Genomic DNA, 139,812 nt, shown 5'->3' with positions numbered 1-139,812 from the left:
CGTAGGGTGACGTAAGTGTGTTGCGGGGACGTGAATGTGTGAGCGTGCAGCCCGGTGAAGCTTTTTGGGACAGTCGCTGCTGTTGGACAAAATGTTACAATATGTGATTTTCAGTTTGGCTAGTCAGTGTATTTTAATGAGGCAAAATGCTAATTTTGCCCTGCAAACTGCGATTCTAAATCACTTGGTCCCAGCCCTATTATCTCTCTTGCTCTCTCTCTCTCTCTCTCTCTCTGTCTCTCTCGCTCGCTCTCATACACACACACGCGCGCGCATATTACACATGATTGATAACAGCTTCATTGCTTTTCATATCTGATGTGCCTTTGAACAGAAACTTCACGGTGTCATCCAGGGGCCTCTCAATCTCCAGATAATTTCATTTGTTTGTTTTCTCCGAAGATACTTTCATTGTCTTGATAAAATGTGATTTCACAGATTGAAATCTGATTGAATAAAGTTTGATTTCATGTTGTGTCACTCTTTTTTTGCGGGGGTGGGTGAAGACTTTGCACATGTCCGCATTTTGCCCTTTTTGAGAAGGTTCTCTTTTGCCTGCGCACACTTGTGACACCATTAGAGCGCATATATTAGCTGGGCACATTTTGAGAATCACTTTACTAGCACCGACAAATATTTGTGGATTTTTTTTCGAGGAACCCATCCAATTTTTTTTGCAACCCGGATGGAAAATTCTTTCCAATCTACTCCCGTGGCTGATCGACTTCAAGGTCATCACTTCAATCACAGCGTCAACAGCGTGCATCTTTTATCACTGTTGGTTATTAGATCATATGATAACGGCTTTGGGCACACCCGCACAAAGCAGTGAGATGATATCACTGGTTGGAAGAGTGCCACGTTGTTGCATAGGACTGAAAAGCAATTCGAACCTGAAATAAAAAGGACCCTCCTTGTGCAAAGATATAACGTCTCAACTATATGAATTACATTCGGATTTAGAATGTAATTTTGTGTGCGTCTGCATGAATGAAAGCAATATAATGAAATAAAGTGCTTATAACTTTAAGATATTTTTTTAAGTCATATGAAAAAAATGAAGGGCTCTGTGTTGCAATTGAACACCATTTTTGGCGGTGAAAGGTTTTGATCATTTTTGTGTTGAAGCAGTTTGTCATCGTCGGAACGTTTGGTAACTAAAAAAAAATAATAATAAGTCGACTTCTTTCTCATTCTGTCTTGGGAATGCGACGTTTTGGTGTCTTTTCCAAGTACCACTTTTCTAAAATGTGAAACATTGAGTGATTTTTTTGTGAAATTATTTATTTATTCATTTATTTTAATTAATTTTGAACCGGAGAATTATTTTGCCAATTTTGTCGAATCAATCCATCAGCTTCTCATCGAGAACATTTATTTGTTTGAAAAGAAAAAAAGAAGAATGTCAGTTTCTGACCGAATTCCAAGCGTTGTGTGTGTGTGTACGCTCATCAAATCTTCGCCGGCGCTGGTATGCATTTTCTCCTGCACAATGTGAAAGTGAGATAAGAAGATAAAGACTTGGTTTTAAAAGCACATGAAAAATGCTCAAGTCCAGAGCGTTTCCACACAGTCACGGTGAAGATTTACAGGCTGCCCCGTGGCATTTAAATTTGAACGTGAAATGAAGCAATTCTCTCATCAAGTCTCATCAAATCATAAAGTGTAATCTGCTATCATGTTCACGTGGCCGCGATGCTCTGCAAACAATAAAACGCCGAGAACACCCCCTTTTGGATGCCTCCTGGATCTTATGTAAGATGTTTTGACTGGTGTCTTATTGCCCATAAAAGTCATATTTGATTTCCATGGCTTTTAACGGTAAACACATGACGAGACGTTGATATCACCATTTAACCGTATCGGTATCAGTTAACTGTGGTGTGTACATCCCTCGAGAAGTGTCAGAAATTTCTGCTTTTCACAGGAATTGGAAAGAAAAGTGACATGAGAAATGAATTTTCACACACCTGCCTCTGACACAAATGCCAGAGTTAAAAAAAAAAAAAACCTTCTTTCTGTCAAGAAGGGTAAGGAATAGTTAGCCTAAACGGCCCACAGAATGAGCCCTGCGGAACGCCGTACTCTTTAAATTCATTTGGAGCTTACAACTGGCAAAAGGGGGGGGGGGGGTAAACATTTGGATGGTTGCTATGACACCTGCTCAGCACAGATGTCACACACCTCAAGGAGTGTTTGAGGAACCTTTAGCATCACTTGCGGATGGGCTGCAGGTACGACACGGCAGAGGCAAGCAAAAGGATAGATGAACTTTTTGAATTGAAAATTTGAAATGGCGATCTGCGAGGGAAAGTGGACTCATTTGAAACACTTCTGTCCTTTAACTTGTTTGAAAGGAAACCCTTTTTTTCCCCATCTGTGCTTGATGCAATGATATTTCTTTTTTTTCCAGAAAGGTTTGCGCGGGTTCCCACCGAAAGACGCACCTGTCGGCCATTTGTCAAAATAGGCTCGTTACTTTTTTTTTCAACATCAGCCAATGAAAGCGCAACATAAAAAAAGAGAAACTCGAGGCAGGCCAAGTCTTTGCCTGAGCATGCGGAAAAAAACCCAAACAAAAAAAAACATACAGCGACAGCAGTGACAGGGACGAGTGTTAACCAGGAAGCTTTGACCACAAAGACACTCCAAATTATCCTTTGGACTTGTTTCGGTATTTTACGGTTGTTCGCTCCAAGAATGGCGTGTGGTGAAGGCATTGCCTTATTTTTCTCATTCTCACTATGAGAACTAATTAATAAACTAGTTCACGTGGGGAAAGTTTTGTGTTGTGGTGCAACAAGAACAAATGGGAATTGTACATGACCGTAGACGTTCATTTTATTTTAGAACTTAAGTACGTTTCAGAGTGCACTTTGTTACTTTTACATAAGCAGGGCAGTTGAAACCGTGCAATTCTGCTGAAGTACAGAGTGTGTGTACGTCTGAAGACGTCCTCATCGCGCAATGCGTGGAACTCTTTATCTGGGTACAACGTTCGCTTTTTCAAAGACAAGACAGCGATGCGTTCAAGTTGCATCTTAACCCTTGCGTACAATCTGTGCCATTTTGACATGTCACAGCAGTCGAAACACCCTGTCGTTCTTTCACCCTGAAACGTGGAAAGGTTGGAAATGTCAACAAAATGGTGCTCATCTGAAAACGGTCAAAACCCAAGTGGCAAAAGCGAGTTTGCAAAAAAAAAAATAAAAAATGTTGGAAATAATTTCTAACGTCCAAAATGAAAAGGCGGAGGCTTTTCATCTCCTTTGGACACAGGCAGCATTTTGTTTGGATTCACTGATCCGATTTAGCGGATTCACCGGAACCACCACGGATAGTTTGCTTGAATAGGATAACTGAATTGAGTTCAGTGTCACGCCGGCTACTCAGATGATTTGGTTGCACTGCTTTGAGATATCACAGGAAACACCATCCAGGCGGACGAGTCGCTCCCAGGGGTTCAATAATTCAAGTTTGTGGAATCACCAGAAAGTCCGACTCAAGTGAGTCACTGTATCGACTCAATGACTCCAATCAAGAAATCACTGCTTACAAATAGTGTCGGAAAAAAATGACTCCGCATCGTATTCGACATTTTGCCCTGTTGTGTGGTGTTGATTTCATTTTTTTGTTTCAGTTCTTAGTCGAGGCCGACGCTGACTCGAACGACTCACAAGTGTACGGAGCTTGTCGGCGTTCATGTCAACAGCGCCCGCCGACATCGGCATCGAGGTCGTGTCCAGTTCAGCGGTTCCATTCCACAAAAGTCCAAATATGTGAGTAAATGTCTGGTGAGAGAATGAACAATAGCACAATGTGTGCGGCCGCCCAGGAATCTTATCGACTTCGCTTGTTTTGTGTAGCGTCAAAAAAAAAAAAAAAGTGTGTGACTGGGTCAAGGTCAGCAAAACCAAAAGTAACATGGTGGGAAAAAAAATGTCTTGGTCGTGATACAGAACGTTCTTGGCACGACGCTGAATTTTTGCTTGTGGAAATTCCGACGGGGAAGAAGAGGAGGAGGATTCACTCAATCGCTTTCCTGTCAGCAACGCACAACTCCACAGAGTCGCAACTCACCTTTGTCATGACAAGCCATCGTTCACATGTCTTTGAATTTCACGCAGTTGTCGGCATGTGATTTATTTATTTTTTTTGTCTTCAGAGGTACAAAGTATTACAGTGCCTGTAAAAGCCGGGGTGTTCTTTCTTTGGTATTTTCCTAGACCCATGCAAGAGGAAGGGGCGTTTGCACCGTTGTGGGAGAGAACGCAGCCGACTTCTCTGCTATCCAAATGAAGCAGTCATTTGGATAGCAAATGACTCATTCCCGTCAAATTTAGCGCAGAGAGAGTTGCACGACATGACATGCAGATGCAAGTGATCGACGTGCTTAAAATACACTTCAAAGATACTGCGAGAAAATACCCACTTGCCGATGAGCGAATTGATTTCTGCACTGATTCAGGGGGGAGTGCTGTCATATTTCTGAACCACAAGTCCGTCCGGGGAGCTCAGAATCTGCCTGCCTTCACCTCACTCAAATCCACTGAAATTGCGCCACAATTTAGACCTGTGATGAGCTGTTCTCAGATTGAGTCTACATTCTGGCAAGAAGTTTTTAGGTCCGCCGGGCGCATGTAAAATGCTCTCGATCTGCCGGAATGCCCAGTTGAAGTGCAACATTGTCTTTCAAATTCCCAAACATGGTGAAGTAGACGTGCCCTGAATAGAAGGCCAAGTTAACCTGACAATGTTCCGCCTTTGGTGGTAGTATCAGAATCCCTATTTTCCACTTCCTGTCCAGCCAGCATTTTCCGGTGTCACTTTTCTGTATGATGGCACCAACACGCAACGTGGGACGGAGCAGACCTGACACAATTTCCTGCTTTCTGAGGCAGCATGAGATGCCGCTTTTACGCGGTCATGCCACTTTACACATCGGTAACTGCTCCTTATGCTCACAATTTTTCTTCTTTTATGACTTGAGTGGGGGCTATCGCACGCTTAATAAGGGTCATTTGACACACTGACACTGCCAAAGTCCAGCAGAATTGCTTTGCCATTATGTGTTATTTTTAAGACACTAGTGCAATTGACTATACTGTATAAAGATATATATATATGTATATATGTTTGTATGTATATATATATATATATGTGTGTGTGTGTGTGTGTGTGTGTGTGCACCAATCATTAATTTTCTCATGCAACTTTAAAAATGAATTCACGTTGATACAAAAGCGACAGATTGAAAATTGGCCAGATTGAAATCCAAATTGAAAAGAGCAAGGGCACAGATTCCCATGCAAATATGAGGAAACAGCGTCATCTAGAGGCACGTGAGGCAACAGCAAGTCTCTGCGATGACAAAACACAGCAGCAGTCCGCCTGCGAAACCGAAGAGAGAGTCTCGATTGCGTTGGAAGCGTGTGACATTCTGGAAAGAGCGAAGCGCCTTCTTTTATGTCTTATTCATGGCCCACGAGCGATATGCATTGGCACATATTTCAATTATTAAAAGTAGACATACGCCGCAATTATCAAAGGAAGATTGTCAATAAAACCGAACTAACTGCCACAAATGCCCACCGGGCCCCGACGCAACCATCACCAGGCTTCATTGATAAAGTGGTACTGCATAATATGCCACACGATACTCGGAAATGCAACGCTATGCGACACGATGGTATCCTCTTCTCCCTGCTGGGTTACAGCAATGTGGGCCAAACTCTGATAGTCGGTAAAAATAAAAAAATTTGTCCTTGGCTCGTTTAACAGTGGAGCTGATGATGAGCAGCAGAACGAATAATATTAATGATAACAACAATCATAATAAACAGCAGGGCACAATGCACCGGTCTGTTTTTATAGCAGCGGCGGCTAAGTTTAATTAAGTTTATCGCCATGCGATGAGATTACGGCCGAGTAAATCTGTCGCCCAAAAGCCCCCCCGCCCCCCACTTCCCGAGAGTTCGGATACGCTCTGACCGGCGCCACCGCGATAATGAGGAGTTAGGCGATGGACGCTTCGAGCCCGCGCAGATAAACGCCACACGTGCGCAGAGGCCGAGGGCCAAATGAAAATAGGGGAGCACGCTTTCAGATTTTCATATCTGCTCACGATCAGGAAGGAGGAAGAAATAGGAAGTGATGACCGCGTGGTCGTAACTCTTTTGCTAATTTGCCTGCAGATTGCTTTCAGTGTGGGGATAGCATAGCGATAGCATAGCGATAGCATAGCGATAGCATAGCGATAGCGTAGCGCGACGTGGAAGTTGAAATTCAACGTCACTCTAGCTGGCACTGGGAGAGAGCCTCGTTACATTCGACGAGGGATCTGCGATGTGACGTGTTTGTCTTGACTGTTCCGTGTTTCATTGAGCCACCAATAGCGTCATTGGGCTCTGTCAACAAAGTACTTGCTGTTCATGAGATAACTGCATTTATCTCTTCAGTGCCTTGACTGTTATGGATTAAAAAAAAAAAATTTAAATCATCAACTTTTTGAAAAAAGTACCTAAAGCACGGCTGTTTTCAGCAAGGGCGACCTTGATGCATATTAAAAAACATAGGCACAATTCTTTTAAAAAAACTGCTACATGAGATGTTTTTTTTTTTTTTATAAGTGTCTTTAGCGTTAGCAAAAGCACGCTTAAGAAAACACATCATCGCGTGAGTGGAAAAGTGTGTTGCGGTCACAAACATGTTCCGTTCTTATGGGGAAATGAATGAAAAGTACAAGCCAGGGCGCCAAGGTGACCGCACGTCTTCATGAATATTTCAACACCATTCAGTAAACAGCAGCGCACGGGCACACACGATATGAAAACCCGTTGGCCGCGCAATCCTTTCAAACCGTGAACATGGTTGTACATTTAAATGTCTTTCGGTTAGAGATACTCAGCAGATAGATTTTGGAAGTACACTCGTTCTTTTCTTGAATTGACAAACCAATTTAGGAGTGACAGCGCCATCTTTTGATATGGAGGCCATTTATGGATCATTCCCCAGCAAAAAAAAAAAAACAAAAAAAAGTTATCAATCTGAAACATAATAATAGGGACAAATCGGCTTATTCTTATTTTTCCTGCCATTCATTTTACAGAATAATTTTTAATTGACATTTTTTAATAGTGCAAATATAATCTGTTGATTAATTTGTAGGGAAAAATATGGAAAGGTAGGTATGAGATTTTCAAAACATTTTTTTTTAAATCCATGCTAATTGTAAATCTAACTTCCTTTGCAGGTAATATCACAAACGTTTAGGAATGCTCTGAATGATCTTAAATGGTTCCAGGAAGTGAAAAACAAGGAACAGGAAGTGGGGAAGACATCAAAGGGCGGTAGACAGGTGAGAAAAGGAAGAGGAAGTGAACTTCCCAAGCAATCCATGTGACATCTTTGAAATATGTCGTATGAAAATGGAATACTGACGCATTGTGTAAATCGTGGCTGGATGACATTTGGAGCCTCTTGGATTCTTTTTTTTTTTTTTTCCTGCCTGGAGATGATTAACAACAAAAGCTAAGTACTCCCTTCGACAATATTGACTGACACTGTTCTCTTGTCGCGCGCACACACACTTGTACCAAATGACTTTCCGTTAACTGCCCGGCAACAAGTGACCACAAATTGTGAATGAGCGTAGCCGACTGAAAAGAGGCAACATGTCATTGTTCATTTGGCATCTTTGTAAGTTGAGCTACACAAATGAGATTCTGTTTTCTGACTGTCCAATGAGTGAGTCCAGTGGGCGACCTCCGTTTTTGTCATTTTCAAAGTGTTACGGCTTAGTTTGATTGCTACTGACGCACTACTGTCAGAGAGGTTGGACCCCAGTTAGTATCATCGGACAAGATAGCCAAAACGGCATTACAAAAGATAATTGAACCTTGATTCGGACCAGAAGCCATCTAAAAGATATGATGTCTCTTTGTTCATTTCTGAACTTAAAAATGACAATGGAGTTGGCCCACTCTAGTTCTCCGTGGTTCAAATAAGCTTTATTTTCTGTTCCTGAGAAACATCAGAGCGGGGTGGTTCAGTCAGGCAAGTGCTGACTAGAACAGAATTTGTTCACTGCTGCGGACGTTTCTCTTGGACATTTGGAAGCTAACCGTTTTCCTGCCTCAGACGTATGTCATCGTCAAGTCCATTTCTTTGTTTCAATGGGTTGGCACGGACGAGGGTCTCGCCGAGCTTGGCTGTGAAATTCCAATTTGTAATCCACCGTAATGCCTGACAGATGCCAGTCGGTGACGGCGTTGCATCAGTTTGGATTTGAGATCAGCACAGTTTGCAAGTGGAGGAGAAAGAGTAGGAGGTGAATCTCGGCTGGTCACGTTGATTATGTGGGAGACAAAGGCCAGCACGTTGGAATAAATAGATTTTGATTCCTTAAAGGCCCTTTCTCACTTGAGGTTTGACACAAACACAAAACTCGCGTCAAACTTACTGCTCTACTTGGCATGTTTTTTCTTTTCATGAAAAACTCATTTGTGCTGAAACCATTTGTTCGACTGCTGATTACTAAAGGACAGAAAAAAAGCTCAAAACACACTCTGGCAAAAGACGAGAGGAAAATCAGTTTTGAAAAAAATATTTGAACATTTCTTTCCACAGTATTGACCTGAGTGAGGGATGTTGGTCATAAAGTGAGCGGTGACTAAAGCTAATGTCTTCATGCGGGCTTGACAAGCCCCCCAGGTCATAAATCCAACATCTCGACGGGGCTTTTCTGTTCAGGTTAAAAAATAAAAAAAAGACGAATGACTTCTAATTCACCCCACATCAGGATGAAAAATATCATCCCTATAATAGTCTCCAACTTGTTGAGGTCGCCTTAGAATAAAGCCGCTGAAGCTCCGGCGGCGGCAACCGACGCCACCGCCGCAGCAGCCGCGTTTTTATATTCATGAGATAAAAGAGAAACATTTGGCAATCTGTAAGCCGGACGGCGGCGGCGCTTTTTGATATGCAAATAAAATGAGGTTGCGACCTTGAATTAGCCGCTATCATTGAAATGAGCTGCGGGCCGCGGGCCGTCTGCTTCGCTGCGCTAACAAAAAAAAAAAAAAAGCGAGAGCAGAGCCTCACATCACGCTGCATCCTGGGATTCCACAGGGGTCCTGTTGCTTCCCACAGCCTCCGGAGGCCTCCGGTAACTGGATGACGCAATCAGTCGTCATGAGCCGCACTTGCATGCAAGAACCGGACCTAAAAAAAATAAAATAAAAATCAATCAAAGCTGTTTGTTCAATTACGTAACATAATATAGTATTATACGTAGTATTAAATTGTCTGTCTCTCTATGTTGCTGCACCGTTTGTGTTAAAATATCAGAATTTATTTGACAAAAGTCCCAGAGGAGAAGTCAACTTTTTTTTTATCCAAAGGAAGCATGGAATTGAACAAGGCAACAGTAATAATGTAAACAACGAACAAGATTTGATTGAATATTGAATGACCACTTGAGTAAATATTTCAGTGAAAAAGTTTCTCTTTGCATAAAACATGTTTAAAAAAAAAACTCCGATGTAATGAGGACATCTCTAATCTTCCATGATAAGTGTCTGCAATTTGCATATAAAAGCCGTTTTGAAAATCATTGAAATGCAACCCAGTCTTCATAAAAAAAATATTAAAAATTCCAGATGAAATGAAAATGCAAATTTGACAATAGCAAGAGTTCATTCCCAGTACGTTTTGCCTCGAGGCTTTTAGGATTCCACAACACGGTCCTCCGAACTTGCTTTACAGGCCGCTTGTTGCCAGGCAAAATTCATTCGGCGGCAATATTTTTGGCCCATCAGCCATTTGATCTTTGAATGAATGAGAACGCATGGAACACTTGAAAACCAAAATTAATAAAGAGCCGGACTCATTTTCCTTTCAATTTAAAAGACCAAACATCTGCTTGTCCTTTCACAAACAAATTTGTCAGTCAGGGAAAAAAAAATAAAACTGAAACTCTGCTAAATATTAATACGAATATATGAAGTAAATGACTTTGGGCCGTACTTTGGTCACACGTGGCGTTGGGGGAAATAAAAGTGCAAATGGAGGACAGGCGGTGGATGATTTCCATTCCGGTTTGTTTAATGTGGCGTGGATTTCATCGGAACTGTTTTCACGCAAACATTCCAACGTGAAATGTTTCCGTCCACTTTTATTTTTATTTTTTTAACGCGAGTTCCATCAGATCCTAACGGCGCAGCCACCTGAACCCTAATTGAGCCCCCGAGGTCGGAAACAGGAATTGGAATTTGCGCGACGGCAAACAGATTGATGAGTGCACTCGTGAGGAGGGCCAGCGTGCGGGTGGAGCTTATTTTCCTCGCCCCCCCTGGAGGAACGGGCATCAATCAGCCAATCAATAAGTGCCACTGCGCGCGCACGCACATACACACACAAACGCACCGCAACAACAACAACAACGACGACAGCGGCGAGGCGGCGCGCGAAGCATCAAGCATTTAATTTGATCTTTTCAAATCGACTCAAAGTGCTTTCATCAGCAACACGGAGACACTCAAGCTTGTCTCCCACATTCAAAACGAGTGATGTTCGAGACGATGTTTATTTTTTTTTGAGACCGATACCAGTATGTGTATTCACTCATTGAGCACCCGCCGATACCGATTGCAGATATAATTTCATTTAACACAATGACGATCAATTATTATTTTTAAAAAAAAATGCTTCTTTCTGGCCGATGTCTCAAACTGCCGTAGTAGAAATATCGGGCGCCGGTATCGGCAGCCTTCACGAGTAATCTCTACATTAAAATAAGTCCAGCATCGGCCCGTGACCGATACCCGGCGTCGGGAGCCGCCCGTTTTCAAAACACTGCGTCCTTCGTAGCGATTGGCTGGCAGATGATGACATGTTGGCTTTGAAGACGCTGCAGATCTTTTGTCTTATTCGTGCACGTGAATGCGCATTTCCACGCCCTGTTTTGGTGAAGTGTGGACGCGAATGGAGCTTGGCAAAAAGGCTCAATGCGTTTGCGTGCGTGTTAATTGGAGGATAATCCATCGTGTCGAGAAGGCACCGGCAGCAGGCTTAAATAACAACATGATAGCTTTCTGAGCAGCATGTGGTCGGCAAACGGCGTGCGCGCGTGGCTAAGCTGAAGATTTGTCGCACCAAACGCTTAAAGAAAAAGAAAAAAAAAACGTGACAGCCGCATGAAGCCCACCCCCCTGCCGAGGAACCGTCATCCTTTCCCCCCCCTCCTCGAAAGCACTCCTGGCAATAACGAGACGAGCGATACACAATGGCAATTTTGATGAATTTCAAACCACTCAAGTTGCTCAAAATACCGATGAAGTATCAAATTCATTGACACCCGTTAAATTGAAATTTTCAAGAGCACTTTGGAACGGTAATTCATGCCTTTATTAAATCTTGGGTGGACTTTGGAGTCAGCCAATCCTCCATGAAGCGTCTCCAGTTGGTCCAGAATGCTGCAGCTCATTTCTTAACTGGTGCTCGTAAGAGGGAGCACATAATTCCTACTCTGGGATCCACTGACCGGCACATTTGAGAGTTTTTTTTTTTTTTTGAATATCCTATGATTTGTTTTCACATCTTGAAATGGCCTCGCCCCACCTCTGAAGTCCTCCCGGTGCCTCAGGTCTGCGGACCAGACACTCTTAGAGGTACTGAGGACTAAGCGAAGGCTCAGAGGGGATGGAGCCTTTTCCGTTGCTGGTCCCTCTCTTTGGAACGACCCCCCCCCCCCCCCCCCCCCCACTGAACGTTAGGCAAGCCCCTTCGCTGTCTATCTTTCAAACGTGTCTTAAAACTCATTTTTATTCTTTGGCTTTTGACTCAGGATGAGACTTGAGTTTTTAGTTGGGACTGTTTTTGTGCTTTCTACTGTCTTTGTTATTAATTTAGCGGTTGAATTATTTTTGCTCCATGTACAGCACTGTGGTTGTTTTAAAGTCCTCTAGAAATACAGTTGAGTTGAGTGTGATATTTTGTCCTCCTTAGGAGAGACGTTGAGAAAATATCGTAGGAAATGGATTTATATCAGAAATTACATCCATCCTCGCCTCTGTGAAACTCGGGGACCTCATAAACGCCACTGGTGCTGTTTATTGAATTATTTTACTAGGCAAGCGGTTCGTTTTATAAGCTTCAAATTGATTTTCACTTGAACATAAATTTGAAAACTTTGTGAGACGAGACCGAATTCAGCATTATCAAAAAGGATTGTAAAGCTCCATATTAAACGTAGCCCAAAAAAAAGTACAGGGTTTTGCTATTGATTCAAGAGATTAATTTTTAAGAATTTATTGCGCGGGAATGTTTCAAAACTTGGATTTTTGAAGTTGCTATCAAAGTGTTGCTTCAATTTTTCCTAGTCGTCAACGTGGAGCTGCTGATAAGTTGCAAATAAAACAACCCTAAGGTCGCGGCGTGAGCAATTGTGATCTCGCAACTGTGTGCGATGGTCTCTTTGTCATTCCAAGCGCTCATGAAATCACAATTGAGCAGATGTTATTCAAAGTGGTGCCGCTCCTCATCCTCATCATTCTACTCCGGAGCGACATTTCCTTGAAAGCTGCGCGCAGAGTAGGCGGAGCGCCCCCCCCCCCCCGAAATTACCCCCGTGCAATTGTTGTGGCTGTGCTGAAGCAACGTCGCGCGCGACGTCACCGCGGCTCGTTCGCACCCCGGCTGGCTTGCAGCACCTCCGGTAATTATTGCGATTGAACTTGCCAATCAAAGCTATTTACGGACTGCTGATTGGTGTTGTTTCACGGCGCCCCGTGTGATACAAGCGCTTATTATATGTCCATGTCGTGTCCACTCAATTGTGTTTAATTAAAGCGTTGTTCGGAGACAGGAGGCGGCAAATTCTCCGATGCGCGTAGGAAGGGAAAAGGCTGGCAGCTGCCTCGGTTCTCCCGTCGATTTAAAAGCGACAGGGTGTAAAACTACGGTTGATTTGTCTATGTTCATTATTTAAAAACTAACGATTAATTTCAATAATGTGCAAACAAATATGTTCGATCACACTAACGGGATTTAAAAAAAATGTCATTGTAAAGTAATCGCTGGGGGCGCCATCTTTCTACTACGGAATAGCGAAGGAGCCAAATTTAGCGAACAGAGTCTGATAAAATTATGATTCCGGCACGAGTAACAGTATATGTGCAAATGTTCTGTCACTTGACAGTAAACTAGATACAAATTGGGCAAACATTTTCCTTTGCACTTCATTTGAATTTCTGATGGTGGGCTTGTGACTTTTGGACTTTCCGAGGCACCGTACTTCAAATTTCATGCGCTTTGAGTTTAGGTTGTTGCATTCTATCAGCGCACCAATAGATGGCACTAGACTCTACACACTGTCCCTTTCAGTCTGTCATGTACGCACCTTCACGCCAGCTACGCTCTCTGGGTGGGGCAAACCTCAAATGTGGCCGTTCCCTGTCAGACTTGGCCTTGCACATATTCTCCCGTCGATTTAAGCTCATCTAATCAAAAGTGTATTTAGTGCACGCTAGTAGAATGCCTGTGTGTACCAGTCATGTTTTTTTTTGGTTTCTCCACTACTGCCTTCTTCTACTAGTATACTCATGTTAAGTACATTTTTTTTGTTTCGTCAGTAACCAGTAGCATGCATATGTTGCAAGTGCCCAGTTTCGCCTTAATTACAAGTGAGGATAAAGAGCTTACCAGTATGCCGAATGTGTAGAATAAATGCTCAAATGGAAATTGATGTCTGTGGTACGTCGCATGCCCTATCAGTCCGCGTGTGTGATATTCAGCAGCGAATTGCTCCATATGGCGTGGATCTTCCCAGTTGGAAAGGCAGCATCTCCAGGGAGTGGACAGCTGTTCCGAAACGCAATCACAACAATTGACCAAATGGAAAGTCGTCCTGCGCGCAACCATGAAACAAATGTTTATTATCATCGCCCTTTGTGGGGAGCACAAACTCGTCATAAGACACAAAAGGCATTCACTCTGTTCTATCCTTCTGTAAAATATTAATTGGCAGCCTTTTTTTTTTTTTTTGAACAGAACTTTTATTTGGGTCTGATTTTGCTGCGAGGGTTAGTTTGAATTTTTAATAGTCATTTCAAGGATTCTTGACAATTTTGGGCTAATGCCCGCCTGAAAAGCAGCAGTTTCCGGTGTTGTACAATTCTTTGGATTTTTGGAACCGCTGTTTTGTTTAGCTTTTTGCTCTGCAGAAGATACGGCACTCGTATATTTCAGCGCAGCAGACCCGTAAGGCTGGAGATAAATACGCCGCGCGCTTCTCCCATCTCACAAAACACACATCATCACTCACGCTCATCTCACGCAATCCCAAACCGGCGTCGGGCGGACGCGAACCGCAGCCGTCGAGCGTCCGTCGAGCGGCGTCCCGACGCAGTCACGGACGCTGTCGCCATCAAGGTGATGGATGGCGCCACAGAGCCGCCGATGGCGGAAGCCTTCCAAGCCTCGTGTGGACGAAGCCTCGCGGGCTGCCGGGCGTGAGGCTGAATTAAAAACGAGTGACCTCGCTGTCTGGCAGTGACCATAAAACAAGCGAATGCGCAGCACTGGAGAGGATGCTGGAAAAAATGGAAACGGTGGACCAACATGCCCACCTGAGGGTGGGGGGTGGGGGGGGTTGAACTTGTTGAAAAGCCAAAGGTGGCAAAAATAGTAACACTTTGTACTAAAGTAGAGGCACAGATAATTAGTCATATGCATGAGGCTGTTTTGGTAACCTGGGACAACAAAAAAAAACTTTTCTGGGCAAGAAACTGTTTTCCTGTCTTATTAGCTTGCAGTGTACTTGAAGTGAGAAGTTCAAAGACAGCGTCAACGCCAAATATGGAGATCAGCAAAAAGAAGGATCAGACAAAGGGTCCGCGGCAACAAACGATCAAAGACAAAAGACTGCCAAAAACCGACGGCGAGGATCGACGGCAATGATCAAAAGACGGATTCACGCAAATGAACGGAGCCGATGATACAACGACATCGTCGACGCACCGGGAGCGGACACTGACAAATAACTGACAAGGAATCGGAAACGATGGAGGATTGACGATAAAGAAGGCCACAGCTAACAAAAAAGGGCACAACGAAGGCTAAACAGTGTGTCCCCCTAGCGGAGACTCCACGAATTGCACCTTATTAAAAATATTAATTCCGTGTCTTTTATGCTTTTTTTTCACTTTAAAATGATCCTGCGGGCCTGATCGAACCTCCTTGGGGGGCCGTATGTTTGACACCCCCGATTTAGCCAAATTACCGACACTGCGAGGATGAGGTGAGAGAATCGAAATGCCCTACGCAGGCAGTGCAGATACATTTTTAGCAGTGGTGACATAAAGCGCGTTGGCTTCTTTGCTAATTAAAAGGCAGAGGCGCCATCCAGCCGCACGTTGAATCCCAGCAGCTGGCGTCGGCTTGCACATGCGCGATCATGCGGCCCGTCGGACCACGCAAACTTTCTGGTGTCGCGTGTTGACATGCTGCGCTCGTAATGGGACACCTCACTTTTTTTTTTTTTTTAATGCGCACGCTCGGCTGGACTGATGCCGCGTTAGTCAGCCTATTTGGGATTCTACCCGAGAACAAGCCACAGGAGAGACGCATCAAAAGCTGCCTAGTCTAACTTCATTTGATCCGCCGGACGCCGAACGCCGACTCGCCGGCCTTGCCTTGACGCGTCTTTGAAGAAATGCGATCTGAAAAAAGCAGCCGGGACTAACGACTCAGGGGCGGCTGACTGTTTGGCTTCAAAGAAGTGAAGCAGTAAATGGCAAACGCTGCCCGTGCCTCAGGTATCAAAAGCCGACGGCATCCAACTTAAGGAACACGCGTCAAGATTCGTCAGAAATGTTTTGGGGATCAACGGAGACGGCGGCGACGGACTGCTGAAGCACGACTTACAGAAGTGTCAGAAAGATCACCAACGAATAATCAGTGGCAACAAAGTTTTGATGACAAAGGCTCAGCAACCGCAAAAGATCAACCAACGAAAGACCTTGGATCAATGTTGACACCAACAACGGATCGAAGAGGACAAAGCCGATGACGAGCGATCACGGCGACGAAGAAAACACCCAAGAACAACGAAGACCCTGACAGAGAGGAAACGGTAAACTGTAACTGAACCCTCCAGAATAAAAGGCCTGCACAGAAAGGGCCGCCAATCATCTTTTTGGGGCGTCATCTCAAAGCACCCGCGTGCGATGGCGTTAGAGGACGTGTGTAAATCCAGAGGCCGCACCCCGCCCGCGCACCTGTCGGACTTTTACGTCCCGGTTGCCGAGTGTCTTCGAGAAAATCCCCCGCGGTCCGGCACGCTGCAGAATCCGCTGCCCTTCGAGATGTCCCACGGCACCACCACCCTGGCGTTCACCTTCCAGGGCGGCGTGCTGGCCGCGGGGGACACCCGCTCCAGCTGCAACGGCCGGGTCTCCTGCCCCGACGCAGAGAAGGTGAAGCCCATCCACAGCCACCTGGTGGCCACCAGCTCGGGCACGTCGGCCGACTGCGCCCTCTGGAAGCGGATCCTGGCTCGGGAGCTGCGGCTCTACCAGCTGCGACACGGCCGGCGGGTGTCGACGTGCGGGGCCGCCAAGCTGCTGTGGCACATGCTGCTCCCGTTCAAGGGCACCAAACTGTGCGTGGCCACCACCTTGTGCGGGTGGGACGAGAGCGGCCCCGCCGTCTTCTACGTGCACAGTAACGGCAGGCGCCTCCGGGGAACGCTCTTCTCCGTGGGCTCGGGCTCGCCTTATGCCTACGCCGTGTTGGATCAAGCGGTGGAATGGGGGATGACGGCGGAGGAGGCCACTCGGGTGGCGAGGGAGGCGGTGTACAGAGCCACCCACAGGGACGCCTACTCGGGCAATTGCGTGGACATCTATCTCGTCACCTCGACGGGGTGGACTCGCACGGAGCGGGAGGACTTAAAAGACGAATACTACAGGGAGAGGAAAACCCGCCAAGGTGGAACAGTCTGACTTCTGAAAGTGACAGGGGTGCCCAAGCACGTTCCTTGGGGGACCCCTATCCAGCCTGTTTTCGATGTCGCCGTCTTCCAACGCACCTGATTCAAATGATCGCGATCGTCAGCAGGCTTCCCCGAGCTTGCTGACGAGCTGGTGATTTGAATCGGGTGTGTTGGAGGAGGCTGGATAGGGAGGGGGCTCCTGACGATCGGACTTGGGCACGGCTGTGCTCGACAGTTCTGAGGTTGGGGTTTGGAATCCTGTGTGGCGTTTTCGTGTTCTCCCAACGCTTGTGTGGATTTTCTCCGGCTTCCTCCCACATTCCAAGAACACGCATGTTAGTTTCAACTGGTCAGTCAACATAAATTCAATAGCGCTTTCATTTTTGGAGGGCTTTCTGGTAACTTGTTCCAGTCCCTCCCCCCAAAAAACCGATACTAAAATCTGAAAAGCTAATAAAAGCGAATTTCAAGAATATCAAGAACCAAAACGGTTTCATGACGCGCCATGAAACCAAACGTCGCAGATGCACACAGTAGCAGACTGAGTGCATTTTAGTGGGTCATGTCCGCTCGAGTGACTTAAGGAGCTCTGACTCCTCCTCTGCCGGGCCGTTTTATTTATTTTTTGCCTTCGTGTCTACTCCATGCTCCTTGTGAGTGTATTCATTTTGTATGTATGCATTTGGCTTCGTGTCCTGTTCAATAAACAGCCCAAAGCGCATCGTGAGTGTGGCTCTTCTTTTTTGGGGGGTTTTCCCACTTCACTTCACAACCCACTTGCAAATTTTGATATTTTATAAAGAAATAGGTCTTCTTTTTTTTTTTCTTTGAGAAAGAGTTGAATGACTACTTCTCCTTTTCCATGCATATCTGGACAGAGCGTGAGTACTTTGCCCATCTCTGGGTATTTCTTTCAATGTCCTCGCAGGACCTCGCAGGTCCCAGTGCAGAGCAAAAATGTCTCTCCGTGTTGTCAAGCGGCGGAAACGTGCTCAGGCATCTTTTCAACAGATAGGAAATTAATGAAGAGCACAAGCAGTTGCCCCCGGGCTTGTTCGTCATCTGATTTTGGCCGTGCATATATCGGTGTCTCTCGTAAACAGCTCGCGCTTTGTCTGCATCTGCGATAAAATGCACACCGCGCTGCCCGGCATTTTGATGTGGCCATTTTTTTTCTCATTATTCCAAGCTACAACTGATGGCGCACGCACTGTAGACCCCAACCTTTGTTGCCCCACGGACCGGTTTAATGTCGGACGATATAATGTCAGACTCGAAATAGTTTCATCATTTTGGACAAAATACTAACATGTTAAGAAAACAGAATGGCCTGAAACAAGCATGCCAAAAAATACTCCCCCACCCCCCCAGTCTGTCACATTCGTGTTGACAAACTTTGTGAAGCGTTCTGTCCTGCGACTGTCTCCACCGGTGCCAGTTACTTGTGCGAATGTCTTGATTGATTTCCGTAAGGCCCCACTGAACGCTAACGAGACGACTATCGATTGATGGCCTCACACCACGGGGATTCCTCGGAACTTCCCGGTGCCGCTTAATGAATGAACGAGATTGTGCCGAAGTCGCCCGTTTGTGGCATTTGCTGTTAAGTCCTCACCTGCCGAGGAAAAAAGAGACGAAATGCTATCAGATGCGCCTTTTTGAGCGCCCGGATAGCACAATGGCGACCGGCCTGCGGTGCTGCGCTCGCGGATTATGCCAAGATGTCAACACGTCGACTCGATAATGAAGCGTGCACTTTTACTCCTGCCCATAGCGAGCGTGCGCATCATTACAAATAAATCCCAGGCGGAATGGCGAGACCACGCTCGGCGCATCCTAAGCCTCCTCTTAACGAGACAAGTGTGATTGAACGGAGCGAGCCTCATCCATCCAAAACCTGATTTGGAAAGTTCCTTAAGAGCGTCATCTATGACTGGGTGATGAAGGAAAACACATTTGCCTTGCCAATTTTCGCAACATTACCATAATAACCCACGGGATACGCCGACAGTTGTCATTGTTTTTTTTCTTCTATTATCAAGATCAAGACAAATCCAAATCACAATCAAATTTCATTTCAGGCGCTACGCGATGACATTTTGAAAGCAACTTTGCCGACACCGCGGACGACACGATGATGATTGTTTCTTAAGATGTGCTGCGTTGAGAACCCGCTGAAATTTGGCCGCGAAGTCTTCTCCCTGAACCAGAAGCGATGGATCGATCGCCTCTCGGCTTTGCAATGTGCTTGCGCGGAACTTTTAGCGCCGATAACCGCACCGCGCACCCACGAGGCATTCGGGGCAGCAACTAGGAGTGAGCTGGCTCTTCTCTCTTCACGGTTCGCTTGACGTGGTGCTCACTCACGATATTCTCGCATTGGCCACCGACGGCAGTAATAGGCAGACATACTTGGAGACCGTCACAGGCGACTCAGCAAGATGAAGCCATATTCGTCGTTCTTCACGGAGGATAAATAATATATGTCTCAGAGTATCGTTGCACACCCGTCCTTGGGTTGATCCCCCTTTGTGTATCCGTAGCCACCGTGACACTGACGCGATTCGTTAGCACTCGACAGTAAAGTTAGCACTCAGTGTAACATCTAGCGATATTTTTGCAGTAAGGCGGAATATGCAGTGTTGCTTTGGTTTGCTTCCTGCATTTGGAAAATGAATGTTGTTGCTGACTAGCAGGCGTCGCAACAGATTGGCTCGGGTTCTTTGCGGATGGTCACTTGTTGCGAGGCAGAATCTGTCGGGCTCAATTATAACTGCCCCCGAAGCCGATTTTAAAAATGAGCAACACTGCCAGGGAGCTGGAAGAATGTGTTTTTTATTGTCTTGGTTTTGTGACGGAAAATGCTTTGTTTACATCTCGGCCATTAATAACAAGAACGGAAAATAACACCAAAGCTGTTCTTCAAATCACATGACAGGATTTGTGACTAAACCCGCTTGAGAACTGCGTATCTTTGCAAAGGGCTTTGTGAGATGCTTTTGTTTCCACATAGAAGTGATATTAAATTCCCGTATAAACAAGACGGCCGGGAGATCTCCCGACCTTTTGATTGGGATTAACATTCCGGAATCCGGACGGATTAGTTGCAAGTCAAGACTCCTGCATCTTAAAAACGGAGGCAAGATCGTGTGCATCCTGCGCCGGCCGCCATGTTCGACTCTTTCCCCATCTTGAGAGAATTACAGTAGTTGGATGGTTGTTTTTTTTTTTCTCCCCATGTTTGCCTCCGTCGGGATTTCCGCTGAGGGAGCAGCTAGTGGTCCTCTAGAGTGCCTTCCTCTCTGAACTCCCAACGCAACCGAGTTGAACGCGTACAAGAGTGCCCCCCCCCACACACACACAAGCTCCTTGATGGAGGTAATAAGCTTCATGAGCAAGCGAAGCGCAGCGGCACATAAATTGTCTGGGAAACGTTCACTTCATTAAAACTATTCCTCCAGCCGGGAAATAAAAATCCCATCAAAGAAGCGTGAAGCCGAGGAGAGAAATTACACTCGTGTGAAGCGGGAGAGAGTTAAAAAAAACGGTGAAATTCCATCGTTGTTCCACGCGTCCTTGACGAACGAGTCCCACTCGGCCAGCAGATTTGCTGGACCCCAACATGAGGCACCCGCATCATCTCATTGAAGCTGTGAGTAGCGCCCCCTTCTCCATATTGGAAATCAAACTCTTGGCTGCCCCCCCCCCCCCACAATCGGACGGCGTCGTCAAAAAGAAGTCGCCAACTGAACGTCACCAGTCTGTCTTTGATACGTTCATCTGGAGGGAATTCCCTCGCCGAGAGAGCAAATATGGTTGCTTCAAACCAAAATGGGCGACTTTCTCTTCAATTTCGGGCATGGATCTGTACGAGTTTTTTTTTTTTTTTTGTGCATCCTGTGATGAAAAATGTCCACCAAATTTTGGACTAATTGGTGAAACTGGTGTGAAGGTTAATTGATGACTTTTTAACTTTCCAATGGAACCTTCTGAGCAAGAAATGGCTCCTTCAAAACAAAACGGCCAACTTCCTGTTCAATTAACATTATGGGCTTTTGGGATTTTTTTTTTCTCGTAACTTCTGATATGGTCGACATGTCCACCCAATTCCCGACCAATCGGTAAAACTGTTACCAGCGGGCTAATTTGTCAGCGGGCCCTTTCCAAGGGGCATCACCGTGTGACAAATGGCTGCTCCAAACTAAAATGGACGATTTGCTGTTAAATTTCAAGCATGGGTTCTTTTTCGTGCAACCTATCATGGCTACCAAATTTTGTGTGGATTCTTAGTGTTAGGGTGGGGGGAATTTTCATTTTTTTAACCTTACAAGGGTTGCTACTGTGTGAGAAACGGCGATTTCAAGCGATTAGCTCCAACTTGTTTAATTTACAACATGGCTTCTTGAGATTTTACCATGCGTCAAATGATGCTAAAATCCCCCCCCCCCTGACCCGCCCAGTTGTATTTGCCAAACCGCTGCCGCTTGTGAACTAAGTGGAACTGAGTTCAACTGCCGTCAAGTTTGCGCTCGCAAGTCAAAGGTGTTGTTTGATGAATCATTGATTAGCTGCTCCAGATGATGCACATGGCACAGATGTGCGCCGTCACATTTGCATTATTTGATCGTATTGGTGGCTCGTAATCATTTCGACTTGCGCCGGTGGTGCGAACAGGTGCATGAAGTCCCCACTGAAGGCCCAGGTACCAAATGCACAGCTCGGCATGAGCCAAAAGTGAGCTGGCTCCAGATTTGTCTGTGTGTGTGTGTGTGTGTGCGTGTGTGCGTGTGTGTGCGTGTGTGTGTGTGTGTGTGTGTGTGTGTGCGTGTGTGTGTGTGTGTGCGCGCACGCGCCGCGCACCAATGTCTGAGTGTGTGCGCGCAAGTGTGTATGTATGTGTCGTTTGTATATAAGCGAGACCCCCCTAAATGCTTGGCAAAGTGTCCCTCCTCAAAAATAGCAAGCTTTTAGAGAGCCTCCTCCTCCACGCTGAAGACTAATGGAGGGAAAAGACGAGTGAGGGCGGATGAGAGTGATGAAGAGAGAGAGTGGAGGGGCGCGAGAGAGAGCGAGGGAGGGAGGGAGGGAGGCTGGGTGAAGGGGACAGACCGCGCGTCAAGCTCACATGAACCTCGGCGTCCGCCCTGCTCCACGCGCAGGATCGCTTTCAGCAGCACGCCGGGTACGACAATCCAAGCTTGACTTTCTTTTTTCTTTCTCACCATTTTTCTTTTTTTTTTTTTTTTTTTGTGGCTTGCACGTGCATGGAGGAGGTCCTCCTCATCATCATCATCATCATCGTCCATGTTGCCATCACAGCATCACCTGCAGCCACTGGCGCCTCATCATCATCATCATCATCATCATCAGTATCAGCAGTGTTGACTTGGTTATAATACAAGGGCTCAGCCCGAGTGTGTGAATCACATCAAGGGCTTGGGGGTGCAGTTGTGGAGTGGGGAAGTGGGGGCGGGGGGGGGGGGCGCTACATCAAGTAGGTCACTTTATTTCATGTTGTTATTATTATTATTATTATTATACTGTCCGGCCTCTTAACAAGACAAGGTCATGCCGCGGGCTGTTTTAGTGCGTCTCTCCGCGAACTTGGGAAGCACTAACAAGCAGGGCCAGATGTGCGTGTGTGACTGTGTGTGTGCACGCGCGTGTGTGTGTGTGTGCGTGCATGCGTGTGATACTGATGTTTCTTAGATCATGCGAGCAGGAAATTCAAAAAGTCCCATCGGAAAGTGAGAATGGATCCACTTATCAGCATTCACCGAATCCTTTCTGGAACGTGCAGGAAATGTATGGAGGAGGAAAAAAGATATCATTCTTTTAAGTCCAACTTTTAACAGTGGTTAACTTAGGTGTACATTTGAATTTGTTTTAGTTTTTTTGGGTTTTTTTGCATATTCTGAGAGAATTTTCCATTTTTTAAATATACTTTTTTTTTTTTAACTAATAACATATAGGGCAGCCTAGTGGTCCAGTGGTTAGCAAGCCGACCTCTCAGTGCAGAGGTACCGGTTTCAATTGCAGCTGCGGCCTCCCTGTGTGGAGTTTGCATGTTCTCCCCTGGCCTGCGTGGGTTTTCTCCGGGTACAGGAGGGCCGGATTCGAAATCATGACATCTGCACTGTGAGGCGAACGTGCTAACCCGTCAGCAATGTTAAATTCCCTTCACTTCAAAGTCTTGAAATGGCTGCTTCAAACCAATGGGGCCAATTTCCTCTTGAATTTTGCGCACGGGTCCTTGAATCTTTTTCATGTGTGTTGCTATGATGGACATGTTCATCCAATTTTGTGTCACTCTGTAAAACTGGTGTCAGTTTTACAGTTTTTCAAACTTTCTCGAGGCCGTGGAGGCTATTTGGTTGTTTTAGGGGACAGGAAATCTAAAGAAAGCAACACTTCCCAACGCCGCTCCTAATAGCCTGCATTGTATACTTTGTCATTTTTCTGTCTTGCCCGTGTTCACTTGCATTTTCTTTATTTTGTGGAAATGTCAAAAGATTAATGACTTAATACGGTTTGTGTGAAGTGCCTGTGTGTAATTTGTTTGTGTGATGTCTCGGCTGGCATGCAAACTAATATTATCGATGAGCCTCATGAATGGTTTGTTTGTTTTGAATAATTTCAACGACTGAAGACAGTCATTAAAATAGGATCATGACCGTATACGTGCTGGATGCATGGTGTTGATGCTTGATGATCCTCGCACTCAGAAAGACTTTGCCGCCATCTTGTTGCATTTATACGCAAGGACACCCCCTTTTTGTGTCAATTCCTTGCATATTTTGACTATTTATGGCAGGGCTCGTTTCCCAAACCCACCAAATACCATCAATTCCCTGAATTGCTATATAGACGTGCATGTGTGTGTGTGTGTGTGTGTGTTCGTGTTCTTGTCTTTTAATCTTCATGCGGCACAAATTTTGACATTCGCCTTTTAGTGTTGGGACATTTTTCCTCATGGCGACATTTTGTCTTGTCCACATGAGGAAAATGGTTGAGGCCCTTTCACCCCTTTAGCCATGCGTGTGTGCCTCTATTTGTGTGTGTGTGTGTGTGTGTGTGTGTTCTTGTCGTTCTACCTACATGTGACACAAATCTTGATATTCTACCATTTCATGCGGGGACATTTTTCTTCATGAGATGCTTTCACTCCTTTTGATGTGTGTGTGTGCGTGTGCATGCATGTGTGTGTGTGTGTGTGTGTGTGTGTATGCGCGCGGGTGTGCGCACTAAGAATGGGTGAGAGCTCTATAAGCACTAAGGCGACCAGAGATGCTCAAATGGGACCGAATGTATCTCCGCTTTGGTCATTTCAGCCCGCCAAGCTTGTACCCTCTCATGTACTTTAGCCATTAACCCCCCCCCCCCACTCCTCCCTCCCTCCATCTATCTATCTATCCATCCATCCAACCATGCATCCATTCATCTCCTTTCTCTTACTCAGTGCCTCCATCTACGACGAGATGTAAAAGGCCTGGCATGCATTGCACGGCGGGTTCTATTTTTATTAAGAAAAATGGAAGTTGTTGCGGAGCAAAGTGCGACGGGAACAGCGATTTGCCATTTGGAGTGATGTCGCCACTCATCATAGCGACCAGCAAATCACACTTTCAGTTTCATGCTTACGCACGTGCGAGCGCACGCACACACGCACATGCACACAGTCGCAACAAGAGTGAATGACACAAAGCCGCCAAAGCTGAGCTGTGCTAAAAAAGCACAATAACTGCAGAGACAAAAGTGCTTCAGAAGACATACTTTTTTTCCGTATATATATATATATATATATTTTCTTTTTGGAGGGATTTAAAATGAGGCTTTTACATCGCTGGTGTGAAGCGTTACATATGGATGATGATAAACGGTGTCATAAATGTGCTAATCCATGAGGCGAGCGTCTCTTTGGGAGGGCGTTGCGTTGGGAATTCTCTGGTGTGGTGAAAGGGAACATACCCTACTTGGAAACTGAAGTGGGTGGTCTCGTATGGATCTTTCATAGTGATGAGATGTTTTAAATTACATATATTGCGAGAGTGGTGAGGCGTCGTATCAACGAATACAAAAAAAAATGTGTTCATCATATTAACCATAATGACAACAAAAATGAACGATGTTACAATGCAATGCTAGTGACAAATGATTACAGATTGCTACCTTATTTATTTATTTTTTATAATGTATCATTCAGACAGACATGAGGCCATCAGTAGTAGACTGATCTTTGCTTTTGCAACTGTTGCAAGCATATAGCTGATGGATTGAGAGCAACGTTAGCTCTTTTGGTTTTTTATTATTAATTTTTTTTTTTTAGACACTTGCGCCGTTGTGGGGGTTAACACAGCCGACTTGCTTCCCGGCCAATGGGAATGGCTCCTCTCGGTTCCTTTAAAGTCAGTGCAGGAGAGTGCGTACAGTCTACATGGCTGGAGTCCATGCAGGAGATTGACGTGTGTCAAGTACGTTTATCAGGAACTGCAAGATCTCCACATGCGGATCATGGAAAGAAAGTCTATGAGATCCATCACACATATCCACGGAGCTCACAAATCTGCCTGCACCTTGATCAAATCCACCAAATCACCTTCCACCGCCTGCGCCACGACTAAGACCTGCTTCCAGCTGGTCTAATGTTTAGTCTAATTTCAGCCACCAAATTGTCTACTCTGGAGCAGTAAAGTTTCTCGAATCGCAAATCTGAACTGCAGTCCGGAACAGACGAAAAAAAAAAACTTTTGTCTTTTGTCAAAATTGCAACGCTGCTCCAATCTCCGGTGATTGGTGAGCCCTGCGCAAAGGAACGATATGCTAACAAAAACTGCAAACCCGAAGCTGACAAATGCAGATGGCTTCACATCTATCCAAATGATAGCGAAATGAAATGAAATTGGAAAAAAAAGTAAGTGTATCGTCACTTTTGTTCCATGCTACAAAAGATTTATTTTGATGATACTTCCTAAATGTGTGTGGCAAGTGTTACAGCGTGCGACTCGGTCGTGAGAGTCTGTGATTGACACGGCAACCAATGAGAGCGTCTCCTCCCCTTCCACTAGCTGGCAAATAGCATCACCCCGAAAGGGTTCACGGAACCACGAGTTATTACGTAGCGCCGCGTTAACTGCCGTGACAATGTTGGGTTTCTCTTTTACGCCCTCGTCAAAAAGCGGCCGGGGGGCTCATTTGCATGTAAATGGATCAAAGCGCATTTGTTTAGTCGCCGTCATTATTCGCGCCACGTTTTAGCCGCCGCATTGATCACGCACGTGGCGGAATTTCCGCATTTGAATCCGGCACGTAACTTTGACCAGATCTGTTTTCACGCGTGTTTGTGTGTGTGTGTGTGCGTGTGTGTGTGTGTGTGCGTGTGGATAATGCCTGAGCGCCTGCCGTGCGTGCGTGCAAAGAAGAGATAACAGATGCCAGCAATTTGGGTTGGGGTGGAGGGGAAGAAGAGGGCGGGCGGGTGGATTCAGGTGAGGCGTCCCAACACCGAACAAGGAAGCAGTCACGTCATGTTTTTGGGGAGGATGAGATGAGATGAGATGTGATGAGGTCGTATCATTGATGTTGATATCTAATGGGCGTCTTAAGGGCAGGCGCAGTCAAGAGGGGGGTGGGTTGCCCATCTTGAGTGAGGTCATCATCTGTCACCTTAAGGCCGCGGCGGTGTCAGAGCGCTTCTAACCACAGGCCAATAAATGTTGGCTGAAACCAGTTTTCTGTCCACAAATAGCATTTAAGTGATTCCCAACCAGGCCCATCAGTGAGCCAATTGAATTGAATTTGTCTGAAAATTATTATTATTATGTTGTTGTTGTTTTTTTTTTTTTGTTTTGAGTCATTCACTGCCGGACATTTTCAAAGCAGTTCCCCAAATCGTCAGCCATTGGAGAGCATTTTGATGTATCTTACGTGGCCTGTAGAAAGAATCTTACAAGCACCACCCCAAAAAAAACCAAAAAAACCCCCCAAAACAAACCATTCGTCTTTTTTTTCACCTGCCGACAAAAAAAAAACGTTTCTCTCGTCACTTTTTGCTTTCTTTGATATTCGGCAGTATATAATGGGTCGATTTCAATATGTATCAACACGGATTTCTGACCAAAAAGTGTCAGAAATGTGTCCTTCTTTTTGTGAAAACCCCTTTTTTTTTTGTGACACCGCAAACACTAAACAAGATATTTAAAGATATACAAGTAAGAAATGCATCTATGCAACTAGTTGAACGTCAGTCCTTTTTTTTTTAACACGCTGCTCCTCATTCACTCCATGAATTTCATCCTCTTTTCTCACTACACACTACGATCTACAGCGACATGTACTCTATTTATTCTGGATGTTTGCATACTCTTCTTTGAGTGTGAGGTGACCTAAACTTGTCCGATTTTCAACGCGTTGCTGTTGCTCTCCCTCGTAGTTGACTTGACAAGCAAAGATTCACCTCTGAATCTTTATCTTCTACTCAAAAGCTGTGCCGAGCTTGTCGTCAAAATGAGGCAGTGCTGCCATCTGCAGGGATCTGTTGGTCATTACAGCTACGTCGAATCTCGAATTTCACAAAGCTGGGTGTCGAAAAACCTATTTGACAACAAAATTCGTTTCGATCGGATTACAACATTTTTTAAAAACGTTACAAAATTGCCATGCTGCAGAGAAGTACAGTAACTCATTTTGAGGGGACCCCCCCCCCATCCCCCGCCGCTATCTGCCTACCAGCCCCTTGTTATGTGGTAAATCGGCCTACTTATGTCAAAAACAAAAACAAACAAAAAAAAAAAGGACTTTGGTAAAAGTACCGAATCAAAGTCGAAAAATAAATAAATAAAAGAGTACAATTTGAAATGTGCTTCAGCACAAAAGTGAAAAGCGGAACAGGATTTTCACCATCAATTATTTACAGTTATGATAACTGGGTACGAGGAACAAATAAACATCACTGCATACAAAATAGTTTCCCTCTTCGAATGAACTCGCGTCGCGCTCGTACTGGGAAGAAGAAAAAGTGGACAAAACACAAGTGCACTTTTGATGATGATGATGATGATAAAATAAAATCAAGCACTAGAAAATCATTAAACAAAAAATCTTTGAAGATATCGTTTTTGTTTGGGGTTTTTTTTTCCCTGTTTTTATTTCAACTGCTGCCCAGGATCAAAAATCACCAATGTGAATATTTTACGCTTCAAAGTGGCGTTGCATTTGTAAAAATCACCACACAAGTCAATCATCCAAACACACATTTCATGGTCTGGGGTTTGAGTTTGGCTTCTTTATGCGTGCGTATTTGTTATTTGTTATTTTTATTTCTTTTTTATTGTCCACATTATTTTTACAGCCGACAGAACAAATAAAATGACAAATAATAGCCATCAATTGACGGAACAAAGGCCATTTAGAAAACAGGCTGACGTCGTTGACGCCGATTTTTATGCTGATGAAAACACAATTGGCATGCTGATGACAAGATTGTAGCCACTTTATTTTTTCACAAGATGTCATGCCCCCCCCCACCCCCCACAAGAGCGAACCCTCCAGGCACTCAGCAATTTTCCCCATGCATTTTGAGCATTTTTACCTCCCGTTGGACTTCAACTATATTACTGGGTGTCACCCCTGCCTCCCGATCGCCTTCCACAAGCGTGGCCCCCGTCCCCCGTGTCCCTTTTTGCATCTACTTTTTTTTGCTGTGGTACTGCAGAAGCGGTTTCACCCCTGCAGGGGGAAAAGAAGAAAGTAAGGTGTATACGTGACGGCGCAATCACTAGCGCAGCAAGTTTTGGGCACGCTTTCAGGTCAGTTCAGCGGAGGTCACCCGCGTTCTGACACCCAAAATTGTTGACAAACATGGTGAAAAGGCCTCAGGTTGGTGTTTATCCAAGTCCTTACAGCACGCTCGTGCATATTTTTGGCCATTTTTATTTTTCTTGGCATGTTTTACGGTATGAAGTTTAGAACTCCCATCGGTTCCTTTCATCAGTATGAAAGACATTGTCATTTCTTTCAAGTTTTCTCAGTGCAGTTGCACCTTGTTTTCTTGGATTGCTAATCGTGCGCTCTTTCTGCAGCTGGCAGAGAGGGCTTTCACTTTTTTTTCTTTTTTTTTAATTAAAATATAATTGTTCTCAACGGTCACCTCCACTTCTTGAAATTGCATCGTTCATTTGTTCCACCGGAGCGTGGTAAGCCATTAAAGGCCTCTTACAGGAACGAAGAATATTACATGAATTTGCTCCAAAAGTTGATGAATTGTATAATCGGGTTGAAAAGAAAAGTTTAATTCTTCACTAAAACCGATTTTCGCCAGTTGTATGATTAAATCCGCTCAATAGGAAGAAATTAGACAATAGAGTATACATCAGGGGGTGTCCAAAAAATTTTGTGCGGGGGGGGGGGGGGGGTGCGCCTACCGAAAAATGGAAGGATGAAAGCACCAAGTCAGTCAAGAAAGCAATTTTACATCATTTGTTTTGTCAAGTTAACTTCATCAGCTTTCTTTTAAAGGTGTTAAGGAAAATAGTTGAGGATTTTTTTGGCTTCAACTGTATATTTCCCGGGCGGCCCGGTAGTCCAGTGGTTAGCACGTCGGCTTCACAGTGCAGAGGTAACGGGTTCAATTCCAGCTCCGGCCTCCCTGTGTGGAGTTTGCATGTTCTCCCCGGGCCTGCGTGGGTTTTCTCCGGGTGCTCCGGTTTCCTCCCACATTCCAAAAACATGCATGGCAGGCTGATTGGATGCTCTAAATTGTCCCAAGGTGTGAGTGTGGGCGTGGATGGTTGTTCGTCTCTGTGTGCCCTGCGATTGGCTGGCAACTGATTCAGGGTGTCCCCCGCCTACTGCCCGGAGACGGCTGGGATAGGCTCCAGCACCCCCCGCGACCCTAGTGAGGATCAAGCGGTTCGGAAAATGGATGGATGGATGGATGGATGTATATTTCCCGTACATTTAAAAAGCAGAAGTTGGAAAGGACAAAATTGAGGAAAATTGGCAAGGAAGTTTCATCCCATTTGTGTTGAGACAGCGAAAGCGGTTCAACTGGCCACTTAAGAGTCCAGAAAGGTTAATGAGCTATTTATGACTTCTCTCCGGTGATTGAAATGGCAAAATTGCCAAAGTCAAGTGTGCAATATTCCTTTTGAATGGAAGCCTTGTGAATATGTGTCCTTTGGAACGATAAGAGCAACCTTTCCGCTGTCCTGGTGGCGAGACAATCAAAGTGCCTCCTACAGCTGCAAAACTTCGAGATAGTGGGGGGGCGGGGGTGGGGGACGACTTGATGAACGTCTGGCTTGTTAGGGTTCACTGCTTTGTGCTCTCTGGTACTTCAGTCAAGTTGTCATAATGAGTGAGACGAACAAGGAGGTAGAGAAGATTCTTTGTTGAACATTCATTCTTTATTTTACTTGTTGTTTCTCCGTGTGCTAAGAATCATAAACCTTTTTTTTTTTTGACAAACAGAATTTGCACAACATGATCCGGCGGAGCACGGAGAAGATGGACGTCAACTCCTCAACGCTCGTCCACTGAGATTTCAGCGATGAGAGGACACGTCGTGCTTCTTCTTCTCTTCTTGCGCGCCGGCCGCGTGACTTCGCAAGATCTGCTACTTCGGCCGTCTTCGGGCTTAGCGGCTAATCTGGGCACCGGGCTCACCGTGACGCAGCGGAGGACTCGTGTGGAAGTCGAAGGGCCAATTGAGGAGGGCTCCGCCGCGCAGGGTGAGCAGAGGTCACGGGAGGCAGAGCCGGACGGAAGGAAACCGCAAGGAACCGGGCGGCCGCGATCTCGCCGGAAGAGGAGCTGGCTGTGGAACCAGTTCTTCGTCATTGAGGAGTACCGAGGCCCCGAACCTGTGCTCATCGGACGGGTAAGTGGAGCCAAAATAACGATGCATTGTGAGCACAATGTATCCCATTCATTTCAATGGGAAAAAATGATTTGAGATAGGAATGTTTTGAGAAAAGTGTTCACGGAAGACATTCAATTCCTCTTTTTTTTTTTCCCTAAACAACAATTTTGGCTTTTATCATAGAGAAAAAAGTCAAACAAGAACCAGTATACAATATCACACAAAATAAAATAATATCAAATGCAAGTCAAATAAATACAAGTAAAAACGAGCTAGCCAATCAAACGGATGCGTATGGGCGTTTAACGTGACTTCCTGTTTATCGCAGGCAGGGGAATCTTCTCACCCGTCACAGCGACAAAGTGCCACAGATGCCCACCTGAAAGCATGGTGGCCCCGAGGGGGAGCCCCCACTTGTGGCACTTCATAGCTTTGCTCTCATGTCGCCGCCAGCACTGAGTCAAAGTGGCGAGGCGTAACGCTAACAGGAAAGCGCTGCCAGCCGCTTCGGAGCCCGCACGATATACTTTACAATGACAGCCTAGATTGGTTTCTTAGCCGTGCGCCGTACTCCTCATAAATGTTTAATATCCCGCTCTGCTTGTTATTGATACAGTCAGCGCGCGGCGCTAAAGCAATCAGGGGAATGCTACTTCCATATTTGCGCAATAAAGTCTGGGCGACGTGTTAAGATAAAGCCTCGTTTCTCCTTGCAGCTCGGATTGTTCGACTGAAAATCAGAGGTGGCAAAAGTACTCAAACATCAGTCAACATACGGATACTTTTGGAACAAAAACAGCGGTGGCGAAGTTTGGAGTAGAGAAGTTTGGATTCCACTTCAATAAGTTACAACGAGCCACGGAGAACTAGAATGGCAAACTCCGCCTTGTTTTTACAGAAATTGGGATTTCCCTCAGATTTGACAGAACCATCTGTCAAATCTATCAGTATTTCATGAAAAATAATAAATAAACTTGGAAATCGGGGAACTCATCTCTAAAGGAACCACTGTGCACATATTCTTTATCCTTTGTGGAAAATGTCTCAGACGTAACAGTCTCTATCTATATCTGTAGAACAGTTTATACTCCCCCAGGTGGCCAAGGCCCACATACCAGTAGCAAGACAAGGTCCATTGAATTGAAGCAAGAAAATGCTTTTTAAAAATTTTTTTTTTAAATATTCTATTCCAGTGGTGTCAAACTCATTTTTGTCGCGGGCCACATTTTCGTTACCGTTTCCCTTGGAGGGCCGTTGTGAAACCATCGAAAGAAGTCGAATAACTGTTGATTCAACTCTTAAGTTACTATCATGGGGGGTTTGGGAACAAGAAAATGCTTCGAACATTTCTCTTATTTATTGCATATGAGGATTAAAATTTTTGCTTCTATGTTTGATCTGCTTTTGCGGGCCACATAAAATGATGTGGCGGGCCAGATTTGGCCCTCAGGCCTTGAGTTTGACACCTGTGTTCTATTCAGTAATATCCTTACTTTTTATCACTAAATATTTTTTAAATAAATTGTACTATTAAAGCATGCTAGTTTTTGTGTAAAAACATTTTTTGCAACGGCTACAACAGATTACGGGCTTTGCCATTCATTTCAATGGGAAAAAATGATTTGAGGTAGGAACGTGTTGAGTTCCAAATGTGTTCACGGAAGAAATTCAACTCCTATCTCGAGGCGCCACTACGTTTTTATTTTTTTGCACCACTTGTGAAATTGCCAAAAAGCGGCGTCTCCACCTTTGCCGCAGGAGGTGGAAGCAAGGTGGCGGCTGAGTGCCGCAGCGCGATTGTGCTTTCGCCGTTTTGTTTGCCAGGCGGGGGAGAGACGTTTTTCCTTCCTTTTCACACTGACTGAAGCACAGCAGGCCTGAGACAACAATTACACTCAGCCCAGGAGGGGGTAATGGGAGAGCGCGCACACACACACACACACACAAACATATGGCTTTGAGGAAGAAACGAAGGCAAGGGGAAGCACGAATAAAAAAAAAAATATATATATATATATATATATATACACTGTATATATATCGCTTATCGCGCAAACTGTATGGTGTCGGGTGCGCAATTATGACTTTTTTTTTTTAATCCTCATCGTTATCCTCCAGCACAGATGTACTTTGAGCTTATGTTCGACCCCGTCGACTGCCTCGCACGCATGCTCCAGATGCACGCCCACCAGCCACTTCATTAGGAACACCTGCACTGCTCGTATTCTCACAATCCGGTGAACCCCGAGCATGATGTCTCGGCTTTTCACGCTGATTATGAGGGAGAGAAAGGCCAACATGTTCGATGTCGGATATGTTTGGGCTCCTCACACTTGAACAGAGTTGATATGGTTAAAAAAAAAAAATATTAAAAGATGACGTTTCAATGTTTTGTGCTCAGGCCGAAGCCTTGAATAATAAAAACATTTCGCTTTGACGCCATCTTGTGGTATCTTGAAGCCAAGGAGTTAGTGCCAAGGTTTACCCCTCCGATATACGGTAAACATATTCATAGACGCTTAAACTTACTAAAAGACACTTTTTAAAGTGTTCTTTAATGCCTGCTGTTATTCTCTGACTCGCGTGGTTCTCCAAGTAAGAGGCAAATCGTGCTTCCTTTTAATTGCCACTCCCAGCTGACGTCTTTAAAATCCTGACCTGATTAAACAAAAGAGCATTACACACTCTATGTATAATTGCCAAAATGTTCTCCCAAACCACAAAATTTTATATTGATGAAAGTTCAGTCGCTTGATGTTAACATGCAATGCAAAACGCCATTGACCGGCTAACAGAAGTTGTCATATAATTTTATATTATTATTTTTTTTATTCAAGACTGCCACCTACAGGATTGGAGTGAAACAGCCTCGCCAAATGTATCGGATACGCATTTGCATATGGTTCGGCCTTAGCGGAGGTCTGTGCGTGTTTTGGAAGGACTTTCGAGTTGTAGTGACACAGGATGAGGTCATGATTTCAGAGTGAATATGCGCGGCCTTGTGAGTGAGTAAGACTGGTGAGATTACCATGAGCACATGTGGCCTGAGGGCGCAAGGACGGCCAAGGTTCCTGGTCAGAAAGCTCAGCAGCTGACTAATCTCTTTGCAGCCTTGCCATTTCTGCACACTCACACGCATGCGCGCGCACGCAGACACACACACTCGTCCCCTTTGCTTTGCAAGCTTGCCACGCAACACACGCTTTTTTTTTGGACTTGCAATACATTCATGTCCATATAAAATTAAAAGGAGAAAATAATTAGGGGGGAATTTGAGGGGAAAAAAAAAATATATATATATATATATATATATATATATATATATATATATACACACACACACACATAAATGTTTCCTGACAGTTAAAAGCTATTCCATTAATTTGGTTGAAAAACAGACATGAAAAACACTTAAAATATATATTTTTCAATTTATCCTGATTTGATAGTTCAAAAAATTTTGAACTATCAAATCATTTTGGTAAAATGCTTGGCGGGGTTTTGCCATTTTTTTTTTCAGATTTACAGGCCAATTTGTATGTATTTTTGCAATTGTGTAAAAAAAATTAAATTTTCATCAAACATATTTTCTCCGCTGAAAGACAGGTGTGTGACAAAATGAATTCTACTTGTGGAGAAATTTTATGAAGTTTTTGCATTATCCTGAGTAGGAAAGTTTATGTATGTGGGGACAATGCTTCAATTGAATTTGGGGCGGGGGTGAAAAAAACTTGACACCTCCCCTGGCTTGTGTGCGTGGGTCGAGTAAACAAGCATCAGCATGCTCCCATTAGTGCCGTCAACACACACATACACACACACACACACACACACACATGCACAAACATCTGGTACCATTTGTTTCTCATTGACTGACCGAGCACGTCACGCGGTAACGTGAATCACGCTGGACGTGCGCTACAAGCTCCACATAACATATAATTGCCATTTTCTGATGATATTGCGTATGACTGGACATCTTTTTGATGTGATTTTTCTTTTTCTTTTTTTTTAACGTTTTACATGATGTCTTGTCAGAAATGCACCAAAATATGAAATGGAACCTTTGAACACACACACCGAGCAGCAACACATACAAACTAAAGGGGATCAAATTGTGCATTCTATCGCCAAAGTTTTCAACCACACCGTTTTATTTCTTGATATCCTCGTATTGTTTTAATTCCACCAAAGCTCTTCGAGAACGGCCCTTTCCAGTCAAATGAATGTGAATGTCAATTAGCGGCCAATGCAAAAGCTGTTTGTCTTTTGCCCACCAGCTGCACACGGACATGGACCGAGGGGACGGACACACCAAGTACACGCTGGAGGGCGAAGGGGTGGGCTCGGTGTTTGTCATCGACGGCAAAACCGGCAACATCCACGTCACCAAGTCTCTGGACCGCGAGGAGAAGGACCAGTACCGCCTCACGGCCACGGCCACCGACCGCCTGACGGGCCGCGCCCTGGAGCCGTCCTCGCAGTTCATCATCAGAGTGCAGGACATCAACGACAACCCGCCCGTCTTCCCCGCCGAGCCCTACATCGCCACCGTGCCCGAGATGGCCAACATAGGTACAATATACAAAAATCAACCCCAATTTTTTATTTATATTGGGGGGGGGGGGGGGGGCTGGAACGGATTAACGGCGGTTCCATTCGTTTCAAGGGGGAAAGGTGATTTGAGATGAATTGATTCATCTCAAATCACGTTATCTCTAAATCATCATACCTCAAGTGTACCGCCACTGTGTTCATTATTACATAGGAAATAAGCATTATGATTAAGCCACGGAATAGTTTTTGCATTATTTTCCAAATAAGCCTCCGAAAATGTTTTAAGGTTAAGTAAGGGTTCGGTCTTTGAAATTTGAATACCAGAGCCGCCACGTATGAATAATACATTTGTATTGAGGCATTTATCAAGCCTTTGCGCTGACTGACATTTTCTTCAGTACCTTTCATTCACAACCACACACACACACACACACACACACACACACAAAATGACCAAAGTCAGTCTTTAGGGGGGGGGGGGGGGGGCCGTAATCTCTACACAAACATTTCAAACAACCCATCCAATCATCTGGCGAGCCGATTAGCATTAACGCCTGCCTTTGCATAATCCACTTCAGCGCTGCGCAAAAAAAAAAAAAAAAATCCAAACATAAGCATTATACACCAAACAATCATCCGGCAGGTGCATGTCGCGCTCCAATGCTTGCATCATACTTTCGCTTTTTTTTTTTTCTTTTCATTGTCAACATATGGACGGACATCCGAGCTTATCCTGTATTAATCCGCTGGGCAATGCGCAACGTGTTTATTGAACGCACCCGCAGGCACGTCCATCATCCAAGTGACGGCCAGGGATGCCGACGACCCCACGTATGGAAACAGCGCCCGACTGGTCTATGCCATCACTGAAGGACACGACTACTTCTCGGTGGACCCGCAGACAGGTCAGGAGCGAAAATAAATGAAGAAACAAAAGTGTTGCTTTGGTGTCATCTTGTGGCAACAAACTATGTTGAGGTGAGTTCAGGCGGTTCAAGTAGTGCTTTGCTGCCAAACGGTGACTTTTTTCGTGCAATTTCCAGCTAAATTCTTGCAATATACTGTATATGTTTTTTGCATTTAAAAATTTTACATAAAAAGTCAATCATAATAATGATGTTTTGCAGTTGTTCCCAAATGTAGTTTTTGAGGGAAAACAAAATAAGCATTGTTGCTGGAAAAACAGTAATGAATTATTTTGTACAAATTTCAACTAAATTCTTGTAGAAAAGTCGCCTTATCCGTGGGGGTTTTTTTTTCAATTTTATATGCAAAAGACTGCATTCAAATTAGTTTTTCAAACAAAAACAAGACATTTTAGTGGCTGCTCATGTCCACTCACTTTGTCCGGATGACGCGTGCACATTTTGCCAGCAGTGCCGCTTTTCATTGTCCCAGTTGAGCAAGTTTGACGTCGATCCCGAGCGACTTGGTGGCGCTGATTCCAATCAGTCTTTCCTCCATCCCTCCTCCGCTCAGGCATCCTGAGGACCGCCGTGCCCGACATGGACCGAGAGACCCAGGAGGAGTACGTGGCGGTACTCCAGGCCAGAGACATGGGGGGCCACCTGGGGGGCCTGTCGGGCACCACCACGGTCACCGTCAGGCTGAGCGATGTCAATGACAACCCGCCTAACTTCCGACGCAGTAAGTAGCAAGCGCAGTTAGCTTGCGCAGCCACGTAGCTCACTTTTCCCTCCTCTTCCTCACATCAATGCTACTTTCTTTAGCTAATCAATGGCTTTTCCCATTGTGTGTTAGCATTAAGCTAGCGGACTTCAAGGCAAAGTTACGTGCTTTGTTTGACGACACAAGCTGTAATCCCGTGAGCTGCTCGAGTTTGTCCGGGTTCAATTGATTGCACGGTTCCTAGCGGCGTTCCGCTAACCTGCGGCAAAATGACATTCGTCCTTGCGAACGCTCGTTTGCCGTTCGTCTTTTGCTTCCGCGGCCTCCGACGGGCCGCGCCTGGTCACGCGGGAGTGAAATAGCATGTCCATCTCCTTCCCTGAACCGTGCTATTAATAATTCACGTTAAAGTTCAGTGCCGTACGCTTCAATAGGCAGCCAAATCAGCGGCGAGACACTCGGGTCGGTGAGACGTATGCCACGTTTCTCTGCGCCGTACATCATCTCTGTGCACGCGCCAGGCGGCCATTCGTCATCGCATTTAAAGCCATTGCCAGCTCGTTCCTGTGATATATTCGCCGGCGTACGTTGCTTTATAGAAGCTGTTTAATATTAACGTGCCGCCAGTGTGTTATTTATTCACTTTTAATCCGACTGCTGTGAAGCGCCACCGCTGCCCCCACCGGGCCCGTCGCCCCGTCCTTTACTAGCCACAAAGCGCGGGGTCATTAATTTCTTTCGAGAGATAATTAAAGCAAACGTTCCCGTTCGGGACATTGGTTGAATGCGAAGGGGGTGTTTTTCTTTTCCTTTTTATGTGTGTTGCTTTTCTTTTTGAACAACCATTACAATACAGCGCGGCCTATTTGAGTCATTAACTGTCACCAAGGACGCTCCCTCCAATTAAACCGGCGCAAATGTGTGATTTGGCAAGCAAACCTCTGGCTTAACTCGCGCAAGGCCAGGACGGCCGTGCCTTGACTTAGAAATTTCATACGTTCCATGGCAATGTTTTTCACTCAAAACAATCTCGACTCATCTTTTGGTATTGAAATGAATGGAGATGCCTATTAATCCGTTCCAGCCCTCCCTAAAATACCCACAAATATATGAGTAGTTTGTTTTTTTTGAGTCAGAGTATTAGCATGCTGCAGTATTGTATCGAAAAAGATGCAGTAATAAGATAATCTCATAAAGTGTCAAGAATTAAAGATTGAGGGCATCTTGATGGTAATTCAATTCATTGGGCATTGTGCTGCTGCTTGTTCTGTGCTCACTTTGGCCACCAGGGGGCGTTATAATACATACTACACAAAGATGTGATGCTGTAACACATAAGACGACTGTTAAAATTGAAGTTGTTGAAAGCTTTATAATTACCACATTGTTGATGCTAGTTCCTTTAGCCCGTCCATGATGTTTCCCTTTATGAGTGAGCATTAAGCTATTAGACTTGCGTTGAAGGATATGTCCTTTGATTGAATACATAATGCGTAAATAATCAACGCCAATCATTTTCCACTTGATCCAACATGTCGCTTCACAATGTTGGATGTCATATTTTTTTGTTTGTTTGTTTGCCCCCCCCCCCCCACACACACACCCCCACGCAGGTGCATGGGCATTCTCCGTGTCAGAGCTGGCGGCGCCGGGCGTGGAGGTGGGCCGTCTCACCGCCACCGACGCCGACGTGGGCGACAACGCGCTGTTGGACTTCACCATCATGGACGCTGAGGAGGCGCAGACGTTCAACATCAGTGCCAGGGAGCGGGAAGCCATCATTGTGCTGAACAAAGTGAGCACTTCCAACATAGCGGCCCCAAGAAAAGAAAAAAAACATTCTTTTTTTGTTGTTGCTGCTGACAATTAATCAAGAGGCCACTCAGAGTGTGGTCTGTGGCCAACGGGCCGCCAGCTGCCCATCCCTGATTTAGAGTGCTCAGTTGAGCCGTACCACAGCAGTGTGCGACCGGGCCGTAATGGCTTGTTTGGCTCGTTACTGAAGCGCCCGGGCAAATTTTACACACGCTCCGCTTGTGCCGCTCATCCCACAAATGTGCATTTATTCCTTAATTGACAAAAAGCATCGTTAGCGCCGAGAAATCGTCCGCCAAACTCACATTTCCCGACATAATGTTCTATGTTTCGCCATTAAAACTGTCTGTGTCATTCCGTCTGTGATCAGCACGGAAAAATGTATTAAAATGAGCAGGTAAATGTGTCTTTGTGCTCAGAGGGTGGGGGTGCGGTGAGGGGGGGGGGGGGGGATTCTTAACGACATTTGCAGATTATGACAATACAGCCAATGTTAAATTAAGTGTGCAATTCAGGTCCCGGATGAGAATTAATCCACCTCATTAGAGCCAACCGGTGAGATAAAACAAAAGTCCAAATAAAGATAAAAGTAACTGCAAAACACTTTTTTTCATCACGATATACGAATGAGCCACGGTGTTTCTGCAAATATTTTACATCTCAAGGGACACTTCCAAAACAAGAAGGCAACCATGCTCAAATATTTAATACACTAATTTCACTTTTGAGCGTGCTTGAGGCCATGACAGTAGTTTTTGAGTAGTTGCGTTTTACCGAACGACGTTTTGAAGTCAATAAATAATCGATTTATTCATTGCGATTTCAACTGCAATCAAAATGGGATTCTTTATCATCCAGCCCGAATGGGTACTAACCGGTGAAAAAAAAACATCCAGATTGTTTTCTTTTTCGACGAACCAGCTGCTGGACTACGAGACTCGCAATTCGTACTCGTTCACCGTGGAGGTGGCCAACCCCCTGGTGGACCCCCGCTACCTGAAGGACGGTCCCTTCAAGGACCAGGCCATGGTACGGGTAATGGTCCTGAACGCCGACGAGCCGCCGCGCTTCTCCCAGGCCCGCTACCATCTGGACGTGTCGGAGAACTGCCCGCCCGTCTGCTCGGTGGGCCGCGTGCACGCCGTGGATCCCGACACGGGACAAAGCGCCAACATCAGGTGTTTATCAGCCCATCGCTCACCTCCTTTGTCCCCACGTTCGTTCGCTCGCTCACTCTTCGGTTGTTTCCCGCCCCGCAGGTACTCCATCGATCCTCAGTCGGACCCCGAGGCTCTGTTCCGCATCGCCTCCGACACGGGATTCATCAGCACGGTGATGGAGCTGGACCGAGAGCGGGAGCAGTGGCACAACATCACTGTCATCGCCGCGCAGAGGGGTGCGTTTCCAGGGCCCCCCCCCCCCCTGTCGGAGACCGGGGCCCCGCTGCTCGTATATCAGCCAAAGCACCGTCTGCAAAGTGCGCGGTGGAACTAATGGAACTTCGGCGATGACTTGATGAACATTTAGAGCTTTTCCATTTGTGTTCAGACAACCCCAATCTTGTGGCAAGGGTGCTGGTTGCCATAGAAACACTGGACCAGAATGACAACGCGCCCGAATTGGACAGACAATACACCACATCGGTTTGCGACTCCAGCGCCCCGGGGCAGGTCTGTCGCATGTTTCCTTCCTGCATTCTGATGGCATCTATGGAAAGCCGTTGAAGCACTTCATTCCGCTTCCTTGAGATCCACCTCAAGGTCCGTGTGCTATTTTTTTCCGTGAGTCGCATGACGTCCATGTCCCGCAGGTTGTTCAGGTTCTACGCGCTATCGACCGAGACCAGGGAGGGCAGGACGCGCCGGTCCACTTCAGCATCGCACCCGAGTCCAGTGCCGCCCTCAACCTCTCCATCAGGGACAGCGGAGGTATGACATGACCGGGTGGCCGAGTACGGTACAGAATGAAATAAAGGGCTGTTGAGGGACAGTTAAAGGACGGCAGCAAATGGCGATGCAAGAACGTCGAGGCAGAATACGGGATACACATTTGCAATGCGGTGGTAACTCCACTTATGAAATTCATTGGTTCTGCAAGAAATGTCTTAAATTTGTAAGTTGAGATGCGTTTTCCATGTAAATGCCCTAATCCGTTCCAAGCCCCCCCCCCCCCAAAAAATTCAGACATAAATGTTTTCTAAATCATAAAAAAGGCATCAAAATATGTAACAAATACATTACAATTAGATGATTGCACAATAAATGAGAGTTGTGCATCATGTCAAAAACAAAGAAGAGCGTAAAGAATAAAAATGTTGGTCATTTAACCTTCAACTGCGTCCTCATCATTTTTTGCCCTCTTTAGTTCACGTTCCCTCTCAGAAGTGGTTGTTGCCTGGCGTTTTGTTTAGACCTGATCCAAGAACATTTGCTTTTGTCGGCTTTTAACGATCCTTTGAAAATGTCCAAGGCAAACGTCAGCATAGTGAGCCATCGCCCGACTGGTCAAAACTTTTTCTGGGTGATTCAAATTTACGTACAACTATCGGAACACCTTCTGGGCGAATGAGGATGATGCTGCATAGACACATCTCTATCTATCTACACTTATTGACACATACGGTTGATGGGATGCCAGGATGATGCTCGGTAATAGCCAATGGCAGAGCAGCTATGAGTGTGTTGCGTTCAGGAAACTCGGAGCTGCGAGCAGCAGCCTACTGTATTCCGTATTTTTACCTTTCGTGTCTTGAAATTTATTTCGTACCAAAAGGCAATAGTTTCCCATTGAGGCAATTCGGAACTTGAACATTTCGTATGAAGAGACGTTCGTAAGTAGAGGTACCACTGTACTGATCTGCCCGTAGACCGCGGAGTCAAAAGTGAAAGACAGTGAAGAGTGATCAAGATGTTCAAGGAGAGTAAAGGATGTCAACAAAAAAAAAAAACAGTCGAGTATGTCATGTATGTTAAGGGCCAGTAAAAGAACGGGAAGTAAATGAAGGGAAAAAGACAGAAGAGGATAAAAAATGGATGTTGAAGTTGTGCGCTGACTCACGATGCCGTTTTGCCGTCGTCGTCCTCAGGCGTGACGGCCAGCCTGGTGCTGCAGTCGTCCTTGGAGCCGGCGCCCGGATACTCGTCGTCCTTAGTCAGCCTCTACGTGCCGGTGGTGCTGCGAGACGGCGCTTCGGGCTTGGCCAACACGGCCACGGTCACCGTGACCGTCTGCCCGTGCCTGCGGGGCGGCATGCGCACGGAGGAGCGCAGCCCCCGGACGCGGGGGCGGCGATGGGAGCGGCGCGCCGTGTGCCGGCCGGCGCCCTCCGCCTCGCCCTCGGTCGTCTTCACCCTGGTCATCCTGATGGCGGCGCTGGCCTGCGTCACCACTCTGCTGGGTAGGTCGCCGGTTCTCCGAATGAAGAGGGCGATGCGAACACTAACTTCCGCAAAATCATTTGCAGAAATGATTACAGTAATCCCTCGTTTCTCGCGGTTAATGGGGACCAAAACCACCCGCGATAAAGGGAAATCCGCGAAGTAGAGACCAATTACATATATTTTTAAAAAACTGCCCCACGTGGGCCTTTGCGCTTGAGCAGAGCACACTAACACACACACACACACACGCACACACGCACACACAGCCTAGGATCTGCAGCAGAGTGTTTATGATTAGTCAATTAAGGTTGTCTAGACAATTAAGGATGGAGAGACCTGCTTTTATTCTTATAAGTCTCTCTCTGTCTCTCTCTCTCTCTCTCTCAGCACCACACATACACTCACCTGCACAACCATGTGTGTACGCGCACACACACACACGTGCCCCACGTGGACCTTCAGCGCTTGAGCAAAGTGCGCACACACTAGCACGCATAGTAAACAACACTTAGACACTGATTTTTGCGGACTTCAAAAAAAACACTTTTTTCTTTTTAAAATGTTCACCGATGCCACGAAGCCGCGATAAACGAACCGCGAAATAGCGACGGATCACTGTATTACATGGACCCCAAATGTATTTCTGGCCCATAGTGGTGTGCGCGCTGTCCCTGTCACTGAGACGTCAGAAACGAGACGCCCACTCTTCCTTGGAGGACGACGACATCCGGGAGAACATCATCTCCTATGACGACGAGGGCGGAGGCGAGGCAGACACGGCCGCCTTCGACATGGCCGCGCTGCAGAGCATGCACAGGATCCAAAACGTGCACAGGAACATGTGAGTTGGATGGCAAGTGAGAGGTCGCCGTGACTGTTCGGGTGTGAAAAATCAACTTTGGGACAGTCACAAAGTGTTGCTACTTGGCTGCTCATTGCCTCTGCAGATGGTACACACAACAGAGCGCGCCCCCCCCGCGGGCCAGGACGTACAGTGTGACCCGTAACCCCCACCCGTGCCCGGAGCCCGAGCAGCGGCCCGGCTCGGCGCCCGTGTACGGGCGGCTGTGCTACGGGGTGCACACGCTGCCTTCCCTCCGGGACTACTACTATCAGGCGGGGCCGCTGCAGGCGGGCGTGCAGTTTCCTCCACCGGGCCGCCGCCACCCTGCCGCCGCTCCGATCGTCCGGAACCAGCCGGCGCAGCGAGGCCCTCCCGAGGCGGGACGAGCTAGTGTGTTAGCGGCGCACACGCTGAGTCGGCTGACGGGCAGGACTGAAGATGGAACAAAGATGGATGTTGACACACACAAGCAGGACCGCGTTAAGGTAACCGTTGAGGTCTCGTTTTGAGATGCAGGAAGTAGCGTTGATTTATTATTTTTTTCTGCAGATCACCCCAGCGGAGGTCCAGTCCGCGCCAATCAGCGGTCCGGCCAGTCTGAGCTGCTCCGACCCGACCGGTTCTTCCTGCCACAGTCCCAGCAGCTCGTCGGCCAACCAGACCCTGATCAGCACCGGCGCCACCAGCTGTACCGTCGAGGACACCGACACCGACTGGTCGCTGCCGTCCATTTCCGAGCGGAGTTACCCCAACGCAAAGCTTCCCGTTTTCCCAGCGACGGACACGTACAGCATCGTGGGCTCGCTGAACGGAACCGCCGCGGCGACGACTCTACCCAGGACGATACCTGACAACCATCAACCCATACGAATGGAGGACTTGCTCAACTTCCGTCTGAACCGGGTGACGTCCGACCCGTCGCAACCGCCGTACGACTCGCTGCAGACTTACGAATTCGAGGGCCGCGACTCACGGGCCGAGTCGCTGAGCTCACTGGGGAGCGAGGACGGGAAGGACGACGAGCGAGGCGAGAACGGAAAGGACCCGGACCCGACGGCGAGAGGCATGGAGGAGCTCAACGTCAAGTTCCAGCGGCTGGTGGCGCTCATCAGGGAGAGGAAGAGTAGCAAGGAGCAGGAGGCGGGCGAGGAGCCCGCCCAGACCAGCCAGGTCCAAGCTGCTCCTTCCCAGACCGCCGAGATCCAAGAGAAGGCGGTACTGAGGTGGGACTTTTGAGGGAAAGCATTTGCATTCCCGCTTTAGTCCCACAAGGAGGAGGCCCCGCGCGAGAACCTGGAGAGACGACGGGCCTGATTTACGAAGAGCCCAAATAGCGGACGCTAAATTCCGTGTTTATCCATTGAACCGACTGTGGCAGCTTTCATGGTTTCGAGCGTGGGAAATTGCCGCAGAACGCAGCTTGAAGTGACGGAATTGGAAGTGTTGGTCGAGGAGGCAAACAACCATGACTGAGAAATCCAGCGGCCCGCTAATTGCTTCAAAGCCACGCGGTCATCGGATTCGTCCTTCCATTCGGCTTTTAAAACCTCAGCCAGAAAGCGTGAAAATGTGTCCTGCAAAAGGCCGCGAGCGACTGTCCGAGTGCTCTGAACTGAGCCAGACACGAGGAAAGTTTTTGTCATACGCGATGTGGCTTGATTGCTTCTTGTGACTGGCTTCGTGTCAGCCCCCAAATTCAGACGCTCCAAAATTCTAGATTAATCGTGGTAATGGTCTGTCGCAATGATTTTTGTTTCTGTAATTTTAAAACCGTCGACGCAAACGTAGATGAAGTCCTCGCTGTCTTTTGCCCCAATAACGCCGGCTATTGGGTTACACAAAGCGGCGCCGTTTGCGGCTGCCTGTCAGTCGCACCTTTCGAGATGCAGAATCAGTCGATGCAAATGTTCTCATGTCCAGTCTCTCGGCTGACCTGGGACCACCTTTGGAATATCCAGAGCACGGCGTTTCACGATCACCTCCCACCACCACTGTCATTTCACAGCCGCCGCGATGGCAAACGCACAGATCGTCTTTCACTTTACACGGTGGGCATTTGAATAATGCACTCGGGCTTTCAACACGAAACCGATGAAAAATGCACATTGATTTGCGACGTTCATTTCCGGCACGGCCGTGAAAATCTGCAACGTTGGAAAAATGGACCCTCATCAATTATTGAGCAGGATATGATATTGAATATGAATTGGACTGATCTGATTGGTTGTCACTGTTGAAGCCTGTTGTGTTCTTTTGTCAAAGTTCAGTAAAACAACAACCTTGTGCAGGTAAAAAAAAAAACAGTTTACTGCTGTTGCTGATTTTGGATCGTGAGTAGTCAATCGGTTGCATGGGGGGGGGGGGGGGTTGAGGATGATGCATACCGAACAATAATTCCTTTCCACGTTACGTCTAAATCTGCAGATTACTTTTTTCCTTCCTTCCTTGCTACACAGGATTTTTTTTTTAAATTTGCACATCCCACTTCAAATGCCAGAGATAAATCCTTTAAAAATGTACACATATTTTTGTTTTTGTAATAGATCCACTGTACCGAACTCTTGTTCAGGCCACTCACTGTTATGATTTCAAAACTAGTGAGCCCTCTTTTTTTTTTGTCTACAAGTAATAATACGATGTGATGATTAAACATTTATTCAGTTTCAGTGTCGTAACGGCCCTCCGAGGAAAGATGTAACTCCAAAGTGGCCCGCGACAAAAATGAGTTCGACACGCTTGCTTTAATGAGTTCCCTCAACACCAAAAACATATGAAGATTATTTTTCTGCAGCTGTTTGGAGCAAAACCCATTGCTTTTGCCGACAGCTTGAAGGCAAACTGTTCATGTAGAAGTTTACATTCCACAGGCACCCTTCAAATGTAATTATTCCCCCCCAGGGACTGTTAATCAAGTAGCACTCATACCAATGTGACGCGTTCACAGCAATTTGATAGCGGCTTTTCTGTGTCATCAGAGTTACGGAGGAGGCAGCGAGACGCCAGGTTGAAGCCGTTTTAGGTACAGGATGTAAACCGAGGTAAAAATATATAAATATACTGTATGTAAAATTGCTTGCGAACTAAATTGTTTGTCAACTGGGTTGTTCGTAGACTGAGATTCCACTCTTGTAGGTCGTCGGGTAGAAATGAAGGAAGGTAGGCGACGTACGACAGCTCACTTCTGCCCCTCACCGGCAACTCGATGAACTTCAGCCACACGATTCAAACTCAACAAGCCGTATATGGTCATACACGCAGACAGGAAATGAGCATTTCATGAGGGGGGGCGCAGGGGGGTTGCCCCAAATTGCCATTAATAAGAAGAGGGGTGTCAAGATATTGCCAATTGTGAACTTGAAAAGCACCGTAGCACTATTCGACGCGTCAACGGCGTGCCATGTTTGAGCAATTAGGTTGTCATGCCAGATTGCGTCGACGTGTGAGCTATTTTCATCCCAGGTTAAAACAGGGCGCATTCCTCCGCTGTCACTTCCCAATCTGGCGCGTCGCGGAGATGAAAGAGGAAGACTTTGGGGCTTCGTTACCCGCCTCATTTCGTTTTGACACAACACACTGACGGCCTTTAAATCATTGAGGACGTCTCCAAATTTGTGTCATGACTCATGACAATGCGGCTTCATAAACACGGCACACGATATGTGGGCTTCATTGTTTCAATCACACAATCTTCAGAATGTTATAATTTTAATCAAATGTAGATTTATTGTCGTACATGTATCAGCAAATGTATCGAAAAGCATACAGATTAATTGAGACTTTCACAATGATTTTTTTAAAAAAAGAAAAGTTGAACAAACGTGAAGGTGGATGTGTATACAGTAATCCCTCGTTTATCGCGGGGGTGACATTCCAAAAAGAATCAGTGATAGGTGAAATCCGTGAAGTAGTGAGCTTTATTTTTTACAGTTATTATACAATACTGAACTATGTATACAATGAAAGCAAAAACCAAAACCTGTTTTCAGGCCCAAGCACACAAAAAAAATCAAAAACATTTTCAACAAATAACTATGATAGTTTTTAGAATACTATACTGTAAAATAATATTTTTAATAGTCAGTATGAGGTTAGACTGTTCACGTCGGTCAGTGCCTTAGCCAATCAGGATGCAGAACGCAATTCACTGTTTAAAAGCATTTAAAAAACTGCACTAAAAAAAATCCGTGAAGCAGCGAAGCCGTGGAAAGTGTTAGAGCGAGGGATCACTGTATACTGTATATGGCATCATGTCGATATTTTTGTCCCGAAATTACATTTGTGTGACTCGCTCGTCGTCGGAGAAGGCGACGTTGGAGATGCCGTTTGGATCATGTCGCGCTCTGCCGTTTTTCAGCGGTTTGGGCGGCGGCGCCTCAACATCGCTATCCTCGTCCTCTGCGACGTCCTCCACGTTTTCCTTCTTCTTTCTGAGGGTCAAAAACAGCAGGGGGGGGGGGTGACGTTGTCAAAGAATTGACCTGAAATGTTAAATATTTGATGAATTTTAGTGTATCTTATATTTAGAAGCAAATAATTCATAATTGATGTGTAGATTAGGTTGCTTTCTGTTTCATGTGATGTCTATTTTTTTCTTGTGTCCCATGTTCACATCTTGTCTGCTCGTTTTTGACTCCACTTGTTCTCATCCGCCTTGTTCCTCGTGTCTACCAATCACGTGACCTCCCTCTGGCCATTCGTGTCAATTCCCTTTGGTGAATTGAGGATAGCCGATTTTTTTTTTAAATTGTATTCTTTTATAGTTTATATGAAACCCTATTTGGATTCTTTTTCAGCTGGGATTTTATCATAGTTAAAAATATATCGTTTATGGAATTGGCGTCGACCTGGTCCACCTGTGTACAACAAAACGTGCCGGTACGCACCGCCTCTTCTGCACCGCCGCGGAGACGACGAGGATGATGAATCCTGCCCCCACGGCACCCATAACCACTCCGAAGGCGATGAGCCACGGTGGCGTGGCGGGCAGCTGGGGAGCCGCCAGAGTGGGCACGATGCCCACAAACTCCAGAGTCCGGTCGTTCAGCAGGAAGGCGCTGTTGATGCGCTTCCGAGACTTCCTGACAGGTACAAATACCCCCCCCCCAAAAAAAAATGACACCTGACATCATTTACGTAGCAATGAAAAACAGTAGAATTCTTGACTGGAATCAAATAGAGGGGTTCTATTTTACAAACCTAATACTTTTATACAAATATCATCATACTCATCTGACAATATTTGAAACGCATATGAATCTAGTGCAAACATTATATTAAAAAAAAAAGCATTCAAAATCCACATGGCTCAAATGCTCCTAAAAAATCAGTTTGACGTAAAAGAGGAAGTCACCTGATTGCCTCCTCCACCTCGCCTCCATCCACCAAGCGGGTGGCGTCGTCCGGCCACGTGACCACGAACCAAAAGGACACTCGCTGCGTCTCGTCGCAAACAATGATATTGGCCACTCTGTGGAGATGTTCCATAAACAAATAAAATGCAACTCATTGGCTTTTATGGAGCGATAGTCCACATGCTGTTGTTTTTCTGCAACTTGCATGTGCTATTAACAAATGTTAAATGTGAACAGTTTTTTTTTCATGTTTGACTGCAATAAAACTAGTTTTAAAGGCATTGTTTCACTGAAATTTGATGAGAAAAATGAGAAGATTTCAAAATGTGACAATAGTGGCAATCTTAAAACTTTTGTCTTTCAAATCGTCTCGCTCCACTGAAATGAATGGAAATGCGCTTAATTCGTTCCAGCCTCCCGAACAAAAAAAATTGCAATACCTGTACTTTTTTTTTCTTTAAATGACACTCGATAATATTGAACTTCATTGCATTCATATTAGTCTAAAAGGGTTATGACACTGCCACAAAGATGCCCATCTAAAGCATTTCCCATGATATGTTAGCATTAAGCTAAGGGAGGCGTTAGCTTGACAGTAAACTGGGAGTGGCATTTGACACCTTGAATCCTTTTTTTTTTTTTCTGTACTATCTCTTAAACCGCTGCTTATTGTGAACTAAGTTGAGTTTAATTCATTGTCAGCCTGCAGTGCAGGTCTTCTCCGCAGGTCTTTCGTATCTCAAAGCATCACTCTACGTAAGCGTTGAAATCAACCAAATACTTTTTCCCTTACTGGAAGTCCTGGCCGTCAAAATGATTCCTCATGGCGAAAGCCAGCGTGGCTCGAAAGAGGAACAATTCGTTTTGGCTCCAGGCATACTGCAACGAGCAACGAGCAACAACAAGAGCACATCAAAAGGCTTTCGAGCAGTCGCCAGATGGGCCCGGTCGCCATGGCATCAGGGGCCGTTAGCTCGCATTAGCATGCGTAATGACGATGGAGCCAGATAGTACTCACCGCGTTGTCTCCCAGAGCTGTTCGGATGCTCAGCCGAACTTTGTAGCCATCCGAAGCGCCTGTCACGATTAAAAGGGGGAAATTATTTCTGAAGAATTTTGGAGGTCGTAAACTGAGCTAATATCTTACAGCGCTGAAACGGTTTGGAATTTGTCGACTAAGCTAAAATACCAAAATGATCTTCACTTTTAAAAATATAAGCTTTTATTTGAACCAATCACCCCTTTTAGATAAATTGAATAATATTTGAACACGTTTTACTGGGTTTTGATTTCAAAACTAGTTAATCATCAATGTGTTGCGTGAATGTAAAGCAGTCACACATGGTTTTGGCTTCCCAGTCACGACAACCGCAATGTGGCCCGCGACAAAAACCACTTTGACACTCGCGTTCAAAACCATGGCGCTGCCACTCTTGTAAGCTAAGGTCTCGTCGATAAAGATTCTTTTGTTTCCTACCTGGTGTGCAGAGCTGCTGAGCCGACGAAAGCGCCACAGAAAGCAGAAAAATGACCTTTCCCGACATTTTTCTCCCAAGTGAATGTTTGGTCACCCGCAGTCAAGTTTAATGGTTAAGCCAGGACACACCTGAATTAACCCGCCTGGCCAACGGGACTCTCCTCCCGTCCGGTGAAACTGTAAAATGGTGAAAAAGTGTTTGTTCAGGCCTTCGTGTGGGAGAGGCGACCTCCCCAGCGAAAAAACACCAGCGTTTGAGTCTGTTTACTCAGCGCGGAACAATGTGTGAGCCGCTCAGTGCCAGCCGTGCACGAAATGTTCTGACCTGACGCGTGTAGTCGAAATAATAAGAATGTGCTTCGGAGTTGCGTGAAAGCTTATGCGCAGTTGTTATACCCTCGTAAACAATCCTTGAGCAAAGGTGAATGACTTTGGCTGTGATAATGCCGTACAAATCCACAACGGTTGCCAAGTAAGGATACATGCTCAATTTTATGGACGTGAAGAATTTTCCTCTTCTTTGGCGTTCGACGCAGAAGCTCGACTTGGCTGAATAAGGAACACGCTCTGCGTCAATAAAATCCAAAAGATTATGACGATCGTTCGAATAATTTTGGAGGTTGAAGTAGGCATAAGTAGAGATGTCCATAGAAATGTTGGCGATGATTGATCGCAGTTATGTGACATGAAGCAACGTCAAAGCTTGATTGGACTGTCCCATAGCCAGCATTCCAGTTCTGTTGAAAATTGCCGGAATGGCATTAAAGCAATATGACCAGACAAGACGAAACGATCATCGTTGCTGCAGTTCATTTCACTGAGTCGGAAGAGTCCGATATTTAGTAAGTGTTGAGTATTTTGACCCGACTACTAACGAACGCATCTCAAACGACCCAGAGATGTTGTCGTTTGATCGATTCAGAAGCTGAGGTTAATTATGTGGCACAAGATAAAGTGTCAAAATGAGTACCCAAATGACATAAACAACCAATGTGCTTACTCCTCAGCACACAGTACAGTTTTTATTTCTTCATGACTTCTTTTTCTATCAGTGAGGTTGTGCAATTGTGACAACAATAAACTCCTATTTACAAGTCCAGATGGAAACTCAGTTAAACTTTGTGATCCCTCATGACCAGAAACAATAACCATATAAATGAATAGTGCTTGTGCTTTCCATAAACATTTTACTGAGCTTGGTGACGTCATAAGTGCTGATGTGGGGTGTAGTTTTTTTCCTGGACACACGATGGCAGTGCTTCTCTACAGCAGAACCAAAACAAACAAACTTGTTAGCCTACATTTACAGTACTGTATTAAACTAAAGCTTCATGGCAGCCTTCCGACTTTCATTCAATTTCAAAATATATTGTTTTCTTTTGAATTTCCTTCGGTTTGGAAAGGAATATATAAATATTTGGAATGTTTGATCTCTAAACAAATATTGTGGTGCCTTCAACCTTCAACAGTTCCCGAATCTCTCATTCTTGTGAGGGAAAACAAAGCACAATGTCTCCTTTTAAGTCACTGAGATTTCAAGTGTTGTTAGCCTACATTTTCATTTCACAACGATCCTGCGAACAGGCTATGTTGGCACTGACAACTGTAAAACAAAGGGACAGAAATGGGGGGGGCGTTATTGCCAGGAAGTATTTTTAAATTCACCCATTAAATGATTAAATTTTGGCAAATGAATGACTACCTCTATTTTGTACCTCATCTGGTGATTTGCGATACTGTTGGCATTTGAGTACAGTATTTGGTCGTTTTAGCTCGCTACGTTAGCATGTAGCACTCTTGAGCATGAATGTTGAATGCATTTCAGTGCTCTACCGCCCCCAGCAGCCGCGGCGTGGCATCGTAGCTTGATGGGAACGTGACCGTCAGCAGGGAGTGAATGATCCGCAGCTGAGGTGAGAACAGTAGCCCGGGTATGAGCATTTATTGAAGTAGGAGCTCTCGGTTGTAGCGCAGCCTTGGCGGCGGCGGCGGCGGCGGTAGTGGCGGTGGTGGTGAGGAGCGAACAAATGGAGCAGGAAGGCGGCGGCGGTGGCGCGGTGGCTGCAGCGGTGTGCGCCGGGGGTCTGATCCCGCTGCATGAGCACGAGCAGCGGTACTACTCAGCTCTGCACGGGCTTTGTCAGGCGGATCCCTCCGGGAAGCAGCTGTCCTCATCCAAAGTGGCAGAGCTCTTCAAGGCGTCCCAGCTGCCTGCTGACGTGCTGCACAAGGTGAGTGTGTCGAGGTGGTCGTGTGGGGGTGGCGCGGGGGGAGGGGGGGGTCGTGCTGGGGAACACCTTGACACCCAACCGCTAGCTGAGGCACAACATTGGAAATAAGTCACGGCACAACACAAAATATAACATTTGTAAGAAAAGCAAACCGTGGTTACAAAGGATAATTGTGTAGTCTAAATGTTATCTCGTGCAGTAGTTGTCAAACTTTTTACACTAATTAATGTACCACCACCAAAATTAATTCGTAGCACTCTTACTAACACCATCTTCTTCAACATTAAAGTACAGTAATGTATAAAGCCTAAGTGTTTTCAAAAACCCAAGACATGCAATGATGCTTTTGCATACCACCAGAGGGAGCCTGCCATTTGTACCACTTGTTAGTACCCCACTTTTCAATCGCCGATCGAGCAAAAAAAAAACCAGTTAATAAATGTGTGTATTTATGGCACTGACGTGAGCCTTTCTTTAATGCTGAAATTTGTAGCACGCTGGTGTTAGCTAGCACGCTAGCCATCATGTTTTGCTAAACAAACATTTTACACAAAAATGCCTTCCACAAATCCGCTGAATGTCCTCTATCTTTGAGCGCATGCTATGCTAGCTGAAGCGAGGCGCAGCAGTTTTATGAGCTTGTTGCTGTGACTGTTTTTGCTGAGTTATCAGGAATATAAATAAAGGCAGTTTGAACAGATTTGTGGCTTAATGCCGGTGTGGGTTTTCCGGGGGTCCGTTACCATCCTATTGTGTCTCTTGGTGTGCTCCAGCAGGAAGTTTGGCACGGAGCTTCTGCGGCTTCCTTCCTTGATTGACAGCAGGCCCTTTGGACCTTGGGCAGGATGCGTGCTGGGTGACTCTTGTACTCGCGATCATTATTTTGGAAATGCGGCTTTTCCGACTCAGATTTTCCATTAAAAAGTGGTAGTGCGCTATCTAATGTATTTTTCAAGTCTGGAGGCGATTCTCAGTCAATTTGTTTTTGTTTTATTTTTGCTTTGTTGGGAATGTACTTCAGACGCTTCACCTCTTCACAACATCCGGCCACCATCAGTTCACGTGGTGACCATGCAATGAAAATCAAGTTATCTTTTGTGTTTTTTTGCTCCCGTTTTCAGTCGTGTTGTGCAAGTGTTTTGCCAAATTCTTATTTTCTAACCATAGGTCCCAAGAAAATGATTGTTGAGATGTAAATCCAGTCACAGAGTCTTTTGTGAAAAAATCTCAACTCCGGGATCGCATTCCTGTTGAGCGGATGAACTTTATTAACCTTTCACAAGTACATATAATGAGGTTATTGTTGTTAGCAGCCCGACAGCGGAGAGGCCGGCATTTGAACAGGGGTGTGTAGACTTTTAAGCGCCACTGTAGTCCTTTTCCGTCGCCAGTCCCTCTCTTTGGATTGACCTCCCGCTGAACGTTTGGCGAGCCCCCTCGCTGCTCATCTTAAAACTCATTTTGACTCGGCCTGAGACTTGCGTTTAACTGTTTTTGTGCTTCCTACTGTCTTCATTGTTAATTCATTGTTGTTGTATGAATTATTTTTGCTCCGTGTACATCACTTTGTATACAGTCGAGGTGTCATCACCCCTCGTCTTCGCTTGGACTGTCACTCCCAATTTCGCCATCGGGTTTGAACTCCAAGATCTGATTGCCTTTTGATGCGCATTTTTTTTTTCCCATCCTCTCTCCAGGTGACAGAAGTGTGCGGTGCAAAGAGCCTGGGCTACTTTGGCACCGCTCAGTTCTACGTGGCTCTCAAGCTGCTCGCCGCCGCCCAGGCCGGCCTGCCCGTCCGCCTGCAGAGCACATCGGCCAGTAAGTCTCCAGAGGAGATCAAGAGATTATTTTCAACCTGACGGGATTGCGGCGTAATCTGGAGGCGACGCAGGTCATGCGTGGGAAGAGCTCGCCCTCGTGTTCACGGCCGTCAGCGATCGGTTCACATCTTTTGCTCACTCAACACTTAAACGTCGCATTTATGTCATTATAAGCGCTGCGTGGTTAAAAATAAGTACAAGGCAGCATGTAAATGTTGGTGGGCAAGTCACTGCGGAGCACCTTTTCGCATACGGTACTCAATGTTTTGGGAAGTGCGTGGCATTGTGGGATGTGGCGGCCATTTTGGGTCAGCGGTTTCCATGGTGAACGTTCGTAAACAAGGACGAGTGCGTCGCGTAGCGTGAAAGATGACGTTCGAATGCAGGCAGCCTCACGTTCTTTTTACGTGTCTTTGGGTGCATCCATGTTTAACACATTTTTTCAATCTATAATTGTTACAAAAGTAAGTTTAGCTGTTACTTCTTTGTCTTTTTTTTTTCTTCAACTGTACTACGGTGAGGCCTCCTAATAACACGTCTCGATTGCAGATCTACCTCTGCCCAGATTTGTGGGGATCACGACGGAGCCAGAAATGAGATACGTCGCCAACACGCCCGGCGGCATCGAGGCCCGGTGCGACAGGAGCCGATGTTTGGAGCAGAAGGTAATCTGGATTTCCCGCCGCATGTCCTCATGCTCAATTCTCATTTAATATTCTTTCATGTCAACCATATCGGATATCACACATTTGCTTTTAGCCTTGCGTAGCCGTCCACAGAGCGGTGTTGTTTGTCATGCCACTACCGGCAAGTCAGTCAATTAATACTTTGAGAATGAAGCTAAAAAGAGACATTCCGCACCGCCAAAAACATTAAAGCAGAAAATGCCTCCATTCTGGGAGATTAGCGGAGGACAAAATGTTCCACAAATGAAGCGTGAAGACACGTTGCGGCAACTGCACACGGACAAAACGAACATGACGCAAACTGAAAAGTGGAATAGATTTTTCACCACGACGTCACACGAGGAGAAAGAGCCTTCCACTCATAAACAAACAAACTTCTGGCGTTTGACCGAGTCGGAGCGATTGAGAAAACAGTCTTGAATGCTCGTTTTTGTCCTCATTTTTAGTTCAGGTCTGCAATGTGTTTCGTCTCCCGTTTCGATAGGAGCCGCCACCGGCGCTGCCTGGCAGCTCGCCGCCTTGCTCCCCGCTGGCGTACCACACCCACCAGTACACCACGCCAAAGGAAAGACAGATGGCCGAATCGCACATGGGTATGCCGTAGTTCTCGGAAACAGCTCGAGCTGTGAGTCCGGAATATTCTGGGGGTTTAGCCTCCAATTTGGACGCTGCGCTGAATCGCACAATCAATGTCAACTGTAGAGAAGGGGGACCAGCGAGAGTGTGACGATGACGACCCCTGGAGGATCACAGAGGAACAGCGGGAATATTACACCAATCAGTTTAAAAGTCTGCAGCCTGACCTGGGGGCTCTAATTCTGGGTATAACGACACACCCACCCCCAACCCCCAAATGTACTTTTTACATATTATCCATACAATATTCACTTAAACTTAACCTTTTTTTTTCCAGGTGCTGTTGCAAAGAACTTCTTCACAAAGTCCAAACTTCCCATACCAGAACTGTCACACATTTGGCAAGTGATACTTTTACTCTCTTTATTTATTCTATTGAGGGAAATTCAGTTAGAGACAGGTTTTAATTTAAAAAGGTGGTAAATTATTTGGACTAAAACAGGGAGGCTTTTGGAAGCTAAACATAGTACACTGTGCTGCATGCTAACACGCTAAAATACATTTAGCTTGTGTTCCTTAATCCTTGATCACAATAAAATGGACTAAAAGAGATTAGGGACATGACATCATCTCATTATCGCCACATTTTTTTGTGCCACATCGTAGTACAACTCGTGACAAAATATGTGAAGTTGTCAGCCACACAGGACTAGCCGCTAAGTTAGCCGAGACTGCTGAGATCACCATCATTTTTTCAACTATGTTTTGTTTTCTTTTCTACTGAGTCTGAGTTGGTATGCTTATGACAGCGACTTTTAAACTGAGGCATCGTTTGGGTCACATTTTGGGCAATGTTACTTGGAATTGTCTTGTTGGATGGTTTGAGCTCAGTTTATTAGCATGTTTTGTCTAAAGCAGTGATTCTCAAAGTGAGGGCTCTCCCTAGTGGTCTCCTAAGGAATCTTTGCCGCAGTACTGATGAATTGTTTAATTTTTTTAAAGTGTTTCTTTTATGGTTCTTTTTCCTCATTAAAAAAAAAAAAGATTCAGTTCCAGTTAAGATTTACTTCTTGTTTACAGTTTCCCAACCTTTTTCGAACTGTCGTTTCTCTCAGGGAGCTGAGCGATGTGGACCGTGATGGCGCTTTAACCTTCCCGGAGTTCTGCGCCGCCTTCCACTTGATTGTGGCCCGCAAGAACGGCTATCCTCTTCCCGAAAGCCTTCCCTTCGGCCTGCATCCCAAATTCGGACCACCAGATGAGGACGGCCCCCCTCAAGTATGTGAACAAAAGTTTCATGCCATTCCCATTTGAATATAACTATGTGTAGTTAACACAACACATAGCTTTGCTTCAAATATGTTCATTTAGCTTAATGCTAACAAACCATGCAAAATGCTATGGACAGGCTCATGCTCAGCATCTGTGTGGCGGTGTGAACTCTTCAAGGATGGATATTCAAACACAAATGGTGGAGATATGCATGAATAGACATATTTTAATCCTACTCACACTCATATATTCTTTATCCTCTGTGAAGAAAATGATGTCATCGAGATCGGTATGACCGCAGGCTTTGAGTTTGACCTTGAGAGGGTCACTGACGATTTGCCGACAAGATGTGTGGCGATGGTTTAAACTCACCATTTTATTTTATTTTTTCCTCAGCGTGCGGAGCTTCTGGTCGTCTTTGACGATGGCACAACAGGAGTTCGTAAGAAGGTACACCCACATGCACCACGTGTACTTGAATGTGCTGTGTCTCATTGATGCCTGCAGGGGGCGCCATTTACATTAATATCGGCTCACTCCCATTGACCATTGTGTCTCTTTGGAGAGATTTTCAGTGTAATAGGTGGTACGGAATTTTGCATGGTTTTTTTTTTTTTTTTTTTTGACCATCAAATTTGAAACGTTGAGGTTTCATTTATTTATTCATTTATTTATTTTGTCACGGCACGCTCCCTCTAGTTGTATACGAACAATGCCGCATTAAAAAAATCGGCAGTACAGAAACTAAAGCTAATACTAACACTAATAAAAACCAATGTAAACCTTTTTAGATTAAAAAAAACATCTAAGTTCATAAAAAAATGTACCTCTAAAAAGTAGTTCAAACTAATTGCATTTCGAAAACGGAAGTCTAAAGGAAATAAAATCTAATGATAATGACAACTACTAATTTGTGATGACTGTCATGTCGGTTGTAGGATCAGAGCATCAAGCTGCCAACAAGTGTGGCTGGGACCAAACAAGATTGCAAAGAAGAAGCCTTCAAAAAACAAGGTTTGTTCAAGAATTATTCATTTGAAAATAAGAGCTAAAGCCCTCCCCGGAGAGAAAAATCGCTGGATGGCGAACGGCGATTCATTTTGCACCGTCGGGCTTTCATCTTGCCTGATGATTTTGCTGATCATTGTCATCCTGCAGAATGCAGTTTCAGGGGCGTCGAGACATTAAAAGAAGGAGCCACTCTGCAATTTTCCACCTTTTCCCACAGGCCAGGTAATGCAGAGAAACGATTCATTATGAATAATTAAAAAAAAAAATCAACACTAATCAATCACAACATCACATACAAAGCTAATATTTTTTGGATGGATTGTTGAATATTAAAAATCATATTAAATAGATTAAAAATGATTAAAGTTGACATCATTCACAAAATGTGATGAGATGATGAGGACGTTTTTGTTGTTGTTGTTGTGCTCTGAAAGCAAACGTGCTCCTCCCGACAGAGCCATCCTCTCAGGACCTCGATCCGCAAAGCAAGACGAAAACCCGACCAAGGTTTGGATGGGCGTGGGAAAAAAAAAAAAAAAAGAATGTCAGGCGAACGGGCTGAGCTGCGGCGCCTGCTTCACTTGTGGTACGTCTGTCCCTTTGCAAGGTCCTACTCCAGCACTTTCATTGACACCGCCATGAGGAAGGCAGAGGAGCCTCCCGCGCCGCCGCCTCGACCCCAGAAGAAAAGCCACTCCAGAGCCTCCTCGTTGGACCTCAACAAGCTTTTCCAGCAGGGGGCGCCAGGTGCCTTTCACTCACTGCCACAACTGACCGATGATGACAGTACTGGTGGTACTGAGCGTGATTGTTTTCGTGGGTTTGGAAGGGGCGAAGAGTGGATGGTTGCTCCCTCCTCCAACGCTGCCTCCGAGACCGTCCGCCTCGCAGGTTTGATTTGACCCTTTTGAAATAATCAAGATGCGGCGGTACCCTGACTTACAAGTTGAATTCATTCCTTGATCATGCTTCTGCTTAAAATGACACGTTTGAAGAGAGTGCAAGTGAACTTTTCATCGACTCGCCCCTGTGTGCGACCAGTGGATCAGCAGATTCTTTAAAAAAATATTTTTGTCAATAATATTGAGAAAATGAGTGGAATGAATATTTATTTGGCAAGTCAACGTACAGTGTGCATCCCTAAATGTTAATGTTAGGGACCACTATGTTCCTAGTAAAAAACAAAATAAAAGAAAAGTTAATCTGGAGCCCTGAATATATCTATATATATATATATATATATTCTCTGTCTGTATGAATGTGTTGCTTCACCATCAGTGTTCAAATGTATATATATATATATATATATATATATATATATTTTTTTTTTTTAAGGTTTATAACTAACGAGATATTGATTCTAGTTTCATTAGTCTGTCTATGCCATTTCACGTTGTGTTAGCATTAAGCTAGCAGACTTTTGTGCGCTATGCACAAGTCACTCACGTTGTTTAATGATTTATAGGAGACTTCAACTGGGAGTGGCAATTGAACAAGCTTTAGTTTCCCTCAAATGTTGGTTGAATTCCAAATCATAAGAACTCGGAAGTGTTTGGTGTTTCCACTGTGTGTGATTTTTGTTTTTTTTCGTTTGATGTTTCTGTTGTCGCCTCGCAATGCCGGTTGCGTTTTGTCTCTTTGTCATCTCAGGTTCCTCCGACCCAAGTACAGCAGCCCAACTTTGCAGACTTCAGTCGCTTCAGAAAAGAGGTGAGCGGAGATCGGAGGTCTCTCAAAGGCGCCCATCCAAGCCATATTGTCATCTCATTCATAATAATAATTCAGGAAGTACTCCTCGCCAGTAGTTGGCGCTATAACAGCTCGGCCAATCATCATCCGCGTCAGAGAGAAAGGTTTTTTGTTCACAATATTTTGGTCCTTGTGTGAAATGTAATTTCAAACATCAAAAGTGCACGTGGAATTGGAACTTTGTCTGGGTGAGTACCCAAAGAGTGAGTACCGTCTGTTGATCCCATCCCATCAAGTTATTTTTGTGTAATAACAAAAAAGGAGCCCTGATTAAATACATATGAAAATTTTCCAGACACATAACAAAAAATTCAACCAAACAGCTTTTTACTTTTTTTCTCTCAAGTGTATTTTTCCTTCATAGCATTGACAGGTTCCTCGGAGAAGACGTGATTGATTGTCCGTCTCTGCTTTTTATCCCTCTCGTGGCACGTGGCGCTTTCCCGCTCTGCAGCGCATGCAGCCCGGCAGGCCTCGACGCTCGTACGCTCGCCCCTGCGGGACAAAATCTCTCCGACTCATATATGAAGTCACCGGACTCTTGTGCAACCCGATCTGGCATCACAGAGTCTATTAGCGCTAGGGCTACTGCTTCGCCGACCCTTTTTATTCCCCTTCATTAAAAACCCAGCGGGCTGGACTGTCCCGAATGGGCTAATAGCTGGTGTGTGTGTGTGTGTGTGTGTTCAACTAAAATCAACAGACATTGAAAGCGGCCCCTCAGAGAATGGCAGTGGCGCATTATAGATGTTAAAAATAGTCCCCCCCCCCTTCACATCCCCCACGCAAAATCTGTCGGATTTGCGAGCAGAGACATCCAAGGCACCAAACTGCACAACGTCAAAAAGTCAAAGCAACTCAAGGTCTCGTTAGGAGTCATTGAGTCTTCGCTGAGAAACGGAGGTCAATGGACACGAATGCTAGCTTTCATTTTCTAAAAACACAGCCAAACTTTCATTTGCTGAATTTCACGTGGCTCTGTCAATGCTGTCGAGTATATTTATGACGTGACGAATAATGTGTGTTGATTTATTAGCAGTAAAGAAAACTAGGCTTGTTTCCCCCCCAAAAAATTTAAGAAAAAAAAAAGAATCGTGTAATACAGGAGAAGAAATTTTGTATAATTTCTTTTTTAATTCTAGCATAGAAATTACAATTAAGTCGATTCTTTCAAGACCCCGCCCCAACCCGGGAAAAAAAAGACTTTTGCATGGGGTCTTGGGTGCTCATAATTTTGACTGCTCTTCCAGGACCGACCAAATATTTTGTTCTCTGACAAATGAAGTACTGTACCGACCAAACGGAAGAGTCGACCCTTCTTTCACCCGAAGTAAAACAAGTTTGCTTCTAGCTTTTCCGCTTCTTAAGTAATCAGCAGAAGAAAGAACAGGGGTTGATTTCCCCAAAACCATCCATTTCTGACCACAAAGCGGATAAACGAGAGGCGTATTTACATGTCAGAAAGTAGCGCATCTTTGAATAATAGTAACAGATTTGCCACTCTTCATCTTCTACTCAAAAGCTGTGCTGATTCCAAAGTGAGTTTACGGTTTACCGCCCGGACTTCAACACAGCCTTTCCAGTGTTTCCACACTATCCAGCGGTGCAGCGAATGGCAGCTCCGTCTATTCCTTAAGTTCCCTTTTTTTTTTTATTCCCTCCCCCCTCCCCCCCGCTTGTACAGTGAACTGCAGCGCCATGAGCCCGTTTAAGGCATCAGAATGACTGAGAAGCGCTTCAAGCGTGACGCCGCATTGAGGTCAGTTAACTCCTCAACACGAGCGTCTTCAATCCACCCAATCCCTCCCGATGAGAAGGAAACGGAGCCGACTTGAGCTCGCCAGAGCTAATCTCGCGATCGCTGATAAGAAATTCACGCGTAGGGGCGAGCGGAAGTACTTCACGGGCTCGTCGGTTGAGAGTAAAGAGCTTAAAGGTGCCTATCGGGACCTTTTTCATCCTGTTCAGAATGACGCTGGGAGCTCTTCATCCGAAAGACCTTCCCTAACTGTACAGGCAGTGTTTTGAAGTCGTTTTCTGATCTGTCGTCCATTTTCGAAAGCGCCTGTCCTCATTAAGGTTTGCGGATGAGCGCAGTTTGTCCGAGGGCCGTGACATCATACAAACTTGAGGGCAGCAGCACTCGTGAATTAAAACCAACCTGTCATTTGACCGAGGCAGTGCCTTTGAGTCTACAAGCCTAACAAGCTCAAATCATATATATATTTTTCTTTCTGCTCCACTGGCCAACGTTTGCATGTCTTAGGTGCCTAACTTGCATAGACGGGCCAAAAATTCGAATGTCATCCTCCCAATAATGAATCTTTCCCACCATGCCGAGCAGCAATCGTCTTTAGCATAGTCTTTGCTAATTCTGTTTTATTGTTATCAGTCGTTTGTTTCCTGCCGTGTCATAAGAGTTGTGCGTGCGCTTTACTCATTATGATTGCGCAATGCATCAACCTTTTCTCAATATTGCTGCAGTTTAAAATAGGAAATGGAATGAGGCTGAATGTAGTTCCTTCACAAAAATACAGGAGTAAAAAGTATAGTCAATTGAAAGAAAAAAAAACGTATCATTGGGCTGCAGGAGTCACTCACTTTTTGCCACCAAGAAGTGACCGGGTGCCTCTTATTTATGAATATGAAAATGTCATCTATGTCATTCAACCAAATTCTTAAACATTTTCCTGGATTATTTTTATTTTATTTTATTGGGATTGTGTTTTGCAGGAGCAGAGCAGTGTGAAACCAGAAGAACGCTGCCTATGCTTTCGATATAACCAAAGTACTGAAGACTTGTCCGATGCTTCCCAACAGGTTGAAAAATATGTCATAGCTCATAGATCTTATTTATTATTATTACTTTTTTTTTTTTTTTTTAATTCTCACCGCGACATGTCTTGTGTGCCTTTTGCAGGAGCTAAATCGCAATCAAGCTCCGCAGAAGCCGGTCCGAAGGAAGTTCCGACCTGACAGCCAGAATGTGGAGTGCTTGGCGCCACCGACGGGTTCTTTTCTAAAATCCACTCAAAAGTTAGTCAATAACAATTTCATGCAGCAATATCCCCGCAAAAGCGGCACAGAAGAGGTGAAATATGTGCCTGGCTGCGATCGGTGACTTTACTACTTAAAACAGACAAAAAGCTGATGAAAATATGGAAGAAAATATTGAAAATTTGAAACATCGTCAAACGTTTGGCCAAAAAGTACTGTAGGCAAATTCATTTTAAAATGAATAAAAATCTGAAGAGGCAAAAATCCCCCCCAAAAAACAGAAGAAACTTTAACAAAAACAGATGAAAATCTGATAACTTGAAATACTGTCAAAAATATTTTAAAAATGTCAATAAAATGATAAAAAAAATCAGACAACAGACAATCCAAAAAAAAATCTATATTCTCTCAGGGGAAAAAAAAAGAGAGGAATTTTTTTTTTTTAATCAGACATGCAAATATTTGTTGAGATTATATGTCATGGACATCGGGCCGAAACGTCATATCACAATTAGGTAAATTTCATGTTTTTTCCCCACAGATCTACACTATTGGTCAGGCCACACGTGGGTGTTATTTTATTTATTGTTCAAATTATTGAGCAATGGAATGTGTTGAAAATGGCTTGCTTTGTTTGACGGTGGTGGAACAAACTTGCCCTTTCTGGGGTCTCCTGATTTTGATGATCAGTGGACTGCAAGCACTTTGTGAGGCCTCACAGCTATTTCGCTTTTACGGGCCCTCTCCAAAATGACTGCAACATATGCGCTCGTGTCTCCAGACGGCTCATTGAAAATCGCATTCCGCATCCGCCACTTCTCTCGGCGTCAACACGCGACTTTGACTTTATTTATCTTAAGGCCTCAACCCGCTCGAAAACAGCTGCTCACAAACAAACGCAGATTGCAGAGGGGTTTTTTTTTGGTGGGGTGGGGGGACGTGGCTTTATTTGCACATCTCGCTTTGTTGTTTGGACCCGGATGAGGCTGAGTGAAGTCTGTCTGTCTGTCACAGAACGCCATCCAGGCAGAAGAAGGAGATCCAGATGGCAATCCGTAAAAACAAGGAAACCAACGCCGTGTTGACACGACTCAACAGCGAACTCCAGCAGCAGCTCAAGGTAGGCTGACATTCACAGTTTTCGTCGAGGCGTCATGCCGCTTCGTGGGGAGAGGATAAAAAAGGAAATACACGCCAATCGTGGTTCAGGATTGATCATGACTCGGGTCACTCTGCGATGCCAGTCCAAAACTTGCCGACCTGACGGCCGGTCTTTTCTTCCCAAGCACAGCCGTGCGATTTTTCACATTTTAACGTTGTTCCAACACTTCTCGGCCAAACGCGAGAGAGTCCGTCCAACGCTTCGTCGAGTCGGCGCCACTCAAAAGGCGCTCGTCGGTGCCGCCACGCAAGCCTGAGGTCGAGGCGGGTCCATGACAGCAATCAATTTAGCGCTGTTGTACCTCAAAGTGATACTTGAGTATCTTTACAGGAAATCACTCAAGTAGAAGGAAAGTTACCTCGTTACTTCATCAAAAGTGCGGTTGAAATGATTCATTGAATCATTTAAGACAACGTCAAATCTCTAGTTGGAAGCTGCGTAGTGATTTCTTCATCGTCAGCGCGGATTCACGTGCCACTGCATTTCAAAATGAGTTGTCGCGATGAGTGGCAGCCAGGTGGAAAGAACATCCGAGAATTTCATGTCCACGCTAATAAATGGTTTTGACGTTAGTTAGCTAATGTACTTACACAGTAATCTCTTGTTTATCACGCGCGGGGATGGGGGGTGAGGGGTTAGGGGGGGCTACATTCCCAAAAGAACGGTAAGTGAAATTTCTGATAGAGAAAAAAAAAATCTGATTTAATTCAGTGATGTGGTCAAATGTTGTCCAATTAGCTAAGTTAGCTAGCACGTGTTAGCCCTGCCATCCAATAAAGACGACTTACCCCAAAAACTTTTATTTTAAATGTGCGTATCCTGTTTATCTTTACCGAAATCTCCCAAAAATCCGTTTGAAGCGCTGCAATTTTTGCGCCATTTTACTGTCGCGATTTTATTTTGTCCTAACGAAGTTTACGGAAATGTGTCATCAAGACAATTTTATTTCGGAAATGTGCCAGAGTGAAAGTAGAAATTGCCCAAAGTATAATAACCAAGTAAAGTACAGATACTTAAAATGTGATCAAAGTATAATTAGTTACTGAGTATTCCATTCCAAGATTGCAGTTTATCTGTACGCCCGTGTGCTCGGTACACCTGTCACGTGCCCGCCATTCCTTCTTGTAAACGATCCAGCGGTGAAAGCCTCGGCGCTCTCGTGTGCGTTTGATAGGATAGCGCAACGCCGAAAGGAATGACAGTCATGAGGTCACATCTCCTGCGGGCCCGATTCTACGGCGTTCCGCAAGGCTTGTTTGGAATTTGAGAGAATAGCAAGTGCGCGTCTTTATTTAGAGAGCGAGCCCGGCGGGAACGCCACACCGGCCGCCGGCATTCTCAACTGTCCACTTGAAAATATGAGACGGCTCATGTCCCAAATGCAACAAATAGCGGATTGGAAACGAGAGAGCTGCGGGTGAAGGCTTTTGCCAAGGCTTTGTCACCTGTTAGAAGCAGGGTTGAGTAGAAGGGGGTCCAAAGTACGGGGGCCAGGGGCCGCTTGCACACTTTTATTTTTTTTCTTAATTGGCTCGCCACATGAGCTACGAATACAACGAAACATGGCTCACATCAAGAAAAGATGTTGAAGGATAGCCCACAAAAATCCATAAGGCATCAATCATCACATTGGATTGGAATTTCAAATGTAAAATGAATTATATTTTTTACTTCAAAAGCAGAAGCATTTAAAGTGAGAATGACGAAAGCCACGATAACGTGGCCAATCAAACAGCGGAGAATTGTACAAAATCGTTGTCCCAAAGCATTTTTACTTGAAGAATCTTGAAGTACATCAAAATGACGCATTTTTATGTCCCCGTTCCGTCCAAACGTGTGTAACATTTGCACGAGAATTCCTTGGCTGTGCTGAGCCACGGGACTTCTGTGAATGGAACCCCCCCGCCCCCCCCCCCAAACAAACAAACAAAAAAGAAACAAAGGAACGCCAGCGCGCACCCGAGGGCAGGTGGGCGTTTCTTGTCGCCAGCGCAGAGGTCATGTGATCCCTCCCTCCTTTTGGCTGCAGGTGGTTCGCCACCAGAGGGTCACCTTGGAGACCCAGCTGGACCAACTTCGTCCCGTGGCCTCCACGTCAGCCGGCAGCTAGTTGGGAAATCCAAAGACGTGACGAATGTACAAGTGACGGAAATCATGTAAAAATATATTTGCACAAGTGGTACGGTTCGATTTCGCTCCTGAGAGCCTGATCGCAAATTGAACTCCTGGGTTACATTTTTGTGTTTTGTTCCGAATTTCGTAGCTTCAGATTTCGTATTCAAGTCTTAACGAAAATCAACAAGTAATTGACGCCCACCCCAAAAGGTTTGTAATAGCGTTCAGGTGCCACATGATGGCAGCAAAGCACTTTTGTTCGTTAAAGGCGAATGGCCTGACTACGAGAACCTCCGATGGACATGTTTAGTCAGAAAAACAAACAAACAAAAAGCACATTTCTCAAAATTTTCTCAACGACAACAAAATATGTATGTGTATATATATATATGCACAATAGCGAAAATCGTTTTTCTGTTAGCGCACTAATATTTTATCGAAGGCCAAGGTTAAACTGTTCAATTTTTACATTTCATTTACCTCCGCTTCATGTCAAACGTCCTTTTGTTTTTATCGACTCGTACATGATTATTTCCTGTGTACCTGCCAAACCGTGAAATGCCACGAAGAAGACAAAATGTCGCAAACCAGCACTCGACTCCGAAGTCATGACAGCAGACGTGCTATGCAAAGATCAGGTGCCGCTTTGGACTCTTCTTATTGTTTCTTCTCACATCGGTTGCGTGTAGAAACGACGGAATGCTTGGGCCGCATTGCTCGTGATGTCACGATGATGTCATGGTGATGTCATAGCCACTCTGTAATTTGTATTGAACTGAAGACTGGAATCAAAGTGATTAATAAAGTTGCTTATTTTTCACACTTGTCATGTCATGGTTGTTCGTCTGTGTGTGCCCTGCGTTTGGCTGGCGACCGTTTCAGGGTGTCCCACCGCCTACTGCCCGAAGACGGCTGGGATAGGCTCCAGCGCCCCCCCCCCCCCCCCTTGCGACCTTTGTGAGGATAAAGCGGATCAAAAAAATGGATGGATGTTTTTTCATGCTATATAGCTTAAAATATATTTTTAGTTCAGGGGTGGAAAAAAAAGTTGATTTCATCGCAAAAATATTTAGCTGCCGTTTTAACATATCAATAGAGAGCGGTGCCAAATAAGTCGACTCTTCCGGAAAGGAAGAGAGAAATCTTTTGTTGTTGTTGTTTTTGTTATTCTTCCAGTGAACCGGCTCTGTCCTCGTACAAATGGGAACAGATTCCAAGTTCCTAATGACTTGTTAGGGATCAGGGTCTCTCTTTAGATATGCTCTGATGTATATTGGCCAAGTTCCGAAGCCTCAAGTGACCGCCATGTATTGTTGGCATTCACGCTAATGGGCCTCCGTTGACGGCTCTCGTCAAACAGCTGGCTTGTTTCTCGAAGGGCAATTAGCCAATCCTCCGATGGCTAATTCGGAGAGCAACAGGAGGAAATGTCAACATGCCGATCCCATCCTGCTATTAGGGCAACGTGCGCAAAACGGCCCAGCGGAGGCACGTGGGATGAAAACAGATGTTTTCCAAACGCAGACACAACAAGGCAGCAAAAAAAAAAAAAAAAAAGTCAAGGGGAGCATTCGCGATGGCCGTATTCCCAGATGCACCCGCCACCGTTTGTCCCCAGTATATCCTCTGACACACTTGGCTCCCTATTAAACACCTCACACGCTAACTGGCTGGCCCGCTAAATGATCAGAGGCTTGCCAAAGCGGTCAGCGCATGAAATGATCTGCATGACTTCATCGAAATTTTCACACGTGCTTCCTGTGGAAAAAGTGCAGATGGCGCCACGAGTAAACAAAAGCCCTCGATGTCATTTGATTTGACCACGGCCGAGTGAGTAAGAAAACAAGGGAAATGGCTTCAAATGATGATTTCTTTTTTTAGCCCTCGTGGGTCGAATGTATGAATGAAATCCAAATTCTGTTGTTTTAGAGCGCCTCGTTGTCGGACATGAGTGCATGCGCATCATGCGGAGAAAGACGTGAGAGCAAGAAAGGGATAACTTTTTTAAAAATATATATATAATCTAACTTGACAACCAGCATGTAGACAGACGCTTCTTGCTTGTGTGGCCCTTTTACACAGCGCCTCATTGTCCGCCATGAGCGCGGCACGTCAAGCAGAGAAAGATGGAAAGGGAGGATGGGGTTGGGGTTTTTTTTTTGTTTTTTTTAGGCTGAGTTGAGAACCAGAGTATGGACAGGAGGCTTTGTGCTGGTGTGGCAGCCAGTCCAACTTGACAGCCAGCGTATGGAGAGACGCTTCACACTTGTGTGGCTCGTTTCGAGCGCCTCGTTGTCCTGAGTGCACATGTCAGATAGAGCATTAGTGCAATAGTGAAGAGCGAGGAGAGGAATCTTTCTTGAAAACTCCGTCTTGAGAACTAGTGTATGGAAAGGGGCTTCATGCTGACGTGGTCTCTTAGAGTGCCTCGTTGTTGCAGGATGGAAAAGCATCTTTTCTTTTTTTTTTTAAATTGTTCACAATTGGCAAGGTTGTCAAAACGCTTCAATTTTCTTACGTTCACTTTACTGGGCCTCTCCATTAGCGTAGCGTCCGCAGTCGACACAGCGCGATGGCGTCATGAACAGCAGGTAGCTGGACCATGAATAGCACTTGCAAGTATTTGCTTGGCATTGCACACGAACAGCTGGGGCTAAATATGACGGCCATTTGTCGCCTCAAGAGTTATATACGGGATCCACCGGGGTTAAAATAGTTTGGAGTTTTTCATTCTAGATAGTTTTCATCTCTTCTTGACCTTTGTTTTTCAAATGTCATTATCGTTATCAAATCTGCTGTGTTCCATCTCACAGCATGCGGCAATGGGCCTCATTACCGATTTATACTTTTGGGCTCGCAAAGTCCTGACTACTTTAAACGCGATGTAATTCCTTCCTCTGCGTAATCTTCTTGTGGAAGCACTTCCTTCTGTATCGAAATAAGTGTCAGCAGAAAAAAAAGCCAAAGAAAAAGCAATACGTACCCAATTAATCCCTCACTGCTCACAGAGCCGAGAGCTCAGATTATCATCTTTTGTGCGCGCAACTTGGACCTTTTGTCCCCCCCAAAAGCATGACGACATGGCATCTCTCTCTGGTGCGTCGTGGCAGCCTTTGTCCCCGGCCGCGGCTTTGCAAAGGTTGCATTTCTGCGCTAGCGCTAGCGTTAGCGGCAGACACGAGCGTGGCAACAGGAAGAGCTTTAGCCTGTCAGACGGCCGGGATTTAGATAAACACGCATTCAGCACATCTGAATGAAGAGGCCGCGGCGAAAGATTAACCTCCACACGCGCACAGACGCCCACCACAACACCAACGCACCAACAAAATGACCACTTGTTGGGGGCCCCCCCCCCCCACAGTACAAGAGGCTCTCTTGCATAAAAATGACGATTCAAGGATGGCACAAAACTACACAAGAAGCCAACATTAAGTGCAAGAACTCATTTTCTACATTTTTTTTTCACAAAAATCAACTCACTCAATATTTGAATATTATTGAAGTACTGTGTTTATCCTTGCATATCATCCCAAATATGAAAAAAAAATCATTAGGCCTACTTGCATTGTAGTATAGGGCAGTGTAAGTGCAACAAAGACATGTTTGACATCTCGTGTTGAATTTTGATTTTGCAATTTAAAACTACAGTCAATGCATATTCACAGTTCTGCACCTGCGAATTCGCATATTCGACCATTATTTTTCCAGATTTTACTCTTTTTAATATTTATACTTTTCTGGGATTTTTTTTTCCTTCGAAGAATTGTTTGCCTTTTAAAACAAAGAAAAAAGAAATACATTTTAAAAAGTTATTGAGGATAAGCGGATCAAATAATGATTGGTTGGTTGGAGTGTTAGAGAATATCATTTTTTTTCTACCATTTTTCTTCAAGGGGCCACTCAGATTCAGCGTGCCAATTAACAACCCTCACATATATTTTTAATTCATATGTCCATCGAGCTCGCTAGCAAGGCACCAGGCATCTATTTTAGGGAAGGGACATCCAAACAGGGTGTTGTGTCTTTTTTTTTTTCGTTTAAGAGTCTCAGAACAAACATTTTCATTTATCTAGCTATAAATCCCTCATAAAAATAATTAAGATGTGTTTCCATTGTTGCCAAATTTTTCTGCCGAAATCTGTGCGCGGTTGTTTTCACAATGTGCCCAAAGACAACACTCGAAGCTTCTTGTAGTTGAGCCCTGTTCTTTGCATTCCACCCATCAACCTTTTTAAGATAAAATAAATCAATCAAATGAGTACGTTTTGTTTTTATCGGCGCCAAGTGCTCTCCTCGCGGACCCTTTTCACCGATCTTCGTGTGTTACTGTGTTTTCCCGGGGTCCATGAAGGCAGCACGCTGGTCCATTTTTTTTAGTCGAGTCCTGCTCCATAAGTTCCGCGCCGTGTTTTACCTGCTCCCCCTCTTTGAGTTTTTAAAAACCACCTCTAGTTAGTGTGGAGCTGCTGTGGTGGTGCGGGGGGGCGTAAAAAAGTCAGGCTGCATTGGAAGCGGGCAGACTACAGGAGCGCCTCAGTCCGCCCTCCCAGATGCAACAAGCATGGGGGGCATCTGAAGCCACGCCGAGCGGATCACGGCGGCCCGAGGCGTGGACAGCGTCTGCGCCCACTTTGGCCTCACTTTTGCCGGATTTACGCCGAGCGACATGCCGTTCTTTAAGCGGCTGGTGGAGCCCCGGTCCCTCTGCCGCGTCGAGAGGGGCGAGGAGCCGGAGGAGGGCGACGCGGACGGCGACGAGGGCTCGCCCTTCCACGACCTGCTATCCGTCACCCATGTGGCGCTGGCTCGGACCCTCCGCCAGCTGTCCGACCTGGCCAAGCACGCCTGCTCGGTGTTCCACGAGCTGGAGGGCGACCTGGCCGCCACCGGCCACAGGCTCCGCGGGCTGCAGCGGAAGGTCGGGCGGCTCCAGGAGACTTGCTGCGAGATGGACCCCAAACAGGAGGCAGTCCGTGAGTACACACCTTCTTCTACTACTCCCAATGCTTAAGACGCACTTTCACTGAATTCGCCTCACTCGTTTCTTTCATGTAAGTCACTTTTGTGTGCGTTTAAAAAAAAAAGTCGTTTTCAGTCATTTGCTGTTCGTTTTACTTGTGATTGAAATGCATTTGACCCCAGCCCGAAATATCTTTAGAATAAGATGCCTACATCAACTTTAAAAAAAAAAAAAAGACCTGTCGTCTTTTCACACTTCAATAATTTCGCTGAAACGATGGCAAAGTTTCCACCTAATCAACATGCCGTCCTCCTTTTTGGAACGCAATGATAAAAATTCACCTGGCACTGTTGTGTTAAAAAAAAAAAGTGCGGTGTTGATATTTATAGCTTTCAAATGTAGATTGTCTTAAAATGTAACATGGATAAAAGGTGAAAAATATACCCCCATAAATGCTGAATAAAAAAATATTCAGTCAAAAAGTTAAATACAACTGAATTGTACTGAGCCCGATGCAACACCCATCTTTTTAAAATGTATACCCTGCATGTCTGATAATAATTAGTGGCCCAAAAACAATTTTCTCCTCTAACATAGCTTGAAAGTTGTTGAAATGTTTGTAAAAACTGCTTGGTGGCTCTGCCTTCAGATCTGAACGGTCATGATGATACCTCGCCAGCATTTGTCCTTTTTATGATCGTCATTCTGAGATTTCTCGCGTTGCGGACGGCCAAGCCAAATGCCTTTTCGTAGCACGACGCCGCGATGTCAAGTAGCGCAGTGCCGGATGATGCCTGAAGATGAATACCCGCCATCCAAATGCTTTCCCCCCCCCCCCCCCCCCCAAGTGTGACTTGTGGGAGAGGCGTGTCCGGGCGGCCTTTTCTTCTTATTTGCCCCATTCATGCAAGTAAACAGGTTGAACTCTGCATGGCTGCCGGTTAAGAATTCATGACCCAGATAACACAGCATGTGGCCAGGCCTGGTTCTTTTAAAACCAAGTGCCCCCCCCACCCTTATCCCCCACTCTGTTAAGGGAGAGTGTTTTTATGTATGGTAAAGCCCACACGCACACAGCAGGAAGCACTTGGGCATCCCTTCGCTGTAGAAGACGCATAACTACCTGAAATTGCCGGAACTTGCCGCTTTCCTCGACATCTTGAAAGTAAAATTCCTCTCTGTGTTTGCAATTTTTTTTACATTGTCATATAACCCGTGGAGGTTGACAAAAGGGAAAATGGCGACCCGTTTTCATATCTAGAGCGTAAAAGGCAAGGCGGCTTCGTTGCTTCGGGTGCACTTTATGTCCGAGACAACTCGATGCGCTTCACACGAGCCAAAGCACGACACTTAAAAGGAAATCGAAAGAGAACAAAGGTAGCTTCGTCGCTTGAATCAAAGGACCAAAAAGCTCACGTTGACACCATTTAAACACATTTGCCAAAGGAAATTTGAAAGCAAAGGAAAGATATTGAAAGTAGCCTTCGAAACGGAACAAAAGTCCTCCCACTGAAATTGAGTTCTGGAAAGGTTTTAACCTGGATTTAAAAGCATTTCTAATTGGAGCTGATTTCACTTCTGTTGGCGCACGTAGAATATAATTTGCATGCAGCATAACAGCCAAATGCCGCTTCACCATGTTTGATTTAAAACCTGACCTGGAAACCAAGTTTAGGCATGAGCTCTCTAACCAAACAGTTGCCGTGGTCGAAATGCAAAGACGACATGCCCGTTTGAGCTGAGCAAGCCCATACATGCCCACCCCGCAGACCCTTCCACGCGTTTCTTTACTTCCGCTGCCTCAAGGTGTTTATCTGCCCCCCCCCCCCCCATTATCCAAATCTTGCCTGAATGGCAACTGAAATCTGACCTGTCATCTTAAAAAAAAGTCGTTCCCCGTCGTTGTCCTCTGTCACTTTTCTGCATCAATGGCGCCGACACCGAATGGGGGTACAACGTTAAATTTTTTAAATTTATGGCCGACGGGACCAAAAAAAAACAAAAAAAAAAACTTTTAAGACGTGGTTGTCTAGTTTATCACCTGACACTCTCCTCTCCTGCTCTGTTGTGATTTTCCGCCAACCAGAACGAATTGCAACCTGACGCCGTCACCGTACACCACAGTTGCGAATGCTCCGGTCAGGAAATCGTTGATTGAAACTCAACAGAGCCGACCCGTCTTTTGAAAAGTCGACGCACGTCGACTGCCAAAGTGACTCTGGTGTGCAATGTGTGAACGGCAACACCAAGTGGACAAAAAGAAGAACGGCACCTCACATGCATATACTGTAGTGCTGGTCTGTGATGAAGTGCGTACGTGAAAATTTCAATTCCGGATAAGAAAATCATACGTGCAAAGTTGGTGGATTTATAAACCCCGCGATAAACGAGGAATTACGGTGAACGCAACTCCGGGTCGGTGCAGTGAAATTTAACACTCACACTTTCTTGTGTTGAAAGCTGCTGTCTGAAATCCACCCAGTAATTAGGCACTAGGCCACGCCCCTTAAAGACACGGGGACCGAACCAGGCTGCAAATAGCGCACGTGAAAATGAGCGAGCGCTTCTCGATTTGATTCGAGTAGCCGAGTGACACCAGAAGGCGAAATTTTCATGCCACATGTTGTCGTAGATCCGTGCGAGCCCAGCGGATCAACGCCTGCAAAAAAGTTGCCCAAATGACATGAATGGTGTCGGGTCAGGGGGGGGTCAGGGGGTGGGGGTATCCTTAAAAACAGGGCCATACTTCATCTGCATGACAATCGGTGTAAATGAGGGCACGGGGCTTTGGGGGGGTTGGATTGCTCTTTTTTGAAAATCCGTGGACCTAATGAGGAAGGACCTACTGTATATGTCATTTTTGAATGAACTGCTTTCATTTTTCCGATACGTCTTAATGGAAAGAATTCAACGTGGGATTGCGAGAGGCTCCCTGAAAAATGTTTAAATTTGACTCGGGGTGAGCCCCGGATTGTTCCGCCCGGTGTTGGGTTGCGCTCCCGCGAGGGAATGGGGTGAGGCCCAAATGACACGAAAACTTTTCGCTCCAAAACCAGCTTGAAGAAGGCGTCTGGCAAACGTCCCATCGGGCACGTGTTTGGACGGACCGGCGGACGGCGCGCTCGCCAGACGGCGTCCGTCCGGCCGTAGCGGGTTTTAAGTTACGAGGCTTTTCCCAAACTGAGCACAACGGCTGGCGGCTCAGCACATTCCTGTCCCAAAAGCGAGCGGCTTCTCGCAAGGGCTGGAGAAATATAGACCTGAAATAGAGACGGGGGGAAGGAATCGTTTTAACATTCCGAACTTGTCATAAAAGTGTTAAAAAAAAAAAAAAACACCCAACACACACTTTTTGAAGCCCACATCATTCCTAATGTTGATGTGGTATGCTTTGGATGATGGGAGTTCCTTTCCTTCGGTAAATCGGTGGAAAAATGTTCGTCATGTGATGTGGGTTACTTTGCGTCGTGTGATCGGACAAAAGTTGCCTGCGCGATGTGGTATGCTTTGGATCGTGACTTTTTATCGAAAAATTGGTGGGAAAAGATGTGTCATGTGATGTGGCGTGCTTTGGATCGTGGGTGTTCCTCCCAACAGATAGATGTTGAACATTCGGTATGATGTGGGATGCTTTGGGGAAGCTCCCTTTCATGGCGTGGGACTCACGATGTGGTATGCTTTGGATCATGACTTTTTTCTTTTGGTTTGTTTTAATATCTAACGTGAAGGTATGAATGAGGAAATCAATTTCCGTCTTTTAAGGTTCAAGACATTTCCATTTCACCTTGATTAACATTTTGTTTTGAAATTTTATTTCGGTGTCATTTTTGAACGGAATCATTCATCTAATCCAACAGTGGCTTACAAAAGTATTGAATGTCCTTTAAAAAAAATAAAATAATAATAATAATTGGATCATGATGGCGGTACTTGTAGTGCAAAGGATTTCTACAGGTGTAGCTCGAGTGCAAATGTGTTGATTCGTTGCGTTTGATTCTCGAGGCTGGGGTGTCAATCGCGGGCGTTGGCAGCGGTGGCCGTCCATGTCCACTGCGTGTTTGTTACGCAACGAGTATTTTTTTCCCCCGCTGGCTTGAGCGAGCCTGCAGCTTCATTTTCTCCTGCTGCGCAGTCGCGACGTTCCCGCCGCCTTTTCCGGGCCGGGATGACTCGGAAGAGGATTTGAGCTCATCGTTTTCGCCGCCTGGAAAAGCGCATTAGCATCTCTGCCTGGCAGCTAGCGTGACTTTTGCGTTGCCAAGTGTGGTTACGCGCACCATTCGGGTGAACGCTACACTTACAGTTCGATGTTAGATGTTGGACATGATGTGGTACGCGTTGGATCATTAACTCATCCGTGAGATATATCGATTCAGAGCTGGCGTTCATGATGTGGTATGCTTTGGGTCGTGAGCTGGTCCTTTTGATCGACTGATGGGTGTTGGATATATGATGTCTTCTGCTGTGAATTGTGAGATGATCTTTTTCATCGCCAGAGTGATACATATTTGGCATATGATGTGGTATGATTTGGATCATGAGCTATTCCTTTTCCGAAGATAGATAAATTAATATTGGACATATGGCGCGGTTTGCTACGGGTCACGAGCTGGTCTTTCCCAGATCGAAGGTTGTCGCGCGTATGATGTGGTATGCTTTGGATCACATCATTGCAATGAAATATAGATGTTGTGTGCGTAGCTTGTGATGTGGTATGCTTTGGGTCATATTTGCAGATCATGTCAACGCAAATCATATCGAATAGGCATTGCGTGAAATGTAAATTAATCGTGAAAAAAAAGGCATCAAGACACGAAATGGGAATTGATCTCTTTGACCCGCAATGTCAATCGGAGCATCGAAACAATCCTGTCACGGGACGCTCAGAACGGGGGGGACGACTTTGCACAAAGGCAGGCGGGGCCAAGGCTCCCTTGGGATATCTTTCGCCTTTTACGACGTCTAACGAGCTTTTTTTCTCTTTCATTATCGCAGGCATATTTCTGCAGGTCCGAACAACCTGCCGTTGATTTAGTGGCGCTGCTAATGATAGAGAGCGTTTTCAAAGGCTTGCCTTCCTCCTCCTCCTCCTCCCTGCCCTTCGTCGTACTTCCCAGACAGTGACTGTGCCCAGACAGCCTTGATACTTGTTGGTGTTATTCCGCTGATGTCATCACCACCGCTTCCTTTTGGATTATACGCAACATTCTCAGAGTGTAGCTTCTGTTTTTGTTTTTTGTTTTTTTTGTTTTTTTCAGTCAACCCCCTTTTTTTTCCCAGCAAATTTCTCTGGATTTTGTACTGTGTAGGGAGGCATGTCCAAATTTAGAGCGCCGTCAGTGTACTACGCACACATGCCGGGCAGCGCTGAGGTCTTCTGGAAAACATGCAGTGTAATTGAGAAGTAAGAAGAGGCAGAGAAGGTGCCCAACTACTTTTGGAGTCCCCAATATGAATATAAATGCGCGTGAGATTTTCGATTTGTATGTGATGCTTGTTCATGTGACAGTATAAGATGTTTGGAGGTTGATAATGACCGTGACATCTATGCTAATTTAGGCTAGCCGGTCTGTGTGGCTGCATGTTATATGTTAGCGTTAACTCATTCACTCCCAAAGACGTTTTTATACGTCTTTTCAGACTTGGTCCAGAATTGGCTGGTAGTGAATGAGTTAAGTATAAGAAAACCTTTACTCGTCTCACAATGGAGAAATTCCCAATTTACAGTAGCAAAGTTATGAAAGGAAGAAAGTAGAAGAACAAAAAGTAAAGGCAGCCACTCTCGCTAAGGTAGCGGACTTTCTTTTGGACAAAGGTTTGAACATGCGGTTGAATATTTACGGTGTGTGAGAGTAGCAGTTGTCTGACGGTTTATGCTAACCATAACGTGAATGCTATTTATTGTTAGCTTGTCCGTGACATTCTGCATTTTATGTTGGCATTGAGCGAACCGACTTCCGTTGTCGTGTGGTTTTGGTTGAACATTTTGGTGTTGAAATGTATGCTTGATTCTTTGTTTGGTGGGTCACTTTTACCGCAAACTTGAAGTGGGAGTGAAAGATAAACATCTCTTTGGAGTGCCGCGCGAGCCAGAATCTTCTTTCGGTTTCCTCCAAGGGATTTTCATGCGGCGGTGTCCCATTTATGGACAACGGGAGTGTGAACAGGCAGTCGAGGCTTGCTTGAAAGACTTTTTTGGGGGGGGGGGGGTCGGTCTTTAAAAAAAATAAATAAATCCTCCGCGTCCCAGCGAGCCCTTGAAATGTTTGCCACTGAACCGTTCTTGTCCAGCCAGTGACCGGGAACCCCCCCGGGGCTGGCTTCGACTTCAAGGACTTTGCCCTCCACACGTGCTGCATAAATTTGCAAAGTGTGCTTGTTGTGGGGTCCAAGTGAGACTTGAGGGGGGGGGGCGTTCTGCTAAAGGCAAGGTTCAAGATTTTAATTGCCCTGGGGGGGGGGGGGTTGGTGGAGAAATGTGTGAGTGATTACACTTAAAATTCCTGCGGTGGGAAGCCACATCCAGAGCAAGTGCTTCCGAGATGGGGCCTGAACCTGAAATCCCTCGGAGAGTCTTGTTTTTTTTTTTTTGTATATTTTTGCCGGTCTAGGCTAACATTTGCGTTTTGAAGCAGCCTGAGCCTCTCTGGTGGAATGCAGTTGGGAGCTAAAGCTACCCTCTCGGTTCCTCCAAAAAAATAACTAAAGAGGAAAAGAAAAAACAAACAAACAAACAAAAAACAAAACAGTGTGGGATGAGAAACCAACCAAAAACGATCTTGGCCTTGAACCGAAGACTCCGTTAAATCCCAAGGTGCTTTTGACCCCAAAAGGGCTTTTTCGTCATCATCATCGGCAGTAAATAAATCAAGTGAATCAAAAACATCTCATCCAAAAGTAGGGAGAGAGTCAAGAATACGGGCACACAAAAAAAACTTAAAACCTGACCTAAAATTGCAGATGTAAAAAAAAATATACAGTATATATAGAAAAAGTAGAGCCCAGAATTTTGGCTCTTCAATGTCTCAAAAATTGGCCTAAAATTCCCAGAAAATTATATTCCATAACAAGAACAAGATTCTCCAACTTTGGAAGGTGAACAACTCAAGCGCTGAACCCAAATTCCAACTAAAATGTGTTTCAACAGTAGAATCAGTCAAACAACTCAACTCAATTTGCAAAGAAAATATGATCCTCAAGTAGGAAAATGCCAAAAATGTTGGTGGTGGAACGACCCTGAAATTGACCTCAAATTCCAAGGAAACGTGGCCCAAAACTGCAACAAGAATTTTGAGCAGTCAAATAACTTTACAGACAGATCAAAAATTCCAAATAAAAGTCTCAAATCTGGTCAATCAAACAATTCAGAACGTCACCTAAATTTTGAAAGAAAATATCCCAAGTAGAAAATAGACTTGAAAAATGTTGACGTCACGTGGCCCAAAACTCAAACCGGTATCCCGAGTCAGCGGCTTGAGCAAGGAACTCCAAGCGTCCTTCTCAGCCACTTTGACCAGATCGGCCTGGGTGGGGGGGGGGGGGGGGGGGGTCTCTCAAAACCGTCCCAAAAAATGTCATTCAAATCCCAAGGTCAAAGTACTCCCAACGGCCGTCCCAACTCGCTTAGTCGAGTCCTGAATCCTTTTCCCCCTTGATAAAAAAAAAAATTCTCAGGTGCTTCTGGATGCGCCGGGGTGGGGGGGGGGGGTGGTCTGATGATTGACGACGACAGGGCTTTTTCTCAGACAGGCGGTCGGCGGATCCAGGTTGACATTCCAGTCCGATCGCAGTCTAAACACCTGCATGGCGAAGCCCGCAAAATTCACTCGTGCTTCCTTCCTGTTGAAAACTGCCGGGTGGCATGTTTGCTCGCCGCCGTTACCGCCCAACTTGTTCGGCAGACCTCCTGAACCTCGAGAGTTTAGAAGATAGGAACTTAACCGCAGGAAATGGTGATTGACTGCATGACTAAAAAAAACAAACACCGTACTGGTCTTCATCTGACAGTGACTCACCGCCACGATGGCCCGCTTCCGCCGAATCTCTCGCGGCAGATATCAGAGGCGTACAATTCAACTCTTTGTTTTTCTCACCGTCACCTTTTTGCGTCCTTTGCGGCCTCCAAAGGGGCGGGCAGTTGATGCTTTCGCTTCAAAGCCGCGCTCAGCGCTGGTGGCCTGAATTGCTCCCGGCTACGAGCGACAAAATAGTTTTATTGCCCTCCGGGGCTGTCAAAGGTCGCCACAGAAAAAACGAATGTGGGCAGGAGACGTCCGAAACGGCACGCTGCCGTTTAGTTTTCGGCGAGCGAGTCCAAAGCGACGCGGGATTGACAAAAGCGGCCGCAGACCAAACGCTGAGCCGGGTGACCGCCCCGCTGAAGAGGAACGCATGAAGGACAACTTTCGGCCTTCAGACTAAACAAAGCGCAGGAGTTGTAAATGCAAGAACATCCTTGGCAGTGGTCCTCAATGTGGGCTCTTGTTGGAATTTGGGGTCCGTTTGACAGTTCTGCCCACCGTGTGGACTGTTGTTCTACTTTTGAAACGTTTCTGTATTTTCCGCACCAAAAGGCGCACCTCAAAGCCTTCCATTTTCTTTCAAAGCTCACAGTGCGCCTAAAAATCCGATGCGCCTAGTGTATGGTCATTACGGTAATATTTCGCCCCTCCCCCCCCCCCAAAAAAAGCGAGCAATAGTCCAGAATTTGGTTTGTCGGGCAACTCTGATACAAATTTCAAAGAAACGTACTCGTTGGGTTTCTTTGAAGACTACCACAGGGACGGGTCCCACTTTTTTCCAGACGCTGCTCTCGAGGTTTTCAGTGCTGCTCTTCAGATCATCAAAAATGAAGCATGAGCTTGTTTCGGTCATTTGGCTTGACAGTTTAATGATGTGGCCTCTTCCACCCGGCGTTTGACGCCCCGCTGACCTGTCGGCCATTCACCATCTTGTCAAAGCCCAAATCCACTCTTAATTGGCCACTCCGCAAGATGGAGGGCGACCGTGTTTGCTCTTTTGTGTTGTGAATGTTGGGGGGGGTGGGCCAGGTCGGCAAGCCTTTGAGGTCAGGGGTCAAGTCATCATGCACCCCCACCCCCCTCCACCTCATCATCAAGACAAGCAAGACGACAGCTTCCCATATCTGGAGATAAAGATCCTATCCGGCCATAAAACAAACGTCAGAGTCTCATCTCGGAGAAGAGTTTCTCCCGGGCCTGTTGAGAGTTTGAAATGATCATAAAATAGCCGCTTGAAAACCCCAAATGGCCAACTCCCAGTGTCTTTTCAGGGTCATCAACGATGTTGCTCCCAAATTTCATGCAGTGGAACTGGCTTGGAGGGCTGATTCATTTTTTTATTTTTTCCAAATTGTGGAGTTAGAAGAGGAACCCCTGAAAACAAAAATGATGAGCATTAGCGTTGTTAGCAATCGGGCAAATCTCAAGCATAAGTATGTCCTGAAAATGCCTAAAATTTCTGCTTCGGACCAACCCATGGATGGCTTGCTGTATCCATTCAGGCATGGCTTCCTGGGACTTTTTTGGTGGGTTCATTCAAAATAGACACACCGACCAAATTTCATGTTGCCAAACGAACTGGCATTTGGGGTTGATCTTGGAGGCGTGTGTCCTTGAGGCATTGTCCTGCTAGATACGCCTACAAAAATTCAAAGAGGTTTGAGGCATCTGTGTGGTCCCACGAAAAATTTAAAGTCTAAAGCCAAGGTTACCACAGTACGCGAAAGCCTTACTCTGCGCCGACTATAAACGTTGTTTATTTTATGACTTTATTTGGGGGTCTCTTCCTCTCGGGGCCCCCGTGATGGTTGTTATCAGTTGCACGTTGCTGCTCTTCCTCACTTGTCAGGCTAACACTCGAGTGGGAGGCCGGGAGTGTTTACGCAGTCGCTCTCAAACCCCCAGACGTACGTTTTGGGGGCTGGCTCTGCTTCTCGTCACCGCAGAAGGCCAACGGAAGCCTTTGAATGCGCCGCGCCTCCGAGGCTTCGTGCGATTCACAAGTTTGACCGCTCGCTGCGAAATGCAAAAACTCTCACATTCAGTTTCACCGAGCATGTGAAATTTGGTCGACGTTTCTATGATGAGTTGACCCACAAAAAAAGGCTCCGGCAGAAAAGACTAAAAGTTGGCTATTTTGGTTAGATGATGGCAACAATTTTCAGGTTATTTTGCGATGTTAACGGGGGGGGGGGGGGTCTTTCAAAGACAAACGAGTGCTGGAGATTTTGTCTGAATGCTACCAAATTTGAGGTTTGTATCCTGGTCAGATGGGTGACGCGAAACTGCAAATTTTAGTTTTAGTCATTGCTTGAGGGTGGAGCAAAGTTGTTGGATGTTGGATGAACTGGATGTTAATTACAAAACTCAACTGTCTATTAATTTTTTTTTGGACCTCCCAGTATTGTGAGTAGGCAGGCATACCAAAAAAAAATGTCAGAAAAGACCCAGAAAGTCTGTTCTTTCAAAGTCCCGATTGAGACTTAAAAATAATTCAAAAAAATAGTACAAACAACCTACATCAATCAGAGTTAAAATGATAAATTCAAAACATTAAATATAATGATAAATCAGAATTAAGTTGATAAATAGAGAAAGGTATATAAATATCCATTATGAATACAAGAGAAAATTGACACAAGAGTGTCAGGGTGTGGAAGTATATAATCCCGATACAAACCAAAAGTTGTAAAAATATCACGGCTAAGGGTAAAGTATGAGCCTTAATGGAGACTTCTTTCTTCTTACTTTTTTCTTTTCTGATTGATATAAAAATGATTTATTAGATACAATCACATAACGGGGTAGGACTAGATAAGTTTTTTACTTCTTCCTACTCCCTTGAACATAATAACTGTGTTGAATGAAGATTGATTTCTTTCTTTTTACTTTTTTTATCTACCTTATTTTCTGTCAAATTATTACTGTATATATGTTTTATGTTCAATAAACAAAAAAAAAAAAAAAAAAGAATTTTGTGAGCGGACCAAAGTGGCAAAGTTTGATCACTCGTCGTGGAATCCTACTCCACAATTTCCAAAATTCAGCCTTTTCAGGCTGAAATTTGGTCGGCATGTCCATCATGAGTCAACCCACCAAAAATATATAAATAAATAATCAAAAAGAAGTCATTTTGACGATTTCCACGGGCTCCTTCAAAGATTATGTCCGATAGCTCTCAAATATCAACCTGGTGTACTCGATCCTGTGCAGATATTGACGATGTTCATGCTTAAGGGAGCAATAAAAGTTGCGGATTAACCTGAGGTCAGCGTGAGAAGTTGCCATTTGGGCTTGTTGTGCAGTGAAGCGCACGCGAGGAGGAGGCGGCGGCGGCGGTGGCGGTAGCGGCGGCTACCACTCCGGCTTTTGTTGCTTCCTTTCACCCTCCTCCTTCATCTTTTATTCTGCGGGCCCCCTCGGGGCATGTTGGTTCCTTTTCTCCGACTGGCATGCATGCTTTCTAGTCGCTCTTCTTTCTCTCGCTATCCCACTTTTTTTTTTTTTTCCATTTCTGGGATACGGGCCCAACCCGCTCGCAGCGCAGGCCCGCTGGGGCGGAGAAAATCGCGGTTGACCCGCTCGCCGTTCTGTTCTCTGCTTTGTCGTCTGGCCGAAGCGCTTTTCACTTCAGATTTCATACGACTTCTGAGGACTGAAACGGACAAAAATAACACCCTGCTGTGTTTTGGGGGGAAATTGTGTAAAAATAGCCGGTGAGCTCGCTCGTCCCGAGCCTCCCCGGTGTCCCGTGTAATTGAATGTTTACTTTTCCGTTTCTTCCGCCGAACTTGAATTTCCAGGAGCGGGAAGCTCCAGTTACCGGCGCAAAGGTCGCCCTCGGAGGGAACTTCCACTTGTGACATCCGAGCGGCGGACAAGACGTCTTATTGTTCCTTCCAGAGAACGTGTCGGGATTCAACCTTCTGCCTCGCTGGGACAAACGAGGTTTATAGGCTCAATTTTCCGCAGGGCTTTTGGGATTATTCGCTTAGCCGTCTTGGCGGTCTCACTCAAACTTTTTTTTTCTTCCATTTTACGACATCGTGGCAAATTCTTCATGATGTACGATGACTTTGTAAGCTTGACGATATGCTTTCCAGTTGCGTGCCAGTTGTTCGCGATGAGGCGTGGCTCTTTGGGAGTTTTTCGCGAGTCGACTCACGTTAGGCATCGACAACCAAATTTCATGTCGCTGACTCGAACTGGCTTCAAGGGATAGATTTTTTTTTAGGGGGGAGGGGGGTCGTACGGTGTACATTATGTCGATCGGGTCAGGGTACACGACTGGATGAGTTTTGGGGTCGGGGAGAGATGTGTTGGGGACCCACAAAATACGGACATTTGTCACCGGAAGCCACACGCTTGTTGAAATTGGTGAATTTCTCCGCATGGTCCCGAAGAGACGATTCATTTTTTGGTCCATGTTTCATGGTGCATCCTTGAGATGATCATCGAATATTGACACCAATTTGAGACGTCGTTCCTCGAGACATTTTCATGCATCCCGTTCTGATTGGCGTACCACCGAATTATTGGGGCACGTTGTGGCCATCGATCAAAACACCGACACCAAAGCTATTCAATGTCGTGTTGGCTATCTGTCTTGGACACCCGCTTCTGATTGGGCAAAATCCACAAAAGGAGATGGGCAAAAAACGTGCAATTCGCCCCCCCCCCCCCCCCCAAATAGCTCCTTCGATTGAAAATGGCCGACTTCCTGTTCAATTTGGAGCATGGCTCCTTGAGACTTTTTCCCCGCATCCTCTTCTGACACGTCCACCGACTTTCATGTTCATCGGTGCAACCGTTGCCCGAGGCTTTCCGGAGCGCGCCGCCGAGTGAGACCCCTTCGCGTACGTCACTTTTCATCCGAATAAAACGCACTTGCGATTGGGGAGAATCTCCAAAATAAATGCGACGATTGCGAGAGGGCTCAAACCCAACTCGGCTGGTGTTTTCTTTGCTTTTTGGGAACCGAAGCCATGCCTCTCTGCGGGGACTGTTTACCCTGGAGCCGAGGGAGGAATAAATCCTGCGGGATGGGAAGAAGTTATTCCGGTAGAGTTATGAAGAGGGCTTTGGGCTACAACGAGAAGCGGGGAGGGATCATTGGGCCATTGCCAAAGAACAAAGGCGACTTCAAACCTCAACCAGGATTTGAATAATCCTTTGATGGCACAACAAAAGGTGTATTACTCATCTACTCTTGATTTTTTCCCCCCCCCCAGAATCCCAAGCGTTAGATCTGCAGGATTGTTTTTTTTTTTTTCTTTCGGAGGAACAGTTTTAGTTGCTGTAAAACCCAGGAGAGTTTGATCTTGCAAATAGCTTTAAAAGGCAAATCATCTGTGGGAAATGTGAGAGCGAGAGAGAGAGAGTGCAGTTGCGTCACCGAACGAATGGAAGGTCAGCGTAGCGTTTCGGCTTCAGGAGGGGTGGGAACGAAGCGTTCCCACCCACTCCGGGAGGAAAGTACCTGAAGTTGCAGCCGAGCAGGCGGGCCCCTCCGTATGAATCTTGGCCCCAAGCCCGCGACTGTCTTTCATTACACTTTTACTTTCTGTGGACACAAATACAGCGAAACCCAAAGTTGAATGCCCGACGCACAATTTGGAGTTTGACTCCTCAACATTTTCTTGAAAAAAATAAATCGATAAAAAAAATAAATCGATAAAAGCCTGTTCCTTTGCACCATTGGGGAGTGAAGTTGTGATCGTTTCATGTTTTATGGTCAGGCATCAAACTCCGCCGCCGCACTCTGCCCACAAGCCATGGAAAAAAAACCCCCACCATGGTCCCAATTAAGCTTTGAACGTGTAGTTTGGCATATGCGGCTTAAATTTGGGAGCTATCGGAGCAAATCTCTTTCCAGCCAGCTTTAACCCTTTCATGCACCCTGTAACCTGATCACATGGGAAGCTGTCCACTGCCGTGGCCGCTGTCCCTGAAAGGGTTAAATCAGGGCTGTCAAACTCATTTCCCATTGTGGGCCACATACGGACTCGGTTGATGTCAAGTGGGCCGGACCATTAGCATTATACCATACTCTGCTATAAATAACAAAAATATCATGACTTTGTTTTCGTATCAAGAAGCATTGGCGCATTGATACCGTCTGCTGTGTTGCGTCTGTCTCAGTGACAGACTGAGACTGCTATTTTCTTCTCTGATCAAAACAATGTGGTCTTCTACTCTGATCAAAACAGTGTGCCCCTAGCGGACAATCCATGAATTGCAGTTTATTCAAAATATTCATTCCGTGTCTTAAATGCATTTTTTGCTCGAGTGTAATCAGCTCTCTGTAATGATTTCTACCGTACCGCCAGAGTGGAACCGGATGTCAGGAACGATTTCTACTGTCCTGACTTTTGTAATGATTTCTCCAGTCCGAGCAGAATTTCCAGAAAACTGGACATTTGTCCTGCAATTTTACAAAGCTCGCCTGGTCGCCCAATGTTCGGCTCATTGTTTGCTCATTAAAGACGATGACGGCAGAACCGGTAGAGGCTCTTGCTGCACGGTCCAAATGTCCGTGTATGTGGGGAAAACGCGTACTTAAGAACCTTGGATTTCAACATGTGTGGTCAGCTTTCGTGCGGTTTCTCCGTCGATCCCATTCTGGTTGCATTCTTGGTGTATTTAGTACATGTCATTCCTGAAGGCTTTTGTTTTGCTTGTAATCTGATCAGCCGAGTCAGATTTTTAGTCCTCCTGAGTGCCCTTACTGCTGGCAAAAGCGGGTCCGAAAAAAAAAATTGCAGAATCTCATCAGGCAAGGCGGACAGACGGACGAGGCCAATTCCAGTGGATTTTTTTTTTTTTTGTGCATGCCAGCTGGCTTGAACTTCTGCCATTGGAAGTTTTTGCGCTTCTCCTTAGCTCTCCATTTACGGACAGAAAGGCAGCGGAGCGCTTTCTCTCCTCCTCCTGCTTTCACCTTCACGTGAAATCAAGGCTGACCTGCTGTGATGGCGAGCGCGCTGTTTCGCAGCGCCCTCGCCGTTGTAAAGCCTGTTTTGAATGAGCCGGTCGCTAGAAATTCTCGCCATTGACTTTTCTGCCTGGGCCGTTACCTCGGCAGCACTTCTTCCAAAAGAAGAAATGCCCCATTTGGAGGAATACGTTTGGTGGCCTTTTCTTTCAGATTCTGGGACCTTCAATGGTCCTTCGAGTGTGTCTGTGTCTCGCTTGGGTGTTTTATAGCCCCGCTGTTTCTTTGCTGTCAAGCTAAATGCTAAGGCGGCACCGTCTTCTGAACAAAAATATTTTAAAAATCACGACTAATTTATCATAGCATTATTTTCCTGCCCGGCGCACGTCTAGCGCAGAGTGTGGTCGAACGGTACCCACGGATGGTACTTGATGGTTTTCTTTCTTTGGGTATTTTCGTAAAACGGGCGCCGCGAGAAATGGGCATTTGCGCCGTTGAAGAACTGAACATGCCCGACTCGATCAAAGCGGCTCCCGTCATTCCGTTTCAATTCAGCGCGGGGGAGCCGCTGTGTACAGGGCAGAAGCAGACCCGCTCGGCGGAGTCCATCCAGGGGTTCGGCAAAGTAGGTTTTCGAGTAACTGCAAGATCTCCACTTGCGGATGATGTCAAGTTGGCCATTGCAAAGTGGGCACTTGGAGTCCACCTTCCAACCTCGATCGTCATTCCGTTTGTGACAACCCACCCCACCACTACTTGACAACAAACCACCAAATTCATCAAAATCGCCTTAGACCACCCGCGCCGCAACTTAGACCCGCTTTTAACTGAGTAAGCTGACCGCGTGTGTGCCTGCGTTCGAAAATGGGGGCTCAACGCCTTTCGCTCTCACAAAAACAGCTTCACTGCGGCTGCTCATTTAATCTTCGACGAGGCAGCGACGAGAATTCCTTAAAACAAAACACATGTGACTAAGGAGATCCAGGTTGTTGTTTTTTTTTCAATACGTGTGAAACACGACCGCTCTGTTATTCCGGATTTAAAAGCATCATAAATACCCGAGCGCATACCAAGACGGATTACTCCAAGCGATCGGCCCGGCGAAAGCAATTTCTCCGCCTGGGCTCGAGCTCTCTTCCTCGTTTGTATGTGTGCGATCGGATCTTTGGTCCGGAATCATCCCGCCGGTGCCGCTGCCATCTGTGACTCCGCAGATGGCTCTGCCGCTTAAAGTGGGCCATGGTTGGGGACCCCCATCCTCCTGTCCCCGGGATGGGACAATGGAGATTATCAGCGTCTGATCTCTTTGCTTTAAACACGTTTGAGGGGCGAGGAGGGGGAGGGACCGCGTAGTCGCTTTGGAATCAGTACCGCAGAGCGAACAAATCACTTTGAGCCTTTCGGAAGCCCAGTTGCGAAATTGACCCTGACATCAGTTTCACTGAGTGACGCATCAAAGCTTTGAAGCATCCCCTGACAACTTGGAGTGAAAGTTTGGAGTGGTCATGGCAAAAGGGTGCGAGGGCACCTCGACAGCCGCTTGATTCAACTCGCTCTTTTGGAGCCCTGCTTGCTTTCGCGATGGTTGCGCAACACGGTTCTCGGCCAAATATTTTTTTTGTTTTTGTTCAACCTGTTTGCCCGCTTCAACAAACGGCACACTTATTATTTGCCGAACGGTTGATGTCTGTCTTCCGTCGCTGTGAGAAACTCAAAACGTGACCAAGATGAAAGATTTCAAATCAAAATAAAGCAGGCCTGCTCTTTGCCTTCCAAGATTTTTTTCGTACCAGGTAGTTTTGTTGTCAAAACATTTCGCCTTGCTTCAAGCATTTTTTTTTCACTCGGAAATCTTCTGTTATTACGAACTAAAAGTATGATGCAGATTTTATCTCTGTTTATTAGTAATTGTAATGTAAAATTAGAAATGGCGGTTCTTGAGAAAATAAGCCTTCAGTATATTCCCTGTATTAATCAAGATTTGCATTTTTGCAGTGTGAAAATAATGAACTTCGCAGTTCAAAGATAATTTTTTTAGATTTCAGAAATGTATCTCCTCTTGTTAATTAAAAACTCACCTGTTTTAGCTAGCCATAGCTTTGTCTAAAAGGGGGGAAAAAGTCCTGTGGCATTATAAACTTTTTTTGGGTGGGGGTCTTGTGAGTTTTTTGAACACTCATTTCAAAATTTTGGTGAGGCTTTATGAGATGACCAATGTTGACTTGTTTCTTGTTTTTTTTTGTTTTTTGTTTTTTTAAAGAAAGGCATCAAGTAAACCTTTCTTTTTCTATCGCTCGATAATTTTGCTGAAATGACTTTTTGTTTGAATCATCGTTGAACGAACCGGCCGGTGAGTGTCTCCCGTTTTTCCGCAATAAAACGGCCGCACGTGTGTGCGATCTGGATCCACCGCGTTGTAAACGTGCAGGTCGACTTTCACGCCGGCCGGCATTCAGAGTTACGGCGTCATCTTTCCTCTCTCCCTCCCGTCACTTTTCTTTCAACGGCCTCAACGTCGTCGGTGGGGATGCGAGACGTCGCAACGAGCCAACGCGCTCGGCGGTGGAGCTGATTTACCGCTGCGGTTAATTCCGCCTTATCTGTGGAACACCTTGTAATTTACGACGACGCCTCGCGAGAGCGAGGCCAACTGTCTCACATGCCGCCAAACCTGAGACAAAGTGAGCCACTCAGCAATAACAGTTTACTGGCAACAGCATTAGGCTAATACTTTGTCTCTCTTGTATCGCTTATGGATCATTCCAGAATTGCCGGATAATTTGACAGACATATTTTGAAAAACTCTTGAGGTCTTTTTTTTTTTAATGTTGGCAAGAAAAACGGAAACTATCCAGCTCATTTATCAGCTGTAAGCCTTTTATGACGTCCACTGCCTTGAAATATGAGTGACCCGACCGGGAAGTTTTTTTTTTAGATACGAGCTATCGTTCGTGAGCTCTGTATGGTGGCAGTGAACTCAACTCACTTCGACTTCAGCGGTTGGAGCTTACTGTCAAGCTAAACGTCAAACCAAGAGAATCGCAAGTTGTGTATTTTGAAACACCAACATAACTGCCGTAGAAGAGTCTGCTAGCATCATGCTAGCACATAACGGGAAACGCTATTGATGGGCTAACCAATAGCATTGATGTTGCGGCGTTTTGACTCTTGAAGTTACAGATATTTGAACACAAATGTGGAGTCAATGTAGATGGATGGCACACGTTGAGGCACGTCGTTTATCCTCTGCGAAGAAAGACGAAAATGACTGCAGCTTACTGAGTGTGTGTGACTGTCTCCATGTATTTCCGCAGGCCCGTATGACGCTGCGTACGTCAGAAGGAGCAGCGCAATGGCCACTGAAATGAAACAAAAAAAATGCAGCAACAACTGTCGCATCTGTCTTTTTTTTTTCTGAAGTGCAATATTATACAATGCAAAAGGGTCAATCCTTGACAATACACAAATAAAATAATTATTTTATTTGACGACTAGTTTAATTTTAGTGTGACTCAATTTCCAGTTCATGGGCTTGCAAATCAATTGTGGATTTATTTGAAGGAAATGCCCTCCCAATCTAGAGTAACCCCCCCCCCCCCTTCCTGCCCTGCTCACACTTGGAGCATATTTGCAGCTGGGAATGGCATCTGGTCTAAATCAGTGCATTAAAATACCGAGCGTGTGTATATTTTCACAATGGGTCGCCACGGTGGGATTGGCACCCTTGACCCTGGGTCGGGGGCTCTTACCAGTAGGCAACAAAAGCCCCTTGGAGGTGCGCGTCGTCAGAATTCAAAGATGGAGAGCGAGAAAGCAGCTGCCTTTGAAACTGGAGTTTTTGTGGCTAACGTATTCGTCGCTTACGACTGCGCATGACATCATCGCAATGTTTTGCAAACTTTTTTTCAAAGCGTTGCGGCCGGTCTCACGTGTACTATAATCTAAAGAGTCTTTGGGTTTTAACAATGTTTGTTTTTGTTCAGTTCATAAAAATAAAAAAAAATCAACAAATTAATTGATTATTTGAATCGTTGTGAGCTGCAGCCGTAGCACAATTGAACCCAATCTTCGGAATTTAATCAGTTTGTGCAACAGGCTTTCATGAGCATACCTTGGTCACAAGGGGCGCAGTATGTAAATAATATGTTTGCCTTCACAAGTAAGTGACTCAGTCAGCTGCATTATTCAGTCATTTTTGCAGATGATAAAGAATATATGCCTGTGAATGATTTTCTACTGCGATTGGCTGGCAACTGATTCAGGGTGTCCCCCGCCTACTGCCCGAAGACGGCTGGGATAGGCTCCAGCACCCCCCGCGACCCTAGTGAGGATCAAGCGGTTCGGAAAATGGATGGATGGATGATTTTCTAAATACCACAACATCAGTGCTAGTGATGTTAGCCTGTCGATGACATTTTGCATCATGTGTTAGCACCTTTGCAAGTCATTTTGTTTCGGGTGAATACACAACGTGTAGTTTGCTGCGTTTCAGAAGGGACGGGAAACAAGTTCCCATTTGTCCCAATTATTGGTGTTTGAAGAAACCGAAAGTCCATGTACGTCATGATGGTCGTGTTCGCAACCGCGGTAATAAGGGAGGCGGCTTATGCACGAAAGAAAGAAACGAAACCAACCCCCGCCTCCACAGGAAAAAAAAAAAATCCAAGATCTTGGTGTTTGAAAATGTTAGACTAGCTGGTAACATCTTGAAGAGATTATAGAGCAGCATCTGGATGTAGAAAGTATGATGATGGAGGCGGAATGTTAACATCCGTGCGACAGTTGAGCGCCTTTGAAGTCCACTCCGGATTTACCATCAGCGCCATATGCGCTTCTCTGTGGAAGACACGTAATATTTATTTCAAGTACTTATTGCAAAGAACTGCAGTTGGCTGGGCAAACCGGTCCAGGTTGGACTTGTTCAACGTCAGCTGGCAGAGGAGGGATGCGGAATTCGAGACGAATAAATAGTGTGAATTTGCTGCAACGAATAGACTTTCAAGGAATAAACCGTTAGTACAATGCTCAGGTGACGTGATCCACAAGATCAATGTCAAGGTCAAATTATAGGTCAGAAGTCACTAAAATATCTCCATTAAGATCTTCGTAATGTTTGAACATTTGGAATCCTCGTTGAATTCCCTTTCCAGCAATTCCTGTTTTGTGACCGCTGATGCAGTCGTTGCCGAGATAGAAGCGCTCCAAAGGAAGGCAGCCACGCCCCTTTTTGTGACTTCAAATTTGAGATCTAGCGTTGCGCCGTCACTCGCGACTAGTGCGGCAGGTTTCGTTCAAAGCAACGCAACGACTCTAGGATGTCATTTTCAGTCAAAAGCAAGTGGGCGATGAAAAATTGATTTCGTAAACTGTACATCGAGATTGTCCTATGAATGTTGGAATAACGGATAGTATGATTGATTCAAAAAAAAATCTTGACCTTGCTAAAACCGAACCGGGAATCTGACACTTCAGTATTAGGCAGCCATTTTGTGGCGAATTTTTAGACTTGATATGGCCAACCGATGGGCGACCCAAAATTGCCAAACTTTTTTTCCCTCACATGATGTGGGCGGAGTCCGCCATCCGTTGGAGGATCACGTCAAAGGAAAGCCGGAATATTTGGCCACCATGACAGTCGGCCATGGCCAAAGTTAAACAGGAAGTGGACCAGGTCGGTCGATCATTTCCAGATTTGTTTTGGTTGTTGATGTTTCTGCGGTCGTACCACATGGCACATATTGGACACGGTCCTCGGCGCAGGTCAGGAAAAGATCGGACCGGTGCCGAGGAAAGGATCCGTTGGCCAATTGGCCTCGGGCTTGTGCGGGTGAAGCATTGCGCCGAGCGCAGATGTGACCCTGAGACCCATCTGCACTTGAGGAAATGGGAGGTTCCACGCCGGCGTGGTTCTCGTCCGATACGGCGCCGCAAATGGCGCCCCTTTTCAGGCCCGAGCCGAGTGATGAGCGTAAAGCGGCAAGGCGGCGGGCCCTCATTTCCTTGCGTCAACAAAGCGCGGAGGGCCCGCTGAGAGATTTGTCTGCAGTAGCATTACTCATCGTTCGCAAATGCGTGCAATGCCGCGTGCAAACACAACATGCCAGTCAGACGCCCGATGACAGCCCGACCCAAAGCATCGATGCACAACAACACAATGCGCCACTTATTTTACAGCGCAAGCTACACTCCATGTATATTTTATTACCCCCTTATCACTAAAACACTCTTGATTCTTACAGTGCTCGTATAATAACATGTTTGCCGCTGGGCGCGCGTCACCTGACCCCTTTAATCTGGGTCGTCGCCCCTAATCTGCCATTCTCGCTGTCACTGCTGCTCAGCAAAGACAAAGCATGTGTGACCATTATTATTCAGTCTCAGGCCACGCCCACCTCACTGACATCTGGCCGGCTGATGTCACTGACCCAGTGTCGGCTTTGTTGTTATTATTATTATTGCTCCACGTGAATAAGTATTTCCAAGAAGAGTCACTCGGTCATGGTGCACATCGGGTGAATGTGAAGTGAAGCAATTGTATATCTAGCTTCATTAACGCCGCATGAAATTAACAATTAAAAAAAAGAAAACATGGATGTCAGCACAGTAAATTGTGTGAAGTTGACCCGTTGACACTTCCCCTGTTGTGTTGAAGGCAACCACAAAAATTTTATACGTCACACCGTCGAAACGATCCGATTGCGCTGCTGCCGCGCCTCCGCGCGAAAGCGCACGCCGCAGCGTCGGCGCCCCATAAACACCGACAAATTGCGGGTGTAATCGCAGCCAGATTGTCGGGCTACTTTGCTGACAACCTGTCTTGAGTTAACTCCGACTGCGAGGTTGCAGGAGAGAAGCTACCGGAAAGACGCAAACACCACTTGGGATTGCCGCACCTCGTTTTGTAGCGTCGACAAAAAGTGTGTGTATGCGTGCGTGTGTGTCGTCCAGTATGGTCGCAAATGCGACTGGCTCCCACCGGCCTATTTATTTAACAAATTATATCCCTAAATGGAGAAGGCCAATGAAAAGAGGGGAGACAATGAAATCAGCCCCCACCCTTCGCCACCCTCTTCCCCACACAAAGCCGTGCGCCGCCATTGGCCGGCAGGCCATGCACTTGCGTCCAATTACGTCCTACCTACTCCAGGGTGTTTTCTTTTAAACCTAGAAAATGACTTTTAAAAGAACCAATCGCTCTGTTGTGTTGTTGTTTTTTTGGTTTTGTTTTCATCCGCTGCAGCCAATCAGACGGCGGCATGTTATTTCCCGGCAAATTGACTGCACGTGAATTGTCTTATGTAACGTGTCAGGGAGAAAGAGTGCGATGACTTCATGGGCTCTCAGCGGAGCGTGTCCACCTCCCCGCTGAGGTATTTTCTTGGACGTTGCAGCGGTGCGTGAAACTTGAGAGCAGCTTGGTTGGGTGGGAGGGGGAGGCGGTCAGTTGTCCTAATTGATGGACATAACGGTCCTTGTTTGCCTTGTAACGTCATCTTGTTGATGGCAAGTTCAAAGCCAAGTGGAGAGAAAGCCATTTCAAAAGCCCCTTTAACACCGACTGTTATTTCCCAGCGTTGTTTGCCTGTGAGAATATGGCGCACTGCTGTGTGAAACATGAGCTGCTTTGCTGAGCTCTGTGTGAAAGTCACCTACGAATAAATCTATCGCATCTCTGGTGTGACACAATATCCTGCATTTGCATTTTTGTGCGAAAGGCACAGGCCAATGAAAGGTAGTTTTGCTAAAGGGGCTAAAGATGGGATGTTCTCGCTCTTTTATGCTGCGCAAGAAAGTAATGAAGAAATTCCACTCTGTGATCCCTCGGCCTTCAGCAGATGCCCCCTCGTCTAAAACCCCAGAGGGCGCTTTTCTTTTTTCTTCTCCCCTGTGCCTGAAGGCACCCAAAGCCTCGGCTCTGGAGGGGGCGTGTCCCCAAAGGGTGAGCCAGGAGGGACGTCCATATATGGTCACAAGGCCGCTGCTGACAGACAGAATGGAGCAAAATGAAAGGCAAACAGCGGGAGGTTCACATCCGCACATCCTCGACCGTGGAAAATACAACATCAAACGAAAGTTAGGAAAACCCTACTCCTACGACTACCTAAGACGATAATCATAATCCATCTTTCGTGGTCAGGACGATTCGTCAATATTTGAGGGGGAAGACAAAACAGTTTCTCCAAAGTCAGGCATCCCTGAATTGCGGTGGGGTCACTTTGCCATCAAGGCTTTGATTTTGTCCTGACAGGACAAAAGTGGCCTTCAGGAGAAAGCGCCCATTTTGCTTTCGAGGGACATAGATCTGACTGATATCTGCATAGCAGTGAAAGGAAATCCCATGCTTTCTTAAAATGGGACTCAGGGGCAGCGAATCCAATGAAACCAGCCGGGCCCCAAAATCGACCCCTGTGGAACACCATACAACAGTGGGGCCAGGGGATGTGATATCAAGTCAGGATCATTTTAAAGTGCCTTTGAGATTTCCCATTGAACTTCATATTCATCGTCTTATTCCGTAGACGGTTATGTCAGCTTCTCTTGAAGGGCTTTTTGGTGGTTTTACGACTCGTCTGAAACTCCCACAGATGCTACGCGAACGAGGGCGACTCGTTTGTTTTGATAGCGTCCTCCTGAGACGGAGCCATTGTTTAGCATGTGTGCATTTCGACGGAAAATAGATGGAAGTGTTTCCACTCGGGACACTCCGGAGCAGCTGATAACAGCTCGCCCCAGCTCAGGGCTGTTTATTATCTCGGAGAAATGTGTTCACCATCTGATTTATTTGAGAAAAGTTAGCCTCGGTGGGACTTTCCTGGTGAGGACATCTGCTCGAATCGGGGTGACCTTTTTGTTTTTTTGGGGGGGTTTTATTGCGAGAGCACTTTTGAGCTCATGGGCGTGGGCATACAGTGCACCCCCATCTCAAATTGTTGAAACCCGCGTTACTTTTGAAAGTATTCCAGAGTTCTCACTTTCTCTCTTGCACAAGTCTCCAAATGAGATGCAAGGTGCTAGCTTCGAGTTGCTGATTTGTTTTGTTTCATAAAAACAGAGACTGGAACATTGCATATTGCCTAGCTTAAACTTTTCTTTTGATAGCGGCGCCGACACCCGCAGCGGCTCCTCTTGTTTTATGTTGAGAGGGAAGAAATTTCATCTGTGCAGCACATTTGACAATAAAGTTGTATCCAATCCAAAAATCTAATTAATGCTAACAAATAATTTGAAATGCCATACGCAGGCTGCCGGAAATTAGCAAAAAAGTCACGGGATTTCAAAGTCTTGATTGATTGAATGAAATCTTTGTTTCAAATATGTGGGCACGGAAATCAAAACAAAACATCCGAACATAATTAAAATAGACTGAAAATTAAATTGTACGTTTGAAAATTAGTAATTAATGCTGCTAATTTAAAAAAGAAAAAATAAATAAGCACAAAATAATTACTTTGGCAAATTTACTCAACACCTTTTTACATTTAATAATCTAAAAAAAGATTTTGTTCTTATTCACACAAAAGATGAGCAGTTTTCCGTTTTGCATGTTGTCCCCTGACAGGGTTGAAAGTCCCCTCGTCTGTCAGCATGCATTTGCGCTCGGCCAGTAGTCACGGGTGGCACGGCATCCCGAATTTCTGGCGCTGGCTGGCATGGCCGCGGCACCCGTCATTGCGCCAACATTCCACCGCCGAGGAAGTCGTCAGGGGCGGGGGAAAGAGAGAGAAAACAGGACGAGCGAGCACTTTTTTTGGCTCTGACCGCGCACGCTGCACTCGGACCACACGACTTGCTCCGTTTTGCTGAGCTGGCTCTTCAGGGGAATGCCTCAAAGATTAGGAAGAGGTGCCGATTAGGACCTCCGGCCTCACTGCATTTGCCGGAAGATAAGATTGAACATAGAAGAGAAGCAAGCGCTCCCAAATGTCTTGTTGTTTGAGAGCCACAAGAAAATCAGAGCACCAGAATTTTAGTCTTTTGTTCTTATTCTTTTTTTGGCTGGACTGGAACAAAAAATCAACCCTAGCATTTTTATTGTTCTTGCCTTAGACCCATCCCCGTGCAAAGATGCCGGCCCACCGGGCGTCTGCCCGTTAAACCCGACGGCCATTCCAGCCCTGGCAGGTTCCGATCGTTTCCAAACATTGTGGAAAGATTGACTGTTAGCATCGCGACGGCCCGTCCATCCTTGCCGTCATTCTCCACTTGTCAAGACTTCTTCCCGTCACGCCGCGGGACATTTGCGCAGCCGAACAAGACTTTCCCACAAGCGGGTCACCGCTCGTGCCCCGGGCCCGACCGCGGTGCGTTTCATTTATAGCCGCTCCGCCTCTCCGCCCCTCTGGCTAACGATTGCCCATCATTGTGCCTCTGCGAACCACAGCAGTGTCCTGGCTGGCCGTCTGCATTTTTTTTTTTTCCCCTCATTGGCTTTCACGCTCCGTCTGCTGGCACGGCACAAAGCAGAGGCAGACGTTTATGTAAGGCGGCCTTCTCCGACCGTCCACCTGAGCCACTTTGTTGACCTCGGGGGCCATCAGTCAAACATTTCCCCTCGGCTCCGTTTGCCAGGACAGACTGGCGACCTCGCACCCATTCCAAGGCTCCTTGATGAATGAGCTTCTCTTTTTCGTGCAGAGCTGCGTTTTCGTCTGCTTTCCACGTCTGTAATCGCCGCGGAATCACACGATTCACACTGCCTATTAAGTACGCCGCTACCTTGACCAACACGTTCAATTTGTTCAGCTTGTAATTTGATTTCCTCGAATAACGAGTCGATCTTTCTCCTTGAAATGCTGTGAATATGCCCCCCCCCCCCGCCCTCCCGAAAAAACGGCGGCGTTAATTGCGAAAGCGGAAATGAAACAGTCGACACAGATGAACAAAGAGCGGCGGCCATCCAAACGCGCGTGGGCCTTTTATGGGGGTTTATTGCAGTGGGTGAAGCGGCCGTTTATACCGCCGCGGCTCCTTGAAAGGCCTCACCCCTGCCTTCACCTGGAGCTTTGATGTGGGACAGGAGGTGGGCGTCGTGACCTCTGCCTGCAATGCGATGCTGGGAACTGCGGGGAAGGGGGCCGGCGATGGGGGGGTTGTGACGCCGCTGCAAAGCTGTAATCGAGCAGCGCTTCGCTTCCTGACGAGCGCCACGCAAGCTACTTCATCACCTGGCTGACAAGTGGAAAAAAACTTGGCCAGGAGTCAAGTGACTGATTCAGTTTGAGCCGCCGCACAGCCAGCGACACGACTAAACTGTCGCGCAGTGCGCTTTGTTGGTCGTGTGCTGGCGGATTTAATTACGATTGTTTTGTTTTGTTTCTTTAAGTGATGTGGTTGAAGTTGGGCTGGGTGATTTTATGAATGCGATTGAATAGCGCTTGGACTCGCACCAAAGGTCCGCATTCTCGATTCGTATTGCGCCACTGCATGACTGAATCAACTCAAGGTACTTTTGCCAAAAAAGAAAACAAACACATCATCGTCTAAAACAGGGATGGGCAAACTACGGCCCGCGGGCCAACTACGGCCCGTTGGTCTTTTTAATCCGGCCCGCCGAAGGTTGGTGCACAATTAAGGTTCGATGTCAATGACTGCATTCATTTCATTTGGACTTGTAATGACAGGCATTTCAACGCCAGGTGGCACAGTTACTTGAAGTTGCAGAGCATCGGGAGGAAGGGGGAGACGATACGGAAGCCCGCAGTAGCGCCAAGTCAAGCAAATCCCGTTCGATACGACGGAATAATGTACTCTTAAAGTCTGAAAAACGTGCCAAAAAATGCAAAATACTGCGTTTTAAATAAAGAAATCCAATTAATATTAAAGTTCACCCTTTTGATCCGGCCCTCCATAATATTTTCTGGTTCTCATGTGGCCCTATACAAAAAATAATTGCCCACCCCTGGTCTAAAACAATGTGCACTTAAATTATGTAGCACTTTATCTGGATTATATGTGAACCTTCTTCACTGATCTCATCCAAAAGTGTCGGAGTGTAGCCTACACTGGCGCAGCGACGTACGAAAAGGTTATTCTTTTTAGTTGAAAATGACTTACTTTAACAAACACTATTACTCTTACAAACACGTTTTTTCTCTTTGGTCCCATTTTAAATGCATCTATGTAGCGACTAGCCTCATCCAAGCTAGCGCTGAGATGTTTGAAAAAATTGTTTGTTGCTAGCATGGCCTTAGCTGGCCAACAGCGATGCGTTAGCCGTCAATCATATTTCCAGGACTGCTTCCGGGCGTCCGTATGAATGAACCGCTTACGTAGGCGTACAGAGTTTCATTTTCTTGGCATCGTTTCCCTTGATCAATTCCGGTTGGGGCCAATTCGCCGCTCGATTCAAGTGTCCACCGATTTGTCAGGTGCATCGCGCTGATCAGCTTTGATCAGATTTATTCAATAAAACACTGCACTCAACATTCGCCAGATCACTTCGGTCGGCTCATAAGAATCCCAAAACAGCCGGCCGGGATGAAAAAAGGAAATGGCTCAGTACGACCGGCCATTTTAAAGTGAATTATTTCCAATGTTTTTCCCCCACGATGAAAAATTGTCATTTTTGTTTGACGTTTGTGCTTCCGGAACTCCTCGTAAGGCTCCAGAAAAAGTGTGTGACGCCCGTTTACGCAGCTGCTTTGTATTACGGCAACACGCCGTCTCTGCGGCCGCTTCCCGTGGCGAAAACCTCAGCCTCACCACTCACTTTCTCGACAACCGGCCTGTTTTTAAAAAAAAAAAAAAATTGTGGGGTGGGTTTTTTGGGGCGGAGGTTTGGGAAGGAACGCGACATGGATATGTCAAATGACGGTTCAAATCCGTCACACTCTTGGAAACGTTTCCTTTGTCAAGCACCACATTCTTATGCTTGAGTGTGTGCGAGTGGAAATGCGTGTGTTTAATCGCTCGGTAACACATTCATGTGGCTTTCGCGTTCACTCACCAACAAGAAGTCTGGGAGCGGGACAAGTGGAAACACATTTGGGTTGTGGTGGATTTGATTAGTACACAATAATTGTGTGTGTGTGTGTGTGTGTGTGTGTATGGAGGGGTGTGTACAATTAGTCTCCTCACACATGCAGTAGAAACTGAATCAACCTGGGTGACGAAATGTAGACAAACAGAAAGTCACACATTTTTGCGCAAGCAACAGCGGACGGGCTCATCGTCATGTCACTATAATGCCAAGCTCCGCCCCCATGCTGGATTGCAACAACGTTTCACAATTTAGCATTGCAGCGCATCATAAAACGACATTGCTTGTGTTGTAGCTGACGACGATTGCCCCCCCCCCACACACACACACTTGCCCCCCCCCCATACACACACACACTGATGATATCATGACCAGCAAACTCAGAGAGGCTGTAAATGGCTCTCCCGCCGCACTTTGCCCGAGCCTCCCACAGGAAACTAGGAAGTCTTGTAAATGGAGTGCCTCAGGGCTCATATATTGTCCCACTCATTCTCCCAGTAACTGTACCTGATTTCACTAGCCTGCAGTCGTGCTCATGGCGGGGGCACTGTGGTCCGTTGTGACTACCAATCATCCCCTAAAGCCGCGTGAAAGCATTCGCATGACTTTGCACGCACGCCGAACACCCCGACGGGCTCGTAAATATCCCCACAAAGTCATACACTCCACAGATGGGGTGGGAGGACTTCACACCCTCTTTTATGCAACCTCGAGCCAAAAGAGCTCAAACCGCATGACATCATCACGCCAAGGGGTTATTTCTGCATGCCTTTTGCTTTTTCTTTGGCTTTTTGCAGCAACACTTTTTTCGCTTTTGTGTGTATGTTTTTGTTCCCCCCCCCCCTCACAAAAAAGAAGACATTTGCAAAAATCTGCTTTCACTTTGGAAAATAACTCAAATGTTTGCTGATTTTCTGATGGGTGATTTTGTGACCGAATCAAAATTAATCTGCAAGCAGGTGCATTATTGTTTTTGTTTTTTTGCGGGGGGAGGGGCTTGCTATTAATCGTGATTAGCTAATTTTTCAACTTGTATGCCAATGTTGATTTAAATATCATGCACAATTGTGGCAAATGAACAAGGTTGACGTCGGCAGTACAGTCTTGACTGGGTCATCAGCTTCGTGCGGGCGGCTGCGGGCTCGGGGTGGATTAGCAGTCCAGCGGGGTATTATTGTTATTATTCCCTCAGACCCTGCCACTCTTTGTGTTTCACTAATCAGACTCCCAAAGACTTTCAGTCGCCGCCGCCGCTGCCGTCGTGCTTCTGAAGGAAAGAAAAAAAAAATAGAAGAAAATCTGAATGAATATCTTCAATATTTGATCCGTTAGCGCCTCGGTTCATGCGCGATTCAGGTGAGTCATTTGTCGTGGTGATAATCTTCGTTTAAGCGCATTCCGTCAAGCGGTTGAATGCGGGAGATGGCGTTAAATCCTGGACAGAGTCTGAAAGTGAAGAGAAAATGCAAAGTAGAACATGTGCGACGCCGTCAGAAAAGATGACGCAGCTCATGGAGTGAATGGTGAATACCATGTAAAAAAAAAGACCATCTGTATCGGTACGTAAATAATAATTTTGCCAACAAAAGTCCTTTCTCAGTCTTGGTTTTGTTGTTCCATAGTTTGAGCTGTCACAAAAGCAAACAATCTTAGCATCAAAGAAACTCTTGCGCTCGACACGTTGACTGCTTTTCTCCACTTTTGGGTCAGAAACCCATCCATCCATCCATCCATTTTCCGAACCGCTTGATCCTCACTAGGGTCGCTGGAGCCTATCCCAGCCAACTCCGGGCAGTAGGCGGGGGACACCCTGAATCAGTTGCCAGCCAATCGCAGGGCACACAGAGACGAACAACCATCCACGCCCACACTCACACCTAGGGACAATTTAGAGCGTCCAATCAGCCTGACATGCATGTTTTTGGAATGTGGGAGGAAACCGGAGCACCCGGAGAAAACCCACGCAGGCCCGGGGAGAACATGCAAACTCCACACAGGGAGGCCGGAGCTGGAATCGAACCCGGTACCTCTGCACTGTGAAGCCGACGTGCTAACCACTGGACTACCGGGCCGCCCGGTCAGAAACCCGTGTTCTTTTTTTAGGGAACCAACTCACGTTCTACCAAGGAACAACAAAGCTCGAAAAAAAAAATCCTGTCAAAAGTTGAAAGTCTTCTCTTTTGTTTTGGTAGCTTTGGTGCTTATTTACACAATATTGTGTGGGTCTTGAAAAGTTTTTTGTTTTGTTTTTTCTACTGGGGGAAAAAAAAAAAAAACAGCCTTCAACAGCCTTGCGTTCAGAGGAATTTTCACCAAGGTTTGATGAAAGTTCAATACGGATGATTATCCTGATCATTCTCAAGTGTTGGGCCATCGTGTTGATGGATTCTCAGCCCTCGTGAAGCCTTTGGTGCGCCGCCGTTGCCGTCCACGCCCGCGCCGTTTGGATGAACTCCCGTAAACAGACGACGGAGGGTGAGGTCGTGGGGGGGGGGGGGGGGGGATGTTGCCGCGTTATTGCGCTTGCGGGGGAGAACACGGGATGGTCGGGTGCCGGAGGGGTGGGGGGCATCCAGGCAGAGGAGGTGCGCTGGAGTTCAAAGTCGACGTAATCGCATGGCGCGTACCTCTCATTATTTTATTTTTTTAAAATGTCTTTCGCCGAGACGGCATCATGTTGTGTGCGAGCGTGTGTTTACGCCGAGCGTGGCTTGTTTTTTTTCCCAGGCCACCGGGCCAAAATTGTTGGTGTGTGACGTGTCGGAGGTTTGGCCCGGCTCCCGGCGGAGCAAATTAGAAGGTTGAGGTGCAGGCTTGTGTTCCGCCTCCGCCTCGTCGTGGCCCGAAGGTCTCGCCACATTATCATCCTGACTGCTATGCAAATGAGGAGGGGGAGGAGCCGACGTAGATCGACGGCTGATGATGGGCTGGCATTTGTGACGCATTTCCACAGGTGGCCGAGTGGTTAGGACATCTGCCACTTGCACTTCTTCCAAAGCACTATTTTTGTCTAAATGAAGCTCACAAAATGCAACACAACTTTTGTCCACGTGAAGTTTCCCGACACACTTTGACAGAGCTCCTTAGTACCGAGATGCCAAAAATGGCAACAAAGCACTACTTTTGTCGAAATGATGCCCTTAAGCTCATTTCAAGATGACACCAAGATGCCATTAAATGCCGTCAAAGCACTCCTTTTGACTAAAGGAAGCTCTTCGACTCACTTCAACATAGTTCCTTGGTACCAAGAGGGTGGCAAAGCATTGCATTTGTCTAAATGAAACTTTTTAACTCACCTCAACATACCGTAGTTCCTCAACACCAAGATGCCCTAAGATGGAGCAAAGCACTACTTTTTGCTCACTGAAATTCCTCAACTCACATCCAGGCGCAATGTCAAGCCCGAAATCAGCAAGTTAGCATGTTCCGGTGGGCCCCCACAAATTATGCGGCAGGCCAAGCCGGGCTCTCGCGCCTTCACTTTCACACCTGATTGTCCGTAGGTGGCTGTAAATGTAAGCGTCAACACTTGCTTGGCTGTACTTGCCCTTGCGATTGGTCACCGAGTGGTCCGGTGACAAGCGCCAAGAAAAACAAGGGATGGATTTAGTTTTTGTCTTCTCATCGGAGGAGGTCGACATTTGTTCAACGCTGCGCTGTCGCGGTCAAGAGGTCAACCAGATGATTGGGTGCCCGAGTGTTTTTGTTGTCTTGTTTTTTTGTTTTTTTTTTCTTCTTTTCGCCACTTCCTCCATTTGGGGAGAACAGCTGCCTCCATAAAAGCCGCTTGAAACCTTTCAGGATGTCACGCTTTGATGACTCACTCAGCTCAATGTTGTATTTTCACTCCAAGTGAAAGCAAAAGAGCACATGTGCTGTCCAGCTTGTTGTGTAAGCCACGCGCGCGTGCTTCTGAGCGGGGTCAAAAGGTCACGTCCCGGGCAGGGAGGCCGAGCCTCTCGCTAACAAAAACAACAACAGCAACAGGAACAGCGACAGAGGGCCGCTCACGTGGCCGATCACATGGCCAACGTCGGTGCAAGCGCCGCAACACCGGAAAACAAGCGACACAAACACACGACTCGCACCAGCAAATGTCATCTGATGTAGTACACAAACTCACCAGTTGAGGGGCACTGATGCCTCACTCGGTTTACAAGTGGGAGCAGTCGATCTCCTGAAGTAGTATTGGTAGAAGGACTGGTAGTACCTAAGTAGCAATTTTCTGTGGCCCGTTTGTAAGTTTGGTTTAATTTTTTAATGTTTTTCTTTTTTCTTTTTTTTTCTTTTTTTTTTTTTTGCAGCTGTGTCGGACCTGGACGTGGAGAGCAAGTTGACGTGGCACTACCGGGCTCCCTGGCACAAGCAGAGGAACATCCTGCGCCCGGCCACCCGGCCGCCATGCCTGCAGGAGATGCACAAGGACGCCAGCCTCTGGCATCTGCGTGCAGGTAACAACAACAGAAAAAAAGTAGCTCCCAATATTGGGAGAAAAAAACAGCTGCCGACTGCTGCCCCGCAGTGGACATTTTGCAGTACAGCTGTTTTTTTTTTTCCAGCCCACTCGTTCAGTAGGAGAGAAGTGCTTGCCCAACTTTTTACACCACTTGATACAAATATTTGGATCTCAGAATACCACCTTCAAGAAAATTTGACATTTTTTCCTCATATTTATTTTTTAAATATTTGTTTTCTGATCTGTTTGTGTTATTTGTTCATATTTTTTCTGTCTCTGTAGTTTTTTTTTTGTCACATTAAAAAAATTAAAAGCCACAGAAAAACAACCACAAAATCGGTTTGATGTTTTTTGCTTGTTTGCAGACGGTCAGAGGCGCCGCTCGTCCAGCAGGGAGCGTCGAGTGACCATCTCCATCTCGGCGCTGCCGCCCATGCCCATGTACCCATCGACGCCCAGCACTCCAAAGAAAGCCCGGAAGGGGGTGCGCTTGACGGCGGTGAGACCACACACACACGCGCGCACGCCCACACAAACCTAGTGGGCTCTTTGGCGACCATTTGTCTACATCCTTTCCTTTTTTTTTTTTTTGCTGTGTTAGTGCGCCCCCTGCTGGCTCTAAAATGTTAGCAATCCAATGATGCCTTGACTGAAAAACTTTGATTTGTAACTCGTAGCGCTCGTATCGCAGCTCATCTTTCCTGTTTGAACGCAAATGCCACAAATTCATTCCGGCCCCCATAAGACGCCACCCCCCAAAAAATGGAAAGAGGAAAATAAAAAACTTGAAAGCCTTGCAACGGCTCGTATCCTGAAAAACGTTTTCATCAGGTCTTTCTTAAGTCAAGGTACTCCTGTATAAGAAAGAAAATGGGACTGAGACTATGTAAAAAAAAAAAGTCATGAGTGAGGTTGCTTTTTGAGCCAATCAGAGTCCTCAACTTCATTCATGAAAGGAAGCAAAATGTCTGAAAAACAGATAGACCGTGGCGCTGAAAAAGGTGAGCAAAATCCAAAAAGGGTTCCAAGCGCCTCCTGTGTGTTGTCAGTCTTTATGTGTGTGTTGTCATACGTGTTCATTTTTTTCTTTGTCTGTTTGTCCCGTCTGTGTTGTGGGTTGAATTCAGTTCCCCAGCTCCCGTCCGCCCTCCCCCACCGAATGTTGCCACTTCTCCCCCTGGAACAGAAAGGTAACGCAGAGCACCCCCCACCCCCTTCTCCCAACCCCCCCCTGCACACAACTTGCACCCCTCCCTCGCTGTCCTCTTGTTTCCTTCTTGCTCAACATCGTCGTTCTGAATCCGCTCCCCTCCAAAAATTTGGGAAGAGCCGCAACAATTCCTTTGCTGTTGCTCCACACCGACAAAAAAAAAATGGCAAGAAAAACCTGGAAACAAAACTTTTGCAAAAGGAAGAAAAACTTGGACAAAGACAAGAAATGAAAATCTGACAAATGACTAAAATGAGGCAAAAAGAACGAATAGAAATATGATAAAAACAGATCTGACAAAATCACAAAAAAGGAGAAAAATACCACAAAAAAAGTTGATCATTGGGCAACAAAACTCCCCCCCCCTCTGATACAACTTAGACAATTGATACAAACTACGAAACAAATGACCAAAAAATGGACAAAACTTTGTCAAATGACAAAAACTGTCAAAATTCAGGGAAAAAAATTGACAAAACATGACAAAAGCATACACAAATCTGACAATAACAAAAAAGCAAAAAGAAAATGGGTACAAATTGGAAGAAAAAAAATCTGTGTCAGGGAAAAATGGACAAAAACATGACAAAAGCAGATACAAATCTGACAAAACAAAAAAAATGGAACAAAGAGAAAATTGAACAAAAAAAACATGGTCATGTGGCTCCCCCCAAAAAATCTGACAAAAGTATGACAGACGGAGAGGAAGTGGTTTTGGAGGGTGGCGCATGTTTGCATGCATTTCTAAAGGAGACTTAATGGACGGTTCAGCGGGAGGTCCCGCAGTTTTTGGCGGATAAACGCATGCTGCCCACTTCCTGTCCTCTCTGCTCTTGCTTCTCCTCCTCCTCCTCATTCTTTTTCTTCTTCATTCGTACAGTCAGGCGCAATTTCTCCCCGTCTGACTTGTTCCCAATCTGGAGAAGTTTCCTTGGAGATCTTTTGTTGAGTGTGGGGGGGGGCTTTGTCCTTTTGTGCACGGGTGTCACCAGGCGGCGAGCACAAAAGGGGACGGGCTGGCGTTGGAGTGTGGGGGTTGTGGGGTGGGGGTTGGCGGGGGTGTCAAGAGGCAGGAAGCACTCCTTCATGACGGGACAGTTCGCCGTGTCCATTTTCCAGGTAAGCAATTGGAAATGTGAGAAAAAGGACTGATGGGAAAAGCCTTTCTTCCCTTGGCTGAACTGCGAAGGTGCCAGATGGACACAGCGTGAACCAAACGTTCCAAACGTGTGTGTTGCCCAAACGGGCCAATATTTTTGTCAGATATTTTTACTGTATTATTTTTGCAATTTTGTCAATTTTTTTCCATGTTTTCTTCGTATTCGGTATTGATTGAATTTGGTATTGCTTTTTTAAAATATATATATATTTTAATTTCCTTTTGTCTGTTGAGATTTTTTTTTCGTTATTGAATAATAGTTTTGTCTGCCCCCCCCCCCCAAAAAACTCTTTTTTCTCTTTTCAATTTTAGTCTCATGCTTTTTTTCATGTTTTCTAATATCTGTGTACTTTTAATCTGATTATTTTATTATTATTAAATATTTTATTTGAACATTTATTTATTGTTTTTCTAATGTGTACTTTAAAAATGTTGAATATTATCTGCAGATTTTTTTTTTGAGTTTCTTCCAACATTTCTGTCTTGTATCTATATTCTAACATAATCCATTATTGTAGTACTTTTTCTTTTTCATGTGGTGTTTTTTTTTCGCTATTTTGTATCGATTTTCCTCCATCCGTCCATTTTCAACGCCGCTTATCCAGAAAAAGGTCGCGCGGTTTGCTTCAAGCTATCCTTGCTGACTTCTGGCGACTGACCTGGTCGGCGGTCAGTCGCAGCGCACATAGTGACAACCGACCATACACACCCACGTTTGCACCGTCACTGAATGGGAATTGATCCCACGCTGCCCACACACAAGTCATACGAGTGGACCAATACATCATCAGCGACTGTGTATGGATTTTGTTTCTGATATCCATTTTGCCAACATTTTTGTCTTGCATTTTGCAGTACTTTTCTCCCTATTTTTGTGCCTTTTCATCCGGCGTCGAGTTGTGTGGGCCTCAGGAAGTACGACGAAGTAGGGGTGGGAAATTTTCTGGAGCAGCCTTTTGATTCTTTGCGTTGAATCGAGGGAGTAGAGGGGGGGGGGGAGTAGAGGGGGGGGGTGGCAGGGGTTCCTCGGGAGCTGCAGATGGTCACAGTGTGACTAAGACATTCCTCAGCCGCATGCCGCCATGACAAATGAGCGTTTGTAGCATGTTGTGAGCGTGTCATCACGGAAGCAAAAGACATCTTCCTCACGCGTGGTCAACTTCCTGCCGAGCGACTGTCAACGCCGGAGCGTTCATGCATGAAATCTGTCAAGGAGACGCCGCGAAAGCTCCATTGATTGAATTTGCGAGCAATTTTGGGGAAATGGAATTCAAACGGTTTAACATATCCCACGGGGAAACAAGTGTAAAAAGAAGTGAACTTTCAGTTGCACTTTCTGCTGTCCTGCTCATGTTTGCGATTCTTTGCATTTGGCTGCCGGGCGTGCTCACGCTTTCCATGTTTTGACTCAACTCACTCATGACAATCAAATCACGAAAGCTTGACTGACGGGTTTGACATGCTGGTGTGTTCGCAGGCGACGTCCTCTGACCCCAACTCGGTGGTTTTGGCGTCCCCCGGCCAGCGCTCCAAACTGCTCCCCGTCCCCAACACGCCGAGCACCTTGGACAAGCAGACCAACTGGTCCCGAGCGCTGCCGCTGCCCACGCCCGAGGAGAGGATGAAGTGCCACTCGCGAGTGGTCGCCTCCTCCGTCATCCCCATTAACGTGACCGGTAAAATCTGCCGCTGCTTTTCTTTTTGTGCTTTTTCTTTTGGAATGTTCACTCCCGAGCGGCCGCTTATTTATCCAAATGAAATTCGCTAGGCATGTCTGCACCTGCTTGTTAAAAAAAATTTAAAAAATTAAAAATGCAAGTTGTGTTTTGCGTGACGATAAGACCCACAAAAAAATTCTCAAGAAGCCGTATCAAGAAACTTGCTTTAAAAAAAAAAAAAACGGCATGGACTAGTATGCTATTGATGTGTTTTCGTGCTGGTCTTGCCGGTGTCACCAGTGAGCACAAAAACAGCAGCTGCAAAAAAAAAAAAAAGCAACATAAAATTTGGTGGGCACGACGGGATGCATGGAAAAGTCTCAAGGACCCATGCCACAAATTGAACAAGATGTCAACCATTTGCATTGCAAGCCAATGTTTTTTTGTTGTTGTTGTTGTTTCTCTTTCCTTCAAGAAGCAGTTGAGCATGATCGGAAAGTTTTGCGCGTGTCCGCTAACAGTCCCATGATGACTTGCGCTGCAAATTCCGCAATTAAATATAATAATTGCGCCACGCGGACCGCGCGGCCACACAATGCGCCGTCTGTAAAAGTCTCCCCCCCGCGCCTCAAAAAAAAAAAACACTTGCACAATTAACTGCAGCAGCGGCGGATGAAGTGACGATCAGTCGGCGCTTTTGTGCGAGCTCTCGAGCGCTCGGGGCGCCGCTTTGTGGCCACACAAAGCGGCGCGATGGCGTGACACCAATGCTAATTCGTTGCAGCGTCTGATTGACTCCCGCTAGCCCCAGCCTGGAAGAATGCACACCGTAAGCAGAGTGGGGGTGGGGTGTGGGGGCGGGGGAGAGGGGGGGGGGGGGGGGGTTCGCCAGGGCGCTCAATCACATGATCGGCATCGTAACCAAAGAGGATCAGGCAGCAAAACCGGAAAAAAATGAAGTTGGCTCATTTGCGTGACAAATGGGAACAAACGTGCTGGTGGCTTGCGGCGTGTTGTTCTTTCCTTCGGCTTTACAAATAGTTCAGAATGCTTTTGTCTTTTTTTTCTTTTTACTTGATATTTGTATTTTATTTCTTGTCTTTGCACACACGCATATAATATACAATATGATGTATATGTTCATATTGTATGTTGATGTTTTAGTTACTCAACTTTCATTGTTTTTGAAGGCTTTGATTGATTGATTGATTTTTTTTCATACACTCGTTCTTTTTATTCTTTTATTCATTATTAAACTTTTTGTCTTCTTTTTTTACGTTTTAGTTCGAAATGTGTCATGAGGACAAGTGATTTGGAAATCGAGAAAAAATTGATTTTTCATTTACTTTAAATTGAAACAAAAAAATCGGAATTAGCAATGATGCAATACCGTTTGTTATGATAAGACATTTGAATTACCTGTTTTTATTTTTAAAAAATTGCGACGTGACAGCAAAGCTTTTAATTATATTGCATGATACAATTTGTAAAAACAAAACATTTATTTCTCTTTTAATTCGTTTTTTAAATTTTATTTTATTTGTCGATGTTTTGAATGTTTAAAATTAAACTGCCAAAAGTGAAGTTTCACGAACAGTAAACGTTGTTTGTGGTGATGCTGTTGGTATAGCGCATGCAAACCGCCATTGTGGCGCCACACACTGCCCGCTTTCAATTTAGTGCCGCGAGATGTCGCAAACTCTTCTCCCCCCCCCCTTTTTTTTTTTTTTAATAGACAGCGTGAGAGCATGCCCCCCCCTCAACAAAGTCCCCTCACACGTCTCACATCCTTACCCCATGTCGCTTTCCCCCCCCCCCCCCGCCCATCCCCGTCCCGGCCCCTCCCCTTGTGCTTTTGCAGGCGTGGGCTTCGACAGAGACGCCAGTGTGCGCTGCTCGCTGGTCCTCTCGCAGTCGCTGCTGCAGCGCAGGAGGAAGCTGAGGCGGCGCAGGACGGTGGCCGGCGTCCCCGGGCAACTTCACGACTTCGCCGCAGGTACGCCGGCACGCGGCCCCGCGACGCCTCGCGATGCTTCAGTTGCATTCCACCGCGACCAACCACAAAGAGACACCATTTGATTTCATTTCCAACTTTGTATTTGTATGTCATTGAATTTCTTATCATTTACTTTCGTCCGCTTTTTTCGAATGGATTTTTTTTTAAGGTATTCGTTTTTGCGCAAAGCGCTGATCGCTCGCGTGTGCGTTTGTCCCGTCAGACTCGGACGAGTCGCCCAGCTCCCGCCAACGCAGCGTCATCGTCCACGCCAGCTTGGACAACGGCGACCTGGTCGGCCATCTGCTCACCAGAGACTCGGGTTGCCAGACCGACGACTTCCTCGTCTCGGGGGCGCCTTCCGGCAGGAGAATCCGCGCCCGTCGCGGCCACCAGGGGGCGGCGCTGTGCCTGTCCCAGTCGGCGGGCGACATCGCCGCCCTGCAGGAGGGCCCCGGCGACGCGTCGGCCGCCCGGCTGCGGACGCGCAGTCTCCCACGAGACGGCGGCCGGGCCGGGACGGCCGACGAGGAGGATGAGGCGGAGCTTTCGGCTTTCGACGGCGAGGGGGGGCGGCTCCTGAAGGACGAGGAGGAAAGCGCGGAGGAGCGCGCCGGGTCGGGGCAGCTGTCCAGGGCGCCCGAGAGGGGCTGGGCGGAGCGGGCGCGCTCGCAGCTGCCCCGCATGGCCGACATGGGCAGCTGCGACATGTCGTCCAGCTCGGACACGTTCGGCAGCCCCGCGCACTCCGTGTCGGCCGCCGGCGTTTTGGGGGGTCCGGCGGACCACAAAGACGAGCACCAGTCCTCCAGCGGGAACTGGAGCGGCAGCAGCTCCACGTGCCCGTCTCAGACCTCGGAGACCGTCGCCCCGGGGACGTCTCCGCTGGCCCGCTGCGACTCGGAGCTCTCCCTGAACGCCGCCGGCGCCGCCGCCGACCACGCCGGCTTCACGCCGGATCCCTTCGGCGGGCTCAGAACGCAACGGGCGGGCTCCTTCTCCTCCGCCGCGATGGACATCCTGGAGGAAGCGGGCGCTCCCGGGGAGGGCGAGTGGAACTATTCGCACCCGGATCCGGACCGTCGGACTCTGGACTTCAGCCCCGAGCCCGGCAGGGAGGCCGAGAGCAGCCTGGGCTGCCCGAGCTTCGCCAGCATGGCCACGTGCGAAAGCAGCTTCTCCGACAAGCCGCCCTCGGAGAAAGCCGACACGGCGTCGCACTACTCGGAGGACACGGAAGGTTACTACACCTCCATGCACTTTGACTGCGGGCTGAAAGGCAGCAGGAGCTTCACGAACATCTACCCGGACCACGCGACTCTGGAGCGACGCTGCCTGTCCTTGAGGAAACCCAAGGCCAAACCTTGCCCGCCCAGGCGCAGCTCGTCCCTGCGGACGATCCGCGACCGAGGCGGCGAGTTGCCGCTTCCCAAGGAGAAAAACCCGCAGCCGCTCTCGAACGGCTCGTCGGGTCGCGTCGCCGAAGGGCCGCCCGTGGTCTGGGGGGCGGAGGGATCTTTGGACGGGCCCGATTTGGGTGTCTTCGGCTCGGCGGACGCGCGTTCCTTCAAGGACGAGGGCGCGCTGCAGGCGGACTACGCCGACCTTTGGCTCCTGAACGACTTGAAATCCAGCGACCCTTACCGCTCTTTGTCCAACTCCAGCACGGCCACCGGCACCACGGTGGTGGAGTGCGTCAAGTCGCAGGACGGCTCCGAGTCGCAGGCGTCCCGGTCGGGCTCCGGGGCCACCACGCCGTCGCTGACGCCCGCCGAGGGCGACTTCAAGCTAACGGGCTTGGCCAGCCCCTCCAGCGGCTACTCCAGCCAGTCCGAGACCCCGACTTCCGCCTTCCCCGCCGCCGCCTTCTTCCCCGGCCCGCCGTCGCCGTCCAGCGCCAAGCGGAAACCCAAAGTCCCGGAAAGGAAGTCGTCGCTGGCCTGCAAGCGGGACCCGGAGTTGCCCGCCGTCCCCTCGTCCCGCCCGGACTTAAGTGCCTTTCGCTGCGTCGGCGACGAGCCGGCGCCGATCCAAAATCGGCAGCGAAAAGCCGATCGGGCCGAAGCCGAGACGGCGAACGGACCTTCCCTGAGCGTCACCCCCGCCGCTCTGCGCGCCGTCCAGCTGCGATCCATCCCCAAGGAACTCGAGCCGGCTCCTCGCCGCGACGACTATTCCGCCGTCAACTCCGACCGCGTCGTTGACACCCGAGCTTCGTTGGAACTTTCGAGGCAAGAAGACTCGGATGATCTCCAGCTGCCGGCCTCCTTCCACGAGGGGCTCGTCAACGGCGAGACCACCCCAGAGCCGCCGCCGCCGCCGCCGCCAGATGAAGAGGCGGAGGAAGACGCAGAATCTTCTCTCCCGCCGCCTGACCGAGATCGCTGTCCCTCAACGCCAAGTCCGCCTCCCGGTCTGGATCAAACGCCTGCCGCCAGTCCGGGAAGCCATGAAGGAAACCAAGACGCGGAGTCAGCGGGAGATCCGGCAGGAAACGAGGAAGGCGAATCCACCGCCGAGGAGAACCTGAGCAAAGGTACGGCGAGCGTCTCGGATGATCGTCGCCAGGACATTCGAAAAAAGAGGGAATGGGATGGGGATGAAGTTGAAATTATACAAGGAGGGTTTATTTCGCCAAAATATGTTGTCGGATAAAATAACATATCCTTTTATCTTTCAGTGGCAGAGGAAATTGCATGCAAGGCGAGCAACATGTCATATATGCTTCTTAATTTTTTTTTTCATAAATGAATGAATGAATATGAGTTCATTTAATAACTATTTCTACCTTTTTCTTGATGATATTCTGCTTTTTTTTGGTCAACTCAACATTTTTCCACAAAAAGATGACACATTTTGATTTTATGTTTTGGGGGGTGAACTTCATTTCTCCAATATATGACTTTTCATGAAAAAAAAACATTGAAAATGTACAGTACGACTTTTCATCCCAAAATTATCTAGACTTGAATTTTGAAAATAGAAGTCTTAATACTCCCCCCCCCCCCCCCGCCTCTCCTTGAAAATAACTTTTATTTAACCTACTAACCAATCACAGTGTTGAAATGAAACTTGATATATCAAAAGCACGACAGGTATCGGTTCTCGGTATCTGTGTGCACTCAAAGCGAAAATACTCTGACTGGTGTCAATCTAAAAAAAGTAGTATTCGACATCTCGTGATAATATAGACGAACGTTTTTTTTTTTTGTCAATAAAAACGTTTTGGAGAAAAAAAAAATTTTTGGGAGAAAAAAAACAAGTTTTTCCCCAAAATGTACACATGAATTTGAAAATGCACCGCTGTATTTCTCTTAAATATATAAATGGAAATTGTGTCCGAGCAGACTTGGTGGCAGCGAGCGACGAATCGCATACGGAGGACGACGGCGTTTTCCTGTCGCCCAGCAAAAGTCGAACCACCGACGACCTGTTCGCCGTCATCCACAGGTGAGCGCCCGCTTGCGACAACTCAACGCTCGACTCACAACATTCAACTCTTTACATGGACGCGTGAAGATCTAACCACAAAACAGTTGGATATTTTCCAGAGAAGAAGTCTTTTATTTCCCAGAATGACATTGAAAAAAAAAATCTTTTTCTTTAACAAAATTTTTTTTTTTTTCAATTTTCAAGGAACAAAAAAAAGATGATAGAATGTTTTGACACTCAAAGAATATTCATCAAAATGTTTCCGTAATTGCACAAGAAAGAAAACCCGCTTATTTTGTCCGGTGAAAAGCATCAGACATTTTAGACTTGAATTGTAATTCAACATGAAAAAATTTTGTGGATATTTTGGGATGAAAAGACAAAAGTGAGAATTTTAATCCTATATTTTTGTACTTTCAAAGACGTATTTTTTCTCTGAATTTTGTTTTTACATGATAGTGTTTGTTATTTTTGAAAATACTGTATAGTTGTTGCTGTTGTTATAGTACCAGAATAAAATGTTCATTTCTTTCTCTAAAATTCCACTTATCCCCATTTTTTTAATTCTAGATTTTGTACAAACTTTTTTGAAGGATTTAAACTTTAATAGAAAAAACACAAACAAAAAAGCAATTTTGTCTGTCTACCCATCAATTAAGATTACGAACTTTCAAAAAAGTTTTTATATTTTCAAATTCAAATAAAAATGTTCATTTTTATTTTTTGCTTTATTTTCTAAACTTACGTCATAACTCAATAAGTTCCTCTATTAAAAAAGGTTGCATTTATAATGTCTAAAATTCTGCATTTTTTTTCCAAGAACAAAAATGACTTCATACCCGTAAAATTTTAACTTGCAATCTTGAAGAATATCTGACTTTTGACGATGTAATCCAAAGCATACCACATCATAGGTCAAACCGGAGGTGTTTTGTGTTCGTTCAGGTCAAAGAGGAAAGTGTTGGGCAGGAAGAACTCCGGTGAGCCGTCTGTCCGGAACGGCCCGTCGTCCATTAGCGGCACGCCGCCGCCCCCCGGTGGCGGCGGTGCCCCCTTCTCCCCGTGTCCTGCCTCCGCGTCGCCCTCGTCGGCGCCCTCGGGCCCTCAAAGGACCCCCGGCCCCATCTACAGGAACGCCAAGAAGTCCAGCACCTCCAATGAAGAATTCAAGCTGCTCCTGCTCAAGAAGGGCAGCCGCTCCGAGTCCAGCTACCGCATGTCGGCCACCGAGATACTTAAGAGCCCCGTGACCCCCAAAGGTTCCGCGGCGGGAGAGGACGAGGCGGCGGTGGAAACGGCCGAAGCGGCGGCGGTGGTGGCCAGGTCGCCCGACGCCGAGGGCTTCTTTTTGCCCAAACCCTGGACGTCGCCCCAATCCAGGCTGGGCCGCGCCAGGGTCCCGCCTCCCGCCAACAGCAGCCGCTATGCCGCGCGCGCGCGCTTCTTCTCGGCGCCCATGCAGGCCATCTCCGAGGGCGAGGCCGAGAATTCCGACGGGAGCCCCCACGACGACGAGCCAGTCACGCCGCGCCCGCGATTTGCCTGACCAAAAAAACAGTCTTCGTCTTCCCTCACTGTACGTAACACATCAGCTACTTTAAAAAAAAAAAAAAAAGATTGCGGGTGGGGGGAGTCGGATATTGTCACGAAGAGAAAATTTTACGAATAATAATAAATAATACATATTTTACAGAAAATTATATTTTTTCCAGCAATATATTTTCAACGGAAAATAGTTTTAGTTAATTTTGTTTGTCACCCCCCCCTCAGAAAAAAAATTAATTAAAATGAGAATAGAAAAGTACATTTTAGAGGAGGTTTTTATGACAAAAAAAATACACATAAATTTTTAACCCAGAACGTTTGCAAGAAAAAAACCTTCATAAACAAAAGTTGGGGAAAAAAAAGTTAGACATATGTTTTGAATGCTTCCTGCAAACTAAACATCAGTTCAATCTCAGAAAACATGACTTTTTTTTTTCTTGCGTAATGCTTTTCTTCTCATTGTTTCCGTGTAATTCTCCTTGGTGGCATCCAGACATGAGAAGATGCTGACATATGTATTCTGTGAATACGTCACAAGTCGGACCCGCCTGGCATAAACCACTCTTGAGATATTTTTTAAAACGACGAGATTTGTTTTTCATGTATTTATCACAACATCGGTTAAAAACAAAGTTGATGTTATGCGCCGAAGTGGACAGCAAGTCAATTTACATAAGGAGAAAAAGGCGAGGGATGAGTTGAAATGACGGTAAGCAAGTTGTTAGCTTTTGTTTTTGTGTTTGTTTTTTCTCAAGAAAAACAAATCAACAAAACGTGCTGTCTTTTGGGATTTGGGTGACTTGGCGTGTTTTTTAAGAATGTTTGGAAACGGTTGAGTAAGTGTTACGCATGTCGGAGCCAGGTTGGACGCTAATGTGGTGACGCAACACCCCCCCCCCCCCATCCTCCCCTCTTATGCAATAAAATCAAAGTCTATTTTATCCAGATCTCTATTGTTTTATAAGACGACACATTGTAAAAATAGACACTGACTGAGTATGACAGGCGACATCATCCTTTTTATCCTCCCCCAAAAAATAATAATAATAATAAGGATACTTTATGCAAATGTTGCCCCTTTGGACAGTCCACTTGGCCTTAAAACCCTCCTTTCACTAACTTGTCTTTTGTGCGTTCGCGTGTGTGTGTGTGTGTGTGTGTGCGCGCGCGTGCGTGCGTGCGTGTGTGTGTGTGTGTAAATAATAAACGTTCTCGTAGCGAAGATGCTAACAGGGTACACAAAGAATTTTATGTCATTCCAACTTTTTTTTTTTTAGCACTGATAAAGTGATTTTTGTGACTTTTTTTTTTGTTTTGTTTGTTTTTTGCCGTACTTGCTCGTACTCCAACGGTGGCGAGGGTGCGTTTTGACGTGGTACTGGATCAATTTGGACTACACTGCCACCTTGTGGATGTATTTAGTTTTGTACAGAGTTGTAAATGGAATGAGCGTTGGGTGAATTGTGTACAAAGAAAGAAGACGAAACGTGTTTACATGGACTTTAAAGTGATGTACATTTTTGAGCTCTGGAGAGGAAAAAAAAACCTTGGTCTTGTATTTATTTTGTGAGTAAACGACGTGGTGGAGTGCAAACGTGTAGCTGACAAAAGGAGAAATAAATGTGCTGAAAAACATCACCTCGCCCTTCAGTGTCATGCTAATGTTACTTTTGGCCACTGGAGGGAGACCGCGAGATACCTCGAGTTAAAAGCCATCAAAAGACGAAATTTGAAATCCCCCATCAGAACAATAGAATCCCCCAGGGGGTGCGCTCGCTTGCGCATCCTCCAAAAAGGGTGGCTACTCTGAACTGCTGCTTGGTGCATAGGCACAAACAAGAGTCAGAACCCGTCCCCCGATCCAAAGGCGGGGTGACCCCCAACGTACAGGCACTTCTCTGCCTCCCACGCCAGCTCGGGCTCCATCCCTGTCAGAGGGGTGTCAATCCATATTTAGTTTCTGTAGCCTGGGATCAGACTGCCTTTCGCCGCCACCCAGTTCACAGGGCACCTGACCCGTTTGGCCCCTCCCACAGGTGGTGAGCCCATGGGAAGAGGGCCGGCCCCCGTGTTACCTTTTTGGGCCCCATGGTTGCAAGCCCACCAGCGAACCCCACCTCCTCAATAGAATGCATTAAAGCACCTCCCCCCACACCCCTTACCACCTCTGCCTGGTGGGCCTGAGGCTGTGGGAGACAGATAGGGACCCTGGGGGGATCCCAACACTCCGCCCCCCCCCCTCCCACACACACACATCAAGACTGCGTATTTGAAAAGACACATAATGGTGGATATCTTTAGGAAATCTTTTAGGAGAAAAAGTTCAATAATTTAGAGAACAGACACGGGTTTTTTTTCCAAGAAATAATTTCTGTGGTTTTGACGAAAAAGTAACGTTTTTAAGTATATTTATTTTTTAGCAAGAGGTAGAATAATAACCTTTTATGTTAAAAAGTCAAATGTTTTCTCGAAATAAGCCATTTGTGTTAGGGAGGTTTTTTTTCGATAAAGGTAAAATATTTTTGAGGTGGGGAAAGTCGATTGAATTTATTGGGGGGGAGAGGGGCGGGGCCAGTGTGGAGACTGCGCGCGCAATTCCGACGTGGCGTCACTTGGCCACTGAAGGGAAGAGCAGAGACCCGCAAGGATGAGATAAGCCCTGTCGCTTTTTTTTTTACCCCCCACCCAGCGTTATATTCATTAGTCTTTGTAATATTTGTTGCGACCTCTTCCAAAATCACGGAGGAGGGCGTCTCGTCGTCGTCAGCTGCTCTCGAACCGCTGCCGTGGGTGTGCTTCGCAGTTGGACTGTGTGTGTGTGTGTGTGTGAGGTGAGTACTTGAGCGTTTCATTGATGCATCGACGTCCAAGGGAAGGAAGGCAAAGGGAAAGAGATGATAATCATGACGCAGGCTCGCCTCCTGTCTGTGTCATTTTTAAAACAATATATTTCAAGATTCTGCTTTTATTGCTTCGTGTGGTTATTCGGGTGTCTCGCTCGGCTCGCCGTTTTCGCCTGGCTCGGCTATTTATCGTTCATGTGTGATTTAGCGCACGGTTAGCTAGCGTGCTCGCAGGCTAGCGCTGTCACTTTGCTGTCCGTCTTCTGTTCTTATGGCAACCGAGGCGAGGCGAGGCACCGCCCCCCAACCCCCACTTTGTACGTGCGCGTCACCCCCTCCCGTTACCGTCAAAGTCGTCGCCCTGGACGCCCACGACAGCAAAAAAAATAAAATCCTACCTTTGACGACGGCAAGTTCGTATGTGACGCAAAGCATGATGACAAATAGTTTATTTGGAATCACAATAATATTTTATTCGCATTTTTGTTTACGTTACTATTGATGATTCTAGAACTTCAGTCATTTACCTATCCTTTTATTGACACAGGTAACAGTCATGTGTATGTATAATAGTTGATTTTAATATGTTGATGTTTAATTATGTATATTTAACCAAAACTGTTTTTTTTCAAAGTACAGGTTTAATGGTATTTATAATCCATTTAGTTAAATGGAGCAATTTAATAAAGTACGGTCAAATATGGACGTAAATTATTGATTTGGATACAAAACAATTCTTTTTATAGTTAATTTAATTATAACTTCGCTCGTATGCGGTACAGTTTATTTCAACATATTCTGTCTCATTTTTAACGTTATTGTTTTTAATTAAAATGAATAAAACAGTTGTTTAACCAAATAAGAGTTCAAATAAAGATGTAACATAGTAAATTAGGATAATACACGATTAAAATAAAATCATTATCCTTTAATTTTTTTTTAAACAACATAGTTGGTATTCGTCTTAATAAATGTTTTTATCTCATTGGTTGCGCAGATTGTATAATTTAAGAACACACGGCTAGGAATGACCAAACTATACACTCATGTTTATATTAGCTTTGGATGCCGCATTATGTAATTTGCATCGCAGTCTCCCCTTTTCTGTTTTATGGCTGTCCACAGTCTCCTCTCGGAGGAGAGCCTCATTCGACCAATGGATTCAGTGCAGATCGTTTCCCCTCAGTTTTCCCTTTAAATTACACTCCCTTTGAGGCAGTTGTTTTCTTCCTGCCTGCTTGCATAAATTACATCATTGAGGCGAGGGTTGAAGGAGTCGATGGGTGGGGGGTGAATGTGGAAATAATTACAGTTACAGGGACAGTGGAGGGCTTTTTCTTCACTCAATTAGCCGCAGCACAAACATCTAACAGATGACGTTTACCTCGGCTACATGCTTGCGACACACTTCAACTTGTTGTTGTGACCTCCGGCTTGCCGCACCAGGGGTCGCCATAGTGAGTCACTGGCATGATTTTCTTGGCACAGTTTCCACACCGGATCCCCTTCCAGACACAACCCACCCAATTTTTTAAAATCTGAATCGAACAAGCACGTCTGTCACAAAGATGTCGTCCATTTGTATGTCTCGTTGCCGCCCTTCCCCCCAGTCATGAATAATTGACCCGCGTGTCATCGGATCTTCCACTTGGATCTTGACACGCAGAGGACAGGCCGACGTGTGGGAAGGCTACCAGAGATGGGATTGTCGAGCCACCAAAACACCTCGTGTTTTTTGTGTTTCAGGTTTTCCTAGAAGGACAATGGAAGCGTGAAGGCACTGAATGACGACTCAAATCCTTGGAACTATGGAAACATCTGATGAATTGGCCCGTTCCGATATGGCGGGAGAAGCGGAAATTGCAGTCAAAGAGGACCAAGGCGTAATTCCGCCTGCTTCCCAGGAGTCCGGCGGCACAGTGGTATTAAGCAAGGTAGACCTCGCAGAGACGCCGGGGTCGACGGTGGGAGCGGACGCCGCCGGCGCTCCACCGAGCGCCGTGGCTGTCAAAATGGCCACCACCGTCCTACATCCTGTTTGTCTGGGAGAGAACCCGCTGATGCTACCCATCCACCTCCAGATGGCGGCGGCCCCCGGGCCCCAACTGGGTCCAATCGGGGCAGGGTCTTACTTGCTGACAGGCCCCAACCAGGTCTCCCTTCCGCTGGTCTTGGATCCCGCCGTGATCCCACAGAACAACATCATGTGTCCCAATCCGTTGTCCTTCCTGGAGCAAAAAACAGGGGCGGCACCCACGCAGGATGCCAACCTGTTCTCCCTCCTCCAGAACCCCGCCTTTGCCGCAATTCTACAGGATCTTTTTCCGCCCCAGACCGGTCCCGCCACCTGCCAATCTCTTGGCCCCCCATATGTCCCGCCCACCTACTCGTCCCCTTTGGCCCCACTAGTCCCGCCCGCGACTCTCCTGGTCCCGTACCCCGTAGTCATCCCGCTGCCGGTTCCTTTGCCGATCCCACTACCCATCCCTGTTCCCCAGACCGAGGACTCCAAGAGCAACCTGCCAAAAGGCATCTGCATGGAAACCAAAAGCACTCAGACTCCCAGAGAGCAAGACGCAGTGCAGAAAAGCTCGTCCCCGCAGGTCCTGGACCTGTCTATGCGAGGACCATGTCCTCTCGAACCCAAACAGGAATACCTCAGTCCACAGCTGCAAGACGGCGTGCTGGACTTGTCAGTACCCGCTGCCCAGAAACACCACACCCCGTCCCGCGGTTCCATGCGGTCTCTGGAACGTAGCGCCAGTCTTGACTCTAAGATCCTGGGCAGTCTGACATCTTTGGACTTCACTCGTCAGCACAAGTGGATGGTGGATGGCGGTGCGGGCGGGTCTTCCTGCCTGGGGCCGGGGTCGCCCAACCTGGAGATCGTCGGCACCCCACAGACGGCCAAGGTCATCGTCTCGGTCAATGATGCCATCCCGGCCATCCTCTGCGGGAAGATCAAGGGCCTCTCGGGAGTGTCCACTAAGAACTTCTCCATCAAACGAGACGGGAGCCAGGGGATGCCACCCCAGCTCTTTGAGGTGCCGTCGCCCCGGTCTCCAGCGTCCCAGCATGGTCCCAGCGCCTCCCTTAAGAAGGTCCACGGTAAAAACCGAGCCATCAAGCTGAAGAAAGTCAGCTCGCAGGAGATCCACTTCCTGCCCATCAAGAAGCAGAGACTGGCGGCGCTCTTACCCAGGAAGTAAGCGACGGCGACCCCTCGAGGAGCCCAACAATCACTGGAACACACTGGTTACACGAAAGCAGGGTTTGCTCAAGTGCACACTCAAGGGCTTTTTCCTTTTTTACATATGCCTTACGTCCACGTTAACGGCACTACGGGATATGTTTCACTGTTTCCAAGGCACATCTAATCATAAAAAGTCTGCCAAAGGGGACTTTTGGCTGAACTTAAAATGCATTGCAGTTGAACCTTGTCTACGCACATGTCCAGCTGTTCATTGTTTCACTTCTGTGTGTACAACTTGCCGTTCTCTAACAAGAGACTCAAGGTCGAAATTCACAACAGGTGTTCGATCCATGAAAATTTCCAAGGCTATCCATGTCTTTGCCTTTCTGTGACTCATCCAGTCTCTCCCTTGAAACCTGTTGATGTGACACCCTTGGATCGGTGGCCACGTTTACCCCGAGAACATCCTGTCCAAAGGCTCCTTTATGGCCACTGAGCTTATCGTGTCATCAGCAGGTTGCAAAAAGAACTGGATGAGTCCTGAGCAGTGGGGGAGAAGTGGCAGTAAAACAGGCCCGAAATTCTGATGTCACGGTTTTACCGTGTCTTCAGTGGCTTGCAACAACGAGAGGCAGAATGGAAGAGTCAAGTAAAGGCATAGGCATGTATGTCCTCGGAAATGTTGTGACTTTTTAAAGTCCTTGTTAGAAAATGGAAAACCGTACCAAAAATTCTGACACATTGAATGAACAGCTGGACATGTGCATTCACCTTCAAAGGTTTTACTGCATTTCTGGTTCATCATGAAATGTCACCCCAAAGCCTAAAATATCCCTAACCTCTTGGATGAAGTATATTTCAGTGTTTCTCAACATGTATTGAGCCAAGGCACTCGTTTTAGACAACAGGCTCAGCACCAAACCAAAATGTCACTAAAAACGAATCCTTGATAAGCTTCTCTGAATTTACTCACAAATTGACTTAGTCTGGTGAAACGCGGGCATGTCTAGTTGAGCACAAAGCTCTTATTCAGTTGTTTTGCTGTCACTATACATCACCAGCATCAATAGATCAACAAAACTTGAGCAATTTACAACGACGCATCCTGATGAACTGATTGGGAAATCACTGATCAATATGACTGAGTTAGGGATAAATCCATAATGTGCGCTTTGCGAAAGCCCAGTTTAGAAGCATGTGGCAGCTCCATTGGGTGGTGTTTTCTTCTTTTCTTCTTGTCTTTTTTTAAATTAATCCCAACCGATACGCAAGTTGTACTTTTTGTAACCTGACTGTCGGTAATGCGAATTTGTACTTTTACAACTACCAAAAAAAAAAAAAAAAAAAAAAACAACAACAACAAAAAAAGGTGCTCTATAAATTTGAGCACAACTTTGTTGGGAGGCGATTTTGTTCTGATGCCATGCCGTTAATCTGTATGCGTACGTATGTGAGTTATGATTAGCGTTAGGGTTAGCGGTGACGCTAACGTGGCGGTTTATTTAGCTTCCCGAGTGCACTTTGTGGTTGTAGTTTAGTGAACAAGAAGAAAAAGGCGACAGGGTTTTGTGCCTGTTGGATTGTGATTATCTTTGTGGTGAACAAATGAAAGCCTAACGTACGAGCTCCGTATTTATTATAATTTATACTGTACATTTTCTCTTTGTTTGATCCGATCGACTTGGCTAATTTATTGTTTGTAAAAAAAAAAAATAATAAAATAAAATATTTATACAGCGTGTCAGAATGGAACGGATCATGCGAGTGACTCGTTTTGGCAACCCCTAAAGCTGTGCCACAATTCACAACGTTTTTAAGCTGTGCACATGAAGCGTGATTTGCTTCTGAAATACTTTTAATAAGAGTTCTTTACATCGAATGCGTGTCCTTCTTTTCCCCTCAGCAATTCATTCGTGCCTGAATTCAGCATTTTCTTTCCCCCGAAGAAGCGGCCGTGTATTGTTTTGACGTGTCTTTTGCACAGCGAATTTGCGGCATTAGTCAACGGCTGCTGTTCGATGACATTCAGGTGTCAGCTTGCAGCCAAGACATCTTGCAAGGATGACATACTCGGAAGCGGAGACTTCAAAAGTATCCTGCTCAAAATAAAATCAAGGGAACACCTAAACGGCAAAATGGAACTCAAGAGTGTTCCCTTGATTTTTTTTTTTTAGCAGTTTTTATGTTGTTGTCAAGCATTTATTCAAAAGTTGAGTTTAATTTAGTTGCGGTTGAGTTTCCATAAAACAGCAACACAGTGAAAAAGTCACAAAAGTATCCGTACCGACTAAGACGGAAAAACAATGCAAATAGTCCAAGTCATTCCCCGCATTCTATGGAGATCAAATTTATGCAGAAGAGTAAGATGAGAAAAGGTGTTTATGAAAGAGCATTGTGGTGCCATAAACGCACACAAATAGTGTTTGTGTCTTAAAAGAAAATGTGTTTTTTTTCTGGGTCAATTAGACTTGCGATATGAGATGAGGTTTAAAAATTAGGTCACATTAAAAAAAAAAAAATTGTATTAAAAAAAATTCTCCTGATGGCTGCCCCTTTTTTTGTATTGATTTCAAATTAATTGGAGGTCAAATTTAGGTTAAAAGCAAAACCTTATCCCGAATGGCAAATATGCGGGAGGTTCACTTTGCATGTGTTTAAAAAAACAAAAACAAAGGGCTGGCGCTAAACAAAAACCACACGGACCTGAGAGATGTCGCTTGCAAGAGCGCCGCGTCGGGGCAGTATTTTTTTATTTCAAGTTATATGTAGGCTAAAACCCCCCCCCCCGATCATTTACAAACTGTACATCCGGCCGCACGCTTATCGTAGTTAAACCCAGGAATAGTGCGCGAAGAACAAGTATCAAGTCAAATTTAAGCTCCTTAGGAAATGTCGGACTGCTTCGTGACCACGTGGTGAGTTTGGTGGCATCTTGTTGACCTGAAGGGAGGACTGCATTTCCTCAGGCTTGTCAAATGGGGGAAAAAAGTGCTATGATGTCATCTTTTTTTTTTTTTTAGATAGAAGGGTCAATGAGTTGCAGATATTGTCTACTCGCGCGGTTGGGTTCCTACTCCCCACCAACAACAGTGGTTCACTTTAGTTGATGATGGTGCCCATCCCGGTGTTCCAACTAGACAAGTGGGTGTGCGTGCACGCTAACGGAACGCATCGGGAGACATTTTATATTCTCTGTGGAGGACCGCGGATAATAGAAAAAGTCATAAGAACCCTATGGAGGAGGCTGGAGATCCTCTTGTAGCGCTCGACGTCAGTCACATGACCTGGTTGTGGGTCACACTTTGCCCTGCTTGAGCCTCTCGATGTGGTGGCACAGCTTGAGGGCGGGCCCCAGCTTGAGGCCCATGTACTTCATGATCATGTCGCTCCGCAGCAGCATGAGCGCTTTGCCGTCGATCTCCTGAGAAAACGCAACACACACACACAGGTGGAATTAGCGGTTGGAATGCTAATAGTGCTGTTTTCAATTACAGCTAAAGGGATTTGATTTTTTTCCATTTGTGGGGTTTTAAGAACATGTTTTTTTTTTAAAATTAGGGTTGTTTTTATTTTTTTAGGGTACGAGAAGTTCATATGAACCGGTCAATTTCAGAAATAAGCCTTTTATTTTCAATGGTTTTATGGAGGAGTTGTTTGATTTTGCGGAGTCAACAAATAAAAACATCAAACAATCGTCAGCCTGTCGTAAATTCAGCTTTATTCTTGTGTAATTTGCGCCACAGTAGCTGGTTTGCGCTTTAACTCCGCATATATTCAAACATAATACAGTATTCACGAAAACAACATTTTCGTATGTGTTTTGGAAAAAAACAAAAACACCATCGGCTAACTTAGCCTTTTAAAAAAAAAAAAATCAAATAGCAATGCTAACTTTTTCAGAGAACGAAAGGCTAACTTACGTGTTTCCGGAATAATTCTGCATGCGGCGCCAAAGTCGCAGGGTCAGCATCCCTCACAAACTGCATGACCTCGTCTATGGACCAGGACGCCGGGTTTTTGGTGGGCGTCTGCCGACCCTCCCTCTCCGTGGCGCTGCTCTCTGGGCCAGTGGTGGAGCTAGCTGCGGTCAAAACATTTAACGGAGAAACAGGATCGTGACATTAATTTGTGTATTCGACTTTCTATTCTCAATTAGCATTTAAAAAAACAAACAAACACACAAACAGAATCATTATTTAGCTGTTTGTTTTTAAATAGGTGCCAAGGTATTAATAAAAACAAAACAAAACAAGAAAAACAAATAAAAACCAATCGGCCGAGGAAGCTTCCGCCGCACACCTTCAACGCGCCGGAGCATCTGTGCCGACACCAACTCGGCGGGATTGGAGGCGACTCGGCGCGGAACGGGGGTTGCTCCGGAAGGCGAGTAGCGGTACTCGGAACGACTACGTGCCATCAGCGGCCGAGTCGTCGCGGAGTTGGAAGCGGACCCCATGTAGCGCTGCTCCTTCATCAGGACGTTTTCTTCGTGCGGCAGCGTCTCGGCTGCAAAACACGCAAAAAGTTTCATGATAACGGCAGAACGGGGAAATATACGACACAACATTTGAAATTCAATCAAACTGGGTTTCTGTTTTAACTCTTTCATTCCACAAGACGTACTTGTACGCCTTTTTAAAATTAGGCCCCGCCTACCAAGTCTTTTTTTTTTTGCGTCATGGGGAGGAGGAGGGTCTGATGCAATCTGTGAATGAGAATAAGCCCTTTGTATTGTAAATCATGTAAAAAAAGCGACCAGTAGGTGGCAGTGGTGCCTCACGTGCTTGAAATGCATGCTTTTACAAAAAGCTCTTTTTCTCCGTTTTTTTGCCCTGGAATCACCATTTTCATGAAACTTAGCCATTTTGTAATGCCGATTGCTGAAGAGTGGAAAAGGATAGAAACATAATTTTTTTCTGCAGAAAGAAGAGAGTCCAAACTTTATTTTGGTAGGCACCATGTTTATATAGCATTAGAACCAAATATTCTGTGGGCCTTGCAAAATCAGTCAAAATCCAGTAAAACGCTGGGATTGAAGGGGCTGCTCCTGTGAAAATGGCCGGGATTGAATGAGTTAAATATGTTGCGATTTGTACATCTGATTTTGGCTTGCTGTGCTGTGCAAAAAAAAAAAAAAAAAAAAAACCAGAAATGGTCGATGGGCGGACACTAGGACCTGGCGTGTTGCACAAACTCGCTCATTGGCTCCAATGGCCTGAGCGTCAGACTCTACACAAAAAATTTGCATTTCCTCAGTTCAAAAGACAACATCTGCGCACAGAAGGCTGCCAGACGTCCGACCATTCGCAAACGATCGCCCGTCTTCCGCGCGGAGCCCGAGCTGATGTCATCAGGAATGATCAATTGGGGGGGAAAAAAAAGCATCTCCGCATTACGTGACCTTGGAGGAACCGTGAAGACAAAGACGACAAAGGCTGCCATCGCTGACACTTTCGAACTCAAGCGGGGGGGGGGATGTGCGTATAATGCCATCGAATTAGAGCCACGGCAAGGTTGCGTGCTTACAATTCTCAGCCACTCTCTCTGCATTATGTCCATAACTTGTTTGTTTGTAACAGGCAGAAAAATGTCAAAAGCGCGCGACCCAACCAAGCTGCCTGGCCACTGGAATCAACGCTGGTGGGCGTACCGTTAACCGAGCGCCGTGAGCGGCCTCTGGCACCGACGGAGGCGCTTACGGGCTCCAGCAGTGTGGAACGACGAGGAGGTCAGCGCATACCGACATGCCGATACAAGACAAAAAAAAAAAACCCGCATGGACAATACATACGGAAATATAATAGCGAACATGACACACGTAGCTGAGGACGGGCACACGCAATTCCAAGTAAAAACGTTTAATCTCCGAATAATCATGTGAAAAGGAATGAAACCGCCTTGTTTTATTCAGCCTCTTTGTTCATCTTAATGCATGTCACTGCTCAAGGTTAATCGCGTGTCCCACGGAAAGGAACAATTTGAATGCCAGGCATTTTCTCTCTCTCACGGAGTTAAGGGGGGGGGGGCGAAGGGGGCTTGACCCATATACGTGTGTGCGTGTGTGCTCCCACGTGACTTCACTTATTTGAGAGGTTCTCTAGTTTTTTAACTAAAAGTGGAATACACGTGTATTCAATAATGAATTAGTCCGAAGGTAGAAATTTGGACCCTGCTGTCCAATCGCGGTAAATGGTCCAAATGTTTGTGTCCATTTCCATGCGCACTGTTCAGTGAGACAGAAATGCCCAAATTACATACGCCCGCATCACCCCGGCTCTTTTCATCCCAAATATATACTGTAGTTGTGTTCTTTCTTTGTCTTTCAGACAGAGAAGGAGTCAGGTCAGTGATTTTGTGTTGCTGCTTTTTTTTATTTTTTATAAATTGCGCACATGCATTTGAATAGATTGCTAGTCCACCAGTATTGCATGGTGCCCTCACACCACCCACTTTGATTTTGTTTTTCAAATTTGAAGAAAATGACTTTAGACAATATAATCCGACGGATCAATCATTTATGTTGGGCTTTTTATATCCGACATCGGAAATCATTTTTGTATGCACTTTTCTCATGTTTGTTTCTGTTTGCAACTCACTCTTGTGGTGGTTGATGATTGTTTGTAGCACACCTGAGCTCTTAAGTGTGATTGTGCCCTATTTAGTGAATGAGAGGACCGAAATGGTTTTCTTCATTGATTCGAGCATATTTTTGCACATGCATGTGAGTGACTGCCATATGCTCGGGCTGGGTGAGATGATGAAAATAAAATCTCTCGGATCTATGATTTTAGTAAGAGAAACGTTCATGTTCTATTTTGCTTTGTTTTTAACTTCAAAAGCAGCACAGGGAGGTTCCAGGCTCAAGAGCATCGCATACAAAGTCAATTTAAATTTTAAGTCGAAAAAACAAGTTTCCGGATTACTTGCATGAAAGTCAGGATTCTGCTTCATGAATTTTCTTTCAATTCCCTATTAAGAGCCAACCTTCTATTTTCTAATTCGCGGTTCATTCACAATCAATGTGCAAATTTGCCAATGGCGGGGCTAATAAAGGTGACCTCATCCAAGCTGATCTAATGAAAAAATTCCCAATCATTGTCATGGATAGTTGCCAACTTTGAAAATGGCCCCCCGAATTTTGCAAGCCTCATCGCCGACATCCATTGTCTGTTATTTTTAGACGGGCCCTCGCAGCCGAGCGGCGTCGCAGATAACGCACGTCTGCCGGACGCCGTGCGAGACGATCAAGATGATCTACGGGATGAGGCGACCTACTCCTCGCCACTTGACAGTAAGGCCTTTTGGCTGCGCGACCACAATTATTCGTCCACGCGGGCCGCCCCGGGCGCGGGCGCGGGCGCTCACTGGGGCGAGCACTTCATACTTGAAAACGACCAGGCCGCTCGGGTCCACACGGGTATATCCATGGAAAAGCTGCTCATGCTGGTGGTGAAGGTGCAAGATTACGCCAAGCGTAGCTTTCCGCTGTCCGTGCGCTCCCAAGTAATCATGACACTAATGACGCTCAAGACCAACCGACCTCTGGCCGACCTGAGCAGGTACTTCCGCACGTCCGAGAGCACGGCCCTCCAAATCGTCTTATATTGGATCGACATGCTGGCCAAGGTCCTCCGCCACTCCATCCCGTGGCTACCCAAGGAAATCATCCAAGCGACCATGCCCAGCGAGTTCAGGGAGCGGTTTCCCAACATGACCTGCTTCGTGGGCTACAGCGAAAGCATCCTGCACAAGCGTGAGGCACTCTGGCCGTCCACCACCGTCAAGTACCTCCTGGCCGTAGCCCCGTGCGGCCTGATCATGTTTATCTCGTCCGCCTACACCGGACGCCCCGACCACGCCGACATGGTGCTGGACTCGGGATTACTGCACCTCCTCATGCCGGGGGATGAGGTCATGACTCAGGGGGGCTTCGCCATTAAAGAGCTGCTCTTTGCGCGGCAAGTCAAACTGGTTGTGGCGTCGCTGGGTAAAAATGACGGCCGGCCTGCCTCCACTTCCTCCTCCGCCGGCTACATCGCACACGCCGGAGATCACGTCCAAGGGGCCATTCAGCACTTAATGACTTACAAGATACTTTCGCAGGGAGTGCCCACTATGTTGGCACCGCACATAGACAAGATTCTCTGGATCTGCGCTGCTCTGACCAATCTGAGAATTCAAGTTTTAAAATAATGCAACATTTTTACCTCCAAAACCCTTCAGGCCCTCCAGGATACCCGTGCCTTTTTTTTTTTTTTGGATTGTTGAAACCAAAAATGCCTGATTTTGTGCCAGCCAATTCCTGGGGATCGTTTGAATGCTGGTGAATTGTTGTGATGACAACATTCTAAACTCCAATTTTGTGCATGCTAATGAGAATACAGTCATACCTCGGTTTTCGATCATAATCCGTTCCAGAAGGCTGTTGGAAAACCGATTTGTTCGAAACCACGTTAAAAAAAAAATCTTTATTGAACACGTCTACTCACAATGGAACGCGACACAAGGAAGCGTCTCTTCCTCATGTAGGGAAGGCAAGAGGAGTCAAATGGTGCATTCAAGTGCGCTCCGTTTGGTCGAGAACCGATTTTTGAACGTCTCTGTTCTCGACCAAATCGGTTTTCAACCAAAAATTTCGAGTTTTTTAGGCCTCGGATGACGACCGAATTTTGGTTCTTGAACAAACTGAGCGTACTTGAATGCACCATTTGACTCCTCTCGCCTTCCTTACACGAGGAAGTGACGCTTCCTCGTGTCGCTTTCCATTGTGAGCAGACGTGTTCAATAAACATTTTTATTTTAAAAAGAGCGTGGTCTCGGTTTTCGAACAGCCTTCTGGAACGGATTATGGACGAAAACAGAGGTTTGACTGTTTGTATTTTTTTTAATGGAGGTATCCCACTGAGTGGCAAACGCTTGCACACGTAGCGAATTCTGGGTTTTCATCAGGGTTTGTAAAACGTCGCAAGGATCGAACGTTTCTGGGCTACCAGAAAACCAATTTGCGGCTGCGAACATGTAATGGGCCGCACGTTTGTTGGCATGACATCTCTTGGTTAAGAGGTTGAGGAGAAATATTTGAAGAAGGGAACATTCCTTGTCCGATTGAACAGAGCACGACTCGGTTCACCTCTCATGTTTGTGAATCTGGCGCGACAAAACGCAAGAATATTTATCGGGCAATTGCAATCTTGAGCCTGTGAGTACAAAAGGAATGAAGGGAGATGTAGAGGAACATAAAAGAACAAGAGAAATATGAGATTGTTTTCGACACGCTAGATGTTTACTTTCATCTGGTGTCTGTGACGACGCCCGTGAGGTGAACGTCTCGTTCGTTAAATTCATCGCCGTCTTCAGGTGTCATTTATGTCAATTCCATCCATCATCGTGGACCACTACGCAGCCACTTCAAACCTCAGGAGAATAATAATAATAATAATGATGGCTTGGATTTTGAAAGCACCGTTCAAAGGAACCAAGGATGCTGAATTAACTAAACTTGGCGGGGTGATTTAAAATTCTAAGTTTGAGCCTCCTAAGTGGTGGGGTTTTGAAGATGACGATGTTTATAGTAGAAACCAATGTTTATTCACCGATAATCTCGAAAAAAAATGTTGAGGTGTTCTGTTCCCCCCCCCCCCATCCATTTCCAATCACGCCCCACTGTATACTTGCGCACACTGATGTTTAGCAGGCTACCGATAGGCCCCCGCCGAGTGGAAATCAGTACAACTGACGGCCTTGTTAAAATGCATTGGCGGGTGGAGGGCGGGGTTCAAACTCTCCAAATTCTTCAAAGTTCACTCGATTTTTTTTTGGGGGGGGGGGGGTCCACATACTTGCAGGTGCCGAACCACTAGTATGCGGGGGTCCACTGTACTGCATTCAATCCTATGAAGTGAATCAGACTACTATGAAGTCCGCTGCTTTTCAGAGTGCACTGCTTTTTTACGAGGAATGGGGAGAGTGATTTTTTTTCTTCTGTTTTGGTCATGAAAAAGGGATGCAGACTCGTTAATAGAAATGTAATATTTCCGATTCTCGAGTTTGTCACTTCTTACACAAAGTAAGTGTGCTGTTAGTTCAATCGATCACTGTCTTAAGTCATGCATGTGAATCTCGTTCAATTAATTTTGATAGAAGCTACGTTAGTCACATTCCTGCTGGTATATAAATCAGGATGTACTGGATTGTATTGGTACCGAAAAGACGAGCCAGCTATACACGCACGCACGCACGCACACACACACATATATATTCCGTCTTGTATGTGTGACTGTAATTTCAGTTGCTACTATTTATGATTTCCAATGTGTGCTTTTATGTTGTAGCAGATTTTAGATTTCATGATTCAAATCCAAACTTGTTTTGTTTTCACTCGCTGTCCCAGGATGTGCCAGTACGGGTGCAAATCGCAAGACAATAATCAAAAACATCTTAGATTTATAAAGCACCCTTTGAAGGGACCCAAAGACACTTGACAACACTCACCTCGGGAGTGCCAAATAATAGGATGTCATGTATAAATAATAGGAAGACTTTTACTCAACATGTGTCAGCCAAAGCGCAAACGCTTTTTGCACTAATGCGCCCAACTTTTTTTTTTTCTTCAGTGCGCCAGCACAAAAGAACTTTCCACGGTATCACAGTTTACGATTTGATTGAGACAAAAGTTTCTGCTTGTCTTTTTAGGCAATATTGAAAATGTAAATCGTTAAAAATCTGATCATGATCAAGTTCTTGTTTTGAATCACAATGCTACAAGTCCGCTAACTTAAAGGTATTTTGCATTGTGCAAATGACTCTCAAGAATGTTGAACATTGCCAATCAATAAAAATATCTTGGATAAATTATAAATATAAAATGCACTTATGCAAATATTAAACATCTGGTACAGACAGTCACGAAGACTTCCCTCCTTTCCCCCCCTTGAAAAGATGGTCGCACTGGTGCAACTTTTTATTATTATTATTATTGTATTTTTTTTGGGGGGGGGGCATATCACTGAAAAATGAGGGTTTCGGTCTCGAGCCCTGATCCAAAGCCATTGTTTGCCTTTGACTTGGAGCACCTTATGCGCTACATAAATGTACTTCCTACTTTTATAATAAAGCAACATATGCTCTGTGAATTCACGTTTCTCGTCCCGTTGTTTTTATTTCCCGACGAGACATTCTCATGAGAAGGAGGCCGACGAGTACCTTCCGAAGGGTGGACGTCTGCGCGTACATGTTTTGGCGACAGGGGAGCGGCGTGCGGAGGCGAAACCCCGGCCAGGCTTCGCTTGCCCACTCGGGTCAGCGAGGGTGAGTCCAGTGCCTCCTCTTTCACTGGAAGTAAATGAAACGCGACCACTCGTGTGACTTAACCTTGACTTTCCAAGTCGATGACCGCGCTTGTCACTCAAATCACTCATAACGATGATCCACGGAAATGAATTGAAATGCCATTAATCCGACATTCATTCCAAAAGAAAAAATCTTGTTGATTTGTCGTGTACCTTTCGAAAGACAGTCAAGCCAGCCACAGCAACAGTTATTCACGCTCTGCAAATATAGCTTCCGAACAAACGTAGCTTACCAGAGCATACATTAACATCAATGCCTTTGGCACGCTTTTATTTTGAAATTGTTCCCAGTACCACGCGGTGGCTATCTTGACTGGTCTTTCCGACTGCAGTTGGGGCCAGTTTATATTGCTGTCACCAACATCAATATAACATGACCCCCCCCCCCCAAATCATATTCAATTGCTAATAAAGGATGCTAAATTAATTGCGCCGACGTGTACCTGACTTGGTCCGATCGAAAGAAGCGGCGTAGAGGCTGAATGGCTGACTGCTGAACAGGTTGTCGCACTGCAGGTGGCGGCAAACCGTTTCCAAGAAGCGCAACACAAAGGCGGCGCTGGAGGCCGACGGCAGCTTGACCACGCGGACCCCCCCGTCCGTTCTCACTGTGAACAACACGGTCGTCTCGTCAGTAAGATTATCTTTTGATGCTGGGCGGGGAACTTGCAGACTGCGTATGTGCTTGCTTGCTGCTGCTGTTTTGGCGAGCAACCGGTTTTGTGAGCAATTCGATCAAAATGAACCGGGGTAAAGCTTTTGTTTCCACTTTCTTTTTGAGTCATTCTACTTGAGTGAGGCGTCTATCTGAGTGGATGTATGATGATGTAATAAGTACATGGGGTGAAAACGCAGGGCTATGCTAACTGGTAGTGAACGCGGTAAATATGTTGGTGCCTGGGGTGTAAGTGGTATGTTGAAAACAAAAGCCTGATGTTTTTGTAATATGGGGCTGTTACTTCTCTCGTGTTTTTCTACCTTTGGTACTCAAAAGCCCTTTACACTGTTTACTCATTGACCCACTGATGACGCAGCATCAGGGGGTTCAGTGTCTTGCTCAAGAACACTTCGACAAGGGGATTGAACCCCCAAACTCTGGGATGGGAGGCGGTCACTCTACCACTGACGATCGGATTTAGCAAAAACATTTGGTATGGCGGCCCGGTGGTCCAGTGGTTAGTTAGCACATCGACCTCATAGTGCAGAGGTACCGGGTTCGATTCCAGCGGCGGCCTCCCTGTGTGGAGTTTGCATGTTCTCCTCGGGCTTGCGTGGGTTTTCTCCGGGTACTACGGTTCCCTCCCACATTCCAAAAACATGCATGACAGGCTGATTGAACACTCTAAATTGTCCCTGGGGGCGAGTGTGACCGTTGATGGTTGTTTGTCTCTGTGTGCCCTGCGATTGGCTGGCAACCGGTTCAGGGTGCCCCCCCCCCCCCCCCCGCCTACTACCCGAAGACGGCTGGGATAGGCTCCAGCACCCCCCCCCCCCCCCCCGCGACACTTGTGAGGATAAGCGGAAAACGGATGGATGGATAGATTTGAAATGGGCATCAAGTCCTGCGGTGTGAATGTAGCCCAAGTCCTGCCGTGAATAGCGAAATTAGATTAGTAACTCCTCAAATGGTGCAGACTGCCTATGTGCCATTAGATGGCGGCAAAGCACTCCTTTTTCGAATGTAAAACTCATCAGCTCTTTCAATTTATTAATTGCTCGGCATCAAATGCCACAAGATGGGGAGCAAAGCAAAACTTGTATTGCTTTTATTGTTCCGACCTACGTCCAGGTTCAGGTTACGTCACCACTGTGGTAATGGAATTCTGTTTTGAAGTTGGCTAGTGTGAGTTAGAATCGGACCGCCGGACTCGGTAATGCATTACCTCTGACCACCTTTCCGCCTCCCGAGTGCGTCTGCAGAGCGCCGAGCAACACTTTGGGCTGGTACGCACAGTCTAAACAAGACTGGACCACCTGCTGGAGCACCGAGTTGACCGGTGCCGGGCCGAAGTGGTCCGGCAGTTGCTGCATCTGCTTGCGGTCCAAGTGTGGGCCACAGTTTGCATGTTTGTTGACGTACACACACGCTGGAAGAGAAAAGGAAAGAAAAGTGAGAGGAGGTTGCAATAAAAGGACTGGCTAGGACGTGATGTCGGCACCTGTTGACACCACCGTGGGCAAGCTGGCGGGGCTGCCGCGTTGAACCTGGATGGCGGGCGCACCGGAATGCGACAAGCTTTGGAGAATCTTGGATTTTCGCTAGAAACGCACAGGTGGTTACACAGATGAAACCTGATGTTCAAAAACCTGAGTCCAGTACAGTAAAGCCCTTGCTTGCACTGGCCAATTCATTCAAATTTAATTGTGATTTTTGGCTTCTCGTCAGCATAAAAAAGGAAGCAGCAATTACTGGCATTTTTTTTCCGCGAGTCGTGATCCCCCGCAATCATCTGAAAAGAGTCTCACCCTGCTTCCGGGTTTCGGGCCTCTTTTCTTGTGCGGCCGAGGCGCGAGCCGGACGTCGCGAATGGCGGCGCCGCCGTTCTGGGCGGCGGCTTCGGCCACGGCTTTGAGGAGGGCGAGGGTCTCGCTCTTTGGTCGGCGACCGCGTACCCCCTTCCTGACAGGCAGCCGGGGCAGCGGGTTGGGGAGTCTGTAGGGGGCCTGCAGGGAGCGCCTGGTGGGCTTGGAAGGCGACGACGTCAGGGTGGGCGTGTTCTTCGTCAAGGTGACTGCAATGCAAGTGCGACACCAACCAAGTCATAATCTCGATTTTCGTTGACTTTGTTTTGAGATCGTTTTGTTTCATATTTTGTCATGTCCCCCCCCCCCCCGTGTCTCTTTTTTTCACATCATGCCGACTTCTACTGTTCTCATCAGCCCTCTTCCTCATGTCTACCGATCAGCTCCCTCCAGCCACAAGTCTCGTCCAGGTGTGCCTTTTTTGTCTTGTCCAGTTTACTTATATTTGGCTCCTTAGTTTCTTTCATTCCTGGCCACCACGTCTCCCGTGTGTAAGGGTTAAGCGGCCATTGCGGAGACACGTACCGCTGTTGCCGGGCGGCTGCAGGCTGTGTTTGGTCAACGAGCACCAGCCCACGGCGAAGATGTCCCGCGAGTCGTACTTGCACCAGTAGTCAAAGGCGCCTCTCCAGCCGTCGAACGTGACGAAGACCTCGTCGCCCATCACCTCGCCGATGGTGGCCGGGCAGATGAGGTGGGGGTTCTTCTTGTCCACCGCCTCCAGCTTCATGCCCGCTTTGAAGCTGTTCTGGGGGGGCCTCTGAGGTTCCTGAAAGCGGAGGGTGACGTCATTGCGGCAACTGCATCCAAGTTTGAAGATTGTGCGTCTTGGCGGGAAGGAGACCTTCTTGAAGGCCGCCGCGGGAGCCATCTCCGCTCCATTCAAGGTTCTCAGCAGGAACATCGGCCACGAGGAGGCATTCATGCGAAATCCTGCAGAATGACAATCACTCCATGACTTGATGTGGTGTTATGCTCTCATTTCATTTTATGTTGTGATTCGGGCGGCCTGGTGTCCGGTGGTTAGTACGTCGACCTCAAAGGTCGCGGGTTCGATCCCGGCTCCGGCCGGAGTTTGCATGTTCTCCCTGGGCCTGTGTGGGTTTTCTCTGGGTACTCCGGTTTCCTCCAGGCTGATTGAAAACTCTAAATTGTTCCAAGGTGTGAGTGTGAATGTGAGGTTGTTTGTTTGTGTGCACTGTGATTGGCTGGCAACCAGTTCAGGGTGTACCCCCGCCTACTGCTCCAGCGCCGCCCCCCCCCCCGTGACCCTTGTGAGGTTAAAGCGGATCGGAAAATGGATGGATGGATGTTATGATTCTTTTTTGGGGTGATACGCCAGGTTGCATGTCATGTGACCCTCATCATTGCCCTCAGGTGCGCCGTCTCTGATACAAACAGGTGAGCCCAGGTGTGCAGGTGCCCACTCAACACGGAGCAACTTGGTCGTGGGTCATGTGCCAAGTTTAACGTTGTGTAGAAATAAAACTCTGCTCATGAAAAGGCTGATTGACTGAGCTATTTCTTTCCAGTCACCTGGATTTTCCTCTGCCTGACTGAGACTTGGACTGGTGCCGGTGAGTACAGAAGCATGCTGTAACTATTACCGCCAATAAGATCACATATTAATTGTGGATTTTAATGTTCGTGTGGTGTCCCAAAAAACATTGGCAAAGGACGTTTTGGCTCTTTTAATTGAGTACAACGCGTTGTTGCACTTGTTCATTTTGGTCAATCAGTCTCAAACTTAAATTTTTTTTTTTTTTTGAGTATGTATCATTTGACCCCAAAGTCAAGCTAATGTGGGGGCACGACTGTCTTACCCAGAGGGGGCTGTAGCATATCTCCGTTCTTCTCGCAAGTGCCGATGGGCTGGATGTCGGAGGAGTCCACCAGCCTCCAAAAGTCGTTGCTGTTGTCGCTGCCGTCCAGGCGCAGCCGCAGGCGCACCCCAGTCAGGCCCATGACCGTGGCGATGCACACCGAGGTGGCATTGCGGGGGTCGTGGGCCTCCAGCTTCATGCCAACCTTGAAGTCGTTGGACGGTGGGACATGAGCCTGCGTACGGTGACAAAAAGGAGCTAAGAATCCTGTAACTGCTTTGTTGCTGACCAAAACGGCAGCGCTTGAACTGTCTCGGATGCACTACTGAATAACTACAAATGTACTACTGAATAACTAAATGTAGTAACAATCATAATTATAAATGACTAAATGTACAAATGGCCAACACTGCGTCTGAATGAGATATAAAAGCCCCTTGGAAGAAAAAAAAAGCGATTTAACAATATAAATAAAATGAGCCAGACCCAAAACTGCAACGGATCACCCAGGCCTAGTTTTGGCTTGCATTAAAATAAAGAGTCATGACATAACAAGATCATACCTGACGAAAACAACTCTGTGGCGCTGGCAACGAGGACGTTTCTTTTAGATATTCTTCCCAGGCAAAAGACTCTGGGGGGGGGAAAGGACAAATTGATGTTCACTTTAAAGTTTACTGAATGTGCATCCAGTCTATTTATGTTCATTGCAAACACTTCTTTCGTGGTTTTACGAAAGATTTAAGTAGGAAATAATTGCAAAGAGTGACTTGCCTTTGGTTACCTCTGTTGTACCCGCTGTTTGTTTCTCTTTTTTGCCATCCCTTTGCTCTAGATCGGAATTGAAATGAAAGGCTGGAGGTTTATGAGTGCACTTGTCAAGTGTCAATAAATGAACACAGATTTCATTAGTGTCTTGTTTCTTGCCTTTTATTTGTGTTTTCCCCATGATGCCTGCCTGGTGTCCAATGGCAACACTTGATATGGGGGCCACTTGGAACCCGCAAAGCTGCTTCTTTGTCTTTCGCTTCTGCTTCTGGCCTTTTTATCCAAGAAACAAATATTCCAAACATGAAAATACAATCGCAGACATGGGCACAAAAAGGTTGCACATTTGAAAAAGTGTTAATCTCTGAAAAGACAAATTTTGATTTTAAGTTATGCAATTAAAAACTTGAAACGGTACCAGAATCAAAGGGTTCATCATTATGCATATATGCAAGCACATGTTGGTATAAGTGGCCACTTTTTAAATATTACAACTTCATTTTGATATTTTTGCTTCGTTAAAATTATGCCCTTATTACAGCTTTACTCCCCTGATTTGTGATTTGATAAGATGAACATGTTTTGTTGTAATTAACTTATTCTCACATTTGAGTTGCATTTTTGTAAAAATACCATTTTTCTAGTATGCTATAATTTTATCTTTCAAAAAAATATTCATGTAGTTAAAAAAACATGGTATTTTACAACTGTAACTTTAGCATAGTAACTTAAAGTCGTTAACATATGGTGTAAAAACTGAAACCTACGGTCCGGTGGAGAGTATAATTATGTAACATTTCAAGCGTTTCCTGTGCTGCCGGTTATGTAATGAGAAAATATGCTCATTTTACATCAGCCAGCTCACGTCCATAGGTTAGCCAAGTGTTGTACTCACAGTTTTAAAAAAATTAAAATTTATTACAAATTAAAGGCGTCCGCGAATTATGGACCGGACACGGCTATGACGTATAATTATTACGCCATACACCGTAGCGCCAGGTAATAGCCGGAGCCACTGTGTTGACAAGTTAGCCGCGCTTGCTAACGAGGTTGGCTAGCTTTGCTTTTCTTTTTTTTTCTTCCTCCTTTTTTTACCGTAAGGAGGGCGATATCATCCCACTTCTATCCCGATCAATTTGCCTAACTCCTCTTTTCGTGTTTTATTTGATAGTCGCTCTTTATAAGTGTCATTCCGTAAGCAAAGTTAACTTACCGGTGACGCCTTTATTGGGAAAAAATCGAGGAAAATGTAAGCACTTTTTTTTTCTTTTCCTAATCGCCAGCTGCCATTTTTCCCTCCACTGTTTTGTGCGCGTGTGTGGGACACGCATGTATTTTGTGCCAAAGATCGGACGCTTACGAGACACTGAACGAACATTTGATTGGATGAGAGGAAGACTACGGCCAATGTAATTTGGGAGATCTTCGAGCACAGGGCCAATCAGAATCTGTTTTTGTTAGCGTTATCCAATCATGTTCCATACATGTCTCCCTGTGCAGTTGGGTTTCTGGAACAAGCCCACTGTCGCTCCTGGTCGTAACAGATTTTTTAAAAAGTCGGAAAAATAGTGATTTTTAATGTATTCATTCACTCCAATAAAATAATAATAAACACCAAATTCCATTGTAAGAAATAAATGCATAGAACACAAAGATAATTACATCTTTTTTTGGGGGGGGGGGGGTTCCACTGAATGAGTGGGTGTGTAATGCTTGGAAAAAAAACTCATGTCGAAGACTTTTAATTTTTAACTACTTTAAAGGCACGGGCTATGTGAATTTGGGTTTCCAGAAACAGTTTTTCCTCCCTTTTTCTGAGATATTTGTCGCTCATTCTACGGTTCAAAATTCATAAAAAGGACGAGTGAGTGAATGAGAGATTGAATGTTTGAAAGTAATTGATATGAGGATGGTGGAAGTCGGAATTTTCCGACTTTCGACTTGTAAAAGTACACTAGAACAACACCGCTTTGAAATGGGAGGTCCCATTTGCGGAGTCGGGAAAAAAGGGACTCCAATTTAAACGACCGACTTCAATCTGACGTCACTCAACAATGGCGGGTAGCAGACAGACCGTGAATGGCACAATATAATTGACAAGATTATAAAGATAATTTTAGCTTTATTTACTTGTTATTAATTTCGGTAGTCCAAATAACTTTACGTAATTTGTATTGAAGATATGCCATTATCTTTCCACGTGTAGTTATTTGGTGAAATGAACGAAATGCTTTGAATATCAGATACTCCTTTAGTTATGTAAAATAAGGAAATTATGAAGATTTGCTAGAGTTCAAAATGTGATGTGTTGTGAAGAACAACAACAAACAATTGATCGGAATAGGATATCTTTGTGGTTTACATTCATTCGCCTTGAACGCTTTGACTTCAGGACTGGGACAATTCCATTGGGATAAATGCAACTTCCCATCTTCCTTCAATGACCCATCAGACTACGTGTGAGTGAGTTTGAGTGTATAGTATGTGTTTCTGAAAGATGGTGTGTGTGAGAGTGAGTTCATGTAAGTCTAAAGTGAGAGTGTGTTTGCGAGAGTGTCAACAAACTCACTGGCCCATCTGACCCCGGAGGGGTCAGATGGAAAATGATCAACCCAAAATAGAAGATGAACCTATATTTCAATTTCAACTGTACTGAAACATGCCTCAACTGAGGTCAAAATTAACATTTTGAATATTTGTGATGAAACCTTTTAACTCTGTTTCAAGTCTCTAATATTCGAAGTGACCTTTTTTGTTGATTAATTAGTTGTTGCAATGTTGTTAAATTACGAGTTTTTCTTGTTTTTACAACCTCATTGTCTGAGATTATGAGTACCGTATTGTTGTAAAAATAGCACTTTTACTGGTAATAATATTTGGTAAAAAAGAATTACGTAATTTCTTCAGAAGCTTGTCTTGAAATAATGCATCTTTAGGGTAAAATTATATATTTTTTCCACACAGTATTTCAATTTAATATTCTCGAACTACAACTATTTTTTTATCGTAAGATTTACACCTTTTCACAAAATAATACGATTTAGTTTTGTAAAATTACAATGTTGTTCTGTATGTTTTTTTTAATTCTTGAAAATGTACAGCTTTGTCAGGGTTAAAACGTTTCCCTCATAATATTGCAATTTAACTTTCTTGAACAAGTTTTCCTCATAAAATTACAACTTTATTCTTGTATTTCCTCTTGATTCTCATAAAATGTATTGTAGTATTGTAACATTATTCTCGTAAATTATGAATATTTCATCGTGAAATTACCTTTTTTTTTGCTGTCTCATGAAAAATTCTTTTCAAAAGCATGAAATGAAATTGACTTTGTTCTCCGATTTAAAATTTATTCTCATCGTTTTTCTTTGTAAAATCCAACTTTATCCATCAATTTTCTTACTGTGCGAAAGTCCCTCTTAAGCGAGGCGCGTTTTT

The 139,812-nt window shown here is 45.9% G+C and overlaps 8 protein-coding genes and 2 long non-coding RNA genes across 18 annotated transcripts; 7 read left to right on the top strand and 3 right to left on the bottom strand.

The window, feature by feature from the left end:
* Positions 1–15,221: 15,221 nt before the first annotated feature.
* psmb11b (proteasome 20S subunit beta 11b) lies at positions 15,222–17,685 on the top strand. The gene has a single exon (XM_086115852.1). It carries the CDS (start codon positions 16,227–16,229, stop codon positions 17,001–17,003), a length of 777 nt encoding a protein of 258 aa, XP_085971978.1. The 5' UTR covers positions 15,222–16,226; the 3' UTR covers positions 17,004–17,685.
* Positions 17,686–22,109: 4,424 nt separating this feature from the next.
* Positions 22,110–45,397, top strand: cdh24a (cadherin 24, type 2a). Of its 2 annotated transcripts, none has more exons than XM_086116072.1 (14): positions 22,110–22,175; positions 30,461–30,869; positions 35,132–35,426; positions 36,194–36,313; positions 36,888–37,055; positions 38,651–38,832; positions 39,774–40,030; positions 40,112–40,248; positions 40,401–40,522; positions 40,663–40,780; positions 41,938–42,249; positions 42,887–43,073; positions 43,180–43,561; positions 43,626–45,397. In XM_086116072.1, exons 2-14 carry the CDS (start codon positions 30,540–30,542, stop codon positions 44,310–44,312), a joined length of 3,297 nt encoding a protein of 1,098 aa, XP_085972198.1. In that variant the 5' UTR covers positions 22,110–22,175; positions 30,461–30,539; the 3' UTR covers positions 44,313–45,397. The 2 variants fall into 2 exon arrangements, with proteins under 2 accessions (XP_085972198.1, XP_085972197.1); XM_086116071.1 differs by having other exon boundaries at positions 40,112–40,329.
* A 1,367-nt stretch (positions 45,398–46,764) lies between these two features.
* cltrn (collectrin, amino acid transport regulator) lies at positions 46,765–50,247 on the bottom strand. Its single transcript, XM_086115672.1, has 6 exons — positions 49,905–50,247; positions 49,446–49,504; positions 49,221–49,306; positions 48,427–48,543; positions 47,960–48,154; positions 46,765–47,503 (listed from the first exon to the last, which is right to left on the bottom strand). The coding sequence occupies exons 1-6, from the start codon at positions 49,969–49,971 to the stop codon at positions 47,347–47,349; spliced, it is 681 nt and encodes a 226-aa protein (XP_085971798.1). The 5' UTR covers positions 49,972–50,247; the 3' UTR covers positions 46,765–47,346.
* Positions 50,248–51,762: 1,515 nt separating this feature from the next.
* Positions 51,763–66,346, top strand: reps2 (RALBP1 associated Eps domain containing 2). Of its 2 annotated transcripts, none has more exons than XM_086116320.1 (18): positions 51,763–52,135; positions 53,833–53,956; positions 54,508–54,623; positions 55,129–55,237; positions 55,347–55,466; positions 55,558–55,621; positions 56,336–56,498; positions 56,889–56,942; positions 57,431–57,506; positions 57,651–57,725; positions 57,959–58,010; positions 58,111–58,250; positions 58,333–58,394; positions 59,154–59,213; positions 61,986–62,072; positions 62,173–62,288; positions 63,264–63,369; positions 65,441–66,346. In XM_086116320.1, exons 1-18 carry the CDS (start codon positions 51,932–51,934, stop codon positions 65,519–65,521), a joined length of 1,809 nt encoding a protein of 602 aa, XP_085972446.1. In that variant the 5' UTR covers positions 51,763–51,931; the 3' UTR covers positions 65,522–66,346. The 2 variants fall into 2 exon arrangements, with proteins under 2 accessions (XP_085972446.1, XP_085972445.1); XM_086116319.1 differs by having other exon boundaries at positions 57,938–58,010.
* LOC147203071 (uncharacterized) lies at positions 64,894–68,835 on the bottom strand. Its single transcript, XR_015101439.1, has 2 exons — positions 68,510–68,835; positions 64,894–65,517 (listed from the first exon to the last, which is right to left on the bottom strand). It is a non-coding gene; the product is annotated as an uncharacterized LOC147203071 (long non-coding RNA).
* Positions 68,836–69,971: 1,136 nt separating this feature from the next.
* nhsa (Nance-Horan syndrome a (congenital cataracts and dental anomalies)) lies at positions 69,972–115,511 on the top strand. Of its 3 annotated transcripts, none has more exons than XM_086114852.1 (9): positions 69,972–70,499; positions 102,725–102,871; positions 103,242–103,375; positions 104,004–104,066; positions 106,723–106,921; positions 108,765–108,899; positions 109,123–111,435; positions 112,247–112,349; positions 113,277–115,511. In XM_086114852.1, exons 1-9 carry the CDS (start codon positions 70,193–70,195, stop codon positions 113,875–113,877), a joined length of 4,002 nt encoding a protein of 1,333 aa, XP_085970978.1. In that variant the 5' UTR covers positions 69,972–70,192; the 3' UTR covers positions 113,878–115,511. The 3 variants fall into 3 exon arrangements, with proteins under 3 accessions (XP_085970978.1, XP_085970979.1, XP_085970980.1); XM_086114854.1 differs by lacking the exon at positions 69,972–70,499 and adding an exon at positions 99,359–99,776; XM_086114853.1 differs by lacking the exon at positions 104,004–104,066.
* rai2 (retinoic acid induced 2) lies at positions 113,793–123,605 on the top strand. 2 transcript variants are annotated; one of them, XM_086114868.1, is made up of 2 exons: positions 113,793–113,907; positions 118,466–123,605. In XM_086114868.1, the coding sequence occupies exon 2, from the start codon at positions 118,504–118,506 to the stop codon at positions 119,926–119,928; it is 1,425 nt and encodes a 474-aa protein (XP_085970994.1). In that variant the 5' UTR covers positions 113,793–113,907; positions 118,466–118,503; the 3' UTR covers positions 119,929–123,605. The 2 variants fall into 2 exon arrangements, with proteins under 2 accessions (XP_085970994.1, XP_085970992.1); XM_086114866.1 differs by lacking the exon at positions 113,793–113,907 and adding an exon at positions 116,463–116,707.
* On the bottom strand, positions 122,226–137,710 carry LOC147203066 (sex comb on midleg-like protein 2). 3 transcript variants are annotated; one of them, XM_086114864.1, is made up of 15 exons: positions 137,588–137,700; positions 136,534–136,647; positions 136,381–136,437; positions 136,170–136,240; positions 135,607–135,841; positions 134,628–134,716; positions 134,309–134,552; positions 133,727–133,992; positions 133,420–133,519; positions 133,144–133,347; positions 131,704–131,868; positions 131,115–131,243; positions 124,212–124,418; positions 123,833–123,993; positions 122,226–123,333 (listed from the first exon to the last, which is right to left on the bottom strand). In XM_086114864.1, exons 2-15 carry the CDS (start codon positions 136,553–136,555, stop codon positions 123,208–123,210), a joined length of 2,076 nt encoding a protein of 691 aa, XP_085970990.1. In that variant the 5' UTR covers positions 136,556–136,647; positions 137,588–137,700; the 3' UTR covers positions 122,226–123,207. The 3 variants fall into 3 exon arrangements, with proteins under 3 accessions (XP_085970990.1, XP_085970989.1, XP_085970991.1); XM_086114863.1 differs by having other exon boundaries at positions 134,309–134,716; positions 136,534–136,657; positions 137,589–137,710; XM_086114865.1 differs by having other exon boundaries at positions 134,309–134,716; positions 137,588–137,695.
* On the top strand, positions 125,160–131,923 carry LOC147203068 (uncharacterized). 2 transcript variants are annotated; one of them, XR_015101320.1, is made up of 5 exons: positions 125,177–125,640; positions 126,239–126,254; positions 127,093–127,203; positions 131,084–131,219; positions 131,777–131,923. XR_015101320.1 is itself a non-coding variant. In XM_086114869.1 (3 exons), coding segments are annotated over exons 1-3 (1,164 nt in total). In that variant the 5' UTR covers positions 125,160–125,387; the 3' UTR covers positions 128,106–128,380. The 2 variants fall into 2 exon arrangements, 1 of the variants encoding a protein (XP_085970995.1); XM_086114869.1 differs by lacking the exons at positions 126,239–126,254; positions 131,084–131,219; positions 131,777–131,923 and having other exon boundaries at positions 125,160–125,389; positions 125,492–125,640; positions 127,093–128,380.
* Positions 133,891–135,734, top strand: LOC147203067 (uncharacterized). The gene is made up of 4 exons (XR_015101321.1): positions 133,891–133,988; positions 134,141–134,193; positions 134,280–135,360; positions 135,611–135,734. It is a non-coding gene; the product is annotated as an uncharacterized LOC147203067 (long non-coding RNA).
* Positions 137,711–139,812: the final 2,102 nt, after the last annotated feature.

This window comes from Hippocampus guttulatus, chromosome 7, assembly GCF_054856545.1.
Source record: "Hippocampus guttulatus isolate MCC_2025c chromosome 7, RoL_Hgut_1.0, whole genome shotgun sequence".
In the NCBI taxonomy this organism is placed as follows: domain Eukaryota; kingdom Metazoa; phylum Chordata; class Actinopteri; order Syngnathiformes; family Syngnathidae; genus Hippocampus; species Hippocampus guttulatus.
Note: the sequence above shows the minus strand (reverse complement) of the source record. Positions and strands in the feature narration are given on the sequence as shown.

What these genes read in the sequence shown, in the direction of transcription:
- psmb11b (XM_086115852.1), top strand. Translation starts at nt 16,227, where the DNA reads ATGGCGTTAGAGGACGTGTGTAAATCCAGAGGCCGCACCCCGCCCGCG.
- cdh24a (XM_086116071.1), top strand. Translation starts at nt 30,540, where the DNA reads ATGAGAGGACACGTCGTGCTTCTTCTTCTCTTCTTGCGCGCCGGCCGC. An exon ending in CCCGCCTAACTTCCGACGCA is followed by an intron (nt 37,056 to 38,650) that starts GTAAGTAGCAAG and finishes ACCCCCACGCAG; the next exon opens with GTGCATGGGCATTCTCCGTG. An exon ending in CTGCGTCACCACTCTGCTGG is followed by an intron (nt 42,250 to 42,886) that starts GTAGGTCGCCGG and finishes TCTGGCCCATAG; the next exon opens with TGGTGTGCGCGCTGTCCCTG.
- cltrn (XM_086115672.1), bottom strand. Translation starts at nt 49,971, where the DNA reads ATGTCGGGAAAGGTCATTTTTCTGCTTTCTGTGGCGCTTTCGTCGGCT. An exon ending in GAGGTGGAGGAGGCAATCAG is followed by an intron (nt 48,155 to 48,426) that starts GTGACTTCCTCT and finishes TGTACCTGTCAG; the next exon opens with GAAGTCTCGGAAGCGCATCA. An exon ending in GCGGCGGTGCAGAAGAGGCG is followed by an intron (nt 47,504 to 47,959) that starts GTGCGTACCGGC and finishes TTTGACCCTCAG; the next exon opens with AAAGAAGAAGGAAAACGTGG.
- reps2 (XM_086116319.1), top strand. Translation starts at nt 51,932, where the DNA reads ATGGAGCAGGAAGGCGGCGGCGGTGGCGCGGTGGCTGCAGCGGTGTGC. An exon ending in CCAGAACTGTCACACATTTG is followed by an intron (nt 55,622 to 56,335) that starts GCAAGTGATACT and finishes CGTTTCTCTCAG; the next exon opens with GGAGCTGAGCGATGTGGACC. An exon ending in CACCTTTTCCCACAGGCCAG is followed by an intron (nt 57,726 to 57,937) that starts GTAATGCAGAGA and finishes GTGCTCTGAAAG; the next exon opens with CAAACGTGCTCCTCCCGACA.
- nhsa (XM_086114852.1), top strand. Translation starts at nt 70,193, where the DNA reads ATGCCGTTCTTTAAGCGGCTGGTGGAGCCCCGGTCCCTCTGCCGCGTC. An exon ending in TCTCCCCCTGGAACAGAAAG is followed by an intron (nt 104,067 to 106,722) that starts GTAACGCAGAGC and finishes GTGTGTTCGCAG; the next exon opens with GCGACGTCCTCTGACCCCAA. An exon ending in CGAGGAGAACCTGAGCAAAG is followed by an intron (nt 111,436 to 112,246) that starts GTACGGCGAGCG and finishes GTGTCCGAGCAG; the next exon opens with ACTTGGTGGCAGCGAGCGAC.
- rai2 (XM_086114868.1), top strand. Translation starts at nt 118,504, where the DNA reads ATGACGACTCAAATCCTTGGAACTATGGAAACATCTGATGAATTGGCC.
- LOC147203068 (XM_086114869.1), top strand. An exon ending in CAGTGTGGAACGACGAGGAG is followed by an intron (nt 125,641 to 127,092) that starts GTCAGCGCATAC and finishes TGTTATTTTTAG; the next exon opens with ACGGGCCCTCGCAGCCGAGC.
- LOC147203066 (XM_086114863.1), bottom strand. Translation starts at nt 136,555, where the DNA reads ATGGGGAAAACACAAATAAAAG. An exon ending in GCCCGAAACCCGGAAGCAGG is followed by an intron (nt 133,520 to 133,726) that starts GTGAGACTCTTT and finishes GTGCGTTTCTAG; the next exon opens with CGAAAATCCAAGATTCTCCA. An exon ending in AGACGTCCACCCTTCGGAAG is followed by an intron (nt 124,419 to 131,114) that starts GTACTCGTCGGC and finishes CGTGTTTTGCAG; the next exon opens with CCGAGACGCTGCCGCACGAA.